The sequence below is a fragment of the Lactuca serriola genome, chromosome 8 (genome assembly GCF_051521515.1).
Source record: "Lactuca serriola cultivar US96UC23 chromosome 8, Lser_US96UC23_V15, whole genome shotgun sequence".
NCBI classification, from domain to species: Eukaryota; Viridiplantae; Streptophyta; class Magnoliopsida; order Asterales; family Asteraceae; genus Lactuca; species Lactuca serriola.
The window spans coordinates 266,872,130-267,016,308 of record NC_136415.1 but is presented as its reverse complement, the minus strand read 5'-3'; the positions used below and the strand labels follow the sequence as shown (position 1 = coordinate 267,016,308).

The 144,179-nt window shown below is 37.5% G+C and overlaps 1 protein-coding gene across 1 annotated transcript; it reads left to right on the top strand.

Moving 5' to 3' along the window:
- Window positions 1–141,053: 141,053 nt before the first annotated feature.
- LOC145069929 (protein CURLY FLAG LEAF 1-like) lies at window positions 141,054–142,703 on the top strand. Its single transcript, XM_079016867.1, has 2 exons — window positions 141,054–141,627; window positions 142,001–142,703. Exons 1-2 carry the CDS (start codon window positions 141,376–141,378, stop codon window positions 142,472–142,474), a joined length of 726 nt encoding a protein of 241 aa, XP_078872993.1. The 5' UTR covers window positions 141,054–141,375; the 3' UTR covers window positions 142,475–142,703.
- The last annotated feature ends 1,476 nt before the right edge of the window (window positions 142,704–144,179 follow it).

The window sequence follows — 144,179 nt, the reverse complement described above, 5'->3', positions numbered from 1 at the left end:
AAAGAGAGTATCAGCTTTGAAGCTGGTGAGATCATAATTATTTTAGTGTCTTAATTTGTATGTATTGAAAATGTATGTGAATCATAAGTATTGAAAATGTATGTAAAACAACTGTAAATGTTTGAAAAACTCTAGAAATCCCTATGATTCCTACTATTATAACAGGGAGTCTTCTACCAAGACTTAACTGATTTATATGTAGCCTTCTACCAAGGCATCAAGTGTCTGTGTGTGTCTCTTGTAAGAGTGTGTATTTTCACAAGTCTGACTATCATTAACCAAAAAGATAGTTTCTACATTACTGTGTGTCGTGTGAATGTTCACGAAGCGAATGTAATGGGAAAATGAAATAATACTATGGTGTAGTGTCGAACTACAACCGTACCAATTACCTAAAGTCTATGGTAATTCTTCTAAGTACTGTAGCATTTGTTATAAATAACTACATCAGTACTTAACTGCCTTATTTGAGGGATAAGGTATAATGAGATGGCTAGATCCCAGGCTATACGCTCCCCTGTCAAAGGGATTTTGGGACCTACCCACGACCCCTGCATGTATGCAAGCCGTGAGAATCCACATTACTATGATCATGTATATCCGATATAACTATCACAATTGCGTTGTGATTCATCGGTATAGTTAGATCCGGAACTGGTTCCATGCTATAGCACCTAGTGACGTATGTTCTACGTATATGTAAGCGTACTCATGTAAGTGTGATCATGTAAACATATCTATGTAATAGTATAGTAATGTACTGTAATGTTCTAGCTCTAATGTATGCTCTCTCTATCTAGCAAGCATAGTAATGTACTGTAATGTTCTAGAAAGTATTGAATCATGAATGAACTGACTCATTGTATGATATCGTGTTATAGTAATAGTTCTAGTATCTTCCTAAACTACCCATGTGGTAGGTTACTAGTAATTTAACTGGTACGTATGAACATGGATGTATACCCTTCCTACCCAAGGGCATTGGCTGAACTGGAAGGACCTTTATGACTATATATGTACACATGATATATAACTAATATTTAAACGACCTTCGGACGGGTACCCGATATCCCACCAGACCACATCCAAATCGAGGAAAAGGAAACAGGGTGGATAGCCTTCCTAAGTCTTTTAAACAATTCTTATATGACTATACATATAGAGGCATGCAATTTATAATATAAAAACATAAAATAAGTTTTGTAAAACCTTTGAACATAATTTTTATCTAAGAAAAGATCGACTTGATGTCAATCTATAAAACGGTTCGAAGGCATGGGTTTGATAAAACAGTTTAGTATAAAGAAACATTTGTTTGAAACACAATTGTAAATAAGTTTGAATTGAAACATATAGAATAAAAGGTGCAATGTAATAAGGAGTTTTAAACACATAAAGTGTTTATGAAAAACATTTGAAGGAAACTGTTTGGTAAAACGGCTAATGAGTAACCAATCATTTGAATGCTGCTTATTAATCACAAGTGATTGATATAATAACTAGCATGATTCTACTTGTATCCCCCCCCCATAAAACAATTAAAAACAGTTAAAACATTGATTGAGGGGTATGAACTCACCTGTTGTGGGTGATTCGGATGAACTGATGAGGCAGGACTGCTAGGTGTCAAGTGAAGACTTTAGACACACACAATGGTCCTAATTACATATGAAGACATACTTATATAAACAATTAGTGATTATAACACTAATTAAACATGTATAAATATCCTAATGCGAGGAAAAACTTTGGACAAGTGCTAGGAGGCTAATGGGTTGCAACAAAGGAGTGCAAGACCTCTTATGGGAGTTTATGGTCAAAAGACCATATGTGTTGGAGTTTACGACCCAGGGGAGTAAACTCTGGCCGTAAACTCTCTTTAGGGTCACTAAATGAAGCCTAACATTATTACAACATAAGTGGTGAAGTGCTTCAAGGCTTAAACAAGTGTTTGGGTGGGTTTAAGGCCTTAAAATGGCCTTGCTTGATGTTCACGACCCTAGGACCACTCCCCCATGAGTTTACGGTTGTAAACTCATGGTAAGGAGTACCATTTGATGTTTTGAGGTTCGTAACACTTCAAGGATATGATCTATGTTGGGTTCTAGGCATAAGGAAGGAGTTAGGGTGTCATTTGTCCCATTTATAGGGGTTTACGGCCCAAGAACTTGTCTTGGCCGTAAACTCCTTTATCCTTGTGATTCCGTATGTTTTCTAGGCTATAAGCACTTTTGGGTACATGTCTAAATTAGTCTCTTGGCTTAAGGAAGGTTTTTAAAGCATTTTGACACTTAAAAATGGAGTTCACGGCCCAAGAACTTCCTTGGCCGTGAACTCACTTCTAGCCTTGATTCTTAACTGCTTTGTGGTCTAAAACATGTAATGGTGGCTTCTAGCTTCATTCCCAAGGCTTTGAGGGACATTGGTCACACTTTTGGCCCTTAAAAAGGAGTTTACTCTCCAAGTGTTCTTGGGCGGTAAACTCCCGAATCTTGGGGTTTTGATCCGATTTTAATGTTATAAAACACAGTCTAAGCTATATAATACAACTACATAGAAGTACTCACGATTTAGGATAAAAACCCAAAGATCCGTGAGAGAGAATTCAGCTTTTCTCTAGTTGGAAATGTAACTAATGAATGAACATGGTTCAGATTTCTATATATAGTCCTGGGATTTTTGGCAGAAAATATTTTTATTCCCGGAATGAACTCTAATATCCTAGAGTATTGGAATAACAGTGTTGCAGAAAACCCTAGTGCATCCACTCTCCTGATATCTCCTTAAGTGTATATCCTGAAAAACTGTCAAACTTATACCCAAAGTATGGAATTTCACTGTAAAAGTTCTAACTTCTATTGGCTTGATATGGTTTGTTTAGAATGGAAATTTCAGGTTGTCACAGATGGCAAGAAATTAAGATTGAGTTCATTCCATATGAGTTTGGATTTGTCATTATCCTTGTCTTGTGACTATGGTTTTGACAATTCACATGGATAACAACACATACACCATTAAATCTAAGGGTCATAAGGTTTCTCTCCGATTCCTGAAAATGATGGTGAGGAAACACTTCCACCAAGTAGATTTGAAGTAGATAGCAATTGTGATATTCGCATTCTCAAAAGTCGTTAGTGGAGCTGTGTGGTTAACCAGCACACTAACATGGACTTGTGAGAAGTGGCAAAAAGGTCTAAACAATTGAGACTATGATTACGGCATCTCTTTTCATAGTTCTAAAATTTTTTAGACACACCTGTGAGCTATCTAAAAGAGGTGTATGATTTTGATAAAGTTTTATCAAAACAATCTACTATCAGAAATCTGAACTTTGGTAAGAAAGTCAGCTAATTTCTGAGTACATGTCAAAGCTAGTGGGAGCATAAGTGTTATGCTAATAATCATCATGTTAGTGGGAGCATGATAATTATGATAAAGGTTGCAAGTTAGAAATGTTAATTATAGAAAACAAAAGTTTGAACTGGGAAAGAGTTGTTTTGCTATAATTAAGGGAGAGGAAATTATACTTCATCTCAAATTTAAAAGCTTAGATTGAGGTTTTAATTGTATTTAGCAAGGGTATATATATGAATTTCATGTTGGAATGGCTCAACATAAGGAAATTATGTATATGGGTCCATTATTTGCGTTCTAAAATTCGATTATGATTATGGCATCCCTTTTCATAATCTGAATTATAAGAACTTGGCAAATAGAAATGGAAATGTTATAGCAAAAGACTGGTTTAGTCTTTATGTGAGACATCATGAATTGTGTCCCATATGCTTCGGATATAGGATCGATTACATGTGCTATATTCATCCTTTCGAAAAAATTTCCAAATGTCTGGGGCGTTAAGAAGGGAAAAGGTCTAGAATTAGATATGAATAAAAGGATTAAACAATTATCGAGGATAATCTAAGGTTTACCAAAGATTGGTTGCTCATGGACAGTTGGAAGTATAGTGATAATTCTGGAAGGACCATATTGACATAATATGTAAGAGGCAACTCTTGTTCAGAAGTGATAGTCAAAATGGAATATGGAAATGTTTCAAAGTTAGAAATTATTCAATCTGTGTAAGATTAGGAAACTTAATGCAAGAAGGATGTTTCCAAGGAGTTGATCTCCTTTGTAATGCTCTGTAATGTTTGTTGTCAAGTCTTTCTGACTTAGTGCATAATCATTACAAGAGGATCAATGCATATAAGTTTAGAATCTAACAGATTTCAGTAAATGGCATGAATTAGGAATTCTTGCATTTGCAGTAAGGATTTGGGACTATGAAAAGTGGATCATTGGAGTTATGTTCAATTGATCTATTTCACAAAGTAAAGATCATAGACAAACATAGTATGCATACTTGGTGTATGGCATGACTAGTGTTTCGAAAACATAGTGTACATGCTTGGAGCATGGGACAATTATTGTTTTAAATTCAAGAATAAAGTTGATAGCTAAAACAGTATACAATGAATAATGTGTAATCATATGGTGATAAATAAAAGGTGTTTTATTTATGTTCATAGGTTTTGATACCATATTGGATTCAATTATTATTGTGTTTCACTTTGCCTGTTTTAACTTCCGGAATAACTAGGTCATTATTTTGGATGACTAAGTTATTCATGTTGAGTTTTGAGCAATCTAACACTCCTAAGTTTTCTCTATTATACATGAAAATATCAACTTTCCAAGGTATTGTTCTATTCTAGCATACAAAACTTTGAATAACACAAGTTAGAATAACATACCTTTTGTTGATGCTTGTCTTCATGAAGCTTAAGTGCCTAGTGCCCCAAGTGTGACACCTTAAATGGTTCACGCAACACCATAAGCACTTGGAATAACTTAGAGAGAAATTAGAACACTTCAAGAATCGGCTTGCCCTCCATGCATATCATAGTCCCCCGGTTTTCCCAAGAAAGAGATCATTATATAGTGTGTTACAATTAGGGTAAACCCTAATTGTCATGGCTATCCATTTCCATGGATCCATGGGTTCAAGTACACTATGGAGCATCCATGGAGCATCCAATGGGTTTTAGCCCAACTTGATAATCCATGGAGCATTAGCCCACTATATAAGTATGGATGATTTACACAATCAACCCATATATTTAATTAGTCTTCTTTTGATCACATAATTAATTCTAAATTAATTATTGATGAATACTAATTAAATAATCTTATTAATATATTAGAACTTATAATATATTAATAAACCTTAAGTGTTATTTCTCTCATTTTAGTATATCCAAGTGCAAGATACCATGGAACCCAAATGGACCATGCCGGGTCGGGTCAAGTCTTACCAATTATAGTTATGGACTTAGACATTAATCCAACAATTCAAACCATCCACAGTCGGTCATATGTTGGAAGTAGATATGAGTTTAGACTGTCATGGGTTGGCTTGTAGATGTCTAAGATGTTGGACAAAGGGCTACAACACTCATGAGTGCTCATAAGTTCTGAGTATTGGATCCAACCCGCGCTCATTGGAATCACCTCACGGATTTTATCACGAGTGATCATGAGACGATAATATCTTATATTCTTCAAACCTAGAGATATGAGTTGTTACTTTGAGTTGGTTGTACATTGATTGCACGAAAACGCATTCGGTAACTCGGTGTTATAAAACGTGTCTTTGTGTATGATTCAACAAGTAGTAGAACAAGCTATATGAGTCGAAGTTTATCCATTCCTTTTACCTTCGGGATAAAAGCAATATCTGTGGGCCCCTCGATGATTTGATGATGACAAATGGAAGTGCTTGGCCGGGCCAGGACTAATTTTATTTGTTCAATTAGTCAGTCGTCATAAATCGGAAATCGGGAAACAACAAATGGAAAGAGAGAATGAGTATAATCCATGTCTTAGTCCATATGATATCTAGAATGGAGGAATATATGATCCCTTATCTAATGGACAAGTCATTGACAAAGGTTAGAGTTCATCGGCAAGGTCAGAGTTCGACAGAAGCTTTTGAGAGTGTGACAACCCGAAAGTTCCATTCTGAACAAACCATATCAAGCCAATAGATGTAGATCAGTTACAGTGAAAATTCAGACTCCGAGTGTAAGTTAGGCAGTTTTCAGGATTTACACTTAAGAAGATATTAGGAGAGTGGTTGCACTAGGGTTTTGTGCAACACTGTTATTCTATTACTCTAAGACATTAGAGTTCGTTCCAGGAATAAAAATATTTTCTACCAAAAATATTTCAGGACTATAAATAGAATTCTGAACCAAATTGGTTCATTAGTTGAATTCCAATTAAAGAAAAGCCAAATTCTCTCTCACGGATCTTCGGGTTTTTATCCCGGATTGTGAGTATACTTCTCTAGTTGTTTTATACTACTTGTTATAAGCTTAATAACATAGATTGCTTGCCAAATAAGTGAGATCCGGGAGTTTACCGCCCAAGAACGTTCTTGGGGAGTAAACTCCATTTTAAGGTCCTTAAGGGTTCAAATGACCCTCAAGGCTTTAAAACTCGAACTAGAAGCCTTAAAATCATGCTTGATACCAACAAAACCATTAGAAATCATGGCTAGCAGGGAGTTTACGGCCAAGAAGCTCCTTAGGCCGTAAACTCCATGTTTTAGGTGCCAAAATGCCTTAAACTTTCCCTAAGACTTAGACTTTATTTTTGGCATGTACTCCTAAGTGTTTTGAACCTAGAAAACATAAGGAAAACACAAGTGTTGAAGAGTTTACGGCCAAGAGTAATTCTTGGGCCGTAAACTCCTATTAAGGGGTCAAAGGACACCCTAAATCCTTCCTTAGGCCATGACACAATTTGGGCATGTACCTAGATGAGTTTTGGACTAGTTAAAATACTTAGAACACCAATAGTGAGGGAGTTTACGGCCCAAAAGGTTCCATGGCCGTAAACTCCATAAAATGGTGCTAAATGTGCCATAAACCCTCCTAAAGCCAAGTACTAAAGTCTAGATTTGTTCCTAGAAATGTTTGAGACTTGAAAGCACCATAAGAACCCTCCCAGGGGAGTTTACAGCCATAAACTCCAAGGGATTATGGTCCCATGGACGTAAACTCCTTAAAGGAGTTGATATGGCACCCTAAGACTTGATTTAGCCTTGAAACAATTCACCACATGAGTTGTATATTTGATAGACTTCATTTAGGGGCTTGTTGAGAGTTTACGGCCAGGAGCTTACTCCCCTGGGCCATAAACTCCAAGACATATGGTCTTTAGACCATAAACTCCCATTAAAGGCATTACACTCCTTTGTTGTAACCCTTTAGCCTCCTAGCACTTGACCAAAAGTGTTTCCTCACGCTTAAATGTTATTACTTGTATAATTCGTGTTTTAATCACTAATTATTTATATACATATGTTTTTATATGTAATTAGGATTATTGTGTGTGTCTAAGTCTTCACTTGACACCAAGCACTTGTCCGATCCTTCCGTACGATAACAGTCTGTTCAATTCCAGTCACTTACTACAGGTGAGTTCATACCCCTTAACTAATGTTTTAAATTGTTTTAAATGTTTTATGGGGGGGATACAAGTAGAATCATGCTACTTCTCATATCAATCACATGTGATTAATAAGTAGAATTACGCTAGTTATTACATCAATCACATGTGATTAATATATAGCATTCAAATGATTTGGCTACTCATTAGCCGTTTTACCAAACAATTTCCTTCAAATGATTTTTATAAACATTTTATATGTTTTAAACTCCTTATTACACTGTACATCTTCTTCGTACATTACCTTTTCAAACTTATTTACAACTGTGATTCGAACAAATGTTCCATATACTTAAACTGTTTTATCAAACTTATTCCTTCAAATTGTTTTATAGATTGACATCAAGTCGATCATTTCTTGAATAATATTTATGTTTCAAATGTCTTATAAAAATTTATTTATGCTTTTATATTATAAATTGCATGCCCATATATGTATAGATGTATAAATAATGTTTAAAGGGCTTAGGAAGGCCATCCGCCCTATTTCCTTTTCGCGCCTTGAGATGTGGTCTGGTGGGATTTCGGGTGACCATCCGAAGGTCGTTTCCATATTAATTATATATCAAATATACATATATAGACATAAAAGTACTTCCATATTCATACGTACTAGACACATCATTAGTAAGTTACCATCGGGGTAACACAGGATCATACTATTACAACTGCTAGATCAATGAGTTAGTTCATTCATGAGTCTATACATTACATCACTATGAGAACATATACAACTATACTAGGAGGAGAACATATACAACTATACTAGGATGAGAACATATACAACTATACTATGAGGAGAACATATACAACTATACTAGGATGAGAACATATACAACTATACTAGGAGGAGAACATATACAACTATACTAAAACGATTACATTACTATACTTGCTAGAACAGTTCATTACATTACAGCTAGAACAGTTCATTACATTACAGCTATGACAATTCATTACAGTACATATACAAGACTACTTTAATTATTGTGATTTAAATCGGAGCATGACTTAAATGTCATGGCTCGAGTTGTAGCCAGAATTCTCTTGAAGGGAGAGAGTGAGTTTGCATATAGATCTATACTGGATTGACAATCCTACACCTTGCTGCTAGCTACAACCGGACCTGCAGGTCTGCGGGTGCCAAATGTCATTCCGTTATTACGACCATTCAGTATGTCGTTGTTACTAGTCGATAGTATGGTGCAATTTACCACATAATGCCTTAGCCTAAAATCCGGTTTAAGGTAGTTAGTACGGTAGTAGTCCTTTTAGAGCTACGTTTTAGTACTACATTAATTTTCCCATTACATATTTTTAGTGATAACCTCACTTAAACATAAATGTACAAACTATATTTTTGGATAATGATAGTTATACTTTGGAAAATACATACTCTTACAAGAGACACACATACAGAACAATTAGGTCTTGGTAGAAGACACCTTCAGATACTAGTAGGAATCATAGGGATTCTAGGGTTTTTCAAACACTTACAGTTCATATACACTTTCAAATTCTTACAATATATACACTTACAAATTCTTACTTACAAATACTTACATACAAATTAAGACACTAAATACTTATGATCTCACCAGCTTCAAAGCTGATACTCGCTTTCAAAATTACTTGTATCCTCAGGTCATCATAGACAGGTACCGATGCATGGAGAAAGGAAGATGGAGCTTGTTCAAGACTTATCTTTCATTTTGATTTATGCTTTAGTGTTTATCAAAATTTGACAGAATACAATTGTATAATAATTATTTTATTAATGCAATGGATGATGTTGTTGCTTGTTTACTACTTTACATTGTTGTTGATATTATACATGACGTCCTCCACCCCAGAACGTTTCCGCCGTTCTTGGTTTTGGGGTGTGACAGATTGGTATCAGAGCATTGTTTATAGTGAATTAAGTATATCAACCCATAAAAGATATACTAACTATAAATACATAAGGGATTAAAAATACTCTGACCAAGAGTTTATACTTTAAATAGTAAAATATTTAAGTAGGTATACGTGTTGCATTCATACTAAAATCAGTGTCACTAGGACAGTACAAAAGAATTACGATTGTTGGGCAACACAAGTGGGCTTAGAGACATATGGTCAAAACTGGGAAGATATAGCTTGATCGCCTATATTATCCGAGGGTTGACTAGCATGTGCCTAAGTTTAAGTGTGTGGTTGCAACAATGCTAAAATCTTACCAACCCTACCACAATGAGAACAATAGAACATAACATTAAAATTTAAATACTATAGGAGTATTTGGTGTTACTATAAGTACTTTATACTTGAGAATTAAAATGGGATCTTCATTACTAAGTTGATAGTTGCTAAGTGGATACACTAAGGCTATATGTAATTAGGATGTTATAGACTTAGAATCAGTGATAATTTTGCCTTACCCGTATTCTGTGTGAATTTGGAAATAAGGTCACTTATTCGAAGGTCTATCCTATTTAGATTACACATAGCTGGTATGCACTTCACAAATAGCGATGTAACTAATGAAGGTTTTCTAAATAATTATCTAGATGGTTCGTCTAATAATTATTCTCTTACCCTAAATTGTCGCATAGAAAACATAACTGGACTCCATCCCCTCAGCAACCAGTATCTTCCGACTGAAGTCATAGCTGGTTGGTTTGGAGAAGAACCAGAGAATGATCATCCTGTTCCCCTTGAATGATCACCATGATGAAGACCTTTCATACGATGCTAACTCCGAACCAGAGGTTGAGAACCTACCCTAAGCAGCTCCCTTTCTAATTCCGAACCCTCGTCCAACTTTTATGACCCGACCCCCTGAGTGAGTGGAATGCTAGGAAACATGGAGCCAAGGACAAGATCAGCCCATGCCTTTTAATGGCGACCGAAGCTTTTACGACTTGAGCAATGGGAGCTCCGCACATAGAGTCTTGCCAATCTTGGTCCGCAGAATGGCCCGAAATGAGATTCAAGGCAGGACAACCCTACATCAGATTACAGAAGTAGTCGCCTATGCTAGAATGCATACCCTCCACACCATTCATCTAGAAGATGCTCTCGAGAGATCAGAGAGAAACCATGACACCTTGCTGCAAACACTGGCTAAATCAGGAGTCGAAGTCTTAGAGCTCCGAGTACGCCAGGGGGTGTGCGAAAGACAGCTACTTGACATGGAATGTCAATTGGCTGAACTAAGAGTTCACCAGAGGGATGACCATCGCCAGTAGTAGACGCTTTACTTTACTTCTTTATTAAAAAGAATCGTATTTTTCTGTCTACGCCTGATGTGGCATTTTCTATGAAATTATCTTGCACTGTAAGTACTTTAGCTAGGTCTTTATGTTGTCAGGGACAATCTTCTGTGGATATGATGTAAGACCTTTACAAGGTCATTTTTCCCCGAATCTTTACGTCGTGAATATCAAAGATATTGACAGCCGGCTAACTTCTGTGTCATTCTTCATTCAAGTACTCTTATCATTCTTTCATTAGAGTCTATCTGAATCATGCTTTAGCCAAGTCATTGGACTATAGCAAGTTAGTTCCGGAGACATTTCCAAGTCTCTATTAGTGGTTGGATCTTGTAATTCACCAACCCACGATACCTCAGCTCGAACGACGAACGTTTTGAGACCATCCTACGAACTTACTTCCACCCGTTACTAGGACTGCATCATAGGGATGTAGGTCAAACCTTCGCGAACATACTTTCATTCTGTACTAGGACTGCATCATAGGGATGTAGGTCAAACTTTCGAGAACATACTCTTACTCTTTACATGAACAATCTAAGTACATCAGGGTCAACCAGAATCGCTCACAAAATCTTTATTCTTTCATGTTAACAGAATCATGTCGTCATCTGGAAGCAATCAGTCGAACCGCGAAACCTCCGCTTTTCCTATGGACGCCGCTGCCTTTCAAACGGCAGTTACAGCTGCCGTAGTGGCTGCCATAACCGCGGTCCTTGCGCACCGTAGCGCTATTAGCACAGTCAATGCTGCTGATGGGAATGATGTTTCCAATCGTGGTATCCATCCAGGAGGTTGCCAAACAGTAACAGTCACAGGCTCGCAAAGCCGAAAAGAAGAGAACAAGAAACGAAAGCGTCAAGCCCGGAAAGAACGCAAGAGATCCCAAAAGCTGGCTATACAACAGCAGCGAGTGGAAACCCCTGCCGTTCCCGTACTGCATAGGCCATACGAGGGAAAACTCCCGAAGTGTGATAGGTGTAGTTCCATCACCATGGGGCTTGCCATGAGATGCAATGTTGCAATTGCCTAAACATAGGGCATCATGCTCGTGACTATGGAGCACCGAAACGACCCATCACTCAAGACCCTTTCATCGGGACTAACCCTACACACAAGATGAGTGTTAGCGCAGAACGATTTAAAAAGCAATTTTCAAGGTGGAGTAACGAGGAAGGCACTCGTGTCCACATAACATTGGCTAAACACCGAAATCCCGTCACCAGAGCTAGTACTAGCCAGTCATGCCACCAATGTGGTGAGACAGGGCACTTCAAGAAAGATTGCCCGATAGCAAAGAACTCTGGCGTAGATGGGAGGATTCTCAGGATCATAGCTGCAGGAGAGCCTGCTCAGGAACCACGTTAAATGTAATTTAGGCGTTTCAATGTAACAGACTTATAAACTATCTAGAACTAGTACAACTAGAGTCTTACCTTTTGTGAGATCCTGACCGTATAAGGAGTCTCATGCTGCGGATACTTGTCTTATGTAGTATATCTTATTCGCAGCAATAGTCTTGTGGTAAATCTAAAGTACTGTAACTCTTGTTCATGGTTGCACGGTTGTGTTTTGTCTGTAAACGTCTTATGTTCAAATCTAATGTCTTTAAGATTCAGTATGATTTCGACATTATCATACGACTCGATTCAATTTGATCCTCACAAAAACAGCTTCATGCGTACATCTCTTTTCTTCTAGATCACTTTTCCAGTGAAACATCAGAACGCCGAAGTACTCATTCCAGGAGTAACTCTTAGTTATTTTCTTTCCGAAGAAATCCCCGAAGTACCACTCGTGCAATACGTCAAGTTCAATCCAGGAATTCATGCGGATGAACTATCATTGAGGAATGTATACATAAGAGTGTTATATAATCAAGGTTCTACAGGTTTAGAATTAATGATTTCGCCTTAACTCTTTTCCTCATTGGGATGTGAGGGTAAGGAAGAATCAGTTATTTGACTACCTTTTTAACCTTAATTATATATGACTCGTATACATGAGATTGTGATCGTGAAGCCCAATATGAATTCTAAAATGGACTTCAGGACGGAGAACTGCCTAAGTATACGAGTAATCGCATCGTCATGCGAACAAACTTAGAACCCAGTACGACTCCCGAAAACAGATCGCCCTATAGTTTAACACCGACGGAGATACCAGAACAGTACAAGCAACTTAGCGAACTACACAGAAATAGAATTAGAATACTAGGTTTCTCACCCTAGAGAACCCCGGTCATATTCTCGCAGAGATCGACAGATCGCGTTGTATGTACCTCGGTTATTGAGGACTCCGTCAAGATTTCCATAGAAATCGTTATCTCTGCCTCGCATAGATGAAATGGTTGAGCAAACACCAGGAAAGAATTACTTCCAAGAATGGATCTGAGATCCGAATATCACCAGTACGAGTGTTAGGGAAAGATGCCCGGAAGACTACCTCCTGAACTCGATGCGGACACTTCGAGTCCGTAGTGATACCCTTCGGATAGGACCAATACGCCCATAGCTTTCATGAGCTAAACGATTAGGGTACGTCTTTCTTACTTGGATCAGTTCATCATTTCTCCATGTAATGACTTACTTATCTAACCTTGTAGTAAGATGGAACCCATGGGAACATTACCTCCAGAGGAACTTCATGTGAAGTTCTCTAGGCACGAGTTTTGAAATTGAGGAGTCAAATTTCTATGACACACTGTTAGTAATGTGAGAAATTTTGAGCACTTCTTAAATTTGCCGGAACCGTTGAGCATTTATCGACACCAGAGACGCCGACAGTTTTTCGTCAAATTCTAGGTCTTACCGACCTGCCGCCTTAGTTCATTTAGAACTCCTTGCAAGCTATAGAAACTCGTACGAATTTGACCCAGCAAGGGGTGGCCTTTGACTGGGAAGTTACGCAAGAAAAAGAACATTTGAGATTCCAAGTGAGTGACCAAGTTCTTTAGGATAACTCACTCTGGGAATGGCTTAATACGCTTCGTAAAGCGTGTAAAGCTAAATCCAAGTTAGACAGGACCTCCGAGATTCTTATCAGAATCGGTTCTGTGCCTCGCACAAACTAGACCTACCCCGCGAACTCAGTAACGTACTTTCTACTCTACGCATCTCGATCGTGAAACCATACCTTTCTATTAGGACTCTTGCCAGTCCACTCGTCGAGATCCTCGCCTTCGTATTAGAACCGTAGTGACCCTCGACCGAGAGGTCAAGCGGACGAAGCAACGCCGTCGCCAGTTAGTGAAGGTTTGTTGGAATGCCAATTGAGAGCCCGATTTCACTTAAGTGCACTAGAACCAATCGATTAGGAAGTTTCCTCCTCACGACTCGATCATTCGTGCATACTTCCTTGCCTAAATTCTAATTTCCAGACGAAATTCCCTTTAACAGGGGGATGATGTGACAACCCGAAAGTTCCATTCTGAACAAACCATATCAAGCCAATAGATGTAGATCAGTTACAGTGAAAATTCAGACTCCGAGTGTAAGTTCGGCAGTTTTCAGGATTTACACTTAAGAAGATATTAGGAGAGTGGTTGCACTAGGGTTTTGTGCAACATTGTTATTCCATTACTCTAAGACATTAGAGTTCGTTCCAGGAATAAAAATATTTTCTACCAAAAATATTTCAGGACTATAAATAGAATTATGAACCAAATTGGTTCATTAGTTGAATTCCAATTAGAGAAAAGCCAAATTCTCTCTCACGGATCTTCGGGTTTTTATCCCAGATTGTGAGTATACTTCTCTAGTTGTTTTATACTACTTGTTATAAGCTTAATAACATAGATTGCTTGGCAAATAAGTGAGATCCGAGAGTTTACCGCCCAAGAACGTTCTTGGGGAGTAAACTCCATTTTAAGGTCCTTAAGGGTTCAAATGACCCTCAAGGCTTTAGAAATCGAACTAGAAGCCTTAAAATCATGCTTGATACCAACAAAACCATTAGAAATCATGGCTAGAAGGGAGTTTACGGCCAAGAAGCTCCTTAGGCCGTAAACTCCATGTTTTAGGTGCCAAAATGCCTTAAACTTTCCCTAAGACTTAGACTTTATTTTTGGCATGTACTCCTAAGTGTTTTGAACCTAGAAAACATAAGGAAAACACAAGTGTTGAAGAGTTTACGGCCAAGAGTAATTCTTGGGTCGTAAACTCCTATTAAGGGGTCAAAGGACACCCTAAATCCTTCCTTAGGCCATGAGACAATTTGGGCATGTACCTAGATGAGTTTTGGACTAGTTAAAATACTTAGAACACCAATAGTGAGGGAGTTTACGGCCCAAAAGGTTCCATGGCCGTAAACTCCATAAAATGGTGCTAAATGTGCCATAAACCCTCCTAAAGCCAAGTACTAAAGTCTAGATTTGTTCCTAGAAATGTTTGAGACTTGAAAGCACCATAAGAACCCTCCCAGGGGAGTTTACAGCCGTAAACTCCAAGGGATTATGGTCCCATGGTCGTAAACTCCTTAAAGGAGTTGATATGGCACCCTAAGACTTGATTTAGCCTTGAAACAATTCACCACATGAGTTGTATATTTGATAGACTTCATTTAGGGGCTTGTTGAGAGTTTACGGCCAGGAGCTTACTCCCCTGGGCCATAAACTCCAAGACATATGGTCTTTAGACCATAAACTCCCATTAAAGGCATTACACTCCTTTGTTGCAACCCTTTAGCCTCCTAGCACTTGACCAAAAGTGTTTCCTCGCGCTTAAATGTTATTACTTGTATAATTCGTGTTTTAATCACTAATTATTTATATACATATGTTTTTATATGTAATTAGGATTATTGTGTGTGTCTAAGTCTTCACTTGACACCAAGCACTTGTCTGATCCTTCCGTACGATAACAGTCTGTTCAATTCCAGTCACTTACTACAGGTGAGTTCATACCCCTTAACTAATGTTTTAAATTGTTTTAAATGTTTTATGGGGGGGATACAAGTAGAATCATGCTACTTCTCATATCAATCACATGTGATTAATAAGTAGAATTACGCTAGTTATTACATCAATCACATGTGATTAATATATAGCATTCAAATGATTTGGCTACTCATTAGCCATTTTACCAAACAATTTCCTTCAAATGATTTTTATAAACATTTTATATGTTTCAAACTCCTTATTACACTGTACATCTTCTCCGTACATTACCTTTTCAAACTTATTTACAACTGTGATTCGAACAAATGTTCCTTATACTTAAATTGTTTTATCAAACTTATGCCTTCAAATTGTTTTATAGATTGACATCAAGTCGATCATTTCTTGAATAATATTTATGTTTCAAATGTCTTATAAAAACTTATTTATGATTTTATATTATAAATTGCATGCCCATATATGTATAGATGTATAAATAATGTTTAAAGGGCTTAGGAAGGCCATCCGCCCTATTTCCTTTTCGCGCCTTGAGATGTGGTCTGGTGGGATTTCGGGTGACCATCCGAAGGTCGTTTCCATATTAATTATATATCAAATATACATATATAGACATAAAAGTACTTCCATATTCATACGTACTAGACACATCATTAGTAAGTTACCATCGGGGTAACACAGGATCATACTATTACAACTGCTAGATCAATGAGTCAGTTCATTCATGAGTCTATACATTACATTACTATGAGAACATATACAACTATACTAGGAGGAGAACATATACAACTATACTAGGATGAGAACATATACAACTATACTAGGAGGAGAACATATACAACTATACTAGGATGAGAACATATACAACTATACTAGGAGGAGAACATATACAACTATACTAGGATGAGAACATATACAACTATACTAGCAGGAGAACATATACAACTATACTAAAACGATTACATTACTATACTTGCTAGAATAGTTCATTACATTACAGCTAGAACAGTTCATTACATTACAGCTAGAACAGTTTGTTGGGTAGCGTAGCTTTATTTTGTATTGCGTCATTTGGCTCACTTTATAGTCCAAGTTTTGCACTCCGGTTTGGGCCTGTCCAACTGTGAGCTTGTAGGGTTTACTATATAATAATGTGCTTGCATGCATGTTAGGTTAACGTTTTTTTGATAGATCGATTGATAGCTTTACAGATTTCTTTATCGTTCTTGTAAACCCTGATCCATTATTGTGTTCTTGCTGTTTACTCGTTTTATTTCTTTACCTGTTTTATAGATCTAATCGATCTTCAAGTTAGTTTTTAACTTTTCAATTGGTATCAGAGCAGGAGGCTGTGTAATCGATACACTTCTTTTCTATGAAAAAGGTTTCGATTAGGGTTATTCCGCAATTACTGATATTTATTGAGCCGTCATCTCATTATTGACGTATCTCGATATTTATTGTTTTGCCCTAATTTGATTTATTACAAGTGTGATCTTTAAACAGGTTATTCGATCATTATGGATGAGTCGCAATCGAATCCCATCAATATTTCGAACAACGAAGATTCCCATCCTGTACACCCATGATTATGAAGTCTGGGCGCATCACTTTGAAGATTATGTTATAGGATCTGAGGATAATGGATACCTTATCTGGGAAGCAATCATTAATGGACCTTTTTCTCATTCAGCAACTTCAAGGATTATTAAAACTCAAAAGGAGTATAATGATCTTCTGAAAGACGTTAAAGATATTGCGCAAGATGAAAAAGATAAATTTCAGTGCAATATCAAAGCGTTAAGATTGATCAGATTCGCCCTTCAGTCCGACACTTTCAGGCTGGTGAGTTCATGCACGACGGCAAAAGAGATATGGGACAGGTTACGTGAACTGTACTCTACAGACGAAGATCTCGAACACTCCATTCAAACCTTACTCTTGTCTGAGTTTGGTGAATTCAAGCAAGGAGCAGAAGGAACTGTGACCCAAACGTTCGATCGCTTCAATCATCTTCTTAGCAAGATGATCAAACATGACATCGAAAGGAACCTTATTGAGCAGAAGGTTACATTTTTGAACGGTCTCAGATCCGATTAGAGAGCAGTTGTGTCCACAGTTAAAGCGCACGAGCAATTTAAATCCTACTCTTTGGCGAAACTGGTGGGCATCTTGAAATCCCAGGAGAAGATCGTGTTGCAGGAGAAGAATATGGTTTCAAGCCTAGGTTCGTTAGCTCTCCTATCCAAAAGTAAAGCTGTGATGGAGGACGAAGACCTTAACTTGGAGGATTATGACCTCACGTCTGAGGATTATGCTATGATGGTGTCTAACCCCAAGAGGTTCATCAAAAAGAGATTCCCCACCAACAAAAACCGAAATTGGCAGGGGAGTTACAGCTCTGAAAAGGTTAAAGATGAACCGAAGGCTGAAGAATCAAAGAAGGAACCGAAGGCTGAGGGTGATTCTGGAGTAAGCTGCTACTATTGTGGAGGAAAGAACCACTATGCAAAGGATTGTGTCCTCAAAAAGATAGCTGAAAAGGATGAGGAAAAGGATGAAGAAGCTTTGTTGCACAAAAAGCTGGATGAAATTAGGAAGAAGAAATCTACCGCTAATCCCTCTATGAATGCTCTAATTGTGCAGGGTTCGATAGCTGATGACGAGTTCGGTGGCATGGAGGTTTGATCAACCGACTCTGAAGATGATGAAGTGAGGAAGCCTTCTCATGGCAAGGCTTATGTGGCTAAAGAAGAAAGCAGTGGAGGAAGATGCTTGATAGTATCCGACGTATCTCAGATGAGGGGATACAACACTGATGGTGGGAGTAATGAACCGAAGGAGCAACAGGATATGTGCTTTACAGCTAAGCCGCTCAGCGTGCATTTCAACGAGCTCGACGAACTGATCAAGAAGGTACAATCCATCTTTGTCTCATTTAAAGTCCCACAAAGCTCATATGAAAAAGAACTAAAAAGTGTTAATTCAAGAATCTCTCATCTAGATAGTAGTTTAACTCAAACTCGAGTCACAAATTCTAACCTAACTGACCAATTAAGCAGGGTGTCTTCGAAGAGTGAGGAACGGTGCATGTGGATCGAACTGAAGGAGTCGGAATTAATCAAAATAAAAGATGAAAACATTTATTTACAAAGAGACAATTTAAAGCTTTTGAAACAGCGAAATGTTTTTTGTCTGATTGCTAAACGTCTTTACTCTAATATTACTCAGCTTCATTTGGATTGTGAAATAGGACAAAAGATTCATCGCATGATTTTACCCTTCCTTGAGTTTAAGGAGGATGAAATTGATGCAGAAGCGTATAATTGTGAGAGTGTTATTTCATCTGAGGACGTTAATCCGACCTATATGTATGGACTGGACAAAATAGAATCTTTCATTAAATCCAAGGATCATAAGGACATGCTTAAAAACCTTTTGGATGAAAATGATAGACTGAAACTGAGAACCGAAACCATACAAAAATTTGACTCTTTAAACGCCAACTTGAGCTCAGAAAATAAAATTGATGTTGAAAATGCATCTGAGCTTAATGTGGACGACAATATGAGTGAAATTTCTATAGAGGACACGGTTGACTGTTCAGAATTTGTAAAAAGCGAACCTGAAAACCACAAGAATCTAATTTCAGAAAATTTAGTGGAGTTCACTCGTTTGACCCAACAAAAGTCCCCGATTCTTGCAGAGAAGGCCGTAGTATATTAAAAGGTTAGAACCACTCCAAATCAGGTATACAAGGTCACAGGCGTAACCGAACATCAGACTGCTGAACTCACAGCTATTGTAAACGAAGACAATGCTGATGGTTGCGATGAGTTCTTCTGGTCAGCTCCAATCGATAATGCTGATGAAACAGTAGGTTTGTCTGAAAGGACCTCATGGAAAAGCAAAGGAAGATACGTACCAGAACCCTTGAATAAACCTAATAACTTCGATGTGCCAAGCACAAGCGGTACGAAAGACATTCCTCAAGAAAAAGGAATTCCAGCAAAAGAAGTCACATCTTCAAGTGAAACTTCCTCAGTTCAGAGTGATGCAGCCAAAGAAAAACAGAAACCGAAAGCTAACATCCATCATCAACCGAAGCAGATGAGAGATCAAAAATGTCAAAGGAATCAGAGATACAGGAAGAATCTCTCTGAGAGAAAACAGTTCTGGCAATCCCAGAATGCTTATTTCTCACATCAAGACAAGAACCTACATTCTGAGGAAAATCCCGTTGAATCGCAAGAGAGATACAACAACCGAAAGCAGAGGTTCGGTTCGGAGAAAAACATCAACCGGAAGCAAAGGTTCGGTTCAGAAAATAATTCCAACCGAAAGCAAAGGTTCGGTTCTGAGAATGACTCCAAACGAAAGCAGAAGTTCGATTAAGAGAACTACACCAACCGAAAGCAAAGGTTCGGTTCGGAAATCAAAAGAGATCAAAACTCTGAGGTCGGTCCCACCAATGATCAAAAGCAAAAGGGTCACCTAGAGTCTTCAACCAAGAAGTCAACTCAATCTAAGCCTTCTCATTCTAACTCATCTAATTCTACTAACTCTTTCAATTCTTCTCCACCTCGTTCTAAATTCCATTCTGCTCCTTCTCAAAAATATCGATCATCAGCTGAACAAAAAGGAAAACAGAAGGTCTCTTCAGTTGAACAAGAGTCAAAACCGAAAGCAATGAATCCTAATAAAATTAAAGTTTTTACCATCAAAAAGAAAGATGAAACAACATTAATTAAAAGAACATACCTTGTTGACATCTCTCTTACTATTCATGTTCATGTGAAAGGCTCACGTGGACCCAAGAAACTTTGGGTTCCTAAATCTGCTTAATTTTTGCAGGTTATCAGTGACGAGCAGTTTGACGAAGAATGGTACATTGATAGTGGCTGCTCGCGTCACATGACAGGAAGGAAGGAAGAGCTAAGGGAATACAGGTCTCTTTCAAATGGTGGAAACGTCAAGTTCGGGAACAACTCCTTCGGCACCATAAAAGGCTATGGAATGATTACTAACGGTGATTTCATGATAAGGAAGGTTGCATACGTGGAAGGGCTACAACACAACCTCATCAGTGTATCTCAGCTTGTTGGAGGTACCGGTCTCAAAGTCTCATTTGACGATGAGGGTTCTGAAATAATTGAGAAGAAGACGAAAAGAGTTATTCTCAAATCGGAGCGTAAAGGTGAAATGTTTCCTCTAAACCTCAAACCCATCAAAGGAAACCCAGCTATCTGCTTGTTATCAAAAGCACAATCTGACGAAAGCTGGCTTTGGCACCGAAGGCTCTCTCATCTTAACTTTAAGGACATCAATAAACCTGTCACTGGAGGTCATGTTCGAGGTCTTCCATTGCTCAAGTACGATAGAGACCATCTGTGTGCTGCATGTGAAATGGGGAAGCAGAGTCGTCAAAGTCATCCATCTATAATAAACACTAAAGTTGTTGAACCACTAGAATTACTTCATATCGATTTGTGTGGTCCATCATCTATCGAAAGCATCGGTGGTAGCAAGTATATTCTTGTTATTGTTAATGACTTTTCGCGTTTTACATGGGTGTTCTTTCTGAAGCTTAAATCTGAAGCGACTCATAAGCTAAAGGTGTTCATCAAGCAGATTGAAGTACAGCTGAAAAAGGTCGTTCGCAACATCAGGAGCGACAATGGTCTGGAATTTAAAAATAGAGAATTCGAAGAATTCCTGGCGGAAAAGGGAATTAGTCACAAGTTCTCAGCTCCCTACACACCTCAACAAAACGGGATTGTCGAAAGACGAAACCGATCTTTGTGTGAAGCCGCCCGAACCATGCTAAGTTTCGCTTCCTTACCTCTTTATTTTTGGGCTGATGCTATTTATGCTGCTTGTTTTACACAGAACAGGTCATATCTCAACAAGCGATTCACGCTCACTCCTTATGAGATTCTCAACAACAGGAAGCCCAATGTGAAGTTTTTCCATGTGTTCGGTTCAAGGTGTTTCATCTTCAATTCCAAAGAACACCGCAACAAGTTCGATGTAAAAGCCGACGAAGGAATATTTCTGGGCTATTCTCTCACTTCTAAAGCATATAGGGTATTAAACAAGCGTTCGAGGAAAATCGAAGAGACTTACTACGTGACTTTTGATGATAGCTATATCAAAAAGCTAAAGGCCAATGAAGACACAGCTGAGGAAATCTTTCCTCAAACTGGCCAAGTCACAGTCTCGATCGCTAATCTATTCGAGAAGTTCATGGAGCTCTTTGATGAACCAGAGAAAGCCACTCTCTCAGAAGCAGGCGCAGCAGACAACAAGGTAGATCATATGAAGCAAATTGTCGAAGATGCTGCCAGAAGAATGAATGAAGGAGGATCAGGTTCTAACAATTCTCCACCACACAATGCTTCAGTCGAGGGGGAGGATCAACCATCGTCAACTCAGCTGACCTCACTTGTTGAGGGGGAGCCAAGGTCTTCAACTGCTCCTGAAAGCATTTCACCAACCGAAAATGCCACACCATCCGAAGGTGCATCAACGCCCGAAAGCTCCACACCACAAGAAACCTCTGAAGCTCAAAGCATTCCTGAAAGCTCATCTATCGAGGGGGAGCATGCTGATATGTCTTACGACTATGAAAGCCAGTCCGAACCAGAAGAAATGATAAATGCTGAATTAGATCCAACCTTTGATCCAAACTACCCACCTCTCACCAAATGGACCAAAGATCATCCTGTATCTCAAGTTGTTGGTGATGTATCTAAAAAGGTTCTGACTCGATCATAACTCAAGGCAAAACAGACTTCCTTGTTTTCAAAAGTCGAATTCTGCATGTTTAACTCATTCGTATCAAAAGTTGAACCAAAGACAGTTAATACTGCTCTTGATCACTCCGATTGGGTTCAAGTCATGCAAGATGAACTGAACGAATTCGAGAGGAACAAAGTCTGGTGTCTTATTCCAACTCCTCCAGATGCCTCAGTTGTTGGTCTTAAATGGGTCTTTAGGAACAAGATGGACAAGGAAGGAAACGTAATTCGAAACAAAGCACGTCTGGTAGTGAAAGGATACTGTCAGGAGGAAGGCATTGACTATGAAGAGACTTTCGCTCCTGTAGCTAGGCTGGAATCTGTTAGAATATTTCTAGCCTATGTTGCCCACAAAAACTTTGAAGTTTACCAAATGGACGTCAAGTGTGCATTCCTCAATGGTGAACTCGAAGAAACAGTATACGTGGAGCAACCTCCTGGTTTCGTAAATGAAAAGTATCCAAATCATTGTTACATTTTGGATAAAGCCGTGTATGGACTGAAACAAGCTCCGAGAGCCTGGTATGAAACGCTGACTAAATTCTTAAAGATGTCCAAATTCAAACAAGGTTCAGTTGACCCAACCTTCTTTCGCAAGAAGGAAGGTAACCACCTTATGATCGTTCAAATTTACGTCGATGATATCATCTTTGGCTCTACGAATCCCAGCTTAACGGCTGAGTTTAGAAAGCTGATGGAGACTAAATTTGAAATGAGCTCAATGGGTCCTATTAACTTTTTCCTTGGTTTAAATATTAGACAGGGACCCGAAGGCATCTTTATCAATCAGGAAGCTTACACGAAGACTCTCCTAACAAAATTTGGCATGATGGGAGATTCCAAAGTTGAAGTTCCAATGGCGTTCGGCACTAAGCTCACTCCATCCCTGGACAAACCGGCTGTTGATATTACGCTTTATCGTCAGATGATAGGCTCATTGATGTATCTCACTGCTAGCAGGCCTGACATAATGTTTTTAGTTTGTTATTGTGCTAGATTTCAGGCAAACCCACGCGAACCTCACATGCTTGCAGTGAAGAACATTCTACGATATCTCAAGCGAACTACCTCCTTAGGTCTATGGTATCCATCCAATTCAGGCTTCTTCGTTCAAGCCTACTCAGATGCAGACCTTGGAGGTTGTGGACTCGACAGGAAAAGCACCACTGGTGGCTGCCAATTTCTTGACGGGAAGTTGGTTACCTGGCAATCGAAGAAACAAACGTGTGTGTCTTTGTCTACAGCTGAAGCAGAATACATTGCAGCTGCATCCTGTACCTCTCAAGTGATTTGGATCCAGAGTCAACTCAGAGACTATGGACTCAATATGAAAAAGATCCCATTATATTGCGACTCTGAAAGTGCAATTAGGATCTGTCATAACCCAGTGCAACACTCCAAAACCAAACACATAGCACTGAGGTATCACTTCATCAAAGATCATGTGGAAGATGGAAACGTTGAAGTACACTTTGTTAGAACCACTGATCAACTGGTTGATGTCTTTACCAAAGCTCTTCCTGAAGCATCATTCAACAAAATTCTACAAGGGCTAGGTATGATGGAATCAGAATCAGTACCACAAACTACCTCTCGATCTCAAACGTAAGAAGCGAAATAAACCGAACGTTCAGGTTCGGTTGAATAATCTGCACTCGCTCATCATTTCAAAGGTAGTTTTGTTGGTTGTAAATTTCTTGTACAAAGTTGTTTATCTTATTATCAAAAGTATTTCCTTTTTGCAAGTCTAAATTCCTTGGTTTCTAAAAATTTTTCAAAACCGAAACCTACCGAAGGTTCCGGTTCGGTTTTCCAAAATTTTTCAAAACCGAAACCAACCGAACGCTCGGGTTCGGTTTTCCAAAATTTTTCAAAACCAAAACCAACCGAACGCTCAGGTTCGGTTTTCCAAAATTTTTCAAAACCGAAACCAACCGAACGCTCGGGTTCGGTTTTCCAAAATTTTTCAAAACCGAAACCAACCGAACGCTCGGGTTCGGTTTTTCAGAATTTTTCTCAACCGAAACCAACCGAACGCTCGGGTTCGGTTCCAAATTTTTCCAAAGTTTTTTTTTAACTCTTTTTAATTTCTTTCTGAGTCTTATTTTTTTTACTTTCTTATTTTTATTTTTTTTATATATCAAAAAAACTCCAAAAATATTATGTTCTTTATTTACTTTTGGTCTTTAATTTTTATATGTGTGTTCGTTCGATTATGGGGAAATATTTGATGGATTAGTTAAGTGTCCCTAGAAGCATGCTGCTGTATGTGCCCAAAGTCTCATCAGATTCTGAATAACAGCCTTAATGACTTGGTATACACAAACCTTGTCTTCCCAATTTGGCTATCACATTTATTCTAATCAAGAGCTACCTAACTCTCTTCTAACATGAGATAAGAGTTTTCTGCTTGGTCCTACTTTTACAGCAGAGGTACCATTCTTCCTTACACCATCTCTATTACATTTCTCCATTAAATTCGTTTCATCAATGTAACCCTTGAGACTCTCAGAAATTACCACTGAGGTTTATGGTTACTCAAAAACTGTGTTTATGATCTTAGTTTCGTGCCACTACGAGCTGAGTGAAACCCAAAATTCAATACCAAATCTGAATTGACGGTGAACAATTAATTTGATCAAGTTTTCACTAATGAATTGACGGACGTATCCTCATGAAATCTCAAGTTTTTCTTTTATGTGATTCCTATGAAATTGTTACACACCATAACATTTCTTCCCTTGGGATCCAGTTTTAATTTTTTGTTGAGATTTTATATTTACCAGTTACTTATAAAATTATTTCATGCCTACTTGTTCAACAGACTACACCGGTCTCACAAGTACTTTGTTCACTTTCTATCTTATTTCAAGATTAGGACTGTTGAATCAAAGCTAAAACCACCCTACAAAGCCTAATTAAAAGAAGCCTTTCAACACTTCTTAATAAGTGTTTGATCGTTATTCAACGGGAAACCACACTAACACTTTAAGGTCTCTCTTGACTTTGAAGGAAGAGATTCGTGCCCGGGATCATTTGTTTCGTGTCATTATTGACATCACATTTATTCCTAAAAAGATTTGCTTTATTTCTTTTCTTTTTACACCCTTAGCACGAAAATCTTTGATTTTCCAAAATTCTGGTTCTAATAATTACAGGCTTTTTCATTGGATCGGTGATTAATAAAGGCGTGGTCAAAATTCATCCACGTGGGCGTATTATTCAAAAGATGCCGTTACAAGGATAAGATGAAGGGTTGCTGACTCAGGCGGGAGTATAATGGATTGAATTTCAAACGGCAATAAAAAGGGAACGCATGCGATTTTGAAACGTCCACTCCTTAACTGACATCGTGGACGTGTGTGCAATTTTGAAACGGTTCCTCTCTGGCACAGAAAGGCGCGTGTGAATTTGAAACGGTTTCTTCAGAAACGGCGCTTGTTGAGCGGCGCGTTCCAAGGAATCTGACACTCTCTCTCATGCGTGATCATCGCTTACCTTAACTGTCACGCATCAGTCAAATTCCGGGGAAAACCTTTCGTATTTCGATAGAAGATTTGAACAGATTTTTCTCTCTCCTGCAAACCACTATAAAAGGCGACCTCCTCTCCCATTTACCTCTTTACTGCGTCCAAATTTCCAAGAGAGCAAAAATTCCGTGAAACCCTTACTGTTCATCATCTTCTTCCCAACTTCAACAATGGCAGAATCATTGTCTGTTCACGCTACTTCCCACATCCTTCCCATTCGCCCTCAACAGTGTTTGGTGATCGATTTAACCCCTCAGGCGTACGACTCCTACATGTTCCCGATCATCGAGTGCCTGAAGTATTCCCCAATCGCACCTGCACTTTCACGGGTGGAATCAGTGCCCATGGAGCTTTTATCGCAAATCTATGCGACTGCACATTATGATAAAGCAGTCGATAGAATCTTCTTCGAGGTTTCTGATCACAAAGCCTCGATTTCCAGGCAACGATTTGGCTCATTGCTAGGGTTTGCTGCTGACCCTTCAAGGGTTAATCCGGAGACAATTCCGTTGGGCCATCTCTTCAACATGTTCTATAACATGGGGTACACGGAGGCGCTCACCTCCGTCGCAAAGTTTAAAAAGTCGTGTTTGCCGCCACAGTGGAACGGCATGTTCACTGTTCTCTTCAAGGGTCTCTCAGAACGGAGCTCCGGTTCAGACGGCTCCAGTCGACTCTTCCTCTCCATCATGTACGGCGTTTACAACGGCGTCAACATCGACTATGGGTTGGTTCTCTGGCAACAACTCATCCAGAGTTTATCATCCTCTTCACGACATTCTGAGGTGTCGTATGCCAGGTTCTGGACCATCTTTGCTAAGTGGGCGATGGATAAGCACGATGTCCCCACTGCTGTTGGTGCATCGATGTCTTCGATTGGTACATTCCATACCACGAAGATTATCGTCTCAGATGCATCGAGGTTCTCTTTCATTGGCTCCATTCCGGAGACCATGTATGGGGATGTTCCAGGTGACAGCAGGATCATCCGGACTTACAAGGAGTTTAAGCAGTCTGGTCCGAGGGAACTCACGCAGGAGATGCTCAAGTCCATTCACGATGCTGATAAGCCTGTTTCAAGAGGCAAAAAGGCAGAAAAAGGGAAGCAAGTGGCGAAAGGGGCTAAAGGCCCTTCTCCCAAAAAGAGGAAGGCTACTAAACCTGCTCAGTCCCCGCAGCAGAAGAGGCGCAAAACTCAACCGAAGCGAAAGCTGATAATCGCTTCCTCTTCTGGTGAGTCGGAGGGTGAAGGTTTGGATTCGTACGACTCTCAAAGAGGCGACACCCCTCCAAGAGGCAATACCCCACCCAGATCACCTACCCCTGACATGGAAATCCATAACTCACCCATTCCCTCTCCCATTCAAACAATTCTCACTTCCATTCCCACCATAAACCCCACTACCAACATTCCTAAAACCTCTTTCACTATACCACCACCCATTTTCACTGATGCAACAACAGCCACTGCAAAGGTTACAACCAACGTATCTGATACGGGGGTTCATACCGATGCAACCGAACCACCACCAGTAACCGAACCCATACACACAACCGAAACCCAACCACCACCCGAACCTACCCACACTCAAAAACAACCCGAACCTACCCCAGATCACACTCAACCCGAACCTACCCCACCACCCCCATCTCCCGGTCATGCCTCTGACGAAGATAATCCTTTCCTTGGTGGGGAGAACATGCAGTTTGATTCGGTCTATTTTAGTTCATTTCAGGTGCAAAGCGACGATGATGAGGATGCTCCAGTTACAAAGAAGCACCTCAAGGAGTTGCATGAGAAGGTTGACTTGCTCATTGCTTCCTCCTCCAATTCTCAATCATCTCTTTCTGAAGCTGCTCTTCAGAAGATTATTGATGCCTTCTCCAGGGCTCAGCATGATTCAATCGCTTCAGCCACTGCTGCCATTGACGCCTCGACGAAAGCATGTGAGGCTGCGACCGAAAAAGTCGATAAACTATTCTCTGACGCCTCTTCCCTATTAAAGTCCTTACAGGAGAGTGCCGATGCCACAAAGACAACGTTGGAACCAATTGTTCAACAGTTGGCCACGTTCTTCTCCACGGAGTTGAAGTCGTTTGCTACCCTTCGCCAATCAATTAGTGACGACAACTCGGCCCTTCGTGCCTCCATCGACGAGCGCCTCTCTAAACTCCAAGAGGATCTCGCCGCAGAAAACTCGTTGATGGACGTTCTTGCAAGCAAAACCACCGCCCTCAAGGTCAAGAGCGCTCAGCTTTGCAACTCTCAACAACAAATTGACGCTCTTCGATCCGATTGAGAGGTCATCAAGACATGTGTTTCGGATGTACACTCTGCCATATCCAACATCCTGGAAGCACACGATCCGATCCTGAACCACTCTGTGAGGCGAACCCTTGCAGAAAAACTTGCTCCTGCCCTGGACCTGCTCAGTAAAATAGAAGGGCTACCTAGTTTCGTGTCCACTCCGAAACAAGGAGGAGAAGTGAAGTCCGGATTGAAACCACCTCCTTCCTCAAAAGCTGCTCACACAACCGAACCTCCTCCTACTGGTCAAACTTCTGGTTCGGGTGTGAAGGATAAAGGAAAGAAGATAGCTGAGGATGAAGAGGAAGATGATCAAGAAACCATTGCCGACTTGCTGAAACGCAAAAATAGTCGCAATGTTGATGATGACCATGTTCATGTGGCGCGAGAAGCTGAAGAAGCTGAACGCAAACAAAAAGAAGCCCACGATCTCCTCGAGAGCAGGAAGACTCTTTTCCCTGCTTGGACTCGAGAGAGAATGATTAAGGAGGCAATCGATACTCCGAGCATCCTATGGCTCGAACCGGTGATCTCCTTCGACTGCTACAACTCTGTCGACTCGCAGTTCGACATGCCCTTAACCCGAAAGGCGTTTATCTTCCACGCCTTCGCCAACGTTGCTGAAGTCCCTCATCCTCATGCGGAGGTTGATCGGGAATTGATCGAGTTCTATCTGAAGGCCGCTCAACCACAGTATCAAACTTGGAGCGCTCAGAAGATCGTCAACGTTCGGGTTCTGAAGCCTTATACGGAAGGAAGATTCATCAACGTTCGGTTCAAGGTGATCAGAGGGTCTGTAAAAACCGAACATCTCATATCTTTAGCAGATCTACCGAACCTCAACCCCCATGACTGGATCGTTCTGCACAACATCCTCTTGACGAATGAAGCTGAATATGGTCCGATCATAGACCATCTCAAAAGGATGTTGGTGTGCTATATCATGGAGGTAGCCCTGATGGATCAGGAGATTGCCACTGTCTTCAAGAAGAAACCGAAGATCTCTCCTGTTGGCTCGGCCAGTGATCTGAACCAGATGAAGATGGGAAAGATCGACCCAAGGCGAAACTCGGTCATGTTCACTAGGGCTGAAGGACAAAAATGTCTCTTTGCCTTAGCGGATAAACATCTTTATACCACTGCTTGTCTTGAGCATGTGCTGGGGATCATCCATCGGTGTAAAGAAAATACAGTGGATGATATCAAATACTTCGACGACATGATTCAGTGGTACATCCAATTCAGACAGACGATACTCGCCCTTATCTCGCGTCTGTTTCAAACTGTAAAGAAGAAGGTTCCTGCTGCTTCTGGCCCAAGCAAGAAGTAATGATCTCGCTCCAATTGACGCAAAAGGGGAGATTGTTGGGTAGCGTAGCTTTATTTTGTATTGCGTCATTGGGCTCGGTTTATAGTCCAAGTTTTGCACTCCGGTTTGGGCATGTCCAACCGTGAGCTTGTAGGGTTTACTATATAATAATGTGCTTGCATGCATGTTAGGTTAACGTTTTTTTGATAGATCGATTGATAGCTTTACAGATTTCTTTATCGTTCTTGTAAACCCTAATCCTCTACAGTTGTAGTTCTTTATCGAGCTCTTCTGAGGATTATTTATTAATCATTCGACATCGTTTGATCCATTATTGTGTTCTTGTTGTTTACTCGTTTTATTTCTTTACCTGTTTTATAGATCTAATCGATCTTTAAGTTAGTTTTTAACTTTTCACAGTTCATTACATTACAGCTAGAACAGCTCATTACAGTACATATACAAGAATACTTTAATTATTGTGATTTAAATCGGAGCATGACTTAAATGTCATGGATCGAGTTGTAGCCAGAATTCTCTTGGAGGGAGAGCGTGAGTTTGCGTATAGATCTATACTGGATTGACAATCCTACACCTTGCTGCTAGCTACAGCCGGACCTGCAGGTCTGCGGGTGCCAAACGTCATTCCGTTATTACGACCATTCAGTATGTCGTTGTTACTAGTCGATAGTATGGTGCAATTTATCACATAATGCCTTAGCCTAAAATCCGGTTTAAGGTAGTTAGTACGGTAGTAGTCCTTTTAGAGCTACGTTTTAGTACTACATTAATTTTCCCATTACATATTTTTAGTGATAACCTCACTTAAACATAAATGTACAAACTATATTTTTGGATAATGATAGTTATACTTTGGAAAATACATACTCTTACAAGAGACACACATACAGAACAATTAGGTCTTGGTAGAAGACACCTTCAGATACTAGTAGGAATCATAAGGATTCTAGGGTTTTTCAAACACTTACAGTTCATATACACTTTCAAATTCTTACAATACATACACTTACAAATTCTTACTTACAAATACTTACATACAAATTAAGACACTAAATACTTATGATCTCACCAGCTTCAAAGCTGATACTCGCTTTCAAAATTACTTGTATCCTCAGGTCATCATAGACAGGTACCGATGCAAGGAGAAAGGAAGATGGAGCTTGTTCAAGACTTATCTTTCATTTTGATTTATGCTTTAGTGTTTATCAAAATTTGACAGAATACAATTGTATAATAATTATTTTATTAATGCAATGGATGATGTTGTTGCTTGTTTACTACTTTACATTGTTGTTGATATTATACATGACGTCCTCCACCCCAGAACGTTTCCGCCATTCTTAGTTTTGGGGTGTGACAGAGAGCTACAATTGCCAGTCGGTTCTTGAAGTGGGAGACTGTTGGATTAATGTCTAAGTCCATAACTATAATTGGTAAGACTTGACCCGACCCGGGATGGTCCATTTGGGTTGCATGGCATCATGCACTTGGATAGACTAAATGAGAGAAATAAGACACTTATGGTTATTAATATATTATAAGTTCTAGTATATTAATAATAAGAATAATAATATTTAATTAGTATTGATCAAGAATTAATTTAGAATTAATTATGTGATCAAAAGAAGACTAATTAAATATATGGGTTGATTGTGCAAATCATCCATAACTTATATAGTGGCCCAAAGCTCCGTGGATAATCAAGTTGGGTTAAACCCATAGGATGCTCCATGGAGGTTACATAACCCATGGGTCATGGAAATGAAAGGTCATGAAAATTAGGGTTTACATGGTGTAACCCTAATTGTAACACACTATATAAGCATCATATTATTCACCAAAATAGGCCACTAGTGTGTGTAAAAGAAGGGCTAGCCAACTTCATGAGTTCTGGATTTCTCTCAAGTCATTCCAAGTGTATTTGGTGTTGTGTGAACCATTTGAGGTGTCACACTTGAGGCACTAGGCACTCAAGCTTCATGAAGACATTATACATCAAAGAGGTATGTATTCTATCTTGTTATATTCATTGTTTTGTATACTAGATTAGGATAATACCTTGGATGTTCATATTTGTATGTATAATAGAGAAAACATAGATCCAAGGTATTTAGGGTTGCATGTACACTTAGGAGTGTTACTTAGGAGTGTTAGAATGCACAAAACCCAACATCTTCTTCAAGTGGAGTCAAGAAAGGTTTCATCACTCCTTCTTCTGACCTAAAAGAGGCTGAATGCTTCTATTGCCATGAAAAATCACATTGGAAGCGGAACCGCCCAAAATACCAGCAAGATGTGAAGGATGGGAAAGTTCCATGCAGGTATTTAGACTATCTTATCTAATAACTCACCCCATTCTAACTCTTGGGTCCTTGATACCGGTTATGGTATTCATATCTGTTCTGATTTGCAGGGACTAAGAAGAAGTGAGAATGTGGAGCATGGAAGAATAAACTTAATCATGGGGAATAGGAAAGCTTTACGTGTCACCAAGATTGGAGTTTATACTTTATCGCTAAGTAGTGGGTTTAGTTTAGATGTGAATAAGTGTTGTTATTCGCCAGAAATAGCAAGAAACATTATTTCCTTTCATGCATTGTATAAACAAGGTTTTACCTTTTCAATTGATAATGGAGTTGATTCGATTAATGCTTTCTTTAATAATGTTCTTTATTTTAAAGCATTACCTTGTGATGGTGTGTATGAAATATTATATGTGGTTGATAACTTAGGAAATAATGTAATGTGTATTGATTCTGTTAATGATAATAACTTGGATAAAGCATCATTATGGCATTGTCATCTTAGACATGTAAGCAAGAAACGCATAGGCCAACTCCAAAAGGATGGAGTCTTGGAGTCATTTGACCTAAAGTCAGATGATAGTTGCGAATCATGCTTACTTGGAAAAATAACAAAGTCAACCTTCACAGGTACTTGTGAGAGGGGTGAAGGTTTGATGGATCTTGTACACACGGATGTGTGTGGACCCTTCAAATATGCCACAAGGGATGCTAATCGTTATTATTTGACTTTTACTGATGATTACAGTAGATATGGATATGTCTACTTAATCAAGCATAAGTCAGAGACTTTCGAAAGGTTTAAAGAATTTAAACAGGAAGTCGAGAATCAATTAGGCAGGAACATTAAGATGCTTCGATCCGATTGAGGTGGTGAGTATCTAAGTTCAGAGTTCCTCGACTACTTAGGGAATGTGGGATTGTCTCACAATTGACACCTCCTAGGACACTGCAGTTGAATGGTGTGGCTGAGAGGCGTAATCGAACCTTGTTGGATATGGTTCGTTCCATGATGAGTCGAGCTTCGCTATCAATCTCATTTTGGGGGTATGCCTTAGAGACTGCCGCCCATATCCTTAATCTAGTCCCTACAAAGAAAGTTTCCAAAACTCCTCATGAGATGTGGACTGGTAAAGTACCCAAACTAGACCACATCAAGATTTGGGGTTTAGAGGCTTTCGTGAGACGCGAGACTCATGATAAGCTTGAACCTCAAAGCGAGAGGCATATTTTCATCGGCTACCCACAACAAACCTTTAGTTACCTCTTCTACAGACCTAGTGAAAATGTGGTCTTTGTAGCTAGGAGGGATGTCTTGAGAGAGAGAGAGAGAGAGAGAGTTCATAAGCCAAGGAAACAGTGGGAGGCAAGTTGACCTTGAAGAAATTCAAGAGTCAAGTGGTGAAGGAACTTCAAACCCTAACACTCAACTTGAGGAGGAAACTCCTGATGAGCTAATTGACAAGTATGTACCTCTGAGGCGTTCCACAAGGGTTAGGAATGCACCTGAGCATTACTATGGATTCCATATTACTTCGGAAGGTGATACACTTATCAGTGATGAGACACTGATAGGTCTGGATGAACCTAACAGTTACGAGGAAGCCATGGCAGGCCATGAGTCAGCCAAGTGGAAAGAGGCAATGGACAGCGAGGTACAGTCCATGTATGACAATCAAGTTTGGAACTTGGTTGAGAATGTACCTGCTTGTAAGACTGTAGGGTGCAAATGGATCTTTAAGAAGAAGACCGACATGGATGGTAAGGTACACACTTATAAGGCACGACTGGTTGCAAAGCGTTTCTCACAAACTCCAGGAATTGATTATGATGAGACCTTTTCTCCAGTGGCCAAGATTAAGTCTATTAGGGTTCTGTTAGCCATAGCCGCATTTGATGACTATGAAATATGGAAAATGGATGTCAAAACTGCTTTCCTTAATGGAAAGTTGGCTGAGGATGTTTACATGAGTCAGCCAAAGGGTTTTGTCAATACAGAGTACCATAATAGAGTGTGTAAGCTTGAGAAATCCATTTATGGGTTAACGCAAGCACCTCGCAGATGGAATCTTTGCTTTGATGAGAAAGTCAAGGAATTTGGCTTTTCTAGGAGTGAACATGAATCTTGTGTATATGTCAAGGCTAGTGCGAGTATAGTTAGCTTTTTGGTGTTGTATGTGGATGACATACTACTCATAGGAAATGACATCCCAACTCTGCAGGAAGTTAAGTCCTGGCTTGGGAAGTGTTTCTCTATGAAGGACCTTGGAGAAGCTGCCTATATTCTAGGGATAAGGATCTTGAGAGACCGGAATAAAAGACTAATTGGACTTAGTCAGAGTACCTACTTGGATAAGGTCATGAAGAGATTCAGCATGCAGGACTCCAAGAAAGGAGAGTTACCCATCTAGAGTAACGCCAGATTGAGTAAGACACAAAGCCCTAGCACTGAGGCTGAGATAGCAGAAATGAGTAGAATACCTTATGCTTCGGCTGTAGGATCGATCATGTATGCTATGACGTGTACTCGATCTGATGTAGCCTTTGCCTTGAGCATGGTTAGCAGGTATCAGGGGAACCCTGGCAAGGCACACTGGACTGTGGTAAAGAATATCCTTAAGTACCTACGGAGGACTAAGGGCTGGGTCCTTACCCTCGATAGGAGTGATGACTTGAGAGTTGTAGGGTATAGTGATGCTAGCTTTCAGACTGATAGGGATAATTTCCGCTCTTAGTTAGGTTGGGTCCTTACCCTAAACGGAGGAGCAATTTCTTGGAAGAGTTCCAAGCAAGAGACAGTGGCTGATTCAACTTGCGAATCAGAGTATATTGCAGCTAGCGAGGCAGCAAAGGAGGCGATATGGCTGAAGAACTTCATTGGAGACCTTGGAGTTGTACCAGCTATTAGAGAGCCAATGGAAATTTTCTGTGATAGTGAAAGTGTTGTTGCCTTAGCCAAGGAACCAAGGGATCACAGGAGATCCAGACAAATCAAATGAAAATACCATTTCATCAGACATCAAATAGAAGAAGGACTCCTCGTGGCAAAGAGGGTATCATCGGATGAGAATCCAGCAGATCCCCTCACGAAGGGACTGACTCAGGTTAAGCATCTCTAGCATGCTCGGAGCATAGGGTTGAACGATGATATCAGATTTAGTAGTTAGATAACCTCGAAATTTGTAAAGTGTAATTGACATTAGATGATGAATAAAAGGTGTTTTATTTATGAGTAAAGTGTTTCTATCTCTTGTCGATCGTTTACTATATTTTTTTTGCATGTTTTGACTTCTAGAATAATTATGTTTGGTATATCATATTATTCGAACCTCCACAATCGGTCATGTGTCGGAAGTAGGTATGAATCAAGACTGTCATGATTGGTTGCAGAGGTCTAAGTTGTTGGACATGACTACAACAATCATGAGTGCTCATAAGTTCTGAGCATTGGACTCAACCCGCGCTCACTGGAATCACTTCATGGAATTCATCTCAAGTGATCGTGAGACGGTAATATCATATAAGTCTTCAAACCTAGAGATATGATTTGTTACTTATGAGTTGGTTATGCATTGATTGTACGTAAACGCATTGGTAACTCGATGTTATAAAACGTGCTTTTGTGTATAATTCAATGAGTGGTAGAACAAACATATGAGTCGAAGTTTATCTGTTCCTTCTTGGATTAGAAGCTGATATCTCGGCCCCTCGATGATTTTGTTTTGACCTATGTATCAGGCCCGGTCAGAACTAAGTTGATGTGTTCAATTAAGTTCTTTGTCAAACAAATCGGAAATCGGGAAACAAACTGCTGGACAATAAGTAAGACATTGTTCCATGTATTTGTTCGGCTGATATCTAGAACAGAGGATTATATGACCACTTATCTTAAATGGTGTATCATCATCTTCTCATTTCCTTGAGACCTTGAAAGAGCTACAATTGCCGATCGGTTCCTGAAGTCATACTTGCAGTTATAGTTATTAGACTTATCCAAGTGGGAGACTGTTGGATAAGGTGTCTAAGTCCATAACTATTTCTGGTATGTACTTGACCCGACCCGGCATGGTCCATTTGGGTTGCATGGCACCATGCAATTGGATAGACTAAATGAGAGAAATAACACTTCTGGTTTATTAATATATTATAAGTTGTAATATATTAATAATATTATTTAATTAGTTTGATCAAGAATTAATTAAGTGATCAAAAGATAACTAATTATATATATGGGTTGATCATGTAAATCATCCATAACTTGTATAGTGGGCTAAGAGGCTCCATGAATTATCAAGTTGGGCTCCACCCATAGGATTCTCCATGGGAGTTACAAACCCACGGGTCATGGAAATGAAGAGTCATGACACATTAGGGTTTACATGGTGTAACCCTAGATGTGTCAACATTATATAAAGAACATATTCTCCACCAAAATCGGCTACACATAAGAAACAAGAGGGCTAGGCCGATTTTAGAAGTGTGTATTCTCTCTAAAGTCATTCCAAAAGCATTTGGTGTTGTGTGAAGCATTTGAGGCATGAAACAAGGGGTGCTAGGCTCACAAGGTTTCAAGGATCATAAGCAACAACAACGTAAGTTATTATATCTTTCATTCAAGTTAAAAAGTGTTCCCCATGTATGCTAGATAGGAATATAACCTTGGAATTCAACTTTTCATGATAATTAGACAAACATAGATCCAAGGTTATTAGGGTTACATGTACACTTAGGAAGTGTTAGAATGCTCAAAACCCATCAACCAAAAGCTAAGGAGAATTCAAAAAATCTATGTCGATGGGTATATCACGCTCCGTGATGTACATGCACCTACCCATTCTCTCCCAACAAATATTCTATTAAGTAAATTGATGGTTCAATATATTAGCCACACATAGATGTTCCTGATATGCAATGGTTGAACTTGATTTAGGTTTGATCTAGGGTTTCTTAAAAGCGGGTTCATAATCAGATATGTAAACAATTTCAGACCTAAAAGCGATTTCATAGAGTTCTATAGGTTTAAATTTTTGGGTTCATGTTTAGAAACACGCACATACACTATCATCTTGTTCATATAGTGTTAACATTTTCTGCAGATTTGATTCAGCCAAACGATTTTTAAGATTTCTTCAAAAATTGTGTCAATATTATTAAATTTAGAACTCAATATATTTAAATGGTTTTTTGGGATTTGTTCAAACGATTTTCAAAATGAGGTTGTGTGTTTGTGTGTGTTTTAGGTTCGATTTAAGCATCTTAATATTGATTTTGATGTTAGGTTTTTTTACATAAATGAATTAAGAGTAATATAAATTATTTAAAATATAAAAATAAATTAATAAGGGCAATATTGTCATTTCATATTGGCAGGATCAAGCGTGCAACTTTTAAACTAACGAAAGACGTTATGAATTAATTTTTTAAAATAAGGACTAAACGGAGCTTTTAACATTTGCACGAGGAACGATACATATAATTTACTCTAAACTTTAATAGTGTTTTTTTTTTGTATAAAATTGAAACTTAATTACCTTTATAAACATTTTTAAATGCATTTTGGTCGAAACTATGAATGATAGGAGTTTGCAAGATTCTATATACCAAAAAAACAAAATAAAAATAAAAATCTAACACTTTCACAAAAATTTTGGCCTGGCCTTTATGTAAACTTAATAAATCTCAACTGTAAACCTGATAATATATATATATATATATATATATATATATATATATATATATATATATATATATATATATATATATATATATATTGGTTTTAGAAAACACATAAAATTGACAAAAAAAAATTAAAAAAAAAAAAAAAAAAACATCCAGACATTCACAACAACAGCACTTTTAAAGCCTTTTATTTTTAGAAAGCAATAAAAAAATTACATCCCTATATCCCTATTATAAGAGCTTTTTTAATTAATTTTTTCAACCAAACGTATAAATTTATAATGTATTGGTATTCTTTCTAGAAACTTATAATGTTAGTGTACTGGTATGAGCTTTCTCAATCCATTAAATAGACTTTCAAATGGATTTTTTTTTTCTGAAAAAACAAATATACTTTACTTTTAAATTACTTCTTTTTCTATTTTATGTCCGGATAAAACATGTATCGTCGGCTTTAAGGAAAGAAACCAATATTGTCTTTTTAATAAATAAATTTAAATGACTTAAATATAAAGCTGTATATAAGTTACAACATTAGTATAAGTTTAGTTTGATGGTTGGTAAGAATTTGATAAAATTGAAAAAGTTATGGATGGAAAATGTGAAATTATGGAAAAGAAAAAGGAAGGATAGATAGATAGGGATGGGTGTGTAGAAACTGGTAGGAAGCAGTCAGAGGAGATTCCCACATCAGAGAAAGACACACCAATCATCTCCATACTTTTTGATGAGCCTCGTGAACCTCCCTGCCTGTGCCCCTCCGAATATATACCCACCTCTCCCTCCATTATACATACATCCTTTTGTATCTATATATTCTTTCAGTGCCTGCCTGCACCCTGCCCGATGCCATTCGTCTTGTCGAATTACCTTTCCCCACACCACTATTCCTTTTTATTCCTCCAACTCACTTATTCCAATGTTTCAAAATTCTTATTATTTCGTATTTTAATATATGCATCTTTCTTTCCTTCAAACGTCTTGTTATGATAACCGATTTAACTTCTTTTGTTGAATGATTTTGCTGTTTGCATGCATGTAAAAACTGCATTTTCATCCCCTCATAAATTTATCTATCCTGACATGTTGTAGTTATGTATATGTAAATAATATGATGATTATGCATAGGATTTAAATACGTATTTCAGCCTGATAATGATGGTGTCGTGATTTGATTTGTTTATAATATCAGGGCTTCATTCATTGATACATATTTTAGGGTTTTGGAGTTGGGTCAGGTGGCTTGCATGTGGGAAATTTAACCCACACTACCAAAGGAAAAGGTAATGTTGTTGTCATGTCATGCGAGACAAACTTGGCCAGCTCTTCTGTCCATCTTAGAGAATTAGATTCCCCAACTCTTGTTTCCTACTTCCATCCTCTCTCTCTCTCTCTCTCTCTCTCTCTCTCTCTCTCTCTCTCTCTCTCTCTCTCTCTCTCTCTCTCTCTCTCTCTCTCTCTCTCTCTCTCTCTCTCTCTCTCTCTCTCTCTCTCTCTCTCTCTCTCTCTCTCTCTCTCTCTCTCTCTCTCTCTCAATGGATATTATTTGTCTTTCTTTCCAATGCAAATACCAAGTTCATCTTTTTTATGTCTCTTTCGTTTTCACTTGGATATTTCCCCATAACTCCAATTCATTGAAACTTATACCTATTTATCAAATGTCTTCAACAAACAAAATTGTTACAACACGTGTACAATTGCAATTTCAATTACTAACAAAACAAACCAAACATAAATATAAAAAATATGTATGTAATTTTAAAAAACATACCATATATTAAACATACAAACATAATTGTATACTAACTCAGATACACACAAACATCCGGTGTATTGTAAACTATCAACTATGCATACCGATACATCTGAAATATCTAACACCTTTCTTTTCTATCATGGACTACCCAATAAAAAATAGCATACAATAAAATAATCATAAAAAGAATTGAAAGAGACATGGGCACTTGTGAGAATATATATATATATATATATATATATATATATATATATATATATATATATATATATATATATATATATATATATATATATATATATGGAATTTGGTCCTGAAAAAGTATATTTCGAAGAAATGTTTTTCATTGATCTACAAAAGCATGGGATATCATAACTAATATAAAACATAAGCATAAACAAACCTTATAGTAGTATGACATCCCCAAATTCACAGTGATTTTAAAAATTTTATTTATGCTTATTGAAAAATCAAGTATCAATTTAAAATAATAATATTGCGGAATTTGTTTCTAGAAAACATGATAAAGATATTATCAAAACGTTTTCGAAAAAAAATTATATTAAAACATTTGGATGTTATCGTCAATACAGAAACATAAACATAAACAGATATTACATTCATTTACACTAATGATTACATCTCCTTTAATCTCTCAGTGTAATGTATCTTCGTAGCGACACCTGTGATACAAATAAACCGAGTGAGTCATGTTGGGAAATTTGATGAGTACATAAGGTTTTCAATGTACAATAATATAATTATTATATTTGATCATCAAATAGTTTACCCAACTTCTCATCCCAATTATCTTCTTTATTCTTAAGGGTCTACCCTAAGAATCACATATTCTTCATTTATTCATTTCTAAGGATTGTCCTAAGGAATAGGCACGAAGTCCAACGCTGTCAGGGTTTACCCAACAGGCACTAAGTCCATAGATGTCAATGTTATCTATTAGGCACCAAGTCCATAGCTGTCAATGTTCATCTACAGGACACTAAATCGATAGCTGCCAACATTCACTTATAAGGCACTCAGTCCATATCTTCCAGGGTTTTTAGAGTACATCTGGTGAACATGTCGTTCACAAACATCTACAGGTTGTGAGCCTACTAGCATTCCATTGGACTGTCTAGAATAGTCTGTGGTCGTTATCTATACTCTGGTAGATGACAGGATGATCGTTAAAGTGAAGGCTTTGCATCATCTTTCACCTCTAAACATCTATATCATCTTTCATCTCTCATCAGCCATCTATCCATCTTTACTCAATATGTCACAACTAGTATTTTTAACTAGGTAATTATGTCCTCATGTAAACTTCAACTATTAAAAGACTTGTGCTAACCCATTAGAGTTTACATTAAGGTTCCTAATGAACCATGTATTGTTATAATATAAAGCATTTACATCACTCTATCTCTCCCAAATGTCTCTATGTATAACAAATCTCTCCTAAATCTCTTTACGTATCCCAAATCTCTCCCAAATCTCTCTACGTATCTCAAATCTCTCCCTAATCTCTCTATGTATCTCACATATCTCCTAAATCTCTCTATATATCACAAATCTCTCCCAAATCTCTCTTTATGTATCACAAATCTCTCCCAAATATCTCTATGTATCTCAAATCTCTCTATGTATCTCAAATCTATCCTAAATCTCTCTATATATCTCAAATCTATCCCAAATCTACCCCAAATCCGAAAAACCTTTGATCTAAAAATCTAGGTATATTGGAAGAAAAGCCTAACAGAGAGACGGGGAAAGTCATGCATTTCCGTTTTTCTTGTTGTTATATTTGATTTGAATTTTAATATCATCTTTTTTTAGTTTTGGTTCTATTAGATTCTTACTTCATCAAATCAACTCCATAAAGTAGTCCTCTTGAGTAGCGATTGAAGATGATGAAGAAGAACAAGTTATCAATTCCTACCTCTTTCGGACCAACAACAAAGCCTAGAGGCATTGACAAAGTATGAGTATTTCATTCATGTTGTTTCAATTTTAAGCTTCACGACATGTAATCTCCCAAATTTCCTATTTTTAAAAATCATATTAAACTTCCTTTGATTTAGAAATCTTGAAGTTGATTTTTTGTATTTTCAGGAAAATTAGGTAAAGAAGAGATGGAGGTATTAGAAGCAGAGGTGGTTCTGGTGGCATCATCTATTAATCTACCCCAAGGCTTATTGTTGGAATTGGTAACCTAAGTGCTTGTGGGGGTGATGCATTTGTCAACTATGGCAGAGGAAGAATTTCTACTAAAATTTTTAGCAAGCTTATCGTCCATGGTAGGTTCTTTCATTATCTTTTTTATTCATAAATTTGCATTTAGTCCATCTATTAATTATTACATGAGGTAATAGTGTAGAATTACCATTCAACACTAATAGTCGTCGCCCCCCTCCTTCTTTATTCACTAGAAACCATGCCACCCTTTCATCGTCTTTTTATTAATATCGGAGATGATTTGGTTTTGGTTGTATAAGGTACTCTCTCTTTCTCTATATGTGTTTGTATGTGTCTATGTGTGCGCGCTATGCAGGCACCAAAGTTGTGTTTAACATAAATGGAAGCTTAATTATGTTGGGAAAGATTTGAATTGCTATAAGTTTATTTTTTCCTCTCTTGCAGATCACAATATGGTATGGTGGAGTTGGTAAACTACAAACAAAAGGATGATGGTCGAGGTAAGGATTTAAAACTTTTGCTATCACCGTACCCTTTAAAACGTTTGCTAAATGTACCTTAATCACAGTTTCGGGTTCCCTAAACATAGATTTCATAAATACATTGAGGTTTTTCTTTGTGATGATTTCTATGTTTTTTATATAGCTTTGTATAGTTAAAAAAGGCCCAACAAATCCACCAGATCTAGGGTTTTCATCATGCAGTAAAAGAAAACCAGGTTGAAAGTACTCACTCAATATTATATATGATTTACCTTTTCATCTATTAAATAATGTTTAAAACATGTTAATATATTAGTTTTTTATTATATAGATTCATTTCTATTTTAGTATGTTTTTTTTATAGTTTCTCCCAGATATGGCTCAAAGTCTTACGATCTTGAAGCCTTTTGAATTTTTGGGTTGGTTTATTGATAGTTTGACTTTTCTTTTGAAATTAAAGGTACTTTCTAATTTGCTGTTGTTGAATGATGCTTGAATATTATCTAAATTGTTTCATATAATAGCGTTTTCTAATTAGCAGTTAGAATCAATTGGTTATCGAAGTAAGAAGGTAGCTTGGGCCATAATCTTCATTCTTTGGAATATACTAAAATTATCTTAATTTCTAGCAGTTGAGTATTTCATTATGATGAGTTTTGAGCATCCTAACACTCCTATGGTGTACATGTAACCCTAGAAACCTTGGATCTATGTTTTCTCTAATATACATGAAAATTTTATTTTTCAATGTGTACATCCAAAATAGCATGTTATGAGAACTTGTAATACAAATATCAAGTAGAATAACATACCTTTTAGTAGCTTGGATTCCTTGATGAATTTGTGAGCCTAGCACCCCAAATGTGATGCCTCAAATTTCTCACACAACACCACACCACTTGGAATAACCATGAGAGAAGACACTAACATTCAAAATTCGGCTAGCCCTCTTGTACTTCCTTCTAGTGCCGGTTATGCTAGTCTATGGGTCTTTATATAGTTGTGGCACAATTAGGGTTACACCATGTAAACCCTAATTGTCATGGCTTTCCATATTCCATGATCCATGGGTTTGTAACCTCCATGGACTATCCATGGAGGACCTTATGGGTTTAAACCCAATCCATACAAACCATGGATCATTAGCTCACTATACAAGAATAAATGATTTACACAATCTACCCCATATATTTAATTAGTCTCCTTTTAATCACTTAACTAATTCCAAATTAATTCTTTGATCATTACTAATTAAATAATATTATTAATATATTAGAACTTATAGTATATTAATAATCCTTAAGTGTCTTTTCTCTCATTTAGTCTATCCAAGTGTTGCAATGCCATGCAACCCAAATGGACCATGTGGGGTCGGGTAAAGTACATACCAAATATAGTTATGGACTTAGACAGTATATCCAACAGTCTCCCACTTGGATAAATCTAATAACTATAGTTGCAAATATGTCTTCAGGATCCGACTAGCAATCATAGCTCTTTCAAAGTCTCTCGGAACTGAGTTGATGATGATACTCCATTTAAGTAAAGTGGTCATATAATCCTCTGCTCTCAAGATATCAGCCGGACAAATACATGGAACATGGTCTTTCTTATTGTCCATCATTTGTTTCTCGATCTATGATTTGTTTGACATAGAACTAAATTGAACACATCAATTAGGTTCTAACCGGTCCCGATACATAGGTCAAAACAAATCATCGAGGGGCCCAAATATCGGTTTTAATCCTAGAAGGAACAGATAAACTTCGACTCATATGCTTGTACTTACTACTTCTTAAATTATGCAAAAAATCACATTTTATAACATCGAGTTACCAATGCGTTTTTGTTCAATCAATGTATAACCAACTCGTAGTCAAGAAATCATATCTCTAGGTTTGAAGATTTATACGATATAACCATCTCACGATCACTCGAGATAAATTCCATGAAGTGATACAAGTGAGCGTCGGTTGAGTCCAATACTCAGACCTTATGAGCACTCATGAATGTTGCAGCAACCATTGCTATGTCTAATACACCTTAGACAATCTACAAATCCAATTCATGACAGTCTTAATTCAATACCTACTTCCAAAGTATGACTGTCTGTGGAGAGTTTGAATAATATAATTATTCTGGAAGTGAATACATGCAAAGTTGAAACAATAGTAAGCGATTAACATAAGATAGTAAAACTTTACTCATAAATAAATAACAACTTTTATTTAATCATTAAATGTCAATTACATTTATAAGTTTCAAAACTATCTAATTATTAAAACTAATATCATCCTTCAGTCCGATGCGCCTCGCATGCTGTAAATGCTTAACCCTACTCAATCCCTTTGTGTGGGGATCTGCTGGGTTCTCATTTGATGATACCCTATTTTCTACGAGGAGTCCTTCTTTTATTCGATGTCTAATGAAATGGTATTTCCTGTCAATGTGGCTGGATCTCCTGTGATCCCTTGGCTCCTTAGCTAAAGCAACCGCACTTTCGCTGTCACAGAAAATTTCCATTGGCTCATTTATAGCTGGTACAACTCCAAGGTCTCCAATGAAGTTCTTTAGCCATATCGCCTCCTTTTCTTCCTCGCTAGCTGCTATATACTCTGATTTGCAAGTTGAATAAGCTACCGTCTCCTGCTTGGAACTTTTCCATGTAATTGTTCCTCCATTTAGGATAAAGACCCAGCCTGACTGAGAACGGAAATTATCCTTATCAGTCTGAAAGCTAGCATCGCTATACCCTATCACTCTTAAGTCATCACTGCCACCAAGGGCAAGGACCCAGTCCTTAGTCCTTCTTGGATACTTGAGAATGTTCTTTACCACAGTCCAGTGAGCCTTGCCAGGGTTCCCTTGATATCTACAGACCATGCTCAAAGCAAAGGCCACATCAGGATGAGTACAAGTCACAACATACATGATTAAGCCCACAACAGAAGCATGTGGTACATGACTCATCTCAACTATCTCAGCCTCTGTACTCGGACTCTGAGTCTTACTCAGTTTGGCGTTACTTTGGATCGGTAATTCCCCTTTCTTGTAATCATGCATACTGAACCTCTTCAGCACCTTATCCAAGTAAGTACTCTGACTAAGTCCAATTAGTCTCTTACTCCTGTCTCTCAATATCCTTATCCCTAGGATATAAGTAGCTTCCCCAAGGTCCTTCATAGAGAAACACTTCCCAAGCTTGGACTTAACCTCCTGCAAAGTTGGGATGTCATTTCCTATGAGTAGTATGTCATCCACATACAACACCAAAAAGCTAACTATACTCCCACTAGCCCTAACATATACACCGGACTCATCCTTGCTCCTCGAAAAGCCAAACTCTTTGATTTTCTCATCGAAGCAAAGATTCCATCTACGAGATGCTTGTTTCAAGCCATAAATGGATTTCTCAAGCTTACACACCCTATTTGGGCACTTTGCATTGACAAAACCCTCTGGCTCAGCCATGTAAACATCCTCAACTAACTTTCCATTAAGTAAAGCGGTTTTGACATCCATTTTCCATATCTCATAATCATGAAATGCAGCTATGGCTAACATAACCCTAATAGACTTAATCTTCGCTACTGGTGAGAAGGTCTCATCATAGTCAACTCCCGGAGTTTAAGTAAAGCCCTTCGCAACCAGTCGCGCTTTGTAAGTGTGTGCCTTCCCATCCATGTCGGTATTCTTCTTGAAGATCCAATTGCACCCAACTGTCTTACGACCCAGTACATTTTCAACCAAGTTCTATACTTGATTGTCATACATGGAGTGAATCTCGTTGTCTATAGCCTCCTTCCATTTGGTAGACTCAGGGCCTGCCATCGCTTCCCTGTAATTATTAGGTTCATCTAAATCTATCAGTGTACTATCACTGATAAATGTACACCTTTAGTAGTAATGTGATAACCATAATAAAAATCAGGTGTGTTCTTAATTCTAGTGGAACGCCTCAGAGGTACGGTCTCATCTATCGGCTCAACACGAGTTTCCTCCTCAAGTTGGTTGCTAGTGATTGAGGTTCCTTTACCACGTGACTCTTGAAGCTCTTCAAGGTCAATTTGCCTCCCACTATTTCCTTGGCTTATGAACTCTCTCTCATGAAAGACTCCTCTTCTAGCTACAAAGACCACATTCTCACTAGGTCAGTAGAAGAGGTAACCAAAGGATCTTTGTGGTAGCCGATGAAAATACACCTCTCACTCCGAGGTTCGAGCTTATCATGAGACTCACGTCTCAAGAAGGCCTCACAACCCCAAATCTTGATGTGGTCCAAATTGGGAACTTTCCCAGTCCACATCTCATGAGGTGTTTTGGCAACTTTTTTAGTAGGGACTAGATTCAGGATATGGGCGGTAGTCTCTAAGGCATACCCCCGGAATGAGATTGGTAGCAAAGCTCGACTCATCATGGAACGAACCATATCCAACATGGTTCGATTGCACCTCTCAGCCACACCATTCAGCTGTGGTGTCCTAGGAGGTGTTAATTGTGAGACAATCCCACATTCCTTAAGATAGTTAAGGAACTCGATACTAAGATACTCTCCTCCCCGATCGGTCGGAGCATCTTGATGTTCCTGCCCAGTTGATTCTCCACTTCCTGCTTAAACTCTTTGAACTTTTGAAAGGTTTCTGACTTATGCTTGATTGAGTAGATGTATCCATATCTACTATAATCATCAGTAAAAGTCACATAATATCGATTAGCTTCCCTTGTGGCAGTTTTGAAGGGTCCACACACATCAGTGTGTATGAGGTCCAACAAAGCCTCACCCCTCTCACAAATACCAGTGAAGGGTGACTTTTTCATTTTTCCAAGTAAACAAGACTCGTAACTATCATCCGACTTTAGGTCAAATGATTCCAAAACTCCAACTTTTTAGAGTTGGCCTATTTTCTTCTTGTTAACGTGTCCAAGACGACAATGCCACAAGTATGCTTTGTCTAAACTATTTGAAGAATCAATACACACCACATTATTTGCTAGATTATCTACAACATTCACAGCTTCATATACACCATCACAAGGTAATGCTTTAAAGTAAAATACATCATTGTAATAAACATAAATAGCACCATTATCATTATCAAATGAAAAAGTAAACCCTTGTTTGTACAAGCCCTGAAAGGAAATAATATTTCTTGCTATTTCAGACAAGTAACAACATTTATTGAAATCTAACATTAACCCATTATTAAGCAATATAGAATAAACTCCTATCTTGGTAACAGGTGATGCTTTCCAATTTCCCATGATTAAGTTTATCTTCCTGTGCTCCACTTTCTCACTTCTTCATAGGCCCTGCAAATCAGTACAAATGTGAATACCACAAACTGTATCAAGCACCCAAGAATTAGTATGCAATGAGTTATTAGACAATATAGTGTAAATACCTGCATGGGTGGGTTTAATTTTCCCATACTTTACATCCTTCAAGTATTTGGGGCAGCTTCGCTTCCATTGCCCCTTTTCCTGGCAGTAGAAGCATTGTGCTTCCTTTGGGTTTGAAGAAGGAGGAATGGAACCTTTCTTGGTTCCACTTGAAGAGGAACCATCAAGAGACTTTCCCTTGGTACCCTTCGAAGGGGTCTTCCTCTTCTTCCTATTTCCCTTCCTAATTGCTAGAATAGGAGCAGTAGTACGAGTAGGAGTAACAACTGATTTAACTTTAAGGCCACTTTTAGCGGTCCTTTAAAGTCCTTGAAGGTTACTTAGTGTGACTTCCTCCTTGTTCATGTGATAGGTCATACGAAACTGATCATAACTTGGAAGTACGGAATAAAGAATGATGTCAATCGCCATGTCCTCAGGGAAGTCTGCATTAAGCTTTAATAACAGGTCCACGAACCTTTGTATTTTCTGCAAGTGACCGATGAGGGATTCTCCCTCCTTTATCCTAACTGTTATCATGGAGGAAATGATTTCATACCTCCCCTGACGAGCACTCTGATGGTCCCTATCCATTAGATCCTGGTGCATCTCAAAAGGGTAGAAATCTTGATAGGGTTTTTGGAGTTCTGCTGTCATTGTGGCCAACATGATGCAAGACACCTTAGTGGCATCTTTCTTATGGGTAGTATACTCAACAATCTCCTTTGGAGTAGCAGTCCACTCATCGATAAGCTTTAGCTCCTTATCGAGGACATACTCTTTGCCCTCATAACGAGTAATCATTCTAATGTTCCTAATCTATTCATTGAAATTGGAACCATCAAAAGTGACTTTCCCACACAAGTTCATTAGGGAAAAGGAGCCTGTAGGGTTTGAGCCAATAGCAGTGTTGGAAGACATCTGAAAGAAAGAAAGACAAGTTTTATTAGATAAAGAGTCCTTAATAAGTCACCCAAATGAAATATTAAGGCTAGGACCCAACAAACTATTTATAGTTGGAAGAGGTATGTCGTAATCCAAGCTATAAAATATTTGAATGTAGGTAAATGACAATTTACCAATTTCCACCACAAAAACGAAATACATTATTAAGTTTTACTGGATTTGAAATTCCATGATCTTTTGAGATACATTGAACTTTCAATGGCATGTTTGAATCTCGATTGTGCCCTCTTATGTTTGTGAATGGGATGCCGAGGATCACAAACAAGGTGTGAATAACCATACAAATTGACTTGGTACCCTTAACTTTTATCACCTAATCAATGTGCCGGTAAACCACACGCGCTCCACCAATCCATGATAAAATTAAGTTACCCTTTGCCACTCTTACTAGTCCTTGTTAGTGTGTCGGTTAACCACACGCGCTCCACTAACGACTTGGTAAGGTAGAAAGTGTAATTTCATGGGTTAGCACCTATTTCACATTTTCCTAAAGTAACTAAGATTGGGAATTATTAAAGTATAGTTACCTTATAATTTCATTATACTTTTAATGAGCATTAAGGTCCTATCCTACCCGTTCGGCTAACGACCCTCCACCAGTCAAGGAAGCAGTGGGTGAGAGTGGAAACCCATTAAACTGTCATTTTATAGGCAATAACCTTATACCCACTTATAGACCGGCTTCGTGAATGCGGCCTACTAACGGTAAGACTGACTTATTCTTATACATATCTATATATTTAAACTTTTAATATAATAATAGTATAAGGGTTGAATTTTAATTTTTTTAAATCCTAAGGTTCAATGTGGAATTAAAGTATTAGGGTGTAAGACTTTACAAATTCCAAAACTTGAGGGCAAGTATTGAAACTATTCTAAGACGTTTCATTTCATAACTTATGAGTTTAATGGTCCATTAAAATGAAGACTCTTCATTTTATGTAACCTCTTATTCTTTAATAACACTTTTAAAGAATTGACTTTTGGTTATCCATAACTTGAGGACAAGTTATGGACTCCATCATTAGGCGTTAAAATCAATAATCATACTAACAAGCATGTTACACACAATTCCTATGATCTTCAAACTCATAAGTATATACATTCATATCAAACAATTTCAAGAACCATATTAACAAATATAAAACTTGAAATTTGATAATCACTATTGAATATGGATTAGCATAATCACTACCACTTCAAAAACAAATTTTATATGTCCAAAAAAGTTTAAGGTAATGATTCTAGTCCATTTCCAGCAACAAAACTTGAAAAACTGCTCACTGGATGACAAACTTGTCGAGTTCATGCAATAACACATGAACTCGGCGAGTTTTTGGCCAAAAATCGTCGAGTTTTCTTGTCTGGGCAGTTATTGGCTTTTGAAAAACAAGTTTGCATCAATTATCAAGTAAACAAGCCTAGTCTCTAATACCACTGAAGGGTTTTGAGCATCCTAACACTCTTATGGTGTACATGCAACCCTAGAAACCTTGGATCTATGTTTTCTCTAATATACATGCAAATTTGATTTTCCAAGATTTACATCCTAAATAGCATGTTATGAGAAATTGTAATACAAAAATCAAGTAGAATAACATACCTATTAGTAGCTTGGATTCCTTGATGACTTTGTGAGCCTAGCACCACAAATGTGATGCCTCAAATGTCTCACACAACACCATAATACTTGGAATAACCTTGAGAGAAGACACTAACACTCAAAATTAGGCTAGCCCTGTTGTACTTCCTTCTAGTGCCGATTTTGCTAGTCTAGGGGTCTTTATATAGTTGTGACACAAGTAGGGTTACACTATGTAAACCCTAATTATCATGGCTTTCCATATTCCATGATCCATGGGTTTGTAACCTCCATGGACTATCCATGGAGCACCTTATGGGTTTTAACCTAATCCATACAAACCATGGATCATTATCCCACTATACAAGAATTGATAATTTACACAATCTACCCCATATATTTAATTAGTCTCTTTGTAATCACTTAATTAATTCCAAATTAATTCTTTGATCAATACTAATTAAATAATATTATTAATATATTAGAACTTATAATATATTAATAATCCTTAAGTGTCCTTTCTCTCATTTAGTCTATCCAAGTGTTGCAATGCCATGCAACCCAAATGGACCATGCCGGGTCGGGTCAAGTACATACCAAATATAGTTATGGACTTAGACACTATATCCAACACATTGACCCACACTCAAGTGTGTAGTCACATAAGTAACCACCGAAAAAACAAAGATAGTAAATGGTAACAATAAAAAAAACAATATAAAGAACTTCTCAACAAGTGGATGGTTCCAAGTAATGATTTATTAAAGTTTGACTACTTATTGTAAATACTATTTTGAATCGACATCTTTCTATGAGTTAAGGTATGTTAACCCTTTTTTAGATGACTACTTTCCTCATACTAATATGTTTTGTTATTGATTTAGAGAAATTTAAATTGGTTGCTTAGTTCTTGTAACAATATCAAGAGTGAATTGCATTTTGGGTCATTTTTTTAGGGTTTTAATGTTTTGGATGGGTAGCTCAAGTTAATCAATTAATTTGGGACCAAGGTTTCACAAAGCAATTATTTTCAAGGATAAAATAGTCATTTTACTTGGAGATGTAATTAAGGTAAAGAGATGAAATTGGATCTTATCAAGCAAAGTTGTAAGTATTCATGGTCGATTTCTCCGTTTTTAGGGAAGAGATGTCAATAATGGGAAAAGTATTATTGCAAAGGTAGAAAGGGACTCTTTTTGTGCTGACATGGACTGTTGGATGCCTTATAAGTGTAACTATATGGTTACTTGTAGCTGATATTATGCTTCTCTACTCACTGTGGTATGTTTTTTTTTTCTATTATAAAATAGTCAATAGTGTTTGGAGGTGTGTTAAGTGTTTGATTTAATGATATTGAAAATGAATGAACATCGGATTTTACAAAAGTTAAATTGTTGGCGCCTAGGTAGGTACCTTGACTTTGGAAAAACTGCCATAGACCCTTCTTATTTACAAGATATATGGAAATAGGTAACATGATGTTGCTGTTGTAGGTATGTTGTTGTTGTGTTTTGTATACAACTACTGAGTCAATTTTATGTGATTTAGAGGATTAAAGCATGATTTTAACAACATTACTTATACTATATGTTTTTGAAAGGCTTGGATGGTTAAAGGATTGGTGTTACATTTCATGTTCAAATGATTTTTTTATTTTGCATTTTTCATTTTCTCCTAGATTAAAGATATGTAACGTTTTGTATTCCGAATTTCTATATATTGTCACTTACCTTATTTATATTTGGTATTTTGCTATTTATTATGATTAAATCTAAGAAATATCAACGTACTTTAGTTTATTGTTTAACATATAATCTTACTTTAATTTTTGTTTCATTTTTTTCTTATTTTAAGCATTATATTTTGATAAAACTATTGACGAAACTATATACCGAAAGGAAACCATTCACTGCGCCATATATATGTAGTTAACCATTCTCTAAATTTATGTGGTTAACTATTCTCCAAAACGATGAACCTTAAACATAATGAAAACTATTTCACAAAAGAAATTATATTTGAAAATCTTAATAAATATTAGACAAAATTACATAAATGGTCTCGGTGGTTTCAAGATTCTTGGTTTTTGTTACAAATTTTTTCGTTACATATATGGTAAATAGATGGTTTTCGTCCCGAAAATAAACGAATTGTCAAATCATATATGCTTCCGAATTAACAGTTTACCTTTTCATTACCTTCTTGTCAAAGTTGGGTGTCCAATCACATATGTTTCGGAACAGAAATAATTGCCAAAAAAACTATTCGCACCCGTCGCTTGGCGCGGGTAAACGGCTAGTATGTATATATATATATATATATATATATATATATATATATATATATATATATATATATATATATAGTTATAGACACACACACACACACACTCACATAACATTCATTCTTCATACGATTGTTGGAACAAAAATCTTGGATGCATCGAATTGAAATTTTTTAACAAGCCACGACATATATATATATATATATATATATATATATATATATATATATATTGTAAGAGATTCAATAGAGAACTGTTGCAACAATGAACCAAGGAATTAATTATGATTGTCAAGATTTCTAATGATCAAAGACTAAGGGAATACTTGAAGATTTGTACATTAGACACACATCCACCAGATTATACCAAAACACTCATTTCACATTTTCTTTTAACTTTTGTAAACCATGTTTTTATCGAAAACAAAAAGAATATACCAAAACGCATAATTTTTATCCACTTTCCACAGTCATCCATATTTGTATATAAAAACAATATTTTAAAATAAAAAACTCATTTCATTTTGTATTTTTCTTCTGATGTATGTGCAACGAACAAGTTTTAATCCTACTAACTTAAACACAAAGACAAACACACAAAAGGCAGTGTACCTATCGATTAGTAGTTTAGTTCAGGTAAGTAGGGTATCTAACACAGGGAATGGTAATAACTAGATTGAATACTTATATTATCTAATTAAAACAATTAATTAAAATGGGGAGTTTTCTCTAGTTTTGCAAGACTAGAAACTTAAACACTTAATTAACTTTCAATCAATGACAATTAACAACTAAGAAGAACAAGAAAGGACAACTAGATTCAATGATAAAAGAGATTTCTGTTTAGATTTGATTCAGTTATTCCTATGGTTGATTTCGTGGCAAGTGCAATGGATCAATATGTCAATGGTTACCGATTCCTAATGTGACTGGGTTCATGTTCATTATTACGAATCCTTTTGTAGACAAGTTAATTCAAACAGTGATCAAGTGATTAAACTAACAACATTCCTAGTGTTTAGTTCATATCAAGTAAGACTTGTAATAATAGCTAATCAAATTTGCTCAATTCAATCAACTCATATGTAGTTGTTCATCACACATGCTCACACATTGACTTACATATTTTCTAGTTAACCCTAGTTTCATATTCATTAATCCTAGACATACAATCTTGTATTCAAAAAACTAAATAAATCAAGTAATCAAGAAGATGTTCATACAACTTAATAACATACTTATTAACATAAAATATTTATCATCAATACATGAGGATCTTTAACAAGCTTAACAAGATAAATAACCAAATTAATATTAATCCAACCACTCAATCAAACCATGTTCATAAGATTATCTCACCCGAACAAAAGTAAAAAGCTTTTAGCTCATATCTACAGCAAGTAATAACCTAAACTCAAAATCTAATGATTCAAACATGGTTCAAAACAAAGATTAAGAAAATAAGAACGATTATTTGCCTTTGATTCTCTTCTAAATTGTCTCTTAGGTTGCAATATCGAAAATTGAAGCTTCAAGAACCCTTCTGATCTTCAATAATCGCAGCTAGCCTCCAAAAAGTGTTAGGGTTTCGGGCATAGGTGTTATCTATTTATATTTACCAAAAATCAACCCAAATCGTCGAGTTTTTTCTACAATCCGCATATACGGCGTGTACGGCAAGGCATCTTCGAATCTGGAACATTCTGACCAAATCGTCGAGTTCACTTGGAATCAACATTTTCTCCAAACATGAAAGTCGTCCGAAATTGTGTCTAATTTTTAGAAGATTTTGTATCTCGTCAATCGGAGTTACGGTTCATGAGATATGGCCAAAACACTGAAGAGGGGTTAAGCTGTCCAGCAACATCCTTCTTTCTTCAATCTTCAATCTCCAAGCTTCCGATCACTCAATCCTCTTCCTTTTCACCCGAGCATGTCTTTTATTGCTGAAATTGAAATATTAAGCAAATTAAGTACCTTTTGTCCATAAAATGATATAAAATCAACAATAATTAATAAGATAATGAATGATTTCTATGACTAAATAAGCCCATATCATCTTTTTGTTTTTTGTTCAAATATATATATATATATATATATATATATATATATATATATATACCAAATTATTAACTTTTTCCTCTATAAATAGGCATCAACATCGATATAAAAATCATTTTTTTCACCTTGATTCACTCATATTTAAACTATCAATCTGAATTCTAAATATTTCGGTTTTTCCATTCACAATGTGAATCCTACTTACTATCATTTACAATGTGAAGGGTTAATAAAAAAATTAGAATTAGAACGTCAAGGGTTAATCAAAAATTATTGTTGATATATCTGTCATTTCATATGTTTCAAACTAGAACAAAAGTATTCCTAAAAAAATATTTTTGATGTTTTTGAATTTGTGAATAAAATACAAAAATAAAGAAATTCTTTTTGGAATTTTTGATTTTTAAAGAGAAGACAAAAAGAAAGAAAATATTTTTGATATTTTTAAAGAAAAGTAAAAAATAACTTAGTTTATTGGTATTTCTGATTTTGACATAAAAGACAAAAATAAAGAAAATTTTCAGTGTCAAAGAAGAAATATACCGAACTTCGATAGTAGCCTTTCTCCTGTGAACGATTCAGCTAGAATGTTGAATACAAACAATAGTAAAGCTCTGAACTTGAATAATAACCTATGAAAAATTCTATTCCAATGTCGATGTTTAAAGAGTATCAAATTCTTCATCAATGAACAATGGCTTAGATATCAATAAAATGAAAATTAGTTTGATTTTGGAACATAACATGACTCCATCATTCTTAATCCATTTAATATCCTTAGAAAAGATTTCACAACAAGACCCTTTGTGAAAATGTCTGCCAATTGATCTGTTGTTTGAGTAAAATGTACCTCGAGTGTAAATTCAAACACCGAACTCGCAGCACTTCGAGCAGTTTTAAAACGAGCATTGAGGAAGCTTTCAGTTTCAATTAGACCAACAACTTCGATAGTAGTAATCTTCTTTGAGCTCCAAGTTTGGTACTGGGGCTTGCCATGCTTTAGATAATAGAGACAAGCATAATATTGGCATCTTTATTAGAATCATGAGCATTCTCAACTTTGTCAAAACTTCAAAATAGGAACGCCTTCGAATTCATAGGAAAATCAAGCTGCGAATCCAAAGTGTTTTCTAATTCAAAAGAAGTAACTGGCTCCAGCCAGTAAACACTTGGAATGTCGACGACTTCGTTCAAGATTCGTTCTATTGACCTGGGAGGAAAAACATATTTCTGAGTTTTCAAAGTTTCTTGGGCTTCACGAGCTTCCTTCTCTCGTGCTTCAACTTCCCTGGCAATTCTCAAATTCTCATCAATCTCTGCATCACGAGATTTTCGCTTAAGCTTTGAATTTTCATCCTCTTCTTCCTCCTCATCATCATTAACAAGCTATTATTTACCTTTTGATCCCGAAGCTTCAGTATCCTTCGGATCATATGATTTTGGCTTTTGCTCATGCTTATCAGAACCTTTCGCAGTTGTTCGCATTTACTCTCCCCCTTGTTTCAGAAGTACACCAGACTCCGAAACACTTTCAAGTCAATTCAGCATAGAAAAGACCGGATTAAGCTTATCAGCCAGATGATGTCGAACAGAGACCGTGAGAAGAGAATCACGAGTCTCAAGGGGAGATTGTAGAAAAGAGTTGATATCAGCAACACAACTTTTCATCATTGCTTTCTCAGATTTGAGCTCATCAATCTATGAGTTCGCATGCGATAATTTCATGGAGAGAACCTTCCCCTTCTTAGTTTTAACAACAAGTTCATCCATAATCTTCTTCTGAATGGCCAAATCCTCTTGAAGCTTGTCAAGCTTTGAAGTAATGGATGTTTGTAGTTTAGCATGGTCATTTTTAATTTCAGTTCGAACCTTTGCAAGAGCGGTTTTCTCGGTTTGAAGAGTCTCACCGAGACTGGATATCACTTTGTTCGCATTTGTGTTGCTCAATTCGAAAGGGTTTTGGAAAGTACCCATGAAAGTTGTAACCTCACAAAGTAGTTTTTTGACTTTTTCGGTCGTTTCCTTGCAAATTCTCTCAGAATCAACAACTGCTTTTTTTATGAGGGTAAGATTCACAACATGCTCCTTTGTAAGTGTTTTAAAGAAGGATTTGACAGATGCATGGGATTATTCACTGCTGGATGAGGCTTTGGTGGACTCAAGTAGAGAATCCAACTTGATATTTAGGGCCTTAAAGTTCCTTTTTGTCATTGGAGCATCATCTTCATCACTCTCTTGTTGTACAACGAAGGGGCTGTAATGGAAGTCTTGAAAGTCATCAAAACTATCCCCAAAAACTGTATCTGGATCAGTTGTTCGTAGAGGAGAGATAGGTCGAGAAATCGGACCAACAGTGACACCAGAAGCACCTGTCCCCATATCAAAAACGTTAAATGGAGGTGTACCAGTGATAGTTGTTGTTGTTGTGGTGGATTCAGTGAAAAGGGGAGTTGATTGCACAATAGAGATATAGGGTTGTAAAACTCCCACAGATACATTCGGAAACTGAGCAATGGTAATTGGAGTGGTGGTTTGAGTAGAGGTGTGATTTGGAGAAGATGGAGAGGTAAAGCCCTGAAAGAAATCTTCTATTAATGGAATAGAGGTGGGCATTGAGAAAGTTACCTTTGGATTGGTTTGAGCAGCAGATGGTTACGAGACCAGAGGTTCCGAAGTCTTAGTTATATCTTTAGTTTCACGTTGGACTTGCTCTGTTCGCTGAATGTCAGAAATAGTATGAGAATCTGAAACATCTTCAGCAACAGGAGAAGGAGACCTTGGCTTATGAGCCGGTTTCTTTACTATCTTCTTCGGAACTTGAGGTGGTTCGGAAGGTCCAACTATAGTCTTTCGCTTACCTCCCCTCTTGTGCTTGTTTGCATCCTCCAAAGCCTGTTGCATTTCAGGTGTTAAAGGGCGAGGACCTGATGCAGGTTGCTTCCGAAAGTTTTTGATGATGACGTTGTCTGCTGGAGCAAAGTTGAGCATTGTCTCAGGAAGCGAGCTGATGAATGCGAACCTCTTAGGATCATATACGATGAAGTGTGAAGTGTGAAAAATGGGGATGGCCGCCAACCTACTATCACAGGAATGTTGAGGCGATCGATGGCACTTTGAACGATGATGGACCAAAATTGAGCATACGAAATATCTGTGTGTCGAGTTGTGGAAAGAGTACTATGGACCAATTGATCCCAAAGGACAGAGCCATAATGGTGAAGAAGAGTTGTGATATAAACTGTAGAGAATGGTGAAGAAGAGTTTGCTTGCACTGTCCGAACCTGTAACCCTCTCTGAAAAACTTTTGAAAATTAGAGTGAACAGCCCATTCCACATTAGAGGAATATTGTCTTGGATTAAGTGTCTAAGCCCATAACTATAACTGGAGTGTACTTGACCCGATTGTAGCATGGTCCTTTTGGGTTACCTTCCCCAGTGCAATATGATAGGATGGACTTTTGAGAATAAGACTATTTGTGATTTATTAATATATTATAAGTATAATATATTAATTGAGAAATCATATTTAATTAGTATTGATCAAGAATTATTTTGGAATTAATTTAGTGATCAAAAGAGACTAATTAAATATAAGGGGACTGATAAAGTAAATCAATGATTCTTATAGTGCGGGCCAAAGATCCATGATTAATTAGGATGGGCTAAACCAAAATGGATAGCCCATGGTGGTTTAACCCATGCAGCTTAAGTAATATGAAAGGCCATGGTGCATTACGATTTGCATAAATGTAACCCTAGCATTTGTAACACTATAAAAGGATACCCATAGAGCCAAAATCGGTTGCCCCATCATTCTAAGAGTATGATAATCGATTTTGAGATAACAAGATTATTCTCTCAAGCCTCCTCTTGCATTTGGTGTTTATGACACATTAAAGGTATCACACTTGAGGTGCTAAAGTTTTCCAAGGCCAAGAACTTCAAACTACATAAGAGGTATTCATCAAACTATGAGTTTTATATTGTATATTTTCTATTGTATGCTAGTTAGGATGTATGCTTTGGAAAATTGAAAATGCATGTATAATTAGAGAAAACATAGATCCAAAGCATCCAGGGCTGCATGTGCGCCATAACAGTGTTATAGTGCTTAAAACCCAACAGTGGTATCAGAGCCTAAGATTGTTTTCTGTTATATTTGATGCTTGCTATTTTTCAAAGTTGAAAAAAATCCATTTTCTGGCCTCTGACTGATGAACTCGCCGATTCCACTGGATGACTCGATGAGTCCACTCTACAAAATGGAAACTCGATGAGTCCAGTTCATGCACTCGTCAAGTTAACGCTACTGGTTGCAAAATTTTGAGTTTTTGGCCAGAATTGGTTTAGGATCATTACCACAAAATGTTTTATATCATAAAAAATGTATTTTTTGATTTTGTAATGATGATCCTCATCCAATTAAAAGACAATTGTTAAATTTTAAGATAATAAAGATATTATTTGTTTTATTTGATATGAATTGCCTTGCTATGAGTTAGATTAGATCAATAGTGAAATTATATGATAATATTCTTAGTTAAAATTGATCTAAAATTGTTCTTGAAATGTGTATTTGTAACTTGTCCTCAAGTTATGTGAAGAGTCTCATTCATGAACGTTAAAAGTCATAAGTTTTCATAAGTTATGGAAACCAAAAGCTTTGAAACTTACAAACCTTGTCCTCAAGTTTTGGAATCTGTAAATTCTCACTAATGAGACATTTAATTCCAAACATTAGAATTTTAAAAGTTTAAAATTCTACCCTTATACTATTATAATATTAAAAGTTTAATAATTATATATATATATATATATATATATATATGTATGTATATGTATAAGACAAGTCAGTCTTACCGTTTGTAGGCCTCATTCACGAAACCGATCTATAACGGGGCATAAGGTTACTACCTTTAAGATGCTGATTTAATGGGTGTCTACTCTCACCCACCGCTTCCTTGACTGGTGAAGGGTCGTTAGCTGAATGGGTAGGATAGGACATTAACTCTCGTTAGAAGTATAATGATAATTATAAAGTAACTAAACTTCTATTAAATTCCCAATCTTAGTTACTTTAGGAAAAATGTGAAAATGGTGCTATTCCATGAAATATCACTTTGCACCTTGCTAAGTCGTTAATGGAGCGTGTGTGATTAACTGACACACTAATCTGGGAATGGCAAGTGTGGCAAAGGGTAGCTTGATGTTAATCATAGATCAATGGAGTGTGTGTGATTAACCGACACATTGATTAGGTGATTTGTAACATTAAGAGTACCTAACACATTTGCATGGTTATTCACACCTTGTTTGTGATCCTCGGCATCCCAGTCACAAACTTGAAGGGCATAATCGAGATTTAAACATGCCATTAAAAATTTCAATGAATCTCAAAATAATCTAGGAATTTCAATCCAATGAAAACTTAATATTAAATTTCGTTTTTCATGGTGGAAATTAGTATATCGTCATTTACCTACCTTCAAAATTTTTTGCAATTAGATTACGGAATCCGTCTTCCGAATTATAAAATAGTGTGTTGGGTCCTAGCCTTAATATTTCATTTGGCTGTGATATTAAGGATTCTCATCTAATCTAAACTTTGTTCATCTTTTTTATTTCAGATGTCTATCCCAAATAATGCTTCAGGTTCAAACCCTTCTAGCTCATTCTCCCTCATGAATTTGGTTGGGTGAACTATCTCCGATGGGTCAAACTTTAATGATTGGATAAGAAACATATATATGGCCCTTCGCTATGAGGACAAAGAATATGTCCTAGATAAAGAGTTGTAGGAGATTGATGAACAAACTGCTACTCCTGAACAAATCGAGGAATACAGGGTTCATGAGAGGGGTGCAACAAAGGTGTCGTGTATTATGATTGCTACCATGACTGCTGAGCTTCAAAAGTCCTATGAGGACTTCTGGCCCTTCAAAATGCACCAAGATTTGATGGAAATGTGCCATCAAAGTGCTTAGCAGGAGAGGTATGAGATCATTGCCTCCATGATCACAACCAAATGAAGGACGGAGAGTCCATAACGGCCCACTTGCAAAAGATGCAAAGATATGTGGACCGCTTGTTGAAGTTAAATGTGAACTTCGATGTAGAGTTGGCCATTGACATCATCCTACATTCATTACCTTCTTGTTATCATCAGTTCAGAATGACCTATCATTTAAACAAGGGGGAGGTCACTCTTAGCAAAATTCAAGGCCTTCTAAGAACTGCAGAAAACAACTTGAAAGGCACGTCTGTTGTACCTACTCCTGCTGCTACTTCCCCTGTTCTAGAAATTAGACATGGGAAAAGGAAGAAGAGGAAGGCTCCTTCTAAGAGCCAAAAGGGAAAGTCTCTTGATGGATCCTCTTCCAGTGGGACCAAACTTGGTTATGCTACTCCCTCTACTAATCCAAAGGATTCAGAGTGCTTCCATTGTCATGAAAAGGGCACTGGAAACGAAGCTGCCCTAAATACTTGCAGGATATTAAGGATGGGAAGATAAACCCCACCTTCGCAGATATTTACACTATTCTTTCTAATAACTCATCACATGATAATTCTTGGGTCCTTGATACAGGTTGTAGATTTCACATTTTATCTGATGTGCATGGACTAAAAAGAAGTAGGGATGTGGAGCAAGGGAAGATAAACTTAATTATGGGAAATAGAAAAATGTCGCTTGTCACCAAGATTGGAGTTTATTCTTTATTGCTTAGTAGTGGGTTAGAATTAGAATTGAATAATGGTTGTTACTCATCGGAGATGGCGAGAAATATTATTTCCTTTCACAGTTTGTATAAACAAGGCTTTACCTTTTCTTTTAATAATGAAGTTGGTAGTATTAATGCTTATTATAATGGTACATTTTATTTTGAAGAATTACCTTGTAATGGTATATATGAAACTGTGATGGTTGTAGATAACCTAGGAACTAATGTATTGAATATTGATTCCTCTAATTTTTTGGACAAGGAATTCATGTGGCATTGTCATCTTGGACAAGTCAAGAGGAAGCGCATTGGCCAACTCCAAAAGGATGGATTCTTGGAGTCATTCAACTAGAAGTCGGATGACACTTGCGAATCTTGTTTGCTTGGAAAGATGACGAAGTCACCCTTCACTGGTACTTGTGAAAGGGGTGAAGGTTTGCTGGATCTCATACACACTGATGTGTGTGGACCCTTCAGAACCGCCGCAAGGGATGCTAACCGCTTCTATGTGACTTTTATTGATTATTACAACAGATATGGATATATCTACTTAATCAAGCATAAGTCAGAAACCTTTGAAAAGTTTAAAGATTTTAAGCAACAAGTAGAGAATGAATTGGGCTGGAAGATAATGACGTTGTGATCCGATCGAGCAGGAGATTATCTTAGTATCGAGTTCCTGGACTATCTTAAGGAATGTGGAATTGTTTCACAATTGACGCCACCTAGTACACCAAAGTTGAATGGTGTGGCTGAGAGGCGCAATCAAAGCTTGTTGGACATGGTTCGTTCCATAATGAGTCGTGCTTCGTTACCTATCTCATTCTGGGGGTATGCCTTAGAGACTGCCGCCTAAAACACCTTATGAGATGTGGACAAGGAAAGTTCCCTCGTTGGATCACATCAAATTTTGGGGTTGCGAGGCTTTTGTGAGAAAAGAAACTCACGACAATCTTGAACCTCGTAGTGAGTGATGTATTTTCATCGGCTACCCACAGAAATCCATTGGATATCTCGTCTATAGACCGAGTGACAATGGTGTCTTCGTTGCAAGGAGAGGAGTCTTGAGAGAGAGAGAGAGAACTCATATGCCAAGAGGACAGTGGGAGGCAAATTGATCTTGAAGAGCTTTAAGAGTTAAGTGATGAAGGAACCTCAAACACTGGCGCTCAACCCGAGGAGGACACTCTTGTTGAACCGATTGACCAGTCCGTACCTCTGAGACGTTCTAGTAGAGTTAGTGTACCACCTGCGTTATATGGTTTTCATATAACAACTAAAGGTGATATGTTAATTAGTGATAGTACATTAATAAATTTGGATGAACCCAACAACTACAAGGAAGCCATGGAAGGCCCCGAGTGTGCTAAATGGAAAGAGGCAATGGACAACGAGATTCAGTCCATGTATTCTGTCAAATTTTGATAAACACTAAAGCATAAATCAAAATGAAAGATAATTCTTGAATAAGCTTCATCTTCCTTTCTCCTTGCATCGGTACCTGTCTATGATGACCTGAGGATACAAGTAATTTTGAAAACGAGTATCAGCTTTAAAGCTGGTGAGATCATAAGCGTTTAGTGTCTTAATTTGTATGTAAGTATTTGTAAGTCTATGTATTGTAAGAATTTGTAAATGTATATGAATTGTAAGCGTTTGAAAAACCCTAGAATCCCTATGATTCCTTCTAGTATGTGAAGGTGTCTTCTACCAAGACCTAACTGTTCTGTGTGTGTGTCTCTTGTAAGAGTATGTGTTTTTCCAAAGTATAACTATCATTATCCAAAAATATAGTTTGTACAATTTTGTTTAAGTGAGGTCATCACTAAAATATGTACTGGAAAAATTAACGTAGTACTAAATCGTAGCTCTAAAAGGGCTACTAATTATCAACAGATAGTAACTACATTACCGTGCTTCCTATGAAGAATTCATTAAGTGAATGCAATAGGAAAGAAATGGTACTATGGTGTAGTGTCGAACTACAACCGTACCTATTACCTTAAGTCTAGGGTAATACTTCCAAGTACCATAGTATTTGGATATATATGTGTATATATATCAGTACATCGATACTCAACTTGCCTTATTTGAGGGATAAGGTATAATGTGATGTCTAGATCCCAGACTGTTTCGCTCCCCTATCAGAGGGATTTTAAGACCTACCCACGACCCCTGCATGAGTGCAAGCCGTGAGCATCCACATTACTATGATCATGTATACTCGATATACCAATCACAATTGTAGTGTGATTTATCAGTATAGTTAGATCCTGAACTGGTTCTGAGCTATAGCCCCTAGTGACGTCTGTTCTATGTATATGTATATGTATATGTATATGTAAGCGTATTCATGTAAGTGTGATCATGAAATTGTACACTGGTGTACTGAAATGTTCTACGTGTGCTAGCTGAAATATGTGTTCTCTCTATCTAGCAAGTATTGTTACGTAAGCGTTCTAGTATATCTGTATATGTATTGTTTCTAGTATATCTGTATATGTATTGTTTCTAGTATATCTGTATATGTATTGACTCATGAATGAACTGACTCATTGTATGATATCGCGTTCTAGTACTGGTTCTAGTATCTTCCTGAACTACCCATATGGTAGCTTACTAGTAATGTAAGTAGTACGTATGGACATGGATGTATACCCTTGCTACCCAAGGGCATAGGATGAACTGGAAGGACCTTTTATGACTTTATACGTACACATGATATATAACAAATATTTAAACGACTTTCGGACGAGTATCCGATATCCCACCAGACCACATCTCAAGCGCGAAAAGGAAATAGGGTGGATAGCCTTCCTAAGCCTTTTAAACATTCCTTATATAACTATACATATAGAGGCATGCAATTTTATAATATCAAAGCATAAATAAATTTAGTAACACTTGAAATATAAATATTAGTCTAAAGAAAGATCGACTTGATGTCAATCTATAAAACAATTTGAAGGCATAAGTTTGATAAAACAGTATAAGTACAAAGAACATTTGTTTGATAAAACAGTATAAGTACAAAGAACATTTGTTTGAAAACACAGTTGTAAATGAGTTTGAAATATGATGACAAAGTAAGAAGTACAGTGTAATAAGTAGTTGAAAACATATAAAATGTTTATAAAAATCTTTTGAAGGAAAACTATTTGGTAAAACGGCTAATGAGTAGCCAAATCTTTTGAATGTTGTATATTAATCACATGTGATTGATGTAATAAGTAATATAATCCAACTTACTAATCACATGTGATTGACATAATAAGTAGCATGATTCTACTTGTATCCCCCCCATAAAACATTTGAAATAGTTTAAAACATTAGTTAAGGGGTATGAACTCACCTGCAGTATGTGACTGGAAATGAACGGGCTGTTATCGTACGGAAGGATCGGACAAGTGCTTGGTGTCAAGTGATGACTTAGACGCACACAATGATCCTAATTACATATGAAGACATATGTATATAAATAATTAGTGATTATAACACTAATTATACAAGTAATAGCATTTAAGCGCGAGGACAACACTTTTGGTCATGTGCTAGGAGGCAAATGGGTTGCAATAAAGGAGTGCAATGCCCCTAATGGAAGTTTAAGGTCAAAAGACCATAATCATTAGAGTTTACGGCCCAAGGGAGTAAGCTCCTGGCCGTAAACTCTCAAACAAGCCATGAAATGGAGTTTAGAAGTACTACAACTTTAGAGGGGAAATGCTTCAAGGCTAGGCAAGAGTTTAAGGCACCATATTGACTCCTAAGGGGAGTTTACAGCCCAAAGACCCTTTTCCCCTGGAGTTTACGGCCGTAAACTCCCTTGGGAGGGTTCTTATTGTCTTTTCAAGTGTCTAACAATTCTAGGAACAAGTCTAGGCTTCAATACTTGGATTAAGGGAGGTTTAAGGCACTAAATGTGACCATTTGATGGAGTTTACGGCCATAGAACTCTTTGGGCCGTAAACTCCCTCACACATGAGGTCCTAAGAATTTTAACTAGTCCATATCTCCTCTAAGTACTTGCCCTAAAAGTTTCTTGGCCTATGGAAGTGTTTAGGGTGTCCTTTGACCCCATTTAAGGAGTTTACGGCCCAAGAAATACTCTTGGCCGTAAACTCTCAAACACTTATGCTTTTTATGTGTTTTCTAGGTCCTAAACACATTAAGGTACATTCCAAAAATGAATACTAAGCCTTAGGAAGAGTTTAAAGGCATTTTGGAACCTAAAACTTGGAGTTTACGGCCCAAGGAGTTTCTTGGCCGTAAACTCCCTTATAGAAATGATTTCTAAGGGTTTTGATGGCATAAATCATGAGTGTAAAGCTTCTAGGTGTTTGTTCTAAGGCTAGGGATCACAAGGCACTCATTTGTGCCCTTTACTTGGAGTTTACGGCCCAAGAGGTGGTTCCTTGGTCGTAAACTCCTCTAACCAAGTGATTTTGCTTTGCTTCTAGCCTCTAATGATCATTCATAAAGTCCCTAGTTAGATGCCTAACACGGAAATGGGACTATGTGGCCTTTAGGCTTGATTTTGGAGTTTACTCCCCAAGAACGTTCTTGGGCGGTAAACTCCCGGATCTTGTGTTTTGGACATGTAATCAATGTTATAAAGCATATAACAAGCATTAAAACACATTTAGGGAAGTAGAATCACAATCTGGGATGAAAACCCGAAGATCCGTGAGAGAGTATTTGGCTTTTCTCTAATTGGAAATCAAATAATGAACCAATTTGGTTTAGAATTCTATTTATAGTCCAGAGATTTTTGGCAGAAAATATTTCTATTCTCGGAATGGTTTCTAATGACCTAGAGTAATGGATTTACAGTGTTGCACAAAATCCTAGTGCAATCACTCTCCTAATAACTCCTTAGGTGTAAAACCCTAATACTGCCAAACTTATTCCAAAAGTTTGAATTCTCACTGAAACAGCTCTACTTCTATTGGATTGATGTGGTTTGATTTGAATGGAAAATTTCAGGTTGTCACATCATCCCCCTGTTAAAGGGAATTTCGTCCCGAAATTAGAATTTAGGCAAGGAAGTATGCACGAATGATCAAGACGTGAGAAGGAAACTTCCTAATCGATTGGTTCTAGCGCACTTAAGTGAAATCGGGCTCTCGGTTGGTATCCCAACGAACCTTCACTAATTGGCGACGGCGTTTGCTTCGTCCGCTTGACCTCTCGGTCGAGGGTCACTACGGTTCTGATACGAAGGCAAGGATCTCGACGAATGGACTTGGAAGAGTTCAAACAGAAAGGTATGGTTTCACGATCGAGATGCAAAAAGTAGAAAGTACGTTACTGATTTCGCGGAGTAGGTCTAGTTTGTGCGAGGCATAGGACAGATTCTGATAAGAATCTAAGAAGTCCTGTCAACTATGGATTTAGCTTTTCACGCTTTACGAAGCGTATTAAGCCCTTCTCAGAGTGAGTTATCCGAAAGAACTTGGTCACTCACTCGGAATCTCAAAGGTTCCTTTTCTTGTGTAACTTCCCAGTCAAAGGCCACACCTTGCTGGGTCGAAGTCGTACGAGTTTATGAAGCTTGCGGGGAGTTCTGAATGAACTAAGGCGGTAGTTCGGTAAGACCTAACATTTGGCGAAAGCTGTCGGCTTCTCTGGTGTCGATGAATACTCAAATGTTTTGGCAAACTGAAAGAGTACCCAAAATTTCTCACATTACTAACAGTGTGTCCTAGAAATTTGACTCTTCAATTTCAAAACTCAAGCCTATAGAACTTCGCTAAAAGTTCCTCTGTAGGAAATGTTTTCATCGGTTTTCTTCTTACTACGAGGGTAGATAAGTAAGTCATTTCATGGAGAAATGACGAATCGATCCTAAGTAAGAAAGACGTAACCCTATTCATTTAGCTCATGAAAACCATGGGTGTACTGGTCCTATCCGAAAGGTATCACTACGGACTCGAGGCGTCCGCATCGAATTCAGAAGATAGTCTCCCAGTCATCCTTCCCTAACACATCGAACTGGTGATATTCGGATCTTAGGTCCATTCTTGGAAGTAGTTCTTTCCTTACGTGTGCTCAACTATTTTGTCTATGTGAGGCAAAGATCACGATTTCTATGAAAATCTTGACGGAGTCCTCGATATCCGAGGCACATACGATGCGATCCATCGATCTCTGGAAGAATCTGACCGGGGTTCTCGAGGGTGAGAAACCTAGTCTTCTAATTCTATTTCTGTGTAGTTCGTTGAGTTGTTCGTACTATTCTTGTATCTCCGTGGGTGTTTAAACTATAGGGTGATCTGTTTTCCGGAGTTGTACTGGGTTCTAAGTTTATTCACATGACGATGTGATTACTCGTATACTTAGGTAGTTTTTCCGTCCTGAAGTCCATTTTAGAATTCATACATGGATTTACGATCACAATTTCGTGTATACGAGTCGTATATAATTAAGATTGAAAAGGTAGTCGAATAACTGATTCTTCCTTACCCTCACATCCCAAGGAGGAAAAGAGTTAAGGCGGAATCATCAATTCTAAACCTATAGAACCTTGATTATATAACACTCTTATGTATACCTTCCTCAGTGATAGATCATCTGCATGAATCCCTGGATTGAACTTGACGTACTGCACGAGTGGTACTTCGGGGATTTCTTCGGAAAGAAATTAACTAAGAGGTACTCCAGGAATGAGTACTTCGGCGTTCTGATATGACGGCTTCGCTGGAAAAGTGATCTAGAAGATGGGGACGTACGTCTGAAGCTGTTTTCGCGAGGATCAAATTTTAAATCGAGTCGTATGATAATTTCGGAATCATACAGAAACTTTTAAAGACATTAGAATTAACATAAGACGGTTACAGACAAAACACAACTATGCAACCATGAACAAAGTTACAGTACTTTAAGTTTACCACAAGACTATTGCTGCGAATAAGATATACTACAAAAGACAAGTATACGCAGCACGAGAACTCCTATACAGACAGGATCTCGCAAAAGGTAAGACTCTAGTTGCACTAGTTCTAGATAGTTTATAAGTCTGTTACAACGAAACGCCTTAAACACATTAACATGGTTTTTGAGCAGGCTCTCCTGCAGCTGTGATCCTGAGAATTTTCCCATCTGCGCCAGAATTCTGCCTTATCGGGCAATCCTTCAGGAGGTGTCCAATATCACCGCATTGGTGACATATATGGACAGCACCCACATTGGTGGTGGAAGTGAAGTGTCGGGTAGGAGTTATGGGAACACGGGTTCTTTCCTTGTTTTCCTTCTTTGGGCAATCTCTTTTATAGTGCCCAAACTCACCACAGTTATAGCAATTTAGGCTGGCCCTAGTGGTGGAGGTAGCTCTACAGAAACGGGCGATGTGCCCTTTCTTGTTGCAGTTCACGCACTGCAAGACTCGGCACATTCCCTCGTGGTGGAAATTGCACCGGTCGCACTTCGGGAGTGTTCCCTTATATGGTCTGCTCGGTACTGGGATGGCAGAGGTTTGTGGCTGCTGCCTGGCAATTTTCTGAAACCGTTTGCGTTCCACTTTGGCTTGACGTTTTCTTTTCTTGTTCTCTGTTTTCTGGCTTTGCGAGCCTGTGGCTGTTACTGTTGGACGACTTCCTGGGTGGATATCGCGATTGGAAACTTTATTTCCATCAGCAGCATTGACCATGCTGTTAGCGCTACGGTGCGCCATGACCGCGGTTACGGCAGCCACTACGGCAGCTGTAACTGCCGTTTGAAAGGTGGCGGCGTCCATCGGAAAAGTAGAGGTCTCGTTGCTTGGCTGGTTGTTTCCGGATGACGACATGATTCTGTAACACGAAAGAGTAAAGATTTGTAAGCGATTCTGGTTGAACCTGATGTACTTAGATTGTTCATGAAAAGAGTAAGAGTATGATCTCGAAAGTTTGACCTACATCCCTATGATGCAGTCCCGGTTAAAGAATGAATGTATGTTCGTAGAATGATCTCAAGACGTTTGTCGTTCGAGCTGAGGTATCGTGGGTTGGTGAATAACAAGATCCAACCATTGAAAGAGACTTGGAAGTGTCTCTTGGAATAAATCATCGTAGTCCAATGACTTGACTAAAGTATGATTCAGATAGGCTCCAATGAAAGAAAGATAAAAGTACTTGAATGAAGAATGACTCAAAAGTTAGCCGGCTGTCAATACCTTGGATATTCACGATGTAAAGATTCAAGAAAATGACCTTGTAAAGGTCTTACATCATATCCACAGAAGATAGTTCCTGACAGCATAAAGACCTAACTAAAGTACTTACGGAACAAGATAATTTCATAGAAAATGCCACATCGGGCATAGACAGAAAAACATGATTTCCTTTTATAAGGGAAAATAAAGTAAAGCGTCTACTACGGCGACGATCATCCCTCTGGTGCACTCTTAGTTCAACCAATTGACGTTCCATGTCAAGTAGGTGTCTTTCGCACACCATATGGCGTACCCGGAGCTCTATGACTTCGGGTCGGGATTCAGCTAGTGTTTGCAACAGGATTTCATGGTTTCTCTCTGATCTCTCGTGAGCATCCTCTAGATGAATGGTGTGGAGGGTATGCATTCTAGCATAGGCGACTATTTCTGAAATCTGACGTAGGGCTGTCCGGTCTTGAATCTCCTTTCAGGCCACTCTGCGGACCAAGATTGGCAAGACTATATCTGTTAAGCCCTCATTGCTCACGTCATAAAAGCTTCGGTCACCATCAAATAGCATAAACTGATCTTGTCCTTGGCTCCCTGTTTCCAAGCATTCCACTCACTTAGGGTCGGGCCATGAAAAGCTGGACGAGGGTTAGGAATTGGAACGGGAGTTACTCGAGGTAGGTTCTCAACCTCTGGCTCGGGGTTAGTATCACAAGAAAAGTCTTCATCACGGTGATCATCCAAGGGGATAGGATGATCATTCTCTGGTTCTTCTCCAAACCAACCAGCTATGACTTCATTCGGAAGATACTGGTTGTCAAGGGGATGGAGTCCAGTTATGATTTCTATGCGAGAATTTAGGGTAAGAAGATAATTATTAGACGAACTATCTATATAATTATTTTAGAAAACCTTCATTAGTTTCATCGCTATTTGTGAAGTGCATACCAGCTATGTGTAATCTAAACAGGATAGACCTTCGAATAAGTGACCTTAACTCCTTATTCACACAGAATAGGGGTAAGGAAAAATTATCACAAATTCTGAGTCTATGACATCATAATTACATGTAGCCTCAGTGTATCCACTTAGCAACTATTAACTTAGTAATGAAGATCCCTTTTTAATTCTCAAGTATATAGTACTTATAGTAACACCAAAATACACCTATAGTATTTTAAATTTATTGTTATGTTCTATTGTTCTCATTGTGGTAGGGTTGGTAAGATTTTAGCATTGTTGCAACCACACACTTAAACTTAGGCACATGCTAGTCAACCCTCGGATAATATAGGCGATCAGGCTATATCTTCCCAGTTTTGACCATATGTCTCTAAGCGCACTTGTGTTGCCCAACAATCGTAATTCTTTTGTACTGTCCTAATGACATTGATTTTAGTATGAATGCAGCACGTATACTTACTTAAATATTTTACTATTTAAAGTATAAACTCTTGGTCAGAGTATTTTTAATCCCTTATGTATTTATAGTTAGTATATCTTTTATGGGTTGATATACTTAATTCACTATAAACAATGCTCTGATACCAATCTGTCACACCCCAAAACCAAGAACGACGGAAACGTTCTGCGGCGGAGGACGTCATGTTTAATATCAACAACAATGTAAAGTAGTAAACAAGCAACAACATCATCCATTGCATTAATAAAATAATTATTATACAATTGTATTCTGTCAAATTTTGATAAACACTAAAGCATAAATCAAAATGAAAGATAAGTCTTGAATAAGCTTCATCTTCCTTTCTCCTTGCATCGGTACCTGTCTATGATGACCTGAGGATACAAGTAATTTTGAAAACGAGTATCAGCTTTAAAGCTGGTGAGATCATAAGCGTTTAGTGTCTTAATTTGTATGTAAGTATTTGTAAGTCTATGTATTGTAAGAATTTGTAAATGTATATGAATTGTAAGCGTTTGAAAAACCTTAGAATCCCTATGATTCCTTCTAGTATGTGAAGGTGTCTTCTACCAAGACCTAACTGTTCTGTGTGTGTGTCTCTTGTAAGAGTATGTGTTTTTCCAAAGTATAACTATCATTATCCAAAAATATAGTTTGTACAATTTTGTTTAAGTGAGGTCATCACTAAAATATGTACTGGAAAAATTAACGTAGTACTAAATCGTAGCTCTAAAAGGGCTACTAATTATCAACAGATAGTAACTACATTACCGTGCTTCCTATGAAGAATTCATTAAGTGAATGCAATAGGAAAGAAATGGTACTATGGTGTAGTGTCGAACTACAACCGTACCTATTACCTTAAGTCTAGGGTAATACTTCCAAGTACCATAGTATTTGGATATATATGTGTATATATATCAGTACATCGATACTCAACTTGCCTTATTTGAGGGATAAGGTATAATGTGATGTCTAGATCCCAGACTGTTTCGCTCCCCTATCAGAGGGATTTTAAGACCTACCCACGACCCCTGCATGAGTGCAAGCCGTGAGCATCCACATTACTATGATCATGTATACTCGATATACCAATCACAATTGTAGTGTGATTTATCAGTATAGTTAGATCCTGAACTGGTTCTGAGCTATAGCCCCTAGTGACGTCTGTTCTATGTATATGTATATGTATATGTATATGTAAGCGTATTCATGTAAGTGTGATCATGAAATTGTACACTGGTGTACTGAAATGTTCTACGTGTGCTAGCTGAAATATGTGTTCTCTCTATCTAGCAAGTATTGTTACGTAAGCGTTCTAGTATATCTGTATATGTATTGTTTCTAGTATATCTGTATATGTATTGTTTCTAGTATATCTGTATATGTATTGTTTCTAGTATATCTGTATATGTATTGACTCGTGAATGAACTGAATCATTGTATGATATCGCATTCTAGTACTGGTTCTAGTATCTTCCTGAACTACCCATATGGTAGCTTACTAGTAATCTAAGTAGTACGTATGGATGTGGATGTATACCCTTGCTACCCAAGGGCATAGGATGAACTGGAAGGACCTTTTATGAATTTATACGTACACATCATATATAACAAATATTTAAACGACTTTCGGACGAGTATCCGATATCCCACCAGACCACATCTCAAGCGTGAAAAGGAAATAGGGTGGATAGCCTTCCTAAGCCTTTTAAACATTCCTTATATAACTATACATATAGAGGCATGCAATTTTATAATATCAAAGCATAAATAAATTTAGTAACATTTGAAATATAAATATTAGTCTAAAGAAAGATCGACTTGATGTCAATCTATAAAACAATTTGAAGGCATAAGTTTGATAAAACAATATAAGTACAAAGAACATTTGTTTCATAAAACAGTATAAGTACAAAGAACATTTGTTTGAAAACACAGTTGTAAATGAGTTTGAAATATGATGAAAGAGTAAGAAGTACAGTGTAATAAGTAGTTGAAAACATATAAAATGTTTATAAAAATCTTTTGAAGGAAAACTATTTGGTAAAACGGCTAATGAGTAGCCAAATCTTTTGAATGCTGTATATTAATCACATGTGATTGATGTAATAAGTAATATAATCCAACTTACTAATCACATGTGATTGACATAATAAGTAGCATGATTCTACTTGTATCCCCCCCCCCCCATAAAACATTTGAAATAGTTTAAAACATTAGTTAAGGGGTATGAACTCACTTGCAGTATGTGACTGGAAATGAAAACATTAGTTTAAAACATTAGTTAAGGGGAGTAAGCTCCTGGCCGTAAACTCTCAAACAAGCCATGAAATGGAGTTTAGAAGTACTACAACTTTAGAGGGGAAATTCTTCAAGGCTAGGCAAGAGTTTAAGGCACCATATTGACTCCTAAGGGGAGTTTACGGCCCAAAGACCCTTTTCCCTTGGAGTTTACGGCCGTAAACTCCCTTGGGAGGGTTCTTATTGTCTTTTCAAGTGTCTAACAATTCTAGGAACAAGTCTAGGCTTCAATACTTGGATTAAGGGAGGTTTAAGGCACTAAATGGGACCATTTGATGGAGTTTACGGCCATAGAAATCTTTGGGCCGTAAACTCCCTCACACATGAGGTCCTAAGAATTTTAACTAGTCCATATCTCCTCTAAGTACTTGCCCTAAAAGTTTCTTGGCCTATGGAAGTGTTTAGGGTGTCCTTTGACCCCATTTAAGGAGTTTACGGCCCAAGAAATACTCTTGGCCGTAAACTCTCAAACAGTTATGCTTTTTATGTGTTTTCTAGGTCCTAAACACATTAAGGTACATTCCAAAAATGAATACTAAGCCTTAGGAAGAGTTTAAAGGCATTTTGGAACCTAAAACTTGGAGTTTACGGCCCAAGGAGTTTCTTGGCCGTAAACTCCCTTATAGAAATGATTTCTAAGGGTTTTGATGGCATAAATCATGAGTGTAAAGCTTCTAGGTGTTTGTTCTAAGGCTAGGGATCACAAGGCACTCATTTGTGCCCTTTACTTGGAGTTTACGGCCCAAGAGGTGGTTCCTTGGCCGTAAACTCCTCTAACCAAGTGATTTTGCTTTGCTTCTAGCCTCTAATGATCATTCATAAAGTCCCTAGTTAGATGCCTAACACGGAAATGGGACTATGTGGCCTTTAGGCTTGATTTTGGAGTTTACTCCCCAAGAACGTTCTTGGGCGGTAAACTCACGGATCTTGTGTTTTGGACATGTAATCAATGTTATAAAGCATATAACAAGCATTAAAACACATTTAGGGAAGTAGACTCACAATCTGGGATGAAAACCCGAAGATCCGTGAGAGAGTATTTGGCTTTTCTCTAATTGGAAATCAAATAATGAACCAATTTGGTTCAGAATTCTATTTATAGTCCAGAGATTTTTGGCAGAAAATATTTCTATTCTTGGAATGGTTTCTAATGACCTAGAGTAATGGATTTACAGTGTTGCACAAAATCCTAGTGCAATCACTCTCCTAATAACTCCTTAGGTGTAAAACCCTAATACTGCCAAACTTATTCCAAAAGTTTGAATTCTCACTGAAACAGCTCTACTTCTATTGGATTGATGTGGTTTGATTTGAATGGAAAATTTCGGGTTGTCACAAATAGTCAGGTGCAAATGGATCTTCAAGAAAAAGATTGACTTGGATGGGAAACTACACACATATAAGGCGCGACTGGTTGCAAAGGGCTTACTAAAACTCAGGGAGTTGACTATGATGAGACCTTCTTACCAGTAGCGAAGATTAAATCTATAAGGGTTTTTCTTGCCATAGTTGCATTTCATGACTATGAAATATGGAAAATGGATGTCAAAATCGCTTTCCTTAATGGAGAGTTGGCTAACGATGTTTACATGAGTCAGCCAGAGGGTTTTGTCAATGCAAATTACCCTAATAGAGTGTGTACTCTTGAGAAATCCATATATGGATTGAAACAAGCATCTTACAGATGGAATCTTTGTTTTGATGAGAAAGTCAAAGAGATTGGATTATCGAGAAGTGAGGATGAGTCCTGCATATATGTCAAAGCCAATGGGAGAATAGTTAGCTTTATGGTGTTGTATGTGGATGACATACTTCTTATAGGACACGACATTCCAACCTTGTAGGAAATTAAGTTCTGGCTTGGGATGTGTTTTGCTATGAAGGACCTTAGAGAAGCTTCCTATATTCTAGGGATAAGGATATTGAGAAACAGGAGTAAAAGACTAATAGGACTTAGTCAAAGTACCTACTTGGACAAGGTGTTGAAACATTTCAGCATGGAGAACTCCAAGATAGGTGACTTACCTATCCAAAGCAATACTAAACTAAGTAAGACCCAGAGTCCGAGTATAGAGGCTGAGTTAGTGGAGATGAGTTGAGTACCATATGCTTCCATAATTGGCTCGATCATGTATTCTATGACTTGTACTCGCCCTGATGTGGCTTTTACTTTGAGCATGGTTAGCAGATTTCAAGGGAATGCTGGTAGAGCTCACTAGACTGTCGTTAAAAACATTCTTAAGTACCTACGGAGGACTAAGGACTGGGTTCTTACCCTCGGTGGGAGTGATGACTTAAGAGTGACAGGGTATTGTGATGCCGGTTTTCCAACCAACTGAGATAATTTGCGCTCTTAGTCGGGCTGGGTGTTTACCATATACGAAGGAGTAGTAACATGGAAAAGTTCCAAGCAAGAGACTACAGCTGATTCAACATGTGAGTCAGAGTACATTGTAGCGAGCGAAGCATCGAAAGAGGCGATATGGTTGAAGAACTTCATCAGAGGCCTTGGAGTTGTGACATCCATAAAGGAGCCTGTGGAAATTTTCTACGATAATGAAGGGGCGGTTACCTTAACCAAGGAACCGAGAGATCATGGTAGATCCTGGCATATCAAAAGAAAGTACCACTTCATAAGACATCAAGTAGAAGAAGGGCACCTCGTTGTGAAGAGGATATTGTTAGAGGACAACCAATCAGATCCCCTCACGAAGGGACTGAGTAGGGTTAGGCACTTCCAACGTGCAAGGGGGATTGGGCTAACAGACAATATTACTTTTAGTGATTAGATAAACGTTTGAAACTTGTAATAGCTAAACTGTAATTCACATTTGATGATTAAATAAAAGTTGTTTTATTTATAAGTAAAGTTACTGTCTTGTGTCAGTTATTTACTATTGTTTCACCTTTGCATGTTTTGACTTCCAAAATAATAAAATTATTCAAACTATCCACAATCGATCATACTTTGGAAGTAGGTTATGTGGCTAGATTGTCGTGAGTTGGCTTGTAGATTGTCTAAGGCGTTATACATAGCAAAAGTTTGCTACACCATTCATGAGTGCACCTGAAATAATATTTGAGTATTGGATTAAACCCATGCTCACCTGAATCACTTCATGGAATTTATCATGAGTGATTGTGAGATGATAATTTCATATAATCTTCAAACCAATATATTTGAGTTGTTGACTACGAGTTGGTTGTGCATTGATGATACGAAAACGCATCAGTAACTTTATGTAATAAATTGTATCGTGATATATTGTCGAGGTTTATCTATTCCTTTTATACTAAGAGGATTAAAAGTGATATATTGGGCCCCTCGATGATTTGTTTTGACTTATGTGTCGGGCCCGGTTAGAACTAATTGATGTGTTCAATTATGTTCTATGTCAGAGAAATCGGAAATAGGTAAACAAACTGTAGGGCAATAAGTATAACTATGTTCCATGTACTTGTCCGCATGATATCTTGAGGAACAGAGGAATATATGATCCCTTATCTAAAGGAGGCGACACTGACTGGGTTAAAGTCGAAATCGGCTTTTGAAAGCTACGATTGTTAATTGGATCCTGAAGTTGCATTGGCAGCTATAGTTATTAGACTTATCCAAGTGGGAGACGTTTGGATTAGGTGTATAAGCCCATAACTATAATTGGGATGTACTTGACCTGATTGAAGATGGTCCTTTTGGGTTGCCTTCACCAGTGCAATTTGATAGGATGGACTTTTAAGAATAAGGCTATTTGTGATTTATTAATATATTATAAGTATAATATATTAATTCAGAAATCATATTTAATTAGTATTGATCAATAATTAATTTGGAACTAATTTAGTGATCAAAAGAGACTAATTAAGTATATGGGGACCGATTAAGTAAATCAATGAGTCTTATAGTGTGGGCCAAAGATCCATGGTTAATTAGGATGGGCTAAACTAACATGGATAGTCCATGGAGGTTTAACCCATGGAGCCTAAATAATATGAAAGTTCATGGTGCATTAGGGTTTGCATGGATGTAACCCTAGCACTTCTAACGCTATAAAAGGACACCCCTAGAGCCAAAATCGGTTGCCCCATCATTCTAAGAGTATGATAATCGATTTTGATCTAACTAGCTTATTATCTAAAGCCTCCTCTAGCATTTGGTGTTTGTGACACATTAGAGTCATCACACTTGAGGTGCTAATGTTTTCAAAGGCCAAGAACTTCAAATCACATAAGAGGTGTTCATCAAATTATGAGTTTTATATTATATATCCTCTATTGTATGCCTGTTAGGATGTATGCTTTGGAAAATTGAAAATACATGTATAATTAGAGAAAACATGGATCCAAAGTATCTAGTGCATGTGTACCATAGGAGTGTTATAGTGCTTAAAACCTAATAGATTGGTCTTCTTGAATTTTGGCAAGACAATTAGGTTGCCCTCATAACCCATCTAATAAAGCATCTCAAGTATAGCAGAAAAGGAGATGGATTCTGGATCGACAAGATCCCTACGCTGAGAAAACCCTTGCAATCGATTGAACCTTGACTTGGCGATGGAGGTTTTTTGGGTACCAATATCAAACATGATAACAACCTCACCTTCTTGATAACTAGCGGTGGAGAAGGCCTTGGATAGATGAACCAAGCGGACGTTTTCTGCCATGGTTAAAGTTGGAGCCAACGGAGAGAGACGTAGACATTCAATCAATGGTTGTAGAGACACAACATATTTTGATGAGTCGAGATCCAAGATTAGGTTTTGGTTGGGCTTGATGTTTAGTAACGTCGATTTAGCCATTTGCTCAGCCACTGATGGAGTTTCAGAAGAAGTCGTCGTTGTTGCAGATGCAGAAGATGAATAGTGCGAGAGAGAGAGAGAGAGAGAGAAATTGAGTTGCTGGAGATTTTGAAAGTATGAGAGTGATGAATGATAAGGAAGAGTCGATTTCCCTTTTATACAATGTGATAGGTGAGAGAAATCTGGTGCTTGACGTTTCAAAATCCCGATGAAGTTGCCTGGAAAAGCATGACTGACAAGCGTGCGTCAGGCGGCGGAACTGACAGCGTGATGTCAGGAATTGTTTGAACAATTAATGCACCCAAATCGATTCTTATCCATTAAAGACCTCCTTTTCAGTTCTGCACGTTCGGAGTATAGCAACATTCACAGTTTAATAACATTCGTCATAACCTGTTTTTAGAGTGAATGTAACCTTTCAGAGTAACAAACCAGACTTTGGAAAATCACGAACATTTTCATGCAAGAGTGTACCAAAGATAAAGAAATATAACAAATATATATGGGATTCTAGTGATGTCGATAAATCGACATGAATATAGTTGGATCCCGGGCAACCATCTCTTCCTTCCAAGTCAAGAGAGACTAGGAAGTGCCTGTGTAGTATCCCGTTGAATAACGATCATCTTGTGGCAACCCGACACTTTTATATTGAGAAATCGATCCATATATCTATAATTCACTTGAATTTAGTATCTTTTAATAGTATATTGGGTCCGCGCTAGTGTTTTAGGCTTAATATATCATAGATATGGACCTTAGGATGGATTAGGAAGGGTGTTGCATCACAAAATCCAGCCAAACACACCAAGAGAGGTGTGTGCGGCCGCACACTAGTGTGTGCGGCCAGCCAGCCGAACACCCAGCAGCAAACCCCTCTAGCCTCACACTCAACCCTATATAAAGGGGAGGACCCCTTTCCATTCACTTTTGGCTACATCCTTTCTCTCTCTATACTTTCTCTCTCTAGAAAACCACCTAAGAACACCTAGAAGGCCTCCAAAACATGAAGAACACCATCATTTAGCTTGTCATTGAGGTAAACCACTTGAATCCAAGCCTCAAACTCATAATGTTCTTCATGTTCTTCATCCTATGAAGGAGTGCGGCCGCACACCTTCATCAGGTGGCCGCACACACTAATAATACCCTCCAAAGTGAGAGTAAGGCCACACAATCGACAAATGGGACTCAAACAAGGAGTGTACGGCCGCACACACACCCTACACGGTCGCACACTCTAGTGTGCAGCCTCACACACAAGTCTGGCCAGATACCCCAACCGCACACTCACCTTTATGGCCATACACACACCCTAACACCCATATTTGGTCTTAAACTTGAATAGATCATTGAGTATAGAACATGGGACACTTATATATGTGTCACTATATGATTAATATGGGCTACTTGCGTTCAGAACATCCGTTGACACTCAGCACTTATACGAATCGCATACTCGAACCCTACATTAAACTATGAGTTCATACCCCTTAATTAACCTTTCAAATGTTTTAAATGATTTTATGGGGGGGGGGGAATACAATTTGAATTCAATACATTACAGTATCAATCACACGTGATTTAAAACTTGCTAACAAAAGGATTTTCTACATTTCAAAGTACCTGGTTAGTAAAGTTATTTCAAATGTTTGTCAACCTCATTTTCACAAATCAATTTTCTTAAAACAAATTTTAAATGTTTTCAAAACTCAAATTATTTTCAAATCATGTCTGCACCAATATATTTATATAAGTAAGTATTGAAGGACTTAGAACTGATAACTGACCTTATTTCCTGTTCTTGTTTGATTGTGGACTTAGGGTGCTAGGTTATCTGTCCAACTGTCGTTGAATACTTAGTTATATATCTTGTATATTTGTGTTAGATATAAAAGTTTTCACTCTAGTTTGATATTCCTACATATCGAAGACACTCAATCAAGTACTCTATTTCACTATAATAGGTATTGTTAAGGATTACCACTCATTTCTGATGTTACTACGATACATAATATGGTCAGTACAATTACAAGGCTATAAGTACAATACACTATGTAAAGAGTACACTATACACTATACTAAGGAAACACTATCTACTATTAGGAGAAATACTATAAACTACTTCAAGAGTATAGAACATGGTATACTAAGAGAACACTATATACTATATGAGAGAAAATACTACAGCAGAATGTGATGCATTATTTCTCTATACGACCTATCGCTATGCGATCGTCGGGTAATCATCGTCTCCTGGAGGGAGAGCGACCACTACGTGTATACATCTATACGGGACGGATTTTCCCCCATCCCGACTGCTAGCTACAGTCCGAGCCTTTTAGGCCTACGGATTACAAAACACTACTACACTATTGGTGACCTGGAGGGTCAGCCACTACACTACTAAACTATTGATGACCTGGAGGGTCAGCCACTACACTACTATCACTCAATATGGTTACATACGAGCTCACATCCAAACCTTAATTAAATACACATCGCGAGGTGTTCACAAGTTGATACTATCCAGAGTTTATATTCACTAATACACTTAACCGGCAGTGATGCTACTGGGGTGGAACTCTATTATTTCTCTATATTGAAAAAGTTTAAAACTATATTTTTAATTCTGATATTTTCATGAGAAAACCATTACATTTTCAGAGAAACAACATACAAATAACTAAGTCTCGGTAGAAGACTACTTTTGCTTGAAAATATGGGATTTTCTTGGGATCAAACCATCTTCAAACTTTGTTAATAAATGTCATACTATGTGATTTGTAAACACTTTTATACAAGCAATGAGACTAAATACTTATGAACTCACCAGCTTTATGCTGATACTTGTTTTCAAAATAACTTGTATTCTCAGGTCAACAATAAGCAAGTACTGGTACAACTTTTGGATGATGGAGCACATATAAGACTCATCTTTTATTTTGTTTATACTTTTAGTGTCTACATGAATGTACAGAACACGCTGGTATTACAAATATTATATTAATGCAATGGATGTGGTTGCTTGCTTTTACTATTATGCATTGTTATGATACTGAACATGACGTCCTCCACCCCAGAACGTATTCCGCCGTTCTCGGTTTTGGGGTGTGACAGATTGGTATCAGAGGATTGTTTATAGTGAATCAAGTATATCAACCCATAAAAGAGATACGAACTATAAACACTTCGGGACTAAAACACTCTGAAAAAAAATATATCCTTTTAAATACTAAAATATTTAACTAAGTGTATATATATATATATATATGTATATATATATATATATATATATATATATATATATATATATATATATATATATATATCCACGAGTCCAGAGGGTCGGTATCATACTAGAATAGAACAAAAGTATTAAGATTGTTGAGCAACACAATTAGGTTTAGAGACATATAGTCACATCTAGGTGGATGTAGCCTGATCAACTACATTTTTCTAGGAGTGACTAGCATGTGCCTAAGAATAATTGTGGTGTTGCAACAAGTCTAAAAACTTACCAACACTACCACAAGAACGATTAGAACAAGAATACTATAGGAGTATTCTGTATTCTTCTTACTACATATGTGATAACTAAAAGGGTCGTTACTGGTAGGGCAATAGTTGCTAAGTGCATACACCACAGTTACATGTGACTAGGGCGCTACAGACTTAGAATCGGTGACCTTTGCTTCATTTCCTGTTCTTGTTTGATTGGGGATCTGAAGTTAGGGTCACTTATTTGAAGGACTATCTTGCTTCGGTTACATGTAATTGGTATGCACTATGCAAGTATTGAGTCGATTAATAACGACCATCCCATAAGTATCCTAGATTAGTACGTCTATTAACTATTCTTTCCCCCTTTCTCGCGTAGATAACATGGCTGGTTTCCACCTCCCCGGCGATCCGTACTACCTAAACCAAGGCAATGGGGGATGGCTCGATCAGGAGTCAAAAAATGATGATCACCCAATCCCTATGGAAGATCACCACGCAGAAGGCTTTTCGGATAGCTTCGATTTCGAAGCAGAAGTCAACAACCTACCCCCTGTAGCTCCAAACCCCAACCCCCGTCCAACATTTCAAAGTCCCACTCCCATGTGGGAAATAACCTTGAACCGATGGAGCGATGAACAAGGTCAGCCTTTGCCTTTCAATGGAGACCGAAGCTTCTACAACATAAGCGAAGGAGGATCAGCGGACGGAGTTTTGCCCATCATGGTATGAAGGATTGCCAGGAACGTCGAGCAAGGTCAAGCAACCATTGGCCGAGTTGTGGAAGTGGATGCCAACTCTAACCTCAACACTGTTCGCATTTGCCAACTGGAAGAAGCCATGGATAGGACGAGGAGGACCAATGAGGCTCTGCAGCAACAGCTAGCTGCATCCTGAGCCGAAGTTAGGGAACTCTGAGCGCGTCAGCGGGCTCATGAGCGACATCTGTTGGAAGTTGTACGCCAACTGACCGACTTGAGGATTCACCCAAGGGGTACCCGTCGCCAGTAGAAGATGTCAACTCATCCCTCTTTTGTTTAAAGGACTAGCCTCTCCTTTTATATTTCCAATAGGACACTTGTCTGTAAACATTTACTAACTCTGAAAGTACCCTAACTAAACTCCTAGGCTGCCAACGTTTTCCCTTATGGTTTGATGTAAGACCTACTGTTAGGTCATTTTTCTTGAACTCCTTTTACATCATGAATACTAGTAATATTGGCAGTTATCTACTTCGTGAGAATTACTATACTTACATGTTCCTCTACCCTGTTGCTATGACTCTATACGATATCTGGACTATGGGGAGTTAGTCCGTGAAACTCTCTCGTCATGATTATAATCGATCCTTATTATTTTCATTATCTTATAAATTTTCAGCAAAAGATGCCTCCTTGTAAGCGCCCGAGCAGAGGCAGACCTGTGACTCAAACTCCTCCGCCACCACCTCCTCCACAGTTTGATCCGGTGATGTTCCAGACAGCTGTAACTGCAACGGTAATTGCAGCTCTGGCCCAAATAAATTTCGGTGATGCGAGTGGTGCTGGAATGGGCGGCAATTCTAGACATGGTGAAGTTCACCAACGGATGTAGGGATGTACTTATAAAGATTTCATGAACTGTAAACCAACACTTTTCAATGGGACCGGAGGAATCCTTGCTCTGTCCCAATGGATCGAAAGGGCCGAAGCCGTTTTCGAAATGTGCTCATGCCCCGAAGAAAGCAAAATCAAGTTCGCTGCTGCCACCTTCACTGAAAGGGCCCTTACATGGTGGAATGGCCATGTCAATTCACTCTCCTTGGTAATAGCCAACACCATGGGCTGGGACACGCTGAAGGACATCTTGAGAAAGGAGTACTGCCCTAGGGGTGAAATCCAAAAGCTTGAGGAAGAACTCTGGAACCTCAAGATGAATGGGACAGATATAGTGGCTTATACAGCCAGGTTCTGTGACTTTGTAGCTATGTGTCCTAATATGATCCCTTCTGAAAGCAAGAAGATTGAACGATACATCTGGGGTTTAGTGCCCCCGTATCAAGGAAATGTTCTATCTTCACATCTTGCAACCTTTGACAATGCCAAGGAATTGGCCCACAGGTTGATTGATCATGAAACCCCCTCTACCCCATCAACAACCACAACGGTTGCCACCACACCAACCGCGTCATCCGACAACAAGAGGAAACGGTAGGACCGGAAGAAGGGCAAGTCAGCTCAATCATCCTCCAAAAACCAACAAACGGTGGTTGTCCATGCTGCCACTACTCCTGCTACCCCTGTACCAGCCAAAACATATGTTGGAAACCTTCCCAAGTGCAACAAGTGCTCTTTCCATCATCACGGCCCCTGTCGTGAAATGCACTGCACTAACTGCAACCGGAAGGGAAATACCATTCGGTTTTGCAAGTCTCAACCCAAACCCATCAGTCAAGTTCCTAGGAGGAACAGGAAGACTACTTGCTATCGATCACAATGAAGTGGTAGCAGACCCTACAGTAGTCATGGGTACGTTCCTTCTCAACAACTCTTATGCTTGTGTTTTAATCGATAGTGGTGCAGAAAGAAGCTTCATAAACCAAAACTTTAAACACTTACTTAAGCAATCCCCTCAACCACTAAAAGAAACATTCTTTGTAGAAATGGCTAACGAAAAAAAAGAAAGCTCTAACGAAATCTACATAGGTTGTACCCTCACGCTAGATAATCATTCGTTCCTAATCAACCTCATACAGGTATCGATCAAGAGTTTCGACGTCATCGTAGGCATGGATTGGTTGAGTCTCCATCGTGCCGACATCCTGTGCTTCGACAAAGCCATCCGTCTAAATCTGCTAAATAACCAAACTCTGGTAATTTAGGGAGACAAACCCAGCACGAGTCTTCGTATCATTTCCAGTATTCAAGCCCAAAAGTGCTTGCGCAAGGAATACCGTGCGTTCCTTGCACACGTTGTTAACACGAGCCAAAAAACGAAAGATCTAAAAGACTTCCCTGTAGTGCGCGACTTTCCTGACGTCTTCCCAGAGGAGTTACCAGGTTTACCTCCTTAGCGTCAGGTCGAGTTTAGGATCGACCTAATCCCGGGAGCTACCCCTGTAGCCAAATCGCCCTATCGTTTAGCACCTGCTAAGATGCAAGAACTGTCCGGTTAACTTAACGAGCTGCTCAGCAAGGCCTTTATAAGACCAAGCTTTTCACCCTGGGGAGCACCGGTCTTGTTCGTAAAGAAGAAGGACGGTTCATTTCATATGTGCATTGATTACAGAGAACTCAACAAACTCACAATCAAAAACCGTTACCCACTTCCACGTATCGACGATCTATTTGACCAACTGCAAAGGGCGAGTTACTTTTCCAAGATTGATCTTAGGTCCGGGTATCATCAGCTGCGAGTGCTCGAAGAGGATGTTCCGAAAACCGCCTTCCGAACTCGTTACGGACACTACGAGTTCGTAGTGATGCCATTCGGACTGACCAACGCACCCTCAGCATTCATGGACTTAATGAATAGGGTGTGTCGTACTTACTTGGATCAGATTGTCATCGTCTTCATTGATGACATACTGGTTTACTCCCGAAGTCAGGAGGAGCATCGCGGACACCTACGACGAGTCCTAGAGACCCTACGATCGGAGAAGCTATACGCGAAGTTCTCTAAGTGCGAATTTTGGATCTGAAGAGTCGAATTCTTAGGAAACGTGGTCAGCAAAGAAGGAATCCACGTGGACCCATCCAAGATTAAAGCCATTGAGAACTGGTCAGCGCCGAAGATGCCTACAGAAATTTGTCAATTTCTAGGCCTCGATGAATACTATCGCAGATTCATTCAAAATTTCTCACGAATCGCGAAACCTCTTACAACCCTAACCCAGAAAGGCGTGGCCTTTGACTGGGGAGATAAACAGAAGAAAGCATTCCAAACCCTGAAACGAGCCCTATGCACCGCACCGATACTATCGCTTCCCGAGGGGACGAATGAGTTTGTGGTCTACTACGAAGCGTCCAATCAGGGGCTCGGTTGTGTTATGATGTAACGAGGAAAGGTCATCGCCTACGCTTTGAGACAACTGAAGACACACGAGATTAACTACACCACGCACGACCTTGTGTTAGGTGCGGTCGTATTCGCTCTAAAGATCTGGAGACACTACCTGTATGGTACGAAGAGCACGATATACACCGATCACAAAAGTCTCCAACACATACTCGACCAGAAGGAGCTCAATATGAGAAACCGATAGTGGGTCAAACTACTGAATGATTACGAATGCGAAATTCGTTATCACCACTACTAGAAAAACAGCCTTTTACGACGCGCAATACGTGTCGTAAAACGCTCAGACGACGCGCAAATGCGTGTCAAGGAAGGCCCTGTCATAAAGAGAGACGACACGCTTTTGTGCGTCGTCTATAGACGACGTGCATTTACGACGCACATTTACGACGCACATTTATGATACGCAATGCGTATCATTAAAACCCCTGTCAAGAAAGGCCATGTCGTAAATGAAGATGACACACATTTTTGCGTATCCTAAATTTAAATGTTTAAAAAAAAAATATTTATATATTTATTAATTTTTAAATTAAATTTGCATTTAATGTCTCATAATAGAAATAAAATATCATATACAAAAAATACAATCCACTGCATCAAATTTAATGTCATACAATTCTATTTCTTACAATATATAAATTTACATTCTCTAATCTACTATGTGTTTCATACTAACAATTTATATGAAGAATGCAACACTTGCATTTGTAGCATCTTATCTCTTTTAGCTTGAACTTTCTTTTCCTCTTCTAACTTTATAGCTATTCGCTTTCATCAACCCTATAAACACAACACAAAATCACTTGTCATTTTCATTCTACTTTTAAAATTAACTCTTATTAGGACATTTTACTTTTAAACCTACCAATCTAGCAAAATTTTCAAAGAATATAATTTATAATTATTTTGTAGAAAGTACATTGTTATTTCTTGAATACAAGATGTTACAAATCAAGAAACTTACATGGACTGCTGACCACCAGTTTTTCCTTCATCATCTGAGTATACATATGAATATTACCCTTGTCTAAAGTACTTGAATGAAGTGGCCTGATATGTATCATACAAATAAGATTCTCTCGTAACAAAATGTAGTAAGCAAAATACCTAATTTACCCATCCACTAAAATACAATTTCATAGTCTAGGCCTTGGTTATCCTCTGGTGAATAATTGTCTGAACTTATATCAACAAAGTTGATTGCATTGTAGTTCTTAATAAATCTCATGTACAGTTGTACCATTTTTTTTTAACTCTAATGTTTGTAGCATATATTTGGTTATTGATTTTTTTGTCATTGTAAGCACATCACAATTCTTACATGTATACATATTCAGTAACGTTAACCAGTGGAAGAAAAACAAAAGGATATATGTATGAGTCAACTATACCAGTTTCTAAAGATTTAGAGGAGTCAGTATCCCCTTTCGCAATTCCAGATGCTCTGCACAAACAACTTTAATAGGGACTTTGGGTTTCAAATTCACCTGTTAAAATGGAAAGCATATATTAATTACTGTATGAGTAAGATAATAAACAATGGAAGATAGTAATAAAAATCTGGCATTGAAGAATGTATAGAGGAACGGATAGTAAGAAACCTTGAGCTCTTGTAATAACTGTTCAACACGCTTAATAGTTTGCAATCCTATTGAAGAACTTGCAGCTTGCACTATTTGATCCAGAGCATAGGTTCTCAAGTTCACCCGAAGCAGCACACAAGAAACAATGATATGATTTCCTTCAGAGTACAAACATGAAAAAAAGAAGCAAACAGCTCTTGATTGATATGTGGGGCAGGTGTTGAATTAAGAAACATACAAGTATTTACCATTCATGTCAATATTATATATATATATATAATATATATATATATATATATATATATATATATATATATATATATATATAAGCAATGGCACATAAAGACTTGCCATACCATGCGAAGGGAAGCTAAAGAAGCAACAACATTGTCTGTCATTGACATCAAAGGTGCAACACCTCCACCTCCACCTACATACTAGAAGGTGATGCGGTATCAGCAGGAGCACCAGTTTTCTCCACGCCTTCTGGACTAATATTTAATGTGACAGCTAACTCTACATCTTGAGCAGCCTGAAAAACACATAACCAAGTATTATCTTTTTAGAAAATAAGGGGCATAGGAAGCTTAATCCTTCACATCATTCCACTAGTTCATAAAATTACTAAAATTGCTATTAAACACTTCACAAGATTACAAAACTTACCTTTGCAGCCATACATGACTCGGTTATTTTCTTAGCTTCAGAAAGAACCTGAAACAAAAAGCTTATGTTCCATATTAATACTAAAAGAAAAAAAGGCTTTGATTATTTGAAGGGAAAAATGCATACATCAATGAGGATATCAGGTAGGAAGTGATGAACTGATGAACAAAAGAGTGAATGTGATCAAAAGTCAATATGTACGACAAGTGTGACTTGTGATCTCACTTAAACCATTCCCCTGTCAAATTTATTAAAAAAATAATCCAAATTTGAGATAAATAAATATGAAAAGTTAAAAAATATCTAGTCTCCTTTGATAACAAACTCCAGTCACATCTGACCATATCCAGACGTTTCTTCTCTATAACTTTATAAATTTTCCCATCTCTTATTTGCTCTTTCACAACTGCATATTTCTTCTTCTTTTTTAAGCAATAGCATTCTCTTGTATATACCATCAAGATCGATTTCTAATCTCTTGTATCTCTTGTTCACCTACCATTTAATCATAATCAAAACCAAGTTTTCACTATTATAATCTCAAAACTATTTATAAAACTGTAAAAACGACCTCTTTGATGATATTTCCTGCGATTGATTTGTCTTTATTAATATCATCAAGTCCAGTAAGCACAAAAGGTAAAACTACTTCTTGTACTGATGTACTTGCCTTCCTTTTCTCATAATAATCAAGACGAAGGGGAAAGAAATCTTCAAGAACTATAAGCACAAAGGGTAAAACACTCAATAAACCAAAAAAGAAAACAGTTTGATAGATTTTTGTGCATTTTGTGATATTCTTACTTTGTTCAGGGGTGTCATACATCTTTATCACGCCATTTGCATCAAACAAGTGCATGTTATTTGTTCTTAAAGTAGTAGTAAGTTTAAATTTCTTCAATAGCCCTTCTTGTCTTGCTTTGCTCATTTGATCAGCAGTCATTATTATTTGAAAATTAACTATTGTGTCGTCATTATGAGCATTGTATTCCTGAAAATTTACAACATAAAAAACATCAAAAAACTTAAAATGAAGGATATTATAATTATGTATAATAATCTAACTCTATGAAAGGTTCCTTATCTTTTCCAGCAGTTAAAGCAACCTCCAAAAACTCCTTATACTCCTATGTCCACCTTCTAACTGGCAACTCAGTGATGCGGAGGGTATTTTCGTCCTCATCTTCAATTCCTTAACAATTCCAATGGTTGTGTATCTAGTGTCATTTGAATCAAAATATGTCCCAGCTTATATAAAGAAAAGTAAATAAATTATCATTTACAGAATGGGGTAAATGCAAGAATAACTTCTAAGAAACTGTAATAAAACACAAAAAACTTCACAATAAATGATTTTATTTTGAAATCTTTTGAAATTTTTTGCTCTTGCACTAGATTGCAGAATTGGGATCTCAACATTCTTCTTGATAAATTTTGTCACATTTTATTCATCTTTCATAAAAATTAACAATTTGGAGATGAAATTAAGATTAAAACTTACATCTGATGTCCTGCAATAATGTGCTCTGCTCCATGAAATCTTGACATCTATTTTTGATAATCACTGGAGTTTACAATCAATGCAGGACTTAAATGAATCACACAATTGACCCTTTTGTTAGGTGTTTCACCATAGAATGTGTCAAGAGATGATGTGAATAATAATAATTCTTGAAAATGAGATAATGTAGGACAATCTACAAGGAGGACAATGGGCCCAGAGACAGAAGGTCCAAGAACATCACCATGATGAACCTGAAATTGTCAAATTGAATCAACAAGAAAAAAAAAGTTAGTATATAAAGTTACAGAAAAATCAAAAAGTAAAGAAACAATGGAAGATGATATACCATGATGTCTTTTAAATCTAATTTCACAGAAACCCTTTCTTGTAATTCGCGATATTTTGGCCCAGGTCTTAGTTTACCACCTAAAGATAATAATAATAATTAATTAATTAATTAATTACAAATATATATAGAAAAATACATATTTTCTATATTTTCCATTTCATGATCATCGTTGGTTTTTCCTGTAGGAATGGAAATACACCTTATAGTTTTTAATTCTACTCTATACATTATTTAGTTATAAGCAGAAATAAAAAAGTTAAAACGGAAAGAATCATATTCCTTCACGAGTGTTCCATTCCATTCCTTCCGCTGATTCCATGAAAGGAAGAAAGAAAGAAGAAAATACCTTCAATATGCCAAGGAACTCTGCAACGTGAACAATTTCTCCATTTCCAATAGAACACATGAAATGTTACTTGTTGAAGTTGAAATTGACATGAACAACATAACACATCCTGATCTAATCGACATTGTAAGCAATACTCATTGTATAATAAGCTAGTCGGCAATAGATTCAGAAGACCAGTCATCATAAATCATAATAACCAAACTAACACTAGAAAGAAAAGTAGGTGATAGTGATATAAAGTATAAAGAGGAGTTGAGTTGACCTTTAAAGTCAACTACTTTTTGGGGTGTCCTAGGGGAACAACAACACCATCCTCCAGTGTCTCAAACTCTGACATATCAGGGGCAGTAGTCCCAACTCCTTTCGTGCTGACACCACACCACCCAACACACAAAAGCCTTTTTATACAAAATCACAGTAAAGTCTATTTATATACTAATTTGTTTATGCCCTGTTTTAGGTAGCTAATATCTTTTGCATACCTTACACAGTAGAGAAGAAAGAATGTTTACTATTTTTGATAGTATCTTAACATTTTCTTGAGTGAATCTACATCAAATTCTTTACCCTGAAATCGAAAACATGATCATCAACAAATTTCCAAAAAAAAGATAATTCAATAAATCTTACAGTGTTCCAACAAGAGAAACCTAAGCAGCTAATACATAGAGGATCAAAAACAGACAGAATGGAGTACCTTTCTTAAATTGTGAAGCCAAGAACCTTTCTGGTAAACTAACCCCCAATGCCCTTAAATTGTGAAGCCAGTCTAAAAGCAGGAATGTGTTTCTTTTAGTGAGAGGAGATGACAGAATGGGAATAGCAACATTGGGAGGATTATTCATTTTTCATATACTTGTGTGTATGTGTTTCTGTGTAGACGAAATTACAGAGAGAGAGAGAGAGGGAGAGAGAGAGAGAGAGAGAGAGACCTGTGTCTTCAAGAGTACGTAGCAGAAGCAGAGCATGTCTTGTAGATCTAGAGTTCGTGACTACTGTGTACCATTGGACCCTTTCTTCATGTGATCCACTAGTGTCGTCAAAAGTAGGATAAGCACACCAATGTGCTATGTCGTAGTGTCCCTCCCCACCCTTGCCATGTTCAAGTTTCATGTATCCTTTATCTCCCAAACCTTGTCCCCAAGAGTTCTTAATTAACTAATACTTTTGTCCATCAGGGGTTTCATCAAATCCAACCACTACTACAACATGAATTGGTATTGGCCCACGCAATCCCTCATAAACCCCCTGTTATTTCGTATTATAATTAATTAAATACCTTTTGACATTCAGCTCTTTGTGAAAGATGATATAAACCAATAATTGATGATAACTGATCAGAGAGAGAGAGAGAGAGAGAAGATTACCAGATGGGTCGATTCTGAGCCTTGCAAAGGTTTCGTGCCCTGGTTCTTTACTAAGAATATCAAACAAAATGAAAGAAGATCAACTTCAGTAGATAGCAGGATGAGTGTGGATAGGTCCGATTTATCATCATCAAAAAGCTTCGATCTTCCGGCATCGACGAGGCCTTTAACTTCGGTTTTTTTTTGTCGAAAGCTTTGAGCTCCGATTGTCGATCGTATCTTGAGTCGACTGAAGCAATAGTGGCAGCCATTTTCATGAAGATGATCGTGTTATATATGCGAAGGTATTCTCTAGAAATGTGAGTGAGGATCCTTCCAATTATGGCCCTATGAATGTAAAGTGTTCGATTTCTTGTGAGAAATGAAGCGATAGAGATCGATCTATGGAGGATGTGGATCGTTATTTGAGGTATGAAAAAACCCTAGTTTCTTAGAATTTGTGATGACGGGGTTTTCTAGCCGCAAGGTATTAAGGAGGGGACACGGTGTTTGATGAGACCGATAAGGAGGTCAGGAGTGGCGGAGAACCGGATCGGAGAGGAGAGAGAAAGAGGGAGAGGGGAGAAGATGAAAGATAGAAAGAAGGTAGAAGACGGGTTTTCAAAAATTTGGGGATTTCGTTTCCCCCTCTACTAAACGCACGTTTTCATTAAAATTAAAAAGCGACAGGTATAGAGGACGCGCCTTAAAAATAAAGCGCCCTCCGTGTTTTTAATTTCTTTTCTGGAGACACTAACTTAAGGGCACTCAATAATGCATGATATAAATCTTTAAATTTTTTGAAGAGATGACACTTTTTTAATATCACTCTCTTTTGCATAACATAAATCAATGAGTGTCATGGTTTGCGCGTCGTAAAAGTGTCATTTTCTTGTAGTTCACCCGGGTAAAGCCAATGTAGTAGCAGACGCCCTAAGTCGGAAAGAATATTTTGGTCGAAGAGTCAAATCACTGACAATGACCATCTATTCCCATTTATCCACCCAAATTCAAGAAGCCCAGATGGAGGCACTGAAACCAGAAAACGTGCTGAACAAAGCTTTGAGGGGAATGGATAAAAATCTTGAGGTCAGAGGAGACGAAGTTTATTGTTTCATGGATCGAATCTGGAACCCAAAGTTTGGCGGTTACAAACAAGTAGTCATGAACGAAGCTCACAAGACCAAGTACTCTGTTCACCCAGGTTCGGACAACATGTACCTTGATCTCAAAAAGTTATATTGGTGGCCGAACATGAAAGTCGAGATCGCTACCTTCGTGGGCAAGTGCCTGACTTATGCCAAGGTGAAGGTCAAATACCAAAAACCCTCAGGTCTACTAAAACAGCCCGAGATACCTGAGTGGAAATGGGAGATGATTTCTATGGATTTCATTACCAAATTACCCAGATCTCCAAGTGGGTATGATACCATTTGGTTAATTGTCGATCGATTGACGAAATCCGCCCATTTCCTGCCGATCAAAGAAACTTTCAAGATGGAAAGACTCACACGAATCTACATCCAGGAGATTGTTCGACTACATGGTGTTCCTGTATCTATTATTTCTGATAGAGATAGTAGGTTCACTTCGAGATTCTGGCAATCACTACGGAGTACCTTAGGAACGAGGTTGGATATGAGTACAACCTACCATCCACAGACCGATAGACAGAGTGAGAGGACTATCCAAACTATGGAAGATATGCTATGAGCCTGTGTGATCGACTTCGGTAAAGCGTGGGATACCCACTTACCCCTTGTCGAGTTTTCCTATAACAACAGTTACCACACGAGCAAGGCAACTCCATTCAAAGCCCTCTACGGCCGAAAGTGCAGATCCCCTCTATGTTGGGCTGAGGTGGGTGACACTCAGTTAGCTAAAGGACGAATTCCTGATAGCACTCTCACAGGTCCCGATATCATTCGAGAAACGACCGAGAAGATCGTTCAGATTCGTGAAAGATTGAAAGCCGCTAGAGACCGACAGAAAAGTTACGCAGATAAACGAAGAAAACCCTTGGAGTTCCAGGTAGAGGACCGAGTCCTCTTGAAAGTCTCACCCTGGAAAGGCACGATACGCTTTGGAAAGCGTGGATAGCTAAATCCAAGGTACATAGGGCCTTTTGAGATCCTCGCTCGAATTGGTCCTGTGGCTTACAAACTCAACCTACCCCACGAGCTTAGTAACATACATCCTACCTTCCACGTCTCAAACTTGAAAAAGTGCCTCTCCAACGAGACTCTTGTAATCCCACCCGACGAGATCGAGATCAACGAGAGTCTCAACTTTGTGGAAGAACCTATCCAAATTATGGATCGAGAAGTCAAGCGAACAAAGCAAAGTCGCATCCCAATTGTAAAGGTTCGCTGGAATGCCAAGCGAGGACCGGAGTTCACTTGGGAGCGCGAGGATCAAATGAAACATAAATATCCTCATCTTTTTTCTTAAGTTAATATGTAATAACTTAGTTGCTTGAACTATAATTTCGGGACGAAATTCCCTAATGGGGGGAGGATGTCGCAACCAGACACTTTTACATTGAGCAATCGATCCATATATCTATAATTCACTTGAATTTAGTATCTTTTAATAATATATCATAGATATGGACCTTAGGAACGATTAGGAAGGGTGTTGCATCACAAAATCCAGCCAAACACACCAAGAGAGGTGTGTGCGGCCGCACACTAAGCAAACCCCTCCAGCCTCACACTCAACCCTATATAAAGGGGAGGACCCCCTTCCATTCACTTTTGGCTGCATCCTTTCTCTCTCTATACTTTCTCTCTCTAGAAAACCACCCAAGAACTCCTAGAAGGCCTCCAAAATGTGAAGAACGCAATCATTTAGCTTGTCATTGAGGTAAAGCACTTGAATCCAAACCTCAAACTCATAATGGTCTTCATGTTCTTCAACCTATGAAGGAGTGCAGCCGCACACCTTCATCAGGTGGCCGCACACAATCATAATACCCTCCAAAGTGAGAGTAAGGCCACACAATCGACACATGGGACTCAAACAAGGAGTGTACGGCCGCACACCCCTGTGTACGGCTGCACACACACTCTGTACGGCCGCACACTCTAGTGTGCAGCCACACACACAAGTCTGGCCGCATACGCCAACCGCACACTCACCTTTATGGCCATACACACACCCTAACACCCATATTTGGTCTTAAACTTGTATAGACCATTGAGTATAGAACACGGGACACTTAGCCCTAGTGATTTCAATCCCTTAGGGTGATTTCTCATCAATTTTAGTAATGAAACACCCTAGCGCTAACTTATATATGTGTCACCATATGATTAATAGGGGCTACTTGTGTTCAGAACATCCGTTGACACTCAGCACTTATACAAATCGCATACTCAAACCCTACATTAAACTGTGAGTTCATACCCCTTAATTAACCTTTCAAATGTTTTAAATGCTTTTATGGGGAGGGGGGAATACAAGTTGAATTCAATACATTACAGTATCAATCACACGTGATTTAAAACTTGCTAACAAAAGGATTTTCTACATTTCAAAGTACCAGGTCAGTAAAGTTATTTCAAATGTTTGTCAACGTCATTTTCACAAATCAATTGTCTTAAAACAAATTTTAAATGTTTTCAAAACTCAAATTATTTTCAAATCGTGTCTGCACCAATATATTTATATAAGTAAGTATTGAAGGACATAGAACTGATAACTCACCTTATTTCATGTTCTTGTTTGATTGTGGACTTAGGGTGCTAGGTTATCTGTCCGACTGTCGTTGAATACTTAGTTATATATCTTGTATATTTGTGTTAGATATAAAAGTTTTCACTCTAGTTCGATATTCCTACATATCGAAGACACTCAATCAAGTACTCTATTTAACTATAATAGGCATAGTTAAGGATTACCACTCATTTCTGATGTTACTACGATACATACTATGGTCAGTACAAATACAAGGCTGTAAGTACAATACACTATGTAAAGAGTACACTATTCACTATACTAAGGAAACACTATCTACTATAAGGAGAAATACTATAAACTATTTCAAGAGTACAGAACATGGTATACTAAGAGAACACTATATACTATATGAGAGAAAATACTACAGCAGAATGTGATGCATTATTTCTCTATACGACCTATCGCTATGCGATCGTCGGGTAATCATCATCTCCTGGAGGGAGAGCGACCACTACATGTATAGATCTATACGGGACAGATTTTCCCCCATCTCGACTGCTAGCTACAGTCCGAGCCTTTTAGGCCCAGGGATGACAAAACACTACTACACTATTGGTAACCTAGAGGGTCAGCCACTACACTACTACACTATTGGTGACCTGGAGGGTCAGCCACTACACTACTACACTATTGGTGACCTGGAAGGTTAGCCACTACACTACTATCACTCAGTATGGTTACATACAAGCTCACATTCAAACCTTAATTAAATACACATCCCGAGGTGTACACACCGTTGATACTATCCAGAGTTTATATTCGCTAATACACTTAGCCGGCAGTGATGCTGCTGGGGTGAAACTCTATTATTTCTCTATATTGAACAAGGTTAAAACTATATTTTTAATTCGGATATTTTCACGAGAAAACCATTACATTTTCAGAGAAACAACTTACAAATAACTAAGTCTCGGTAGAAGACTACTTTTGCTGGAAAATATGGGATTTTCTAGGGATCAAACCATCTTCAAACTTTGTTAATAAATGTCATACTATGTGATTTGTAAACACTTTTATACAAGTAATGACACTAAATACTTATGAACTCACTAGCTTTATGCTGATACTCGTTTAAAAAATTACTTGTATTCTCAGGTCAACAATAAGCAGGTACTAGTACAGCTTTTGGAAGATGGAGTACATATAACACTCATCTTTTATTTTGTTTATACTTTTGGTGTCTACATAAATGTACAGAACACGCTGGTATTACAAATATTATATTAATTCAATGGATGTGGTTGCTTGCTTTTACTATTATGCATTGTTATGATACTGAACTTGACGTCCTCCACCCCAGAACGTATTCCGCCGTTCTCAGTTTTGGGGTGTGACACATCTGTGTTTTGAGAAACAATGAAAGGCTTCGTTTCATAAGGCTTGTAGGGTGGATTCTTCTTCAACCAAACTCCAAAACTTAACATAAGTTCAAACTTTCGGAAGAAGTACTTGTATAACCAGTGTAGTCTTAAAAACAAGTATGCACTGGAGATATTTAACTGACAGGTTAAACTAGAAATCTCAAGAAATATAAAAACTGGATCTAATGCAAAGTAATATCTTAGGCCTAGAACATTTCATTAAGATCTCGGAAAAATAAAATAATGAGATTTCAAGGTACAAGCGACGAAGGTGGATTCTCGGCAATTCCATGGTAAAAAAATCTTGAACATGTCAATTGTTCACCATCAATTCAAAAGTTGGTTTTGGATTTTGGGTTTCACTCAATTCATGGTGATCACAAATTTAGGATCATTAACACTGAAGTCATGTAACCGTAAACCTGAGTGGTAATTTCTGAGAGTCTCAAGGGTTACGAGTGTGGAAGCGAAAGTGATATGGAGAATAAATAAAGATGGTTCCGAAGATAAAAATGTACCTCTGTTATAAAAGAATGACCACACAGTTAACTCTTAACTCAAAGTGAGAAGAGTAAGGTAGCTATAACACTCGGAAACCAGAACTGTAATTAAGGAAAGATAATAAGCAAATTGGAGGTTTACTCGTCGAGTCCAATGGGAATAACTCGACGAGTAGGAACTTGCTTTTGGATGCGGGTAGAGAGACCCACTCGACGAGTTGGGGAGGCCAACTATATGGGTTGGTATGGGTTTGGTAAACCCTAGATTTGGGGTTTTGCACCCTATTTAAGCAACTTAATCTTCACTTCAAGGCCTCCATTCTAGCCTCCATTGTCCAAACCCTAGATCTCGAAACCCCAATGCTTGTGAGCCATTTTTTAGTGAACCTTGTGTGATTTGAAGCTTGTAGAAGAAGAAGAGTCTTCAGGAATCCAAGAGGATATTGTGGATCCAGAAGCAACATCTTATCATCATCCTTTTCTTGTAATAAAGCCTCTAACCTGCCTAGTAGTCTCTTAGATCTCCTTGTGTTCTCTTTATGAGGGTTTTGCTCCAATAAGCTCACTACTTGGGGAATAGACGTCCCAAGTGACTTATCTTTCAAATATGGGATCTAGAAGGGGTTCCATGGCATAAAGGTGCAAACTCTATGGCCATGGAAGCCCCATGCATGCTTTAAAGTGTTGTTATGGCCTTTTTTGCCCCAAAAGGCCATGTATGGAAGGAAAGCCGGGACTTTACGTGTCCAAATGAGGTTTAAGGTCAAGATCTATGTTATTATGCTTTAGCTCAGAGTATTATGGCTGTTTGGACAAGAACTATGTCCTAAAGAACTAGGGTTTTAGCTAAACACATTAAGAAGGACTAGTAGCGGGTAAAGTTGGAAATTTTTCCCTTGGGAAGGAATTTTTTGTATGTAGAAGAAGTATGGAGTCTTGATCCGGAGAATAAGGGCTTATTCTGTTAAGATGGCCCAAACAGACTATGGGACTCGTCAAGTCCATAGAGGAACACGGCGAGTTAAATCGTGTTGTCCCGATTTCAGTTAGGCTAGAATTCAACGAGTCTGTGAAGGGACTCGACGAGTTGATTCGAAAAATTATGACTATGAGTAGTTAAGGAACTCAACGAGTCAGGAGGGTGACTCGACGAGTTGGATCGCGAGTTAAGGGTTCTTATTTATAGAAGTCGGCGAGTTGATGGAGCAACTCGGCGAGTTGAGTCTACTCGGAGTGTTGACTTTGACTTCGACCAAGAGTTGTCTTTCACTTTGATCAGGGGTAAAATAGTCATTTTACCCTAAGAAGGATTATTCGTTCTTGACTAATTATTTTGTTGGTAATGATAGCTCGGGGAGTCGAGTGATCAGCAGTTTGGGGATCTGCCAGCTGGCAGCGAGAGGTTTATATTGGATATAGTGTCTAAGTCCATAACTATATTTGGTATGTACTTGACCCGACCCGGCATGATCCATTTGGGTTGAACTTCACCGGAACAATTTATAGATAATCTTTTGAGAATAGTATAAGTTATGATTTATTAATATATTATAAGTTCTAATATATTAATATAAAATCATATTATTTAATTAGTATTGATCTATAATTAATCTAGGATTAATTTAGAGATCAAAAGTATTACTAATTAAATATGGGCTCTTATATTTATATAGTGTGGGCTAATGCTTATTTGGAATGGGCTAGGCTTGCATGGAAAGTCCGTGGATACTCCATGGAGCTTTAACCCATGGATCTCATGGAAATGAAAAGACATGGGTATTAGGGTTTACATGGATGTAACCCTAATCCACCACACTATATGAAGGAGGCTTTAGTTCTTGAAATGACACTAGTTGTGGTGAGTAAAGCAAGAGGGCCAATTTCAAGATAGGTGATTACTATTCTCTCCAGGTTCCAAGTTTGTGGTGATTTGTGATTTCCATTCGAGGCATCCACACGATTGGTGTTAGGCTCTAAAACTCCAAGCAATCAACCACAAATACAAGGTAAGTAATTCTACTAGCTTTATTTGATTCAAGTTCCCCATGTCATGCTAGATAGGATAAGAACCTTGGAAAAATAATTATTTCCATGTATCTTAGTCAAACATAGATCCAAGGTTTCTAGGGTTGCATGTACACCATAGGAGTGTTAGAATGCCCAAAATCCATCAATGGTATCAGAGCCCAGGCTTGTTTACTTGATACTTGATGCAAGTAGCTTTGAAATCGGATTTTTTTGTTCACTGCCGTATGAACTCGCCGATTCCATGGGGGAACTCGACAAGTCCATGAAGAAGTGCATGCTACTCGTCGAGTCTGTTCATGTAGTCGACGAGTAGAGGCTGCAGTGTCCAATTTTTCGAGTTTAGCTGTTGGAAATGGACTAGAAACATTACCCTAAATTGTTTTGGTGTTATAAAACTTGTTTTAGATGGTGTAATGTTTATGCTAATCCATTTACAATGGCTATTATAAAAAACTACAAGTTTTATGAGTAATTTATGATTCTTGAAATGTTCATATTCACGTTCTTGAACTTATGAAGATTAGATGATCATAGGAATTGTTTGTAACCTACTTGGTAGTTTAATTCTTGATCATAAATTGTTTTAATGGAGTCCATTACTTGTCCACAAGTTATGGAAAACCAAAGGCCACACTTTAATAAAAACCATTAAAAGAACACAAGAGTTAGAAACATGAAAAGTCTTCATTTTAATACTTAATTAAATTCATAAGTTATAAGAAATCAAAAGTTTTGAAAGCTTACAAAACTTGCCCTCAAGTTTTGGAACAAGTAAAGTCATGATTAAAACTTTAGTTCCAACCCTTAGAATTTTAAAAGTTAAAATTCAACCCTTATACTTTATAATATTATAAGTTAATAATATATATATATATATATATATATATGTGTGTGTGTGTGTGTGTGTGTGTGTGTAAGATCAAGTCGTCTTATCGCTAGTATGCCTCATTCACGAAGCCGGTTTATAAGGGGGTATAAGGTTGTTGCCTATAAAATGGAAACTTAATGGGTGTCCACTCTCACCCACCGCTTCCTTTATCAATAGAGGATCGTTAGCCGAACGGGTAGGACAAGGACTTATAAATTCTCATTAAAAGTATAATGATAATACTAAAGTAACTCAACTTTATTGAATTCCCAATCTTAGTTATTTTAGGAAAATGTGAATAAGGTGCTAATCCATGAAATTACACTTTACACTTTGTTTAAGTCGTTAGTGGAGCGTGTGTGGTTAATCGGCACACTAACTTGAACTTAACAAGGTAGATAAAGGGTGACTTAATGTTTATCATAGTATCAATGGAGCGTGTGTGGTTAACCGGCAAATCGGTTGAGGGGTAATACATTGGGGGTACCAAGTAATTTGCATGGTTACTTCACACTTTGTTTTGTGATCCTCGGCATCCCAGTCACAAAACTTGAATGGCACACTTGAGATTGAAACATGCCATTGAAGAAAGTTCAATGAATCTCAAAGAATCTAGGAGTTTCTAAACCAATTAAAACCTAATTAAAATTTTCATTTTTCATGGTGGAAATTGGTGAATCGTCATTCACCTACCTTCAAATATCTTAAAGCTTAGATTACGGCATCCCTCTTCTAAGTTATAAAATATTGTGTTGGGTCCTAGCCTTAATACTACATTTGGGTGTTTTATTAAGGACTATCTTTAAATCTAACCTAATCTATTCCCTCTTCTTTTCAGATGTCTTCCAATAACAATGCTTCTGGCTCAAACCCTACTAGCTCCTTCTCTCTCATGAATCTTTGTGGGAGAGTCATCTTTGATGGATCCAACTTTACTGATTGGATCAGAAACATCAGGATGGTCACTCGGTTTGAGAACAAAGAATATGTTCTCGACAAGGAGCTAAAGGTACCCAAGCAAACTGCTACTCCTGAAGAGCTTGCTGAATATGAGGTACATGAAAGATATGCTGCAAAACTGGCATGCATCATGATGGCCACCATGACAGCCGAGCTCCAAAAGTCCTATGAGGACTATTATCCATTTGAGATGCACCCGGACTTGATTGACCGTTACCATCTAAGTGCTCGTCAAAAGCGATATGAAATAATCTCCTCCATGATAACATCCGAAATGAAGGATGGTGAACCCATCACGGGCCACATGCAGAAAATGCAAAGGTATGTGGATCGTTTACTGAAGCTGAATGTGAACTTCCCCGAGGAGTTAGAAATAGACATCATTTTGCACTCCTTACCATCGTGTTATGATCAATTCCGCATGACATATCACATGAACAAGGAAGAAGTCACCCTCAACAAACTTCAAGGACTCTTGAAGACCGCCGAAAGTGGTCTAAAGGGTAAGTCGATTGTTACTACTCCTACTCCTACTCCTACTCCTACTGCGGCCAATGTCTTGGCAATCGGGCATGGCAAAGGGAAGAAGAGAAAAAACCCTTCTAAGGGTACCAAGGGTAAGACCCTTGAAGGCTCCTCTTCAAGCAAAACCAAGAAAGGTTTTGTCACTCCTTCTGCTAACCCTAATGAGGCTGAATGCTTCTATTCCCATGAAAAGTCACACTGGAAGCGAAACTGCCCAAAGTACCAGCAATATTTGAAGGATGGGAAAGTAAAACCCAACCATGCAAGTATATACACTATATTCTCTAATAACTCACCTCATTCTAAGTCTTGGGTCCTTGATATAGGTTGTGGTATTCACATATGTTGTGATTTGCAGGGACTAAGAAGAAGTGAGAATGTGGAGCAGGGAAAGATAAACTTGATCATGGGAAACAGGAACGCTTCACCTGTCACCCAGATAGGAGTTTATTCCTTAGTGCTAAATAGTGTGTTTACATTAGATTTGAATAAGTGTTTTTATTCACCAGAAATGGCAAGAAATGTTATTTCCTTTCATGCATTGTATAAACATGGTTTTACCTTTTATTTTGATAATAATAATGATAGTATTGATGCTTTACTTAATAATGTTCTTTATTTTACAGCATTACCTTGTGATGACGTGTATGAAGCTGTATCTATTGTAGATAATCTAGGAAATAATGTATTGTGTATTGACTCTTCCACTGGCTTAGATAAAGCATCTTTATGGCATTGTCGTCTTGTACATGTAAGTAAGAAACGCATAGGCCAACTCCAAAAGGATGGAGTCTTGGAGTCATTTGACCTAAAGTCAGATGATAGCTGGGAATCTTGTTTGCTTGGTAAAATGACAAAGTCACCTTTTACCAACACTTGTGCTAGGGGTGAAGGTTTGTTGGACCTCATACACACGGATGTGTGTGGACCCTTTAGAACTGCCACAAAAGATTCTAATCGCTTCTATGTGACTTTTACTAATGATTTTAGTAGATATGGATATGTCTACCTAATCAAGCATAAGTCAGAAACCTTTGAGAAATTCAACGAGTTTAAGCAAGAAGTGGAGAATCAATTGGGCATGAACATTAAGATGCTTCGATCCGATCGTGGTGGTGAGTATCTTAGTACTGAGTTCGTTGACTATCTTAAGGAATGTGGGATTATCTCACAATTGACACTTCCTAGGACACCACAGTTGAATGGTATAGCTGAGAGGCGCAATCGGACCTTGTTGGACATGGTTCGTTCCATGATGAGTCGAGCTTCGCTACCAATCTCATTTTGGGGGTATGCCTTAGAGACTGCCGCCCATAGCCTTAGTCTAGTCCCTACAAAGAAGGTTGTCAAAATACCTCACGAGATGTGGACTGGAAAAGTTCCCAATCTAGACCCAATCAAGATTTAGGGTTGTGAGGCTTTCTTTAGACACGAGACTCATGATAAGCTCGAACCCCGAAGTGAAAGGTGTGTTTTCATTGGCTATCCACAGAAATCCTTTGGCAACATCTTCTACAGACTCAGTGATAATATGGTCTTTGTAGAAAGAAGAGGATTCTTTCGAGAGAGAGAATTCATGAGCCAAGGAGACAGTAGGAGGCAAATTGACCTTGAGGAAATTCAAGAGTCAAGTGGTGAAGGAACCTCAAACCCTAGCCCTCAACCTGAGGAGGAAACTTCTGTTGAGCACACTGAAGAATCTATACGTCTGAGGCGTTCGACCAGAGTTAGGAATGCACCTGAGCATTATTATGGTTTCCATATTACTTCAGATGGTGAGACAGTTATCAGTGATAACACACTGGTAATTTGGATGAGTGTAACAGCTACACGGAAGCCATGACAAGCCATGAGGCTGCTAAATGGAAAGAGGCTATGGATAGCGAGATACAGTCCATGTATGACAATCAAGTTTGGAACTCGGTTGACAATGTACCTGATCGTATGATAGTTGGGTGCAAATGGATCTTCAAGAAGAAGACCGACATGGATGGTAATATACACACTTATAAGGCACGACTAGTTGCAAAGGGTTATTCTCAAACTCCGGGAGTTGATTATGATGAGACCTTTTCACCAGTGGCCAAGATTAAGTCTATTAGGGTTCTGTTAGCCATTGCTGCATTTCATGAATATGAAATATGGAAAATGGATGTCAAAACCACTTTCCTTAATGGAAAGTTGGTTGAAGATCTTTACATGGTTCAGCAAGAGGGTTTTTTCAGTACAGAGTACCCCAATAGAGTGTGTCAACTCGAGAAATCCATTTATGGATTGAAACAGGCACCCCACTGATGGAATCTCTGCTTTGATGAGAAAGTCAAAGAATTTGGTTTTTCAAGGAGTGAAGATGAATCTTGTGTCTATATCAAGGCTAGTGGGAGCATAGTCAACTTTTTGGTACTGTATGTGGATCACATACTACTCATAGGAAATGACATCCCAACCCTGCAGGAAGTAAAGTCCTGGCTTGGGAAGTGTTTCGCTATGAAGGATCTGTTGGGTTTTGAGCATTCTAACACTTCTAAGTGTACATGCAACCCTAAATACCTTGGATCTATGTTTTCTCTATTATACATGCAAATAAGAACTTCCAAGGTATTATCCTAATCTAGCATACAAAACAATGAATGTAACAAGATAGAATACATACCTCTTTGATGTAGAAAGTCTTCATGAAGCTTGAGTGCCTAGTGCCCCAAGTGTGACACCTCAAATGGTTCACACAACACCAAATACACTTGGAATAACTTGAGAGAAATCTACAACTCATGAAATCGGCTAGCCCTTATTTTTCACACTCTAGTGGCCGATTTTGTCAAGAATAAGATATTTATATACTGTTACAATTAGGGTAAACCCTAATTGTCATGACTTTCCATTTCCTTGGATCCATGGGCTCAAGTACACCATGGAGCATCGATGGACCATCATATGGGTATTAGCCCAACTTGATTATCCATGGAGCATTAGCCCACTATACAAGTATGGATGATTTACACAATCAACCCATATATTTAATTAGTCTTCTTTTGATCACTTAATTAATCCTAGATTAATTCTTGATCAATACTAATTAAATAATCTTATTATTCTTATTATTAATATACTAGAACTTATAATATATTAATAACCATAAGTGTCTTATTTCTCTCATTATAGTCTATCCAAGTGCATGATGCCATGCAACTCAAATGGACCATGTCGGGTAGGGTCAAGTCTTACCAATTATAGTTATGGACTTAGAAATTAATCCAACAGTCTCCCACTTGGATAAGTCTAAAACTATTATTGCGTATGACTTCAAGAACTGACTGGCAATCATAGCTCTCAAAAGCTTCTGTCGAACTCTGACCTTGTCGATGAACTCTGACCTTTCTCAATGACTTGTCCATTAGATAAGGGATCATATATTCCTCCATTCTAGATATCATATGAACTGAGACATGGATTATAATCATTCTCTCTGTCCATTTGTTGTTTCCCGATTTCCGATTTATGACGACTGACTAATTGAACAAATCAAATCAGTCCTGGCCCTGCCGAGCACTTCCGTTTGTCATCATCAAATCATCGAGGGGCCCACAGATATCGCTTTTATCCCAAAGGTAAAAGGAATGGATAAACTTCGGCTCATATGGTTTGTTCTACTACTTGTTGAATCATACACAAAGGCACGTTTTATAGCACCGAGTTACCAAATGCGTTTTCATGCAATCAATGTACAACCAACTCATAGTAACAACTCATATCTCTAGGTTTGAAAAATATAAGATATTATCGTCTCATGATCACTCGTGATTAAATCCATGAAGTGATTCCAATGAGTGCGGGTTGAATTCAATACTCAGAACTTATGAGCACTCATGAGTGTTGTAGCCCTTTGTCCAACACCTTAGACCTCTACAAGCCAACCCATGACAGTCTTAATTCATATCTACTTCCAACATATGACCGACTGTGGATGGTTTGAATAACTTAGTCATTCCGGAAGCATAACCTAGCTTATTTGGGAAGTCAAAACATGCAAAGTGAAACACAATAATAATTGAATCCAATATGGTATCAAAACCTATGAACATAAATAAAACACCTTTTATTTATCACTATATGATTACACATTATTCATTGTATACTGTTTCAGCTATCAACTTTATTCTTGAATTTAAAACAATAGTTATCCCATGCTCCAAGCATGTACACTATGTTTTCTAAACACTAGTCATGCCATACACCAAGTATGCATACTATGTTTGTCTATGACCTTTACTTTGTGAACTAGATCCATTGAACATAACTTCAATGATTCTCTTTTCACACTCCCAAATCCTTACTGCAAATACAATAATTCCAAATTCATGTCATTTACTGAAATCTGTTAGATTCTAAACTTATATGTATTGATCCTCTTGTAATGATTATGCGCAAAGTCATAAAGACTTGACAACAAACATTACAGAGCATTCCAAAGGAGATCAACTCCTAGGAAACATCCTTCTTGCATTAAGTTTCCTTAATCTTACACAGATTGAAAATTCTAACTTTGAAACATTTCCAGATTCCATTTTGACTATCACTTCTGAACAAGAGTTGCCTCCTTACAGATTATGTCAATATGGTCCTTCCAGAATTATCACTATACTTCCAACTGTCCTTGAGCAACCAGTCTTTGGTAAACCTTAGATTGTCGTCGACAATTGTTTAATCCTTTTAGTCATATCCAGTTCTAAACCTTTTCCCTTCTTAATGCCCCAGGCATTTGGAAAATTTTAGAAAGGATGAATATAGCACATGTAATCGATCCAATATCCGAAGCATATGGGACACGATTCATGATGTCTCACATAAAGACTAAACCAGTCTTTTGCTATAATATTTCCATTTCAATTTGCCAAGTTCTCATAATTCAGATTATGAAAAGGGATGTCGTAATCATAATAGAATTTTAGAACGCAAATAATGGACCCATATATAGAATTTCCTTATGTTGAGCCATTCCAACATGAAATTCATATATATATCCTTGACTAAATGATTAAAACCTCATGATCTAAGCTTATAGATTTGAGATGAAGTATAATTTCCTCTCCCTTAATTATAGCAAAACAACTTTTCCTAATTGAAACCTTTTGTTTTCTATAATTAACATTGCTAACTTGAAATACTTATCATAATTATCATGCTCCCACTAACATGATGATTATTAGCATAACACTTATGCTCCCACTAGCTTTGACATGTACTCAAAAATCAGCTGACTTTCTTACCAAATTTCAGATTTCTGATACTAGATTGTTTTGATAAGACTTTATCAAAATCACACACATTCCCTTAGATAGCACACTTGTGTGTCTAAACTATTATGAAGAGGGATGCCGTAATCATAATGGTTAGACCTTTTTGCCACTTCTCACAAGTCCATGTTAGTGTGCCGGTAAACCACACACGCTCCACTAACGACTTTGAGAATGCAAATATCACAATTGCTATCTAGCTAAAATCTACTTAGTGAAAGTGTTTCCTCACCATCATTTTCATGAATCGGAGAGAAACCTTATGACACTTAGATTTTTATGGTGTATGTGTTCTTATCCATGTGAATTGTCAAAACCATAGTCACAAGACAAGGATAATGACAAATCCAAACTCATATCGATTGAACTCAATCTTAACTTCTTGCCACCTGGCAGCTCAAGGGCCTGCCATTGCTTCCAAGTTGTTGTGCAGCACATTGAGAACTCTAAGAACTCATATGCAAAGCTAACTTTAACTCGAATGGGCACAGAATACGTCAACACGATAGGTTATAAACCTCAAGTCATGTGCTCGTGAAGAACTTCAAGTTCTATTCTTGATTAGTTCTTGAGATTTTCAATACTTTTAAGACTCCTACTGTCCTCTTGACCTATAAGACTCCCTTGTTAAACATCCAAGAGATAGTGTGGATTCTAACCTAGACAAACACTTCACACAATTGGCCTAAGTTGGTCTTTGTTTTATCTAAAACATCACAACTTACCAATTTCAAATGTACAAGAGTAGAAAACTTTTACTCTTACATTTGACAAGTGTTTTAAACCTTCTTTAAGACATGTCACTCAAGTTACAATCTTGGAGTATGACTCTAAGAATTTTTATTGGAACGAAGTATGACTCATCTTCTTGATTTCACCATTTCAACAATTCAAGATCCCTCTTCTTAGTCATAAGAATGCACTAAGATTTTCCTTAGAGAACTAATTTTGATATGGTTTCTTAATCATTAAGATGATCACAAAACTGATGCTAATTTACTCTCCCATCTTTTCAGATTTGAGAAACTTTTATCCTTCTGCCTAATCTGATTCTTCTTATTCGCTCTGCCATACATTGGAACCTTTTCCAATGTCTCTGAGTTACACTTAAGCTTGTAAGTATAATCATATTTACTGAGCTTTAGTAAACTATGATGGATAGTCTTATCAATCTTTTGGTGGTGGACTTAATCAGTGCACAAGAATGTGTACTCGATCCCTTAGTCCTTTACTTGACTCACACATCCATGTGACCGAGTAATTAGTCTTAATTTTTTCCAATACTTGAAAGTTCTCATTCATCATGCTATAAACCTTGCATGATTCCAAGTCCCGGTCCAATTGAAACTTGGGTGATGAGAATCTTTCCTTATTTGGTAAATTTAGACATTACCACAAATGAAAGAATCAATTTCATATTTCCACTCTTTCTATTAATGGAATCTTATAAGCAACAAAAAAAATTCACAGATGCCATTGTAAGGATATTTTAAAATAAATAAATTCAAAAATTTTCTTTTATTTTAAAACTTTGCGGAAAAACTTATCCTTACAATCCATATGAAAACTTGTTGTTATCTATTCCTAAGTAATATCTCATAACTCCTAAGAAGCAGCTCAAGAATCCGATCTTCAAACTACACGATAGAGATCCATCTACGCGATCAGATTCATCATATTCTTTCTTTAAGTTCCTTTACTTTTCTTTGATTCTTAAAACATCAACATGTGACCCAGTCACATCATGTAATAAGAATCTCATAATAGAAACTTAACAGAGTTAGATAGTGGACTTTACCTAAAGTAGAGTCAAACTTATTGACTTTAACATCCTTAGGTAAATTTGGCAACTTCGCAACCAATTCCCCTTTCTTTGGCAATATAAACATATGGACCCTTTGATAATGGTACACGGGACTATCACAGACTTAGCTTTTCTCTTTACCATTTGGTCAACCGAGTTGACTATGGCCGATCCCTTTCCACTGGGAAGAGAGAGCTTTACTAGATACCCAATGTCATCATTGTCAATGTCCATAAAGTTTTAATGAAGTTGATCTTAACAAATAGATAAGATCATTAAGGGTCTTGTCATAGTCTGTTTCATAGGAGTCCCAAAGGAGCTCACTATGTGACTTAGAAAGTGATTAAACCACCAACTTTCTCAAGACTTTGACACCCAACTCTCCTGGCTTTTCAATATGTGACTACATCTCCAAGACGTGACCACACCTAGACCTTGCCTTGCCAATTGGGCTTGAGTGACCTTAAACTTTTCAAGAACTTGTGGGTTGGGGAGAATAATTGGAGGAGGTGAATGAAGTATGATTTCCAAGGAACATCATCTTCATTTAGGAAAGCTTGTTTCTAGAGATTTGGGAAGATCATAAATGTCTAAACCAGACATCTTTTGGGAGATATTCAAGATAGTTGATCTTAAGTCCTTAATATGACACCCAATATGAAATATTAAGGCTAGGACCCAACAAACTATTTTACAACTTAGAAGAGGTATGCCGTAATCCAAACTATAAAATATTTGAAGGTAGGTGAATGACGATTCACCAATTTCCGCCAAGATAAACGAAATGTATTATTAGGTTTTAATTGGTTTTTGAAACTCCTAGATCTTTGAGATTCATTGAACTGTTCAATGGCATGTTTCAATCTCGAGTGTGCCCTTCAGGTTTTGTGATTGGGATGCTGAGGATCACAAACCAAGGTGTGAAGTAACCATGCAAATTACTTGGTACCCTTAAGTGTTTACCCCTCAATCGATGTGCCGGTTAACCACACACGCTCGATCGATACTATGATAAACATTAAGTTACCCTTTGCCTACCTTGTTAAATACGAGTTAGTGTGCCGATTAACCACACATGCTCCACTAACCGACTTAAACAAAGTGCAAAGTGTAATTTCATGGATTAGCACCTTATTCACATTTTCCTAAGTAACTAAGATTGGGTATTTGTAAAAGGTTTAGTTACTTAGTATTTATCATTAATACTTTTAATGAAGGGAGAATTATAGTCCTGTCAAACCCGTTCGGCTAATGACCCTCCACCAGTCAAGCAAGCGGTGGGTGAGAGTGGACACCCATTAAGTTGCCATTTTATAGGCAACAACCTTATACCCACCTTATAGACCGGTTTCGTGAATGAGGCGTACTAGCGGTAAGACTTACTTTACTCTTATATATATATATATATATATATATATATATATATATATATATATATATATATATATATATTATTAACTTATAATATTATAAAGTATAAGGGTTGAATTTTAACTATTTAAAATTCTAAGGGCTAACTTGGAATTAAAGTATTCATAAGTGAAAACTTTTCAAATTCCAAAACTTGAAGGCAAGTTTTGAAACTATTCAAAACTAATTAATTCCATAACTTATGTGTTTAAAGTAGTTTTAATCCAAAAACTCTTCAAGTTCCATAACTTATGTGTTTAAAGTAGTTTTAATCCAAAAACTCTTCAAGTTCCATAACTTGAGGAAAAGTTATGGAAGACTTTAAACTAATAAAAGAATTAACTTTTCTTTATTTTATAACTTATGGAATTAATTAAGGTTACACTTTTTTTTATTTATTTATTAATTAATGAAGAGACTCTTGGTCCTCCATAACTTGAGGACAAGTTATGGAGTCATAAACCCATTTAATTAGAACTAGACTCTTCATTTGTGTAACCTTTGCCAACAATTATGAGTTTTATGAAACTTAAATGTGACTTTTCATATAACTTGAGGACAAGTTACAAAAACACATTTTAGAATCAATTCTTAGATTAATTTGGATTGAAAACAACTATTTCACTCAACTTTTCGATTAATCTAAGCAACTCATAAGAACAAGATAATTCAAATCAAACTTTTTCATGTAATTAGTCTAAACCTTAAACTAATTCAAAACATGAATCAATTGACAATTATCTTTGAAATTGGATTAGCATGAACATTACCACATCAAAAACAAATTTATAAGTCCAAAAACATCTTAGGGTAATGTTCCTAGTCCAATTTCAGCCAAAAAAGTCGAATTTATGTAGTCTGGGGGTCCAACTCGTCGAGTGCATGAACCAACTCGGCGAGTTGGATGCTTTTTGCCTTGGACTCGGCGAGTCTTCTAGGCAGACAGCATCAAAACTCGATTTTCCAGCTTCTTTTGCAAGTATAACAAGAAAACCAGCCTAGGCTCTGATACCACTGTAGGGTTTTGAGCATTTTAACACTCCTAAGTGTACATGCAACCCTAAATACCTTGGATCTATGTTTTCTCTATTATACATACAAATATGAATATCCAAGGTATTATCCTAATCTAGCATACAAAACAATGAATGTAACAAGATAGAATACATACCTCTTTGATGTAGAAAGTCTTCATGAAGCTTGAGTGCCTAGTGCCCCAAGTGTGACACCTCAAATGGTTCACACAACACCAAATACAGTTGGAATAACTTGATAGAAATCTACAACTCATGAAATCGGCTAGCCCTTATTTTTCACACTCTAGTGGCCGATTTTGTCAAGAATAAGATCTTTATATAGTGTTACAATTAGGGTAAACCCTAATTGTCATGACTTTCCATTTCCTTGGATCCATGGGTTCAAATACACCATGGAGCATCCATGGACCATCCTATGGGTTTTAGCCCAACTTGATTATCCATGGAGCATTAGCCCACTATACAAGTATGGATGATTTACACAATCAACCCATATATTTAATTAGTCTTCTTTTGATCACTTAATTAATCGTAGATTAATTCTTGATCAATACTAATTAAATAATCTTATTATTCTTATTATTAATATACTAGAACTTATAATATATTAACAACCATAAGTGTCTTATTTCTCTCATTATAGTCTATCCAAGTGCATGATGCCATGCAACCCAAATGGACCATGCCGGGTCAGGTCAAGTCTTACCAATTATAGTTATGGACTTAGACATTAATCCAACAGGATCTTGGTGAAGCTGCCTATATCCTAGGGATAAGGATTTTGAGAAACATGAGTAAAAGACTAATTGGACTTAGTCAACGTACCTATAAGGACAAAGTGTTGAAAAGATTCAACATGCATAACTCCAAGAAAGGTGAGTTACCTATTCAGAGTAACACCAGATTGAGTAAGACACAAAGCCCTAGTACAGAGGCTGAGATAGCAGAAATAAGTCGAATACCATATGCTTCAGCTATAGGATCGATCATGTATGCTATGACGTGTACTCGACCTGATGTAGCCTTTGCTTTGAGCTTGGTTGGTAGGTATCAGGGGAACCCTGGTAAGGGACACTGGACTGCGGTAAAGAATATCCTCAAGTACCTACGGAGGACTAAGGACCGGGTCCTTACCCTCGGTGGGAGTGATGACTTGAGAGTTGTAGGGTACAATGATTCTAGCTTCCATACTGACAGGGATAATTTCTGCTCTCAGTCGGGCTACGTCTTTACCCTAAACGAACGGGCAATTACTTGGAAAAGTTCCAAGCAGGAGACAGTGGCTAATTCCACGTGTGAATCGGAGTCTATAACAGCAAGTGAGGCAACAAAGGAGGCTATATGGCTAAAGAACTTCATTGGAGACCTTGGAGTTGTACCAGCTATAAAGGAGCCAATGGAGATTTTCTATGAGAGCAATAGTGCGGTTGCCTTAGCCAAGGAACCAAGAGATCATGGGAGATCCAGACACATTGACAGAAAATATCACTTCATCAAACATCGAATAGAAGAAGGAATCCTCGTGCCAAAGAGGGTATCATCGGATGAGAACCCAGCAGATCCCCTCACGAAGGGACTGACTTGGGCTAAGCATCTCCAGCATGCTCAGAGCATAGGGCTGAAGGATGATATTAATTTTAGTAGTTAGATAATCTTGAAATTTGTAAAATGTAATTGACATTTGATGATAAATAAAAGTTGTTATTTATGAGTAAAGTGTTGCTATCACTTGTCAATCGTTTACTATTATTTATCTTTTGCATGTTTTGACTTCCAGAATAATTATGTTATGGTTTATATCATATTATTCAAACTCTCCACAGTTGGTCATATGTTGGAAGTAGATATGAATCAAGACTGTCATGGGTTGGCTTGTCGAGCTCTAAGATGTTACACAAAGAGGGGCTAAAACACTCATGAGTGCTCATAAGTTCTGAGTATTGTATTCAACCCACGCTCACTTGTATCACTTCATGGAATTTATCTCGAGTGATCGTGAGACGGTAATATAATATAAGTCTTCAAACCTAGAGATATGATTTGTTGCCTATGAGTTGGTTATGCATTGATTGTACGAAAACGCATTGGTAACCTGATGTTATAAAACGTACCTTTGTGTGTACTTCAACAAGTAGTAGAGCAAACACATGAGTCGAAGTTTATCTGTTCCTTCTAGGAATAGAAGCGATATATGGGCCCCTCGATGATTTTGTTTCGACCTATGTACCGGGCCCGGTCAAAACTAAATTGATGTGTTCTATTAAGTTCTATGTCAAACAAATCGGAAATCGAGAAACAAATGCCGGTCAATAAGCAATACCATGCTCCATGTATTTGTCTGGCTGATATCTAGAACAGAGGATTATATAATCACTTATCTAAAATGGCGCATTCTAGTTCAATAGATTTTAAAGAGCTATGATTGCTAATCAGTTCCTGAAGTCATACTTGCAACTATAGTTATTAGACTTATCCAAGTGGGAGACTGTTGGATATAGTGTCTAAGTCCATAACTATATTTGGTATGTACTTGACCCGACTCGGCATGGTCTATTTGGGTTGCACTTCACCCGAACAATATATGGATAATCTTTTAAGAATACTATAAGTTATGATTTATTAATATATTATAAGTTCTAATATATTAATATAAAATCATATTATTTAATTAGTATTGATCTATAATTAATCTAGGATTAATTTAGAGATCAAAAGTATTACTAATTAAATATGGTCTCTTATATTTATATAGTGTGGGCTAATGCTTATTTGGAATGGGCTAGGCTTGCTTGGAAAGTCCATGGATACTCCATGGAGCTTTAACCCATGGGTCTCATGGAAATGAAAGGACATGGGTATTAGGGTTTACATGGATGTAACCCTAATCCACCACACTATATAAAGGAGGCTTTGGTTCTTGAAATCACACTAGTTGTGGTGAGTAAAGTAAGAGGGCCAATTTCAAGATAGTTGTGACTATTCTCTCAAGGTTCCAAAGTTTGTGGTGATTTGTGATTTCCATTTGAGGCATCCACACTATTGGTACTAGGCTCTAAAACTCCAAGCAATTAACTACAACTACAAGGTAAGTAATTCTACTAGCTTTATTTGATTAAAGTTCCCCGTGCCATGCTAGATAGGATAAGAACCTTGGAAAAATAATTATTTGCATGTATCTTAGTCAAACATAGATCCAAGGTTTTTAGGGTTGCATGTACACCATAGGAGTGATAAGATGCTCAAAACCCATCAGTTTATTCGCGGGATTCTGCAGTAAGCTTGCGAGGTGAGTTTTCTCCTATAGGAACGGGTCTAAGGCACCAATGTTGGCACGTTTATGTATGTTAGTGAATACTTTATTTAGATCCGATGGCGGGGTTAGCCCGATGTAGTTTGTAAGCTTCCGGATTGCGGTCTGATGCCGCGCAAGGCCCGAGGAAGGTTTATATGTATGTTTCCGAACTACGGTTCGATGTCGGGTGGTACCCAAGGAAGGAAATGCATGTTCAGTTATACTTGTTGTCTTTGTGATACTTGTATGTGCCTTGTAGGGAGGTGGCGCGGGGGGCCCGTATCTCTTCACTAGATGAGTGTGGACGGGGTTTCATATTTCATTACTAGTAGAGTATGGGCGGGGCCTTGAGACTAGCAGTTATAGTGCTGTGTATGTATGTTATGTACTAGCATGATATTGATTATATGTTTGTATGCATATAGCGAGCGAGGCTCAGACACAAGAGGGGCCTGGTAGAAACAGATATGTATACCGAGCGAGGCTCAATGCCAGGCGGGGGCTGATGCCAGATTTGTTCGATGTCGGGTAGGGCCCGAGGTAGCAGGTTAGGCCCAATGTATGCGGTTATGTGATTATGTGTATGATATGTAGTAGTTTGGGGAGACTCACTAAGCTTCATTCTTCTGGTTTTTAGTTTTGGTTTTAGGTACTTCTAGTAGTAGAGCAAAGTGCTCGGAATGACTGCATGGCCACACCATAATTATTTAGCCTGAGATGCTTACTATGATGTTTTGATATGACAATATGATAATGTTTTGAAATACTTGACTTATATTTGATGCAATCTTGATAACTATGAAAGTTTATTAACTGGTTTAAAATGAAAATTTTGGACCGTATTTTGGGATGTTTCAAGTTGGTATCAATGCCTTGGTTTAAGGGAGTCGGTCACACTTTCGGGTGTGTCTGAACTCAAACTAAGGAATTGGTATAGAAATTTTCAAAAGGAAAACCTCTTTATAAAATGATTTTGAGAAAAAGAAAAGAATTTTAGAAAGCAAAAAGAAATTTGAAAAAGAGAAAAGGGTGTGGTGCATGCAATCAGCGGAGCTCAAGTAAGTACTCCCAAATTACCCATACAAGTTTATGATGTGATATATATATATATATATATATATATATATATATATATATATATATATATGAGAACTACATGCTAGATTAGGACTAAGGATCTAGGAAGGATGCCTTATGTGTCTGTTATATATATATATATATATATATATATATATATATATATATATATATATATATATATATATATATATATATATATATATATATATGAACTGCATGCTAGATTAGGACTAAGGATCTAGGAAGGATGCCTTATGTGCCTGTTATATGTGTATCAACTTTATGAACTGCATGCTAGTACAAATTAGTCCGGGATAGCCTGAATGAGATATGCTTGACTTTGTTTACTCAATGCTCGAATGTTGCTAGCTTTGTGCTTTTAGGAGTTCTAGCTGTCTTTTACTAACTAGTAAACGAATATGTTAAGTTACATATTGTGAGGAACTAAATAATTTAAGAAGGTTATGTATAGCTCTATTTCACAGCTCTTGTTTGATTCTAACCGTTGTAGGGTAGGACCTCTCATTCAAAGAATTATTTAGTCTTAGTGATATGTAATGGTATTCGCAAGCTAGTTAGGGGAGGCAACAGGGACTTCTTATGCAGTTGGTGGAGGAGAGTGGGATGGTGATTACCTTAGGGCAAGCCTGAGATGAGATTAACATATGAAGCAGTAGTAGTAGAAGGGACTTGGTGTTGTCGAGGAAGTTCTTGAGGAAAGTACAGATAGATATGGAAGGTAGTTTGGGCCCGTACTACTAAAAGCAGAGGATCTATACTCAAATCAAGGAAAGCTGAGATGAAATCGGGAATCTTGTAGTGTGTGTGTGATCTCTTGATAGTGACGAGTATTCTGATGGTTGTTATGATATCTTGCAGCATGGTGATGTTACATGGCAAACTAGTTGGTAGTTCAGGTGTCGGTGAGGGATTAGGCTCGAGCTCTGGAGTCGGACAGCTAGATGAGTAGATGAGAGAGTTTATTTTAGCTGAGATTACACGCAATATTTTAGACTAGACTCCTGTAATCTTTGATACGGTCAAGGAGGACATTATGGAGATTTTGGACGAGAGATTGGGTGCGATCTACACCGAGATGGCGGCCATGATGGGGGCGTGCACATTGACATTCAGGGAGTTCAGAGCCTGTGGAGCTCCAGACCATCATGGGGCTAAGGAACCCATTGCTAGCAGCTGGTGGTTGGCAGATGTCACCAACGCCTTCTGTTCTAGTTGGTGTCCCGAGGGAGACAAGGTCCGACTCGCCTCGTGTCTTCTGAGGGACATAGCACGTGATTGGTGGGAGGAGGTTGGACATGCTATTGGAGATTGTAACATCCCAAAAATCAAGACCATAAAATTTTATTTTAATTATAATTCTTATAAAATTTGTTTGAGGAGAACATTACTGATATCATATTAATTCATAAACCATAGTTACATGTCTCAAAAACCATATCGTCAAATAGTAATAATGTTAGAGTACAATCCCAGAAGTCTCAACTATGAAATCATGTGTGAGCGATATGCTACTACCCTGCCGGCACCTTCCCCTTCGATGAAGAGGTACCTAAAAACAAAACTGAAAACCGTAAGCACAAATCTTAGTGAGTTCCCCCAACATACCACATACCGTACAATCATACATACTACCAGGAAATTCTGGGGTGCCTGACCTACCCATGTCAATCCATTCTGGGGTGCTGACGTACCCATGACAAACCATTCTGGGGTGCTGACCTACCTGTGTCAAGCCATTCTGGGGTGCTGGCCTACCCTCCGGTCTATCTCAAACGGCCACGGGGACTGTTTCACCCCTACCACTATCACATAATAAAATATCATAATCATGCTATCAGACATATCTGGGGTGTCCGACCTACCCTTCGGTCCTAACAACCAAATCGGGGGACTATTCCCTTCATACTTCCACTATCGCATGTAGCATATCATACTGGCACATAAGACACAACAGGTAGTAGCAAACCTAGACAATTATCACCAAGAAAATCATCTAAAGACAACTCCAGCTGGTAAGCCGGCATTGTGGCCGTAGACCCACCTCTACTGGAAGGTAACTCACCACAATGTCGTGTAGTGTCTGCATTATCCTCGGTATGAAAATCAACTCTTCTCGACTCTTCCATCCCTACACAACATCCTTTCTACATTACCATTTCATACTCATAACTCTCACAAGGGTCAACTGAAGTCCATGTCAAAGTCAAGGTCAAAAACCTGGTCAAAGTCAACTTTGGTCAAAGTCAACATCTTCTTGACTAGACTCGCCAAGTTGGTCCACCAACACGTCGAGTCTCCACGTCCTCAAAATGCTACAACCCCCTCCTTACTCGTCGATTCTAGCAAGAGCTCGATGAGTTCTCCTTCAACAAAACATTAGGACCTTCTTCAACCGACCCCCCGAGTTCATCCTTGAACTCGTCGAGTCCATCTTCATCCGTATGAAGGCGTTTAGTCTATGACTCACCGAGTTCTCCTTGAGCTCGCCGAGTCCGTCTTCATGTGGTTGGGACATTGCCTTGAACTCACTGAGTTCCTCCTTGAACTCATCGAGTCCTTTGATCTTCATGTCTATAACTAACCCCAACAGGCTGAGTTTTCCTTCAACTCAACCGAAGACCACTTCCAAAAGTCGTTTTGGGGGAAATTGTGACCCAACTCGCTGAGTCACCTAATCGACTCGCCGAGTCCCTCTTTGTCAAAAACTATACAATCGATTTTAATCGGCCTTAATGCATCCAAGTCATAGATCTGACCTCCTAGGGTCCATATCATACGTAAAGTTCCAATCTTGACGTCCATGCATGAGGTGTTTGGCCTAAATGGCTCTAGAATGAAGTCTACGAGATGCATGGGGTGCTTATGGCAATAAAGTTGGCACATTTATAACATAAGAACCCCGAATTGTTCTAGATCTGAAGCTATAACCTCAATGAACCACAAAATTCCAAGTATGGCACCTGTAAGGCTTTGAAAATGTAGAATGAACCATAACTAGAGATCTAAGAGATAGATGGTCAAGGTTTCAATTTTATACCTCAATTAAGCTAGAAATGGAGCACAACCTCTAGATCTACTAACTCCCACTCAAACTTCAAAGCTCCTTCTTCCTTTTCAAGCTTTACAATCACCACAAACAAACAAAAATGGCTCAAGAACAGTCAAAAAAGGTTAGGGTTTCGATTTAGGGTTTCTCTGAGTTGGGAGGGACGATGGGGGTTGGGTTGAGGCAGGATAAGTTGTTTAAATAGGGTGAAAACCCTAAATATTAGGTTTTTATACAGACATCCTTACTCGTCGAGTCGGCCTCCCAACTCGTCGAGTAGGTCACTAAACCTCCCGATCAAAATCGAGTCTACTCGACGAGTTGGGACTCCAACTCGCCGAGTCCCAAAGCAAAACATGAAATTACTTGAATTTAAATACATACCAGGAACCTGGTGTTACAGAGATGATGTCGCGTTGGACGCGATGACGTGGAGTGACTTCTCAACCAGGTTCAAGGTCGAGTTTGCACTAGTTATTGAGGTACATCAGTTAGCACGGGAGTTCTAGGACCTCAAGCAAACTACAAAGACAGTTGCAGAGATCACCGCCAAGTTTAAAGAGAGAGCCCTTCTTGTTCCACGGTATGTGGCGAATGAGGAGATAAAGAAGGCTCGGTACCACGAGATGCTGAGGAGCGACATTAGACAGTTCATGAGCATGTCCAGCCACAAGACGTTGGAGGATATGATCGCTCGAGCCATGGAGAGGGAGATTGAATTAGAGGCAGATTGGAAGAGGAAACCTTACGAGGTGCACATATCCACGGGATCGGGCAAGCGGCTCAAGAAATCAAATTCTTGATCGAGAGGTCATCAGGACCGTAGCCGCTATGGCAAGTATGGCAGGTCACATGGGGGTGCGTGTAGGAGCGGTAGTGGTGGTGATTCTGGTTGCTTCAAGTGTGGCCGGATCGGTCATTTTAGCACGGATTATACCGCTACCACCACACAGGGATCAGACCTGATCTGCTTCCATTGTAGTCAGCGGGGCCACAAGAAGGCCCAATATCCGAGTTTGGCTACAGCAGGATAGGTACTAGCACCTGCCACTGCGACATTGAGGATCACCGACGGCCATCAGGGCCTGGCAGAGGCACCTACGGCGACGAGCAGGGCTTTTCAGTTGATTAAAGAGGAGACACGAGCAGCTTCCGATGTTGCAAGTGCGTATGTTTTGATTTCCTATCAGCTTTATTTATTATTTTATTATTATTTTCTCGTATCCATATGAGTAGTTGTATCTTGGGATTATACTTCCTGTTTATGTTCGGATTATATGTCATCTGCATACCGTGGATCCTAAGGTAGTAGTGTGGGGACGTCTTCGTATAAAATGGATTCTTAGGATGCGGTAGCTGTAGCAAGTGTGATTAGAACCCGAGAACTGTTCTGACAGTCTTGAAGAGTCTTACTACTTTAGTGTCGGTTACATATGCTATAGTATTAAACTGTTCTAATTTTCCATATGCGTAGGGCATTAAGAGGGAAAAGGGATTAGAACGAGTTGTGACTAAAATGGTTAAGATATTTTCGAGGACAATCTGAGGTTTACCAAAGATTGGTTTCTTATGGACAATTGGAAGTATAGTGTAAATTTTCGAAGGACCATATTGACATATTCGGAAAAGAGGCATTTCTTGTTCAGAAGTGATAGTCAAAACGAGAATATGGAAATGTTTCCATAGGTGGAAGTTATTCATTAAATCTGTGTAAGATTAGAAAACCTTAATGTAAGAAGGATGTTCAAAGGAATGTACTTTGAATATGAGACTTCGTTTCCATGGAATTGCTCTCCATTGGAATACTTTGTAATTTTTGTTGCCAAGTCTTTATGACTTTTGTGCATAGTGATTACAAGAGGATCAATGCATATAAGTTTAGAATCTAACAGATTTCCGTAAATGGTAAGAATTTGGTATTCTTACATTTATCATAAGTATTTGGAGTTGTGAAATGAGCATCATTGAAATGTTATCAATTGATCTATTTCACAAAGAAAACACCATAGATAAACATAGTATGCATGCTTGGAGCATGCAATGACTATTCTTTTAGTTCAAGTATTAAGTTGATTATGCGAAACATTATACAATGAATAATGAGTAATCAATATGGTGATTAAATAAAAGGTGTTTTATTTACTCTCAAAAGTTTTGAGGCCATATAGGTTTAGTATTATTCTTGTGTTTCACTTTGCATGTTTTGACTTCCCGAATAACTAGGTTATTCAAACCGTCCACAGTCGATCATACTTTGGAAGTTGGTATTGAGGCAAGACTATCATGATTGGGTCTGTAGTTTGTCTAGGTGACCTACACAAAGTTGTAGTATTCATGAGTGCTCCTGGAAGAAGATTCGAGTATTGGATTAAACCCACGCTCATTTGAATCATTTCATGGATTTTATCATGAGTGATCATGAGACGATAATATCGTATATTCTTCAAACAGAGACGTGTGAGTTATAGTTACGAGTCGGTTTCACATTGACATATGTAAACGCACCAGTAACTTGGATGTTATAAAACATATCGTTGTGTGTAATTTGATGAGTGAGTACAACCAAGCATTTTGGTCGAAGTTTATCCGTTCCTTTTACCCCATGTGGATAAAAGCGATATTTGTTGGCCCCTCGATGATTTAGTGATGACAAACGTAAGTGCGGCCTTGACTGATTTGATTTGTTCAATTAGTCGGTCATCATAAATCGGATATTTTTGAGACACTTACGCATAACCAATGAGACACTTACGCATAACCAATGATATTTTTGAGAAACTTTTTGAAATCACACTATAGTCTATTAATTAATTTCATACTCAGAATATTTTTAGCAAAAATATTTACAAAAGTCGCGAAAACGGACAACGTGAGCCGTTTAGACGCAAAACTTCAAACGCGATTTCCCAGAGTTCCATAACCCCAAAAATTAGTCCGTTTGAGTTTCTGAAATCATGAATTAAATCCAATCTATCGGCACATTCCAGAAATATTCTCGACATCCGGATCCCGACCTACCCGATTATGTGTACTTTTGAGCCATTAATAAGGGTGTAACAGTATATGGGACCCACTATGATTTGAAGAAGAAAATATCCAGCTTTTCTCATACTTTTCTCACACGTGGCCAATTCATTTTCCTCAATCATCTACTTCCTTTCTCACACTCACCTCATAAGGTACAAGAAAGGTGGCATAGAGTGTGTAAGTATCCAAACTTACATGATGCATAAAGGCTTCTTGAAGACTATAAATAGAGGCCTTGGCCCTCCATCTTTAGCAAAAAAACACCAACTCTCCAGCCTCTCTGTTAACCTTGATCATAATCTCTCTCTCTCTCTCTCTCTCTCTCTCTCTCTCTCTCTCTTCTTTCACTCCCAAATCTCTTTCAGTTCTATCTCGAATCTCTCTTGGTAACAAACACCACACTTCTAACCTCTCCCATAAACACTAACATCATTCCATCTCTTCCTTTGTTGAAATCAGCTCAAAACAGAAGACGAAAACTAAGAAGAGCAAACGCATTTCAGAAATTCATTTTTTGCCTCGGAACCATTCAGCTTCGGGATCTGCTGTTTCGGAACTGCCCACTTTGGGATTTACTGTTGAGCTTCGGAACCTTCTCCTTCAGGATTTTCCCACTTTGGACCATCTTCCAATTTCGGAGTTCTTTGACTTTGGATCTTTTACCAGATTCAGATCCTCTTGATTTCGGATCCCCACTTCGGACCTCATCACCAGTTTCGGATTTTAGCAGATTTGAACCATTTTTCATCTCAGATTTCTATAGCTTCGAAATTTCAACCAACCTCGGAACTTTTGTGTCACACCTCCAAAACCAAAACGGAGGAAACGTTGGGGGTCAGATGGAGTGACTTCATGTACAATATCATAAGAGTTGAATATAAATGAAACATATCAACACAAACATTTATACATTTAGATTTCAAGTATTACGTTGTTTACATATCTCTATTTGTTCAAAAGTTTAATACAAATAACTGAAATGTAGAAAGCATGAAACAACGACGCCGACCCTCAAGAAGGGTTGAATATTTGTCTACTGGTTTCCTGAGAATACAAGTGACTTTGAAAAGTGTCAATAATTAAGTTGGTGAGTTCATAGGCATCTTTTTTGTGTGAGAAGGATTTGTAACATTTTCGTGTAAAATGAATTTTGTATACTTCTAGAAAAAAATTTCTTTAATATGAACTAATAATGTGTGCATTTCCTTTGTATCCTTTCCTTGTAAAATGATAATGTATGCTTCCAGAAAATCCAATATATTTTTAACTATGAAATGTAGATATATATTTCCTTTGTATATTTTCCTTGTAAAATGATAATATATCTTTCCAGAAAATCCAATATTTTCTTAAAAGTGAACTGTAGTCTTAAGCCCTAAGTCCAAAAATGTATAAGTATTGATGTACCGAACAATAGTTTGTTGTTATATATTTTTATAAAACTAATGAAGTGTAAGTTACTCTGTGAACCAAAGCGTTTTGACAATCCCTATGTGAGTTATTATAATCATGCTTAATATGACTGATATGCCTAAACAATGTTGTTTAGGCGTTGGAGTCAGTAGACTTTTGTCACCCTAGACTTGCCGGTCTAACTGTAGCGAACAGCTGATGTGCGGGGTTGTCAATCCCGTATAGATATGTACACAACTATCTCGCTCTCCCTCAAGGAGACTCTGGTTATAATGCAGGACTTAAGGTGTACGCTAAGTAGGTAAGGTGAAGGAACGTCTCACAAGAGCATCAACAGATTTACATGAACTATGACTCATTTTTCTTGTAAAATGAAGTAATTATACCTTTGAATAATTATTTGGTTCTTCTGAAATGAAAGTGTGGTTTTATGACTCCCAAACTATACCAATTATAGTTTATCTTATATGTTTGTTGAGACTATTTATATAATCTTTTATATAAATGTAAAGTAGTAATCTTGCCTAGTGGTAAAATATGTAGTCAAAATATAACGACGTTGGGTTGTAACCCACCAAAATAGTAAATAACTATATTCTAACCATTTTCGCTAGAAAATCTATCTTTTAGTAAAAGTTGCTAAAACCTTGTAGTTTTCCAAATCATGCTTTTCCTTATGATATTTATAGCATATAATGAGTTATGTTTTTGTTAACTTTCCATATCAAAACTAATATATCATGAATATAGTATAAAAGTAGTGATACCAGGTCAAGTACATACCAGAAAAACTAATGGACTTGGACACCTTATCCAACAGTCTCCCACTTGAATAAGTCTAATAAATATAACTGCAAGTATGACTTCAGGAACCGATTAGCAGTCGTAGCTCTTTCAAAGTCTTGCGGAACTAAGATGACTTGCCATTTAAGATAAGTGATCATATAATCCTCTACTCTCAAGATATCAGCCGGACAAATACATGGAACAATGTCGTACTTATTGTCCAGTAGTTTGTTTCCCGATTTCCAATTTGTTTGACATAGAATTAAACTGAACACAACAATTTGGTTCTGACCAGGCCCAGTACATAGGTCAAAACAAAATCATTGAGGGGCCCAGATATCGCTTCTAATCCTCCAAGGACTAGAAGGAACAAATAAACTTCGACTCATATGCTTGTTCAACTACTTGTTGAATGATACACAAAGGCATGTTTTATAACATCGAGTTACCAATGCATTTTCGTACAATCAATGTATAACCAACTCATAGTCAACAACTCATATCTCTAGGTTTGAAGACTTATATGATATTACCGTCTCACGATCACTCGAGATAAATTCCATGAAGTGATATAAGTGAGCATGGGTTGAATCCAATACTCGAATCACTATTCCAGGAGTACTCATGAACACTGCAACCCCTTTGTCCCAGACAAACTGCAGACCTATTCATGACAATCTTGCCTCATTACCTACTTCCAAAGTATGATTGACTGTGGATGGTTTGAATAATATGATATACCATAACATAATTATTCTGGAAGTCAAAACATGCAAAAATTGAAATGATAGTAAACGATTTAAAGAAGATAGTAACACTTTACTTATAAATAAATAACAACTTTTATTTATCATCAAATGTCAATTACACTTTACAAATTTTAAAAGTTATATAATTTCTAAAACTAATATCATCCTTTAGCCCAATGCGCCTCGCATGCTGAAGATGCTTAACCCTACCCAGTCCCTTCGTGGGTGGATCTGCTGGGTTCTCATCTGATGATGCCCTCTTTGCCACGAGGAGTCCTTCTATTCGATGTCTAACGGAATGGTATTTTTTTCTATATGTCAGGATCTCCCGTGATCCCTTGGTTCCTTGGCTAAGGCAACTACACTTTCACTATCACAGAAAAATGTCCATAGGCTCCTTTATAGCTGGTACTACTCCAAGGTCCCCAATGAAGTTCTTCAGTCATATCGCCTCCTTCGCTGCCTCGCTTGCTGCTATCTACTTTGATTCGCAAGTTGGACCAACCACTGTCTCCTGCTTGAAATTTTTTAAAGTAATTGCTCCTCCGTTTAATGTAAAGAGCTAGCCTAATTGAGAGCAGAAATTATCCTTATCAATCTGGAAGCTAGCATCAATATACCCAACTACGCTTAAGTCATCGCTCCCACTGAGGGTAAGGACCCATTCCTTAGTCCTCCGCATGTACTTGAGAATGTTCTTTACCGCAGTCTAGTGATCTTTACCAAGGTTCTCCTGATATCTGTTGACCATTCTCAAGGTAAAGGCCACATCAGACGAGTACAAGTCATAGAATACATGATCGAGCCTACAGCAGAAGCATATGGTACTCGACTCATCTTAGCTATCTCAGCCTCTATACTCGGGCTTTGAGTCTTACTCAGTCTAGCGTTGCTCTGGATTGGAAACTCTCCTTTCTTGGAATCCTACATGTTGAACCTATTCAACACCTTATCCAAGTATGTACTATGACTAAGCACAATTAGTCTCTTACTCATGTCTCTCAAAATCCTTATCCCTAGGATATAGGCAGCTTCTCCAAGGTCCTTCATAGCGAAACACTTCCCAAGCCAGGACTTCACTTCCTGCATAGTTGGGATGTCATTTCCTATGAGTAGTATGTCATCCACATATATTACAAAAGAGATAAATAAGTCCCACTAGCCTTGACATATACACAAGACTCATCTTCGCTCCTTGAAAAAACAAACTCTTTGACATTCTCTTCAAAACAAAGCTTCCATCTGCGAGGTACTTGTTTCAATCCATAGATTGATTTCTCAAGCTTACACACTCTATTTGGGTACTCTGTGCTGACAAAACCCTCTGGCTGACTCATGTAAACATCCTCAGCCAATTTTCCATTAAGGAAAGCAATTTTGACATCCATTTGCCATATTTTATAATCATGAAATGATGTAATGGCTAACATAACCCTAATAGACTTAATCTTCGCTACTGGTGAAAAGGTCTCATCATAATCAACTCCCTAGAGTTTGAGAAAAGCCCTTTGCAACCAGTCACGCCCTTATAAGTGTGTACAATACTATCCAAGCTGGTCTTCTTCTTGAAGATCCATTTGCACCCGAATGTCTTACGACCTATTACATTGTCAATAAAGTTCCAAACTTGATTGTCATACATAGACTGTATCTCGCTGTCCATAGCCTCTTTCCATTTAGCAGACTCGGGGCCTGCCATGGCTTTCGTGTAGCTGTTAGGTTCATCCAAACTCACCAGTGTACTATCACTGATAAGTGTATCACCTTCCACAATAATATGGAAACCATAGTAATGCTTAGGTGCATTCCTAACTCTCGTGGAACGTCTCAGAGGTATAGACTTGTCAGTTAGATCAACAGGAGTTTCCTCCTTAGGTTGACTGCTAGGGTTTGAGGTTCCTTCACTACTTTACTCTTGAAATTTTCAAGGTCAATTTGCCTCCCAATGTTTCCTTGGCTTATAAGTTCTCTCTTGTAAGACTCCTCTCCTTGCTACAAAGACCACATTATCACTGAGTCTATAGAAGAGGTAACCAAAGGATTTTTGTGGGTAGCCGATGAAAATACACCTCTCACTTCGAGGTTCGAGCTTATCGTGAGTGCCGCGCCTCACGAAAGCCTCACAACCCCAAATCTTGATGTGGTCCATATTGGGAACTTTCCCAGTCTACATCTCGTGAGGTGTTTTAGCAACCTTTTTAGTATGGACTAGATTAAGTAGATGGGCGGCAGTCTCTAAGACATACCCCAAAAATGAGATTGGTAGCGAAGCTTGACTTATCATAGAACGAACCATATCCAACAAGGTTTGATTACGCCTCTTAGCCACACCATTAAGTTGTGGTGTTCTGGGAGGTGTCAATTGTGAGACAATCCCACATTCCTTAAGGTAGTCAAGGAACTCTGTACAAAGATACTCTCCACCTCAATCGGATCAAAGCATCTTAATGTTCCTGCCCAACTGATTTTCCACTTCCTGTTTAAACTCTTTGAACTTTTCAAAGGTTACTGACTTATGCTTGATTAAGTAGACATAACCATATCTACTATAATCATCAGTAAAAGTCACATAGAAGCGGTTAGCATCCCTTGTGGTGGTTTTGAAGGGTCCATACACATCTCTGTGTACAAGATCTAACAAACCTTCACCCCTAGCACAAGTATAAGTGAAGGTGACTTTGTCATTTTTCCAAGTAAACAAGATTCACAACTAACATCTGACTTCAGGTCAAATGACTCCAATACTCCATCCTTTTGGAGTTGGCCTATGCGTTTCGTGCTAACATGTCCAAGACGACAATGCCATAATGATGCTTTATCTAAGCTAGTGGAAGAATCAATACACATCACATTATTTCCTAGGTTAGCTACAACTGACACAGTTTCATATACACCATCACAATGTATTGATTTAAAATAAAGAACATTATTATAGAAAGCATTAATACCACCACATTCATTATCAAATGAAAAAGTAAATCCTTGTTTGTACAAACCATGAAAGGAAATAATATTTATTTCCATTTCAGACGAATAACAATATTTATTCAAATCTAATCTTAACCCGCTACTTAGCAATAAAGAATAAACTCGAATCTTTGTGATAGGTGAAGCTTCCCTATTCCCCATGATCAAGTTTATCTTCCCATGATCCACATTCTCACTTCTTCTTAGTCTCAGTAAATCTAAAAATATGTGAATACCACAAACTTTATAAAGGACCCAAGATTTAGAATATGGTGAGTTATTAGACAATATAGTGTAAATACCAGCATGGTTGGGTTTTACTTTCCCATCCTTAACATCTTGCAAGTATTTTGGGCAGTTTCACTTCTAGTGCACCTTTTCATGGCAATAGAAGCATTCAGCCTCTTTGGGGTTGGCAGAAAGAGTGACAGAACCACCTTTGGTTCTACTTGAAGAAGAGTCATCAAGAGACTTACCCTTGGTATCCTTCGAAGGGCTCTTCCTCTTCTTCCCTTTACCTTGCCTAATAGCCAGAATAGGGGCGGTGGTAGGAGTAGAAGTAGGAACAACCGATTTGCCTTTAAGACCACTTTCGGCGGTCTTCAAAACTCCTTGAAGTTTGCTGAGTGTGACCTCCTCCTTGTTCATATGACAGGTCATTCAGAATTGATCATAACAAGAAGGTAAGGAGTGCAATATGATGTCAATTGGCAACTCCTTAAGAAAGTTCACATTCAACTTCATCAGACGGTCCACAAACCTTTGCATATTCTGCATGTGGCCCGTGATGGGTTCACCATCTATCATTTTGGGTTGTTATCATGGAGGAGATTATTTCATATAGCTCTTGACGAGCACTCTGATGGTATCCTTCCATCAGATCCTGGTGCATCTCAAAAGAATAAAAGTCCTCATAGGACTTTTGGAGCTCGGCTATCATCGTGGTCAATCATGATACATGCCACTTTAGTGACATCTCTCTCATGAGTCCTGAAGTCAGCGATCTCCTCGGGAGTAGCAAAAGACTCATCAAGTCCCTTCAACTCCTTGTCAAGGACATATTCCTTGTCCTCATAGCGAGTGACCATCCCTATGTTCCTAATCCAATCACTGAAATTATTCCCATCAAAGATGACTCTCCCACAAGGGTTCATGAGAGAGAAGGAGTCGGTAGGGTTTGATCCAGAAGCAACATTGTTGGAAGACATCTGAAAAAAAAGAGACAAGTTTAGATTAGCTATAAAGATAGTCCTTAGTAAGACACCCAAATGTAATATTGAGGCTAGGACCCTGTTGGATTAATGTCTAAGTCCATAACTATAATTGGTAAGACTTGACCCGATCCGGCATGGTCCATTTGGGTTGCATGGCATCATGCATTTGGATAGACTAAAATGAGAGAAATAACACTTAAGGTTTCTTAATATATTATAAGTTCTAACATATTAATAAGGTTATTTAATTAGTATTGATCAATAATTAATTTGGAATTAATTAAGTGATCAAAAGGAGACTACTTAAATATATGGGTTGATTGTGTAAATCATTCATTCTTATATATGTTGGACTAAGTCCATGGGGTGACCCATGGATTCTCCATGGAGGTTAAAATCCATGGAGCATAAGGAATGGGTAAAGTCATGAGTTACATGGTGTAACCCTAATAGCCACCATATAAAAGAATCCCATGGCTCAAGAAATTATGCACTATGTGTGAGTGTGAGGGCTAGACGATTTCAAGGAGTGTTCAAGTTTCTCTCAAGTTATTCCAAGTGTATTTGGTGTTGTGTGAACCATTTAAGGTGTCACACTTGGGGCGCTAGGCACTCAAGCTTCATGAAGACTTTCTACATCAAAGAGGTATGTATTCTATCTTGTTATATTCATTGTTTTGTATGCTAGATTAGGATAATACCTTGAAAGTTTATATTTGCATGTATAATAGAGAAAACATAGATCCAAGGTATTTAGGGTTGCATGTACACTTAGGAGTGTTAGAATGCTCAAAACCCAACAGTGGTATAAGAGCCACGGGTTGTTTTATGTTATATTGATGCAAATATTTTATTTTCAAAGTTGAAAAAAAAGGAAAAAAACATGAAGTTTGTCAAATTTTAAGATAATTACGTGTTCTTGTGAAAAACTAATTATTTGTAAAATTTGAATAATTTGCTTTATGAGTTGAATTAGGTCAAATTTAATAAAAGACAAAATGATATGATTATTTTATTAGTTTTAAAAGTTTGATCTAAAGAGTTTTATTTTTTGAAACCTCCATAAGTTATGGATATGAAAAGGTTTTAAAAAAATTGATTCAAAGTTTTTATGGAGTTACAAAATTTGGTGTTAATGTTTTAAAGGATTCGATAACTTAAGAATAAGTTATGGATCACCAAAAGTTTTTTGTGTTACCTTGTTTTATGAGTGAATTTAGATTAATGAATAAAATTATGTGATAGTTGGTTTTAATCCAAATTAATCTAAAAGAAGTTCATAAAATGTGTTTATGTAACTTATAAGTCACATTTATGAATCTTAAAACTCATAAAAGTTGCCATAGGTTACAAAATGAAGAGTCTTTTTCCTCATTAAATTGTTTTATGACTCCATAACTTGTCCCCAAGTTATGGATGTTCAAGAGTCACTTCATTAAAGTTTTTAAAACTTTAATTAAACTCATAAGTTATGAAAATCCAAGAGTTTTGAATAGTTTCAAAACTTGCCCTCAAGTTTTGGAATTTGTAAAGTTTTCCCCATGAATACTTTAATTCCAAGTTAGCCCTTAGAATTTTAAAAGTTAAAATTCAACCCTTATACTTTATAATATTATAAGTTAATAATATTTATATATATGTATAAGAGTAAAGTCAGTCTTACCGTTAGTAGGCCTCATTCACGAAGCCGGTCTATAAGGGGGGTATAAGGTTACTGCCTATAAAATGGTAGTTTAATGGGTGTCCACTCTCACCCACCGCTTCCTTGACCGGTGGAGGGTCGTTAGCTGAACGGGTAGGACAAGGACTAGAATTCTCCCTTCATTAAAAGTATTAATGATAAATACTGAGTAACTAAACTCTTATAAATACCCAATCTTAGTTACATAGGAAAATGTGAATAACGTGCTAATCCATGAAATTACACTTTGCACTTTGTTTAAGTCGGTTAGTGGAGCGTGTGTGGTTAACCGGCACACTAACTCGTATTTAACAAGGTAGGCAAAGGGTAACTTAATGTTTATCATAGTATCGATGGAGCGTGTGTGGTTAACCGGCACATCAATTGAGGGGTAAACACTTAAGGGTACCAAGTAATTTGCATGGTTACTTCACACCTTGTTTTGTGATCCTCGGCATCCCAGTCACAAAACCTGAAGGGCACACTCGAGATTGAAACATGCCATTGAAAAGTTCAATGAATCTTAAAGATCTAGGAGTTTCAAAAACCAATTAAAACCTAATAATACATTTCGTTTATCTTGGTGGAAATTGGTGAATCGTCATTCACCTACCTTCAAATATTTTATAACTTGGATTACAGCATCCCTCTTCTAAGTTATAAAATAGTTTGTTGGGTCCTGGCCTTAATATTTCATATTGGGTGTCATATTAAGGACTTTAAATCAACTATCTTGAATATCTCCCAAAAAGATGTCTGGTTTAGACATTTATGATCTTCCTAAATCTCTTGAAACAAGCTTTCGTAAATGAAGATGATGTCCCATGGAAATCATACTTCTTTCACCTACTCCAGCTATTCTCCCTAACCCACAAGTTTTTGAAAATTTTAAGGTCATTCATGCCCTATTGGAAAGCAAAGGTCTATGTGTGATCACATCTTGGAGATGTAGTCACATATTGACAAGTTGATAGAGTTGGGTGTCAAAGTGTTGAGAAAGTTGGTGCCTCAACTACTTTCTAAGTCACACAGTGAGTTCCTTTGCGACTCCTATGAAATAGACTATGACAAGACCCTTAATGATCTTATCTATTTGCTAAGATCAACTTCCTAAAACTTGTGGACATTGAAAATAATGACATTGGATATCCAGTAAAGCTCTCTCTTTCCAATGGAAAGGGATCGGCCATAGTCAACTCGGTTGACCAAATGGTAAAGAGAGAGGCTAAGTCTGAGATAGTCCCATTATTAAGGGTCCATAGGTAACTATTGCCAAAGGAAGGTGCATTGGTTGTGAAGCTGCCAAATTTACCTAAGGATGTTAAAGTCAATAAGTTTGGTTCTACTTTAGGTAAATTCCATTGTCTAACTCTATTAAGTGCATGTTGATTATGATCGCGAAGATGGATTTCAATCGCATGGTTCGGTGATCAGAATTTTGGGCTATTACTTAAGAGTTATGATATTTATATTGCTTAGGATTAGGTAACAACAAGGTTTTCATATGGATTGTAAGGATAAGTTTTTCGCAAAGTTTCAAAATAAAAGAAGAAGGTTTTGATTTTATTTATTTTAAGTATCCTTACAATGGCATTTGTGAAAAGTTGTTGCTTATAAGATTCCACTGACAGCAATATTGGAAAGTGAATTTGATTCTTTCATTTGTGGTAATGTCTAAATTTACCAAATAAGGAAAGATTCTCATCACCCAAGTTTCATTTGGACCGGAACTTGGAATCATGCAAGTTGTATACTATGATGAATGAGAACTTTCAAGCATTGGAAAATTAAGACTAATTACTTGTTCACATGGATGTGTGGGTCAAGTGAAGGACTAAGGAATCGAGTACACATTCTTGTGCACTGGTCAAGTCCACCACAAAAGATCGATAAGACTATTCGTCATGGTTTACTAAAGCTCAGTAAATATGATTATACTTACAAGCTTAAGTGTAACTCTGAGACATTGGAAAAGGTTCCAATGTATGGCAGAGCGAATAAGAAGAATCAAATAAGGCAGAAGGATAAAAGTTTCTCAAATCTGAAAAATATGGGAGAGTACTTTAGTATCAGTTTTGTGATCATCTTAATGATTAAGAAACCATAGCACAATTAGTTCTCTAAGGAAATCTTAGTGCATTCTTATGACTAAGACGAGGAATCTTGAATTGTTGAAATGGTTAAATCAAGAAGATGAGTCATACTTCGTTCCAATACAAGTCTTAGAGTCATACTCCAAGATTGTAATTTGAGTGACATGTCTTAAAGAAGGTTTAAAACACTTGTCAAATGTAAGAGTAAAAGTTTCCTACTCTTGTACATTTGAAATTGGTAAGTTGTGATGTTTTGGATAAAACAAAGACCATCTAAGGCCAATTATGTGAAGCGTTTGTCTTGATTAGAATCCGCACTATCTCTTGGATATTTGACAAGGGAGTCTTATAGGTCAAGAGGACAGTGGGAGTCTTAGAGGTCTTGAAAGTCTCAAGAACTAATCAAGAATAAAACCTGAAGTTCTTCACTGGAACACGACTTGAGGTATATAACCTATCATGTTGACATATTCTGTGCCCATTCCAGTTAAAGTTGGCTTTGCATATGAGTTTTTAGAGTTCTCAATTGGTTGCACAACAACTTGGAAGCAATGGCAGGCCCTTGAGTTGCCAGGTGGCAAGAAATTAAGATTGAGTTCAATCCATATGAGTTTGGATTTGTCATTATCCTTGTCTTGTGAATATGGTTTTGACAAATTCAAATGGGTAGGAACTCATACACCATAAAAATCTAAGTTTCATAAGGTTTCTCTCCGATTCATGAAAATGATGGTGAGGAAACACTTTCACTAAGTAGATTTTAGCTAGATAGCAATTGCGATATTTGCATTCTCAAAGTCGTTAGTGGAGCGTGTGTGGTTAACGGGCACACTAACCTGGACTTGTGAGAAGTGGCAAAAAGGTCTAACCATTATGATTATGGCATCCCTCTTCATAAATGTTTAGACACACCTATGAGCTATCTAAGGGAAGGTGTATGATTTTGATAAAGCTTTATCAAAACAATCTAGTATCAGAAATCTGAACTTTGGTAAGAAAGTCAGCTGATTTTTGAGACAATGTCAAAGCTAGTGGGAGAATAAGTGTCATGCTAATAATCATCATGTTAGTGGGAGCATGATAATTATGATAAGTATTACAAGTTAGCAATGTTAATTATAGAAAACAAAAGTTTCAACTTGGAAAGAGTTGTTTTGCTATAATTAAGGGAGAGAAAATTATACTTCATCTCAAATCTAAAAGCTTAGATTGAGGTTTTAATCGTATTTAGTCAAGGATATATATATATATATATATATATATATATATATATATATATATATGAATTTCATGTTGGAATGGCTCAACATAAGAAAATTCTGTATATGGGTCCATTATTTGCGTTCGAAAATTCAATTATGATTATGGCATCCCTTTTCATAATCTGAATTATGAGAACTTGGCAAATAGAAATGGAAATGTTATAGCAAAAGACTGGTTTGTCTTTATGTGAGACATCATGAATCGTGTCCCATATGTTTTGGATATAGGATCGATTACATGTGCTATATTCATCCTTTCTAAAATTTTCCAAATGCCTGGGGCATTAAGAAGGGAAAAGGTCTAGAATTGGATATGACTAAAAGGATTAATCAATTGTCGAGGACAATCTAAGGCTTACCAAAGATTGGGTGCTCAAGGATAGTTGGAAGTATAGTGATAATTCTGGAAAGACCATATTGACATAATCTATAAGGAGGCAACTCTTGTTCAGAAGTGATAGTCAAAATGAATCCGGAAATGTTTCAAAGTTAGAATTTTCAATCTATGTAAGATTAAGGAAACTTAATGCAAGAAGGATGTTTCCAAGGAGTTGATCTCCTTTGGAATACTTTGTAATGTTTGTTGTCAAGTCCTTGTGACTTTGTGCATAATCATTACAAGAGGATCAATGCATATAAGTTTAGAATCTAACAAATTTCAGTAAATCGCATGAATTTGGAATTTTTGCATTTACAGTAAGGATTTGGGACTGTGAAAAAGAGGATCATTGGATTTATGTTAAATTGATCTATTTCACAAAGTAAAGATCATAGATCCCTTATCTAATGGACAAATCATTGACAAAGGTCAGAGTTCGACAAAAGCTTTTGAGAGCTACGATTGCCAGTCAGTTCTTGAAGTCATACACAATAATAGTTTTAGACTTATCCAAGTGGGACACTATTGGATTAATGTCTAAGTCCATAACTATAATTGGTAAGACTTGACCCGATCCGGCATGGTCCATTTGGGTTGCATGGCATCATGCATTTGGATAGACTAAAATGAGAGAAATAACACTTAAGGTTTCTTAATATATTATAAGTTCTAACATATTAATAAGGTTATTTAATTAGTATTGATCAATAATTAATTTGGAATTAATTAAGTGATCAAAAGGAGACTAATTAAATATATGGGTTGATTGTGTAAATCATTCATTCTTATATATGTGGGCTTGTGATCCAATATTCCTTATGTTGGACTAAGTCCATGGGGTGACTCATGGATGCTCCATGGAGGTTAAAATCCATGGAGCATAAGGAATGGGTAAAGTCATGAGTTACATGGTGTAACCCTAATAGCCACCATATAAAAGAATCCCATGGCTCAAGAAATTATGCACTATGTGTGAGTGTGAGGGCTAGACGATTTCAAGGAGTGTTCAAGTTTCTCTCAAGTTATTCCAAGTGTATTTGGTGTTGTGTGAACCATTTGAGGTGTCACACTTGGGGCACTAGGCACTCAAGCTTCATGAAGACTTTCTACATCAAAGAGGTATGTACTTTATCTTGTTATATTCATTGTTTTGTATGCTAGATTAGGATAATACCTTGGAAGTTCATATTTGCACATATAATAGAGAAAACATATATCCAAGGTATTTAAGGTTGCATGTACACTTACGAGTGTTAGAATGCTCAAAACCCAATAGACCCAACACAATATTTTATAACTTAGAAGAGGGATGTCGTATAATGGTTGAATTTTAACTTTTAAAATTCGATGGGTTGGAACTAAAGTTTTGTTAAAGTCACTTTACATGTTCTAAAACTTGAGGGCAAGTTTTGTAACTATTCAAAACTTTTCAACTTCATAACTTATGAGTTAATGGTTTATTAAAATGAAGACTCTTCATGTTATGTAACATATGTGTTCTTTAATGGACTTTAAAAGAAAAACTTATGGTAATCCATAACTTGAGGAAAAAATTTGAACTCCATTAAAAACATTTAGATCAAGAATTTAACTAACAAAAATCTGCAAATAATTCCTATGATCTAACAAACTCATAAGTGTATGATCATTCATTTCAACAATTTCAAGAATCATATAAACACATATAAAACTTGAGATTTTGATAATAACCATTGTAAATGGATTAGCGTAATAATTACCACATTAAAAACAGGTTTTGTAAGTCCAAAATAGTTTAGGCTAATGATTCTAGTCCATTTTCAGCAGCAAAACTCGCAAAACTGCACTCTGGGCCTCCTACTTGTCGAGTACATGAACCTACTCGACGAGTAGGATGAATATATGCATGGATTCGTTGAGTCCCCCATGGACTCGGCGAGTTCACTTAGCAGAATGTAGAATTTTTGATTTTCTTCAACAATTTGCATCAAGTATCAAGAAAACAAGCCTAGGCTCTGATACCACTGAAGGGTTTTGAGCATTCTAACACTCCTATGGTGTACATGTAACCCTAGAAACCTTGGATCTATGTTTTACTAAGATACATGCAAATTTGATTTTTCCAAGGTTCTTAACCTAACTAGCATGACATGGGGAACTTGAAACATAAAAGCTAGTAGAAGAACATACCTTTCTTGTTGCTTGGATTCCTTAAGAACTTTGTGAGCCTAGCACCCCAAATGTGGTGCCTAAAATGTTTCAAACAACACCACAACTCTTGGAACAACTTTGAGAGAAGTACACTATCACTCAAAATCGGCTAGCCCTCCTTGTTCTAGTCTTAGTGCCGATTTTGTTAGCCTATGGGGTCTTTATATAGTGTGTCACAAGTAGGCTTACTCCATGTAAACCCTAATTGACATGGCTTTTCATTTCCTCCATGATCCATGGGTTTTAACCTCCATGGAGCATCCATAGAGCACCCTATGGATTTTAGACCAATCCAATAAACCATGGATCATTAGCCCACTATATAAGAATAGATGATTTACACAATCAACCCCATATATTTAATTAGTCTCTTTTTGATCACAAAAGTAATTCCAAATTAATTCAATACTAATTAAATAATATGATTTCATATTAATATATAATAACTTATAATATATTAACAAATCATAAGTGTTCTTCTTCTCATTTTGTCTATCCAATTGTCATGATGCCATGCAACCCAAATGGACCATGCCAACCGGTTCAAGTACATACCAGAAATAGTTGTAGACTTAGACACCTTATCCAACAATATATATATATATATATATATATACACCCATACCATTAATGCCCTTATAGCTTTCAAAAGTTTATTTGCAACAAGGTTACATTGTGAATTCACTTGCACATGGTTACAATCTAGACCTTGCTTGATCCAAATCTTTCAGGTTGTCACATCATCCCCTCGTTAGATGGAATTTCGTCCTGAAATTAGCATCTTGGACGGGTTATTGCAATTTGGAGGAAAAGTTGCGGGTATCTTTGTTTCATTTGGTGTTTCTACTCCTCGGTGAATTTCAGGCCCTCGCTTGGCGTCCCGGCGGGCCTTCGCTAATTGTATTTGACTTTGTTTCATTCTTTTTATTTCCCCATCCATGATCCCCACATGTTCCTCTTTGGGGTATAGGTTCTTTTTTACCTAGATTTTGTCTAGTGGGACTACAAGAGTTTCGAAGGTCAGACACTTTTAGGGTTGGACACATGGAATGTGGGATGTATGTTGCTGATTGTGGTAACCGAAGTATATAGGACACTGGACTGATCCTGGCGAGGATCTCAAATGGTCTAATATACCTCAGATTTAATTTTCCCAGGCTTCCTAGAGTGTATCATTGCTCTCCAGGGTGATACCTTTAACATTACGTGGTCGTCGACTTGGAATTCCAAGGGTTTGCATCGTTTATCCGCGTAGCTCTTTTCTTGGTTCCTGGATGCCTTTATTCATTCTTTAATTTGATTGATCCTTTCAGTTGTCTCTTTGCTGACTTAAGGGTCTGTGATGGTGCTTTCGGATACTTTCCCTCTTGCTAACTGTGTCACCCACTTCAGCCTAGTTCAGGGGTGGTCTGCATTTGCGTCCTATAGGGTTTCAAGGCTTTGAGCTTGTGTCTCTTCGATCTTTGGGGCAGATGTGAATGGATGGTCATGGCTAATGAAGATTGTGTATTTAACACCCTAAAGGTAGTGTCTCTAGACCTTAAGGCGAACACTATTGTCACCAAGGTTAAGGTTGCGTGCGGTGCATTTGGCCTTACAAATCTTAGGTTGGCTTAGGAATTTCTTCCTATGAAATTTTGAGCTAGTGGTATGCCGACTTTGGCTCGTTCCTTGAAGTTGGTTGGATAGGTCGTCGATTCAGAATATGGGATATTGGCCCTTGATGGCGGGCTTTTTTGGCTTTTGGCAGTCATTGGTCATATGGACACTCCGCCTTTCCTCTTTACAATCCAGACGGGTGCTCTCTGGGGTTAGAGGCTCGGTCTGATAATTTTCCTTACTTGTTAGATCATTCCATCAGCTAGGCAATTCTTGTATTTACATCGGTGCTAAGTGGTATTGGGGATTTCGCTATGGGAACTGTTCCAAGAGTCGTGTCGATTCCGATCTCAACTTGGCACATGGGTGATATTTCCGAAAGGTCTTATGGGAACACATCGGGAAGGTTATAAACCTCTAGAATATCCTTGATGTCTTTCACTTCCTGTTCCCTATTCCTATTGTGGGCTAACAAAGAGTATGGTACCTCTTACATAGGTACTTTTGAGTCTATATACAAGGGACAATTTGGAGGTTTGTGTCGGGTTTGTCATTATAGATAGCATGGTTTTCGTTATTTAGTAAGTTAGGTCGAATGGTCTCTCGTAACGTATGATAGGGGTTCGGAGAGGGCTTATCTAAAACATGTAAATGGCCGCGTCGGAGTTTCCTACTGTTACTGATATTAGGTTGATTTTAGAAGAAATGTTCGTTTAGAGTTAGAGTGCATCCTAGGTATGTACTGTTTGTGGTTTTAGTTCTTCCGATAGTTATTTTTACCGGGAATATTTTCGTGAATGTTTGAGGTTTTGGTTTAGCATGCAATTATATCTTGTGACTTATGAGTTTCCTTTCCGCATCTCTACTGTAAAGTACGCATGCGTATGAGTTACTTGGGGAGAAGTGTACCTATAATCATAGTAGGGTCCTTCATTACCTTCTTATGTTCCATTTTTGAAATTCTTCCGACGTCTCTGTCATCTTTGTTCTTAGTCCTTGGGCACTCCTTCTTGAAATGCCCCGTCTCCCCGTATTTGTAGCAAGCCTGACTCATTCTAGCTCTAGCGGCATGAGGGGCCTTTCGGGTTGGTACTATACAACAGCGAGTGGTATGCCCTTTTCTTTTGCAATTCTTACAGTGCATCTTTCGGCAGGATCCTTGGTGATGGAAGTTACACTTGTGGCATTCGTTCCCAACATATGAACTCATCGGCACTAAGGTAGTAGGGGTAGTGGTGGCATGAGATGCCATAATTTGTTGTCTTTTGGCAAGTACCTGAGTCGAACGAACCCCTTTCTTGTTCCAAAACTTTCGTTTCATGGGTAGTGCCCTTCCTTTGTCGCGAGAGCTCTTAGGATTGTGATTTGGGGTGTCCTTGCAGGAACACACCTGCTGGTGTCCTTTGTTGCCACCAGGGTTCGTACTGCTGGCACCGCTCCCATTTTCGTTTGCATTGTTAGCTCTAAGTTGTACCATGACAACTGTCACAGCGTCTATTACAGTGACTTGAAATGTAGTGAGGTCCATTTTTCGAACGGGTGTTTCGTTGGCATGTTGGCTACTTCCGTGTTGCAGCATGATTTTGTCGTATAATATGAAACGAGTGTGTAGGTAACAATGGTCGTTGCTAGTTGTGTCCCATATATATATATATATATATATATATATATATATATATATATATATATATATATATTACATGTTTTGTTGTATGATTGCCAAATGTTTTGATCACCTCATCAAAATGCACTTATGGTGGCAAGTAGTAGTTATTGTACGAATGTTAAGTTATCAAAATAGAACATAACTGTCAATACATTAAGTTGCTTCGGGTTAAAGGGGTCTTGAAGGGTCGCATGGGTTGTTGGATTTCAGAGGTGCTATAATGCCAAAATGATCATGTCCTCGGTTTTTCATGTCTTTCCCTCGTCTGTACATGATAGTACGTGTACTAAGTAATATTTATCATACAAAATAAAGATGAAATATCATTGTTTTGTGTAAACACTTTACCAGTTTGAGAAATAATTGTTTAAACGCTTACATATTAAGTAAACATAATCGTTTTAAACATCAATATTTACATATGTTATGTTGTTAAAATAATACAACAAATAAAAATAACATATACATTCCGACTACAAACATGTTATGACTGTATAGACAGTTATCAACTTGGTAGTTTCAATATACCTCATACATACACAAAAATATATAGGTTTATATATTTATACAAGTTATAGAACTTGTATCTTAGGCTCATATACGTGCTTGTGTACATTACCCTAATTTTTTATCAACTGTTTAAACAAATATCATACTCTTCTATGTGTACGCTTATCAAATATACTTGTCATTTATTTGTTTATCCGTATTTGCGGTTGCCAAAGTACAACCTTGGTAGATAACTTATTCGTATATTCGTATATTTGTATGTTTGTTTATCTGTTATCCGTATAATTTTTTCACTATAAACTTGACTAGATATTTATTACCTAGAAACCATAGTTTATATGTCTATGCGTACCATTCTCTTACTATAAACTTGACTATTTGTTTATTACCTAGAAACCATAGTTTATATGTCTGTCCATACAAATTCGTTACTATAAACTGGGCTAAACTTTTATTACCTAGCAACCATGTTCTATATTTCTATATTTATCAAATATTCTTCCAAACACAGTTTTCTTACCAAGGTAATACTTTTTAGACTTTTTAAAAGTATTATATTGCGGTTAAGCAGAAAACCTGTGACACTCATCAACATTTGCATTGACCCTCAAACTTACATGTATTCTCAGGGGATCATTAGATAGACTTTCAGACGAAAGATTTGCCGTGGATACAGACGACTTAACTATCTACTTTTGTTATCTGCCTACTTGTTTAAGGCAACTACTATCTGTTATCACTTGTAAGAACCTTGTAGTAAAATCTTATGATGAAATATATATGCTATTTTGTTTATCGTTGTACTTGTGCTATATATTCAATTTATCTGTGATCCATGAAATTAGTCGCACTCCCGACATGTTCCGCCTTGGTCTGGGGTGTGACATTTCAATATAAAAAGCTTTGTATAAATCAGAATATATCTTTCAGATGTATAATTTTTATCGATATATGATTCAAGCTTTTATTACCATCTCACACAAATATACGATGCATTTAGTATTTTATTTTATCAATACTATTATAGTTTATGTCATTATATAATTTTTTTTTTCTAACTCTCATTTTCAAAAGAAAGATTTGTTAATTTTTGATCATTTTCATTTAAAAAAAATATAGGTTTGTATAGATTTTTTTATAAAGATATAATCAATCATTTTCAAGGAACGAAAATCATTGGATTCAATTGCAATTTTTTTGTTTATATTATAGTTTAAGATGTACAACTTTATACATTAGATAACTGCATGAAGTAGTAACCTTTTATTTTGACTGTATTTATACTTTCAATATCCAAATTTTTGGCTTTGCCCTCATGTATTTTAACTGTATAATTGTATTGTTGAGCCATACAAAACATTACCCGTAGAGTATATATATATATATATATATATATATATATATATATATATATATATATATATATATATATATATATATATATATATATATTGATGGGTGTTTCCTTAATGCTTGGTAGGAGAATAGAGATCATAGGCCTTAGAGCTACCATTACCATTTATAGGCGATTAATTTTAAATCAAGAGCGGAAGGATGAAAATAACATACTGATGATAATGGAGGGACCACTTTTGTAATCCAGTTTATTTTTTATGGTTCAAGGTCCAAGTTTTCATATTCTCTCAAACTTATCAAATCCTAACATACTTAACACACTCTCTCTCTCTCTCTCTCTCTCTCTAAAACCAAGTCTTGGTTGGTGATCTCTTTCTTTGTTTATTAAGCGTTAATTTGTTTCTCTTTCTTGGGTGGTTGTTTTTTTGTTTTGGTAAGGGGAGAAGGTATAATTGATTGAGAATGACAGCGCCAAACATGGCGGCGATCACTGCATCCTTGGAAAGATCTCTTCAAAGCTTCTCTCTAAACCACCACCAGAGCAGCATCAGCATCAACGGCTACGAAGGATTGGGGTTTGGGAGGTCATCATCCTCCTCTTCAGGGTCTCAGAATAATCGTTGCCTCAGCTCAACAAACTCCTCCGACGCCACCTTGGAGCTCAATTCTAATATAACACTACCCTACCATTGGGAGCAATGCCTGGATTTAAAGGTTCGTCTTTATATACATATACATATACACCCTCCTTAATTGCTAAATTACTGCGTCTTCCCCACATTAAATCAGTCTTTAAGATAAAAAGATTTTAATTTTGGACATGAATAAAAAGAATTATCTATTTATTGTTCATGTATGTACTCAACAAAACCTCAAACACGGATCTTGCTTAAATTCCGTCCCTTTTTGTTGCTTTCTTCGGAAAAAGTTGTTACCTTTAACACCCCGGTTTTTGTTTTTGCAATACTTGAAAAAAGAAAAAGAAAAAAGAAGGCTATAAAATCCAATATTATGTGAGTATTTTAGTGGTAAAGAAGTTTAATTTAGATATACATGTCATGTGACCCTGGGGTTTGACGGAAAACAGACAGGGGAGGTGTATTACATAAACTGGAGAACAGGGATGAAATCAAAAGAGGATCCAAGAACGGTTGATGACGGATTTAGCGGATACTTTTACAGCGACGAAGAGGAAGCGGAAGAGGGAGAGGAGAGCTCATATGGCAGTGGAGGATCTTCGGTGGAGTCATCTCCGGCAGCTTCATCATCAAGAAAACAAAATCAAAACCATGAACAAGAAGAAGAAGATGAAAAAGAAGAAGAAGAAGAAGAAGAAGAAGAAGAAGAAGAAGAAGATGAAGTCGAAGATGAGGAAGAAGATGAAGATGAAGATGAAGATGAAAATATAAATGAAAATGGAAGTCGGATAGGAGGGCATGTATTAGTGGTTGCCGGATGCAAAGGATGTTTCATGTACTTCATGGTGCCTAAACAGGTGGAGGATTGCCCCAAATGTTGTGGTCAACTCCTTCACTTTGACCGATCCGATGATAATGCTTAGGGCCATGAATTGATTTTCATTTTCCTTTTTCCTGATTCTCTCATTCTTTTTTGTTTTGTGTTGAATTTTTTCTTCTTTCTCTTTTTTCCATTTTTTTTGGGGGGGATATGGGGAAAAATGAAGAAAATATGATGGATCAATCATGTGGGCGTTTTCTTCTGGAGGTTTGATGTGTGGATTTTGAAATGAGATTAATTTATGGTAATTCTTTTTGTCGATTTTTTAACAACGAACTGTTTTTTTTTTTTTTTTCTTCTAGTTGAAATTGACGAAAACCGAAGAATATTATTTTTCATAAACATGTTCTAGTATATTAATAGACATTTTATGATCGTGCATTAAATATGGTGTTTGTTGATTACCATTTAAGTAAATTCCAGAAAATAGTGGGCATGATCAAAGTCAACACACTCGAATACTAATTTTATCATTATCATTAGTGGGTAATGACGGAGACGTGTTGGTTTTTTGATTTTTCTATTTCTCTTTTATATATACATCAGGGGTTCCTCGAGGTAGAAAATAGACATGACATTATTCCTTTATTTTAATTTCTTTTTTATTAATTAAAAAGAAAACAAACTTATTTTTTCAGAATAGGTAGCAGAAGAGAGGTTGAATCTTGATGGTCTAGGAGGGAAAGAATAATAGAAAGGAATAAAAAGAAACGAAGGGAGGGGGTGTGTTTGTGTTTGTGTTTGTTATGTCAAGTACTGGGGACAGCACCAAAATCACAGCATCAATCTCTATCCAACAGTGATGGTGTTGCAGTAGTACCGTACAACCCTTTTCTGCATAGATTCCTTCCTCTTTGGCTGTTTCCCTTTTTTACCTTCTTCATCACCATCTCATTGTCACTCGGTCAAAACGCAAAATATAACATATTGGATATTATATCCTTCGTCTTAAATCTTAATTAATCTAACTGCTTCTTCTTTTGGTAAAATTTATAGTATTTATTTTAATATACAAACTCTCTAACCTCCATGCTATATGTAATATGTACCTACGTAAATGTTTATTATAATTTGGCTTGGATTAGATATGATGTAGATAAGCTTTGTATCAAAAGATGAAGCCTTGTACATTATCAAACAAAACAAAGTCCACACGGTTGGTTGGTGTTTTGTATATTGTAATCGCATATGGAAAGAAATTGAGCATTATAACTGAATGAGAAATTTTTGTTTGTTGCCCCAAAGGATTCGGATTGAATACTATTCCTTACCGAATGTGATCTTTTTTTCTTGGGTTGGTTTCATTACATTGGGTGGAGTTGGTTGAGTGCACGGAATGGAGACTGGTTGGCCTCCAACTTCTCTTCAGTACTGCCGACTTCATGGTTTCGTTGTGGCCGGTACGGACAATTTGAAACGGTGTTGGGTTGGAGTCCTAGCTCTCTTTTTCTGGACCTAATTAAACGGCTAGTTTTAAAACCAAATTATTATCTACATAAAACACTGCCAGATGTTGGGTTAATCGGGTTTCGTTCACGGGTAATGGGTCGGTCAAGGCTTAATGAGGTTGCATGGTTAATGATAATTTTGATTTGGTCATTGTTGACTATGTATTAGTGTAGAATAAAATATGAGTGAGTCTCATATAATTAGGTGCATCGTGGGTTAGCATGCTACTGAAAGTCTATCCGCTAGTTTAGGAAATTAGTTGTTTTTTTATTCCATCTATTTTGAAGCTTTCATATTTC

Bases quoted from the DNA above. Each gene is read 5' to 3' on its own strand.
- LOC145069929 (XM_079016867.1), top strand. From the start codon at position 141,376: ATGACAGCGCCAAACATGGCGGCGATCACTGCATCCTTGGAAAGATCT. The intron at 141,628-142,000 runs GTTCGTCTTTAT...GACGGAAAACAG, and splicing joins AGCAATGCCTGGATTTAAAG to ACAGGGGAGGTGTATTACAT.